The 144,179-nt window shown below is 43.9% G+C and overlaps 1 long non-coding RNA gene across 1 annotated transcript; it reads right to left on the reverse strand.

The window, feature by feature from the left end:
- Window positions 1-5,757: 5,757 nt before the first annotated feature.
- LOC144770420 (uncharacterized) lies at window positions 5,758-113,685 on the reverse strand. The gene is made up of 3 exons (XR_013598889.1): window positions 113,614-113,685; window positions 90,250-90,286; window positions 5,758-6,192 (listed from the first exon to the last, which is right to left on the reverse strand). It is a non-coding gene; the product is annotated as an uncharacterized LOC144770420 (long non-coding RNA).
- Window positions 113,686-144,179: the final 30,494 nt, after the last annotated feature.

Here is a 144,179-nt window from a genome sequence, read left to right on the forward strand (position 1 = left end):
TGGTTTTGCGGCAAGATTTTCATAGCATTATGTACAAGCTGCTGCTAACCGCTGTTAGCAGCAGTTTTCCAGAGAGAACGTCCATTATGAAGATCGCCACTTCTGTTAGCGATATTGACATGCAAGGGAGGCTTTCCCGTGCAAAAAAAGGCCGCCAACCCCACTTAGAGATATTTACAAGGGGATTCCTTAACCTTGGAGGACCAAAACAACTGCCTTTAACTGCAGTTGGAGGCAGTTTTTTAAGACCAGAAAATAGCTGGTCTTAAAAATGGAGATAACCCTTGGGGCATCATCTCAGCAGGTTTTTTTGCCAAACAACGCTGCAAGCAATGTTGCTGCGCTGCCCTGCGACAAAACTACAGGACAGGACTGCGCACCATCAATAAGATAGTGCACATTCCTGGGCCTCACTCATGAAAAGTGTTGAAGCGCTGCGACAAGACAGCGTTGGAACATGTTTCACTACCTCCTTCTAGTGACACCACGGATGCGCTGTATTTACTAGACAGATAGGAGTGAGGGTAACCCAATCAACCCTTGTAGGCTTGGGCAGTATATGGTTTCAGGTAAGGGGTGTCTACAAGGGATTTTGTTCAAGTAGTACTTGGCTTGTTTCTTGACATTAATCTTTGAGTTTATTGTGAACAATCTAGCTCTAATGTTCCCAAAGTGCAACAGTAATCACTCTTAATTACATAGGATAACGAAGAAGCAAACGAAGAAACCTGTTTATATGAAAGTACATATTTTATATTCTAGAAGTCAGTTCAAGGGGATACATTAGAAATTAAAGATAAGCAAAAAGTCATGAACAGACGTTAGAGCAAATCAACAAATCAATTGATAACCAAACATCAGCTCCTATAAGTCAAAAGAGAGTAACTGAGGCCAAAATAAACACAGAAGTCACTCTTAAGCACATAGGTTGCTTGGGGGATGATGTAGAGGTCGACGTTTCGGTCTCTGTACCTGTAGTCTATGAGACCATCATCAGGACAAACTATATGTTGCAAAGGGAGCCCCTTAGCTGTCTAGGGCACAGGTGGTCTAAATAAGATCAAGTAGCTAGAGGGTGGAACAAAAGGCCGCTGATATCTGCTGTACCGATGCACGAAATGTTCTAGTGATATGAATTTGGCCAATTAGCAACAGTGCATGAAAGCTTTTCCGGTGAGGAATGAAACTTCTCAATAATTGTATATTCTCAGCGTAACCGTCCGCAATCCGGCGTCCTACCGAGATTTTACGATCTGAATCTCGGTAGGACGCCGGATTGCGGACGGTTACGCTGAGAATATACAATTATTGAGACGTTTCATTCCTCACCGGAAAAGCTTTCATGCACTGTTGCTAATTGGCCAAATTCTGGGGTTGTCATCCTCTGTAAGCGTTGGTGAAATGGTGGTGCTGAGGGAGTTGAAGAGACGTACTTTGGTGGCCTTGATCCAGCTGCGAGGGGGGCGATGATGGCAATTGCATACGGTGGGCATGGTTAGATGTGATATATACAATGATGGTCGGTCCAGGAGAGTCCGGTGGTGTGGCTGTAGTTGAAGGTCCTGATGGCGGAGGAGACGTGCTCTGCCGTGTGTGCTGTTATATGGCTTGCTGCTCTGACTAGCTGCTTGACTCTGATGTTGGGGAGCTACCCCAGGAGGGGGTAGTGTTCTGGTCACTGGGTGGAACTTGAGTTCGCCAAGTAAGATGTTGTTGGTGGATGAGATAGCCTGGTTTGCAATGAGGTCTACAATGGTATTGGAGAATGGGTGTCCATGGACCGGGGGCCTGCAGATGAGGGTGCTGCAGAAGAAGGGGTTGGGGTTGGCCCGGATCTGGAATTTGAGGTGTTCCATGGTCATTGTTGGGTCATTAGAGTGAGTGGTCAGTGAGTGTGCTTCTGTAGGTGATGGCAATGCCTCCTTCTGGACGTGGTGGTCCTTGTGGGTGATTTAGTAGCCGTCAGTGACAGCGATGGCAATGTCCGGTCCGGAGCAGATGTGTGCCCTGACAGGTGATGTGGCTTCCAGGGTTGATGGCTAGGAGGGTGCTGGCGCCGTAGGGGTGGGATGTCCGAGAGGAAAGGTCCTTGGTGCTGAGCACAGTCCAGGGGCAGACGGACGCAGACAGGCTAGCCTTTGGCATGAGAGAGGTCAGTAATGGGGTATTTTTAATTTTTAGGGTGGGTATGGGTTTCGGGGGTCGGAAATGAAATGTGGGGTTTTATGGGGTCAATCATGAAAATTGGGGTGTGCATTTGGGTCAAATATGATTTTTAGGGTGTGTTTTGGGGGCTCAAAGATGAATTTTATGGTTCAGGGTTTGCCTTGAAGTGCAAGGGTTAGTTTTAGGGTTGGACTCACTGAAGTGGGAATAGTAATGTTTACATCTCCTCAATCCAACACATTCCATACTGTTGCAATATGCCTAGTATTAGTATGAATTGTAAAGGAATGTGATATAATGCTATGTGTCGTAACTCCATATATACCTTTGGCACACCAATGGTAAGCCTGCTGCGCATGACCGCATAGCGGGCGCCATTGAGAAGTGTTGTGGGGGGGGGACTGGACAGCTGGGAGGTGGTAAACACCAGAGAGAAATCTGGATGTGGAGTGGACGCAGGGATATGTGTGAGCGGGTGTTGTAACTATTTAAATGAGAGAAATCTAACCTCGAGGCTGGGTCTCGTGTCTTCGTTGCTCCTGCTCTCCTGAGTCTGCTGCCAGGAACAGGAAGTAGGCAGCCGGACTCCTTTCTCTAAGCCAATCACAACACTGCAATGCGGCATTGGAATTGGTCATTGGTGGCGGGACCAGGCGTTCAGCCAGGGGCTGGAGGTATGGGCATGTTCTCCATGCAGGCTGTAATGCAGCCTGCATTGCGAACAGGACATTGCGCATAACTGCTTTGTGCGGCCTGATCGGGCTGACCAAAATGTCACTGCGCACTTGAGTGGGCATGCCACTCCACCCCTGCCCTGCTCTGCGAAAGGAACAGCCCTAACCACCCTCCCGTCTGCAAAGGAAACATGGCACAATACCATCACGAAGTTATCATCATGTGATGATTGTTGCTCTTCATGCACTGCTTGGAAGCAGTGGGGCGACGCTCTTCCGCCATAGCGGATGAGCCGACACTTGGGGTGCGTAATCTACAGGTGCTAGGCCTGGGCGACTCGACCCCCGGGCCTCCTCCACTACGTGTCCCCCCTTCTCCTTACCTGGACATTGACACCGTGGCACAATCCGCTAAACTTTCTCCAAATCTGTGACTCAGCCAGCTGGAGCCTCAGCCATGTGGGATTTCACAAGCGCGGGTACAGCAGTCGCCGCCAAGTCCGCTGGTGAACCTTCGGATGCAGTTGATGCAGCAGGGCCCCATTAGGCGTGAACTTGCAGCGCTCCCGCAACACAAGTTTGGCGCAGCTCAGGGGCCTCACTCCACAGCATCCAGCCAGATCAAGCTCATCCGGCCTGTGATGCAGAGAGGTGCCGCCCACCGTTGGTAATCCTCTCTGTGCACCCCAGTGTAGTGGTGGCTCGTAGTATGCGATGCAGACCTCCCTACGTTGCTGTGCAGGAGCACTTCTACCATTCACAGCTCCAAGGCGGTCTTCTCACACAGGTCAGCAATGTGTCTCCATGCGACCGGCCAGACTTCACCACCAGGTATGGGCGATCGCCATGCCTCAATTTCTCCCACCTTGGCTCATCGACTCCACAGCTCCTCCACATCCCACTCAAGGCTCCAGATGCAGGTCCAGCGAGGCATCCAGGCTCCAGATGCAGGTCCAGTGAGGCATTCAGGCTCCAGACGCAGGTCCAGTGAGGCATTCTGGCTAAGGGTGGGCGTAGTTCGCGAAGTAGCGCTACGCGAAGCTACGCGAAGTGCACTTCGCACTACGCGAACTTCACGTAGCACTACGCGAGCTGCGTAGTAGCATGTTCGCACTGTGCAAGATGCGTTTTCAATGATTGCACAGTGCGGACAAGCATCCGGCACTGTGCAAGCATTGAAAACGGCATCTTGCACAGTGCGAGCTGTAGTTTTCTGCTGCTCGAGTAGATTATTACTCGAGCGGCAGCTTTCTCAACGCGAACAGGTAGTTTCTCATTGAGAGCGGTCGCGAGCATGCACGGCCACTCAAAAATGAGAAACCTGACCTCCTCGCGTTGAGAATCTCGCCGGAATGTCATTTTGCTGCTCGCGGTCGCGAACATGACGTTCAGGGCCGCGAACAAGCAAAAAATGACCGCTGCACTATGCTACGCTGCACTACGCATGTTCGCACTGTGCTACGTGCAGCTCGCGTAGTGCGAAGTTGCAAAAACTTCGCAAACTCCGCGAGCGTAGCGTAGTGCTTCGCCCAGGGTTAATTCTGGCTCCAGACACAGGTCCAGCGAGGCATCCATGCTCCAGATGCAGGTACAGCGATGCATCCTGGCTCCAGACGCAGGTCCAGTGAGGCATCCAGGCTCCAGGTGCAGGTCCAGTGTGGCATTCAGGCTCCAGACGCTGGTCCAGGGAGGCATCCAGGCTCCAGACGCAGGTCCAGTGAGGCATCTAGGCTCCAGGTGCAGTCCAGTGTGGCATTCAGGCTTCAGACGCTGGTCCAGCGAGGCATTCAGGCTCCAAATGCAGGTCCAGCGATGCATCCAGGCTCCAGACGCAGGTCCAGCGAGGCATCCAGGCTGCAGATGCAGGTCCAGCGAGGCATCCAGGCTTCAGACACAGGCCCAGTAAGGCATCCAGGCGCAGGTCCTGCAAGGCAGCAAGGCTCTTATCCTGGTCATCTTGGATGTTGGGTAGCTTGAGGGGTTTGTTGATGTGTGCTGCCCTTGGCCCTGGCTGCTCCATTCTGCATTTCATTGTTTTTTTGCCCATTTTCTATTGGAGGTCAACAGCTATTTTTTCCAATAGAGGCAAAAAAACTCATGTTGGGCTGACTTAACATGCGTTTTTTTGCCGCTAATGGGCCTTCCGTTGCTTTTCGCCCTTTAACGCCGGCATTCTTATTGCCATCACGCTAATGTTAGCAGCAGTTTTCAGCGCTGACCTCTGAGGCTATTGCCATGTAGCGACGTCTTGTACATACGTTGCTAGCAGGGCGATAGTTTTCAGCAGTATACAGTGGTAAGAAAACTGCCACTAACTAGCGTTAGCTGTAGTTTTCGCCAGTCTTTGTACATATGCCCCAAAGGCCCGTACATAACATACGTTTCCATGTCAATGATGTAGTGTTTTCCAACTCGTGGCTCTAAATGAAATAATAGATAATGTGGACTTGGCCTTTCTTGTTTACTTCATTTATTGACAGCTATCATTTTCAATTTTATAAACACTTTTATATATTTGGCCTACTTTTAAGTTCCTTACCTTTCCATTTCTGTGCATTCAATCTTCTCACAATTGTTTAGGTGGTGTACTAATGTATATTTTGTAGTAGTTATACTATATATGTAGGCTTTGTTTACATTATTTGGACTGAATGAATAATATGCAGCTTTGAACTAAAATAACTAAAATAATAAAGATAATGTAAATCAACAGTATTGAAGGCAACACTTTCAAAAGTGCTGTAAGTTAGGACAACATTTTTTAGTTGCTCAAAAAACGATTTCGAATTGTTTGTATGTTTGCAGGTAGGAAAAAACTAGAAACAACAAATGATCACATCACAAAAATATTTAAAAGCCATCAGATCATAGCTACAATGATTAAATTGAGACAAAAAAACATATAGCCATTCATATGTCAAGCATTTTAATGACACAGTCTTAACATTTAACCAAATAACACATTATGTGCTGTTTACTACTGGACTCAAAGTGAAGAAGCCAAAATAGAGGTCAAGATAACAAGAGCTACATTTTCAAAACATTTAGGAAATCAGTTTCTTATAAATTCTTAAAAAATGAAAGAAGAGATTGTCAAAATGTCATAAGCTAAACAGAAAAACAACAGTTAGTAACTGGAATTAATACAATTATTAACGATCATTCAAACTATTTATAGGCACACACTATCATGATGTATTACTATTGCGAAATAAGAAACACAATTGTTATTCCATCTTAGTTTTAGTTTGATAAAGGAGAGGGTGACTCCATACTGTGAGTATTATCTTTGCCTAATTCAGCCACTGGACTTTGCCGGTTTGACTGTTGAACAGGTAGTGTCTTCCTGACGCTGTAAAGAGAAATTAGGACATTATTTATTGGCGCTCCTGACATTCAAGACTAGTAAGAACATAATTCATCATAACTTAATACAATGAGGCCCCTTTCACATGTGGCATTTAGCCATCTTTTTGACTTACTTTAAGCCCGGATAAACATTTGGATATGTTATTTTTATGCAAACGCAAGTTGCCAGAATAAGCCTTACCCCCAGATGCATCAACAACTCAATTTGCGATTCCTTAATAGCGAAAAATACTGATTCGCTATTAAGGAATAGCAAAGTGTAATGCATCAAGAAATCACTTAAAAAATAGCGATTTCTTAGAATTCCTTAATTGCGACTCGCAAATTGCGAGTCTCAATTAAGGAATACCTCCCCATTCATTCTTAGGAATGAATGGGTAGAGAATCTCAATTTGCGAATCGCAATTTGCGATTCGCAAAATGAGATTGCGATTTCAAGGGTGCAGGGGTGTCCAAAGGACACCCTGTTGCACCCCTGAAATTGATATGTGCACATATTTGCACACACACATGCCCTTAGGGCACGTGTGTGCGCAACATGAAACTAAAGTGCATTTTTCAAAGTTTTTGCAAATTACCATGAAGTTGTACTTCATGGTAATTTGCGTGCCCTATTAGCGAATTCGCTATTTTAAAAACTTTCATGCATTGCATTTAAGGAATCTCAATTTGATATTCCTTAAATGCATCCCAAATGCAAAAATACCGCCAGATTCTGAGAATCTGCCCCTTTCCGAGCTGATTTTTGTTTGATGAATCTGGGCCTTAGTCTAAAAAGTCATGAAAAAATAAAAACTAGACTGATTACACTTCACTGGCTTTCAGTGAAGACTAAATACATTGAATATCATCTTCACCTTGCACGGTGCTTGCTACAGTAAATATATGTCCAACTAGATTGCCAATTTTACGCTAGGTAGCATGGATCTCAGTTGGATAATTCACCAGCTCCAATGTGGGTTACAAGACCATGAGGTGGGTTTCCCTGAGCATTAAGACCAAGTTTATAGAAGATTATCAAACCATAAATACAAACCAAACCTAATACATGTTCTATTGAGAACTCGTAAAAACTAGGGGAGTTATTGAGTCCCTTGCGGGCTGCACTTTGTTCTGCCAGGACAGCGGATGAATATATTCCACTGTCCTGGTGGGCTACAGCTCACCATATTTTGAGAGTATGCATGCATCGCAGAAATCTCTATGCTTCAGAGGACTCTCTGCCATGGTGACTCACCTGAAGGCAGTGAAAATGTACTGAACAACGGCCATGTTTCATCGCCTGGGAGACAAGCTTATTTGTTTTACAAAAACAAACTCCCAAAGTGGGTGTTTGTGTCAAACAAATAAAATAATGACTCAGACACCAGGTCCGTTTTCCTAGCAATCCTAACCAGTACAAGAGTAAATCACAATAGCAGGAAGTTGAGTTTTATTTATACAAAAGGCTCCAAGTCCATTGGTGCAAGGTTTCTGCCAGAGGAGATGGCAAGGGCACTGCCTGTGGAAAATAATGTGGTTGGCTTGTCAGTCTGACAGACCAGATACTCCACCATATTTGGCGCAGAGTGTTCCCTGTCTGCCAAACCTTAAATAAGCCCCTTCATTGTTCAAACAAGTTTTGCCTATTTTTGCTCACTCTGGGACAAAGAACCACAGAGAGTGGCTGTGAATGATGATTGTGCATGCCCTTGGTAGGGCCAGAATGACCAGATATGAACACACTTGAAACTGAAAGTAATACCATCTCAATTTTTTATTTAAGACGTAGAAATGATGTGACATAAAGCAGAAGTTTGCATTTTCTTACCATTCTTTTCAGCTTGGAACAACTTGACATAGAAAAGTGAAATAGGCTGCTCACAATTTACTGGCCAATGTGGCTCTTTTAAATTGTAACAAAAACAATGTGATCGAGGGAATGCTTAAAGTAGTCTCATCCACTGGCAATCACTGGGTCAATCATTCTATACCTGTCTGATGTGCCCAATAAGGCAAAACCAGTCCTTGTCGTTTGTGTTACTGTTCAGACAGAACCTGACTTGGCATTTCGGGCTTAACTATTCCCTGAAGAGAAGGGTCATGACTAATTTGCAAATAGCTGTGTCCAAATTGAGATGGCCTGGTTTGCAAAATAACCAGCGTTATTGATGGGAATTGATTTCCCGAAACCGGTACCAGAATGCTTGTTTTCAGGTCCAAAGAGTACCTGACCTGGCAGTTCCGGCTGAAATGTTCACATGGGGATCAGATTCAAGACAGATTTGCATATGACTGGGTCCAAATTAGGATGGCGAGCAAAAAATGATGGATTTCACCCAGATCTGTGAGTGGGAGTAAATGTTTGACAACATTTAGCATTCCCTCTGTCATACTTTGTGTTCCTATAGTCACCCTACGTGGGAAGGGTATGCCCAGACATGGGTCCTGTGGTCGCTATGCAACTTGATTCAAATTAGCCTGGCTGATGAGGGGTGATACCCGGAAATCGGTCCCAGAAGGCTTGTTTTCCGGTCCAAGGAGGACTGGGCTTGGCGGTACGGGCTGGGCTGTTCCCATGGGAAGCAGGGTCAAAGACTGATTTGCATATCTTTGGGTCCAAACTGGGGTGGCATTGTGAGCAAAAGAACAATGGATTTAATCCAAATCTGTGACTGGGGATGAATGTTTAACAATCTTCTTTTTGTGTAACTTTTAGAACGTGTGGAATTCTCTGCTCCTCCTGCTCTGTGTGTCTTGGAGCCTGTCTCCAATACCCATCTGGGCTGGGTGACAGCTACACTTTGTGCATTCCCTCTAGACAGCCATAAACACAGTAAGGGTGGGTGAGACAAAGGAGTCATTTGCATTTATCTGCATTCTGATCATCTTCCTGGGCAGGAAGTGGGAGTGGGAGCTGACCTTTGCATATGAATAGGCAGTGTCATGTGTCCCTTCACAAAGGGCTGATTACACACCACATTTAGCTTAGCAGACAGGGCTGGGATAAAAGGGGACCTGTATACTTCTAGGAATTGCTTTGAAGTCACCCCCACCTCAAAAGCACAATTGGGAATAAGTATTAGGGCTCTGATCCTACCAAGACAGTGCACTACTGGACCTGCGAAAAACTCTGCCAGGAATAAGGACTGCTGTGCTACAAGAATTGCCACTCTGCTTGACTGACCCTTCTAACTAACTGTTTTTTTGTTTTGATGAGCAGTCCCGCTGCCTGTTGATCTCTGCCCTGTTGAGGATAAGGACTGGACCATCTCACTTGAACCCAGATTGATTCCAAGGGTTTGCTGGCTTGTCTCCTGTCTCAGGGTCATAAAAGACTTCTTGTAAATTCTGCTGGTGTGGCTGGACTCTGCCATCTGTGAGTCCGACCCTTGCCTGAGCGACTTTGCACTGACCAGAACCAATCTGTTGACCTTCAACGTCAATGCAATGGCTGCTCGATGACAGTGGCTATAGAGCAGGCATGGCTTGATGGCGATGGTCTGCATGGCCTGCAGTACCTGCATCTCAACGGGGTTTGACAATGATGGGGAAACCCTGTGCAAGACCATGCATCGGGCTCTCAACAGTGACACTTGCACCATCCAAGGGGGCTTATTAACAAGGCCCTTGCGCTGACGGTGCATCACTTTTAATTTGGGAAAAAGTGATGGACTTTACTTCTGGTGGTGCAAGGTGCTGTAAATAATCCCAAAGGTACTTTGTTAGTGGTATATACGTGGGTCTTGTAATCTGCCTGCCCTCCATCATAGTTGGTCTGAACCTTGGATTTACCATGGTCTGGGGTGACCTCAAGTAACATTTTAGCGCCATTGACTTCTAAGCACTACATTTGGATTTAATATTTAAAAATCCATATTTCGAATTCTACTTATTGGACTTTTGTTGTTTTGGTCTTGTTCTTCTCAGATAAATATTCTCTAAACTAGTGTGGAGATATTTGGTGGTGTTTTTATTGGGTTACTGGAACTTAAGTGTTACACAAATACTTTACACATTGCCTCTTAAGCTAAGCATGCCAAGCTACCAGAGGGTGAGCACAGGTTAATATAAAGTGTGTATTTAACTTACTATGACTTGGACCGTAGTCCCTACTTGGACAGGATGCAGACCGCTGCGAACCAGAGGCCCAGGAGTATATTTACAAGGGGTTAGCGCCACCAGTACATCACTTTAACACCTTTAATGCTACAGCAATTCCCCCCTGGTGCTGAACTCTGCAGATCCCCGTTGAGCATGACGAGCTCAGCTGGTCATGAGGACACGAGCAGTGTACTGCATGACGAGCTGAGCTCGTCATGAGCATGGAAGGGGTTAAGCAAGGTTCTGTTGTCACTATGCCCTTCTTCATATTGATAAAGCAACGCTAAGCCACTTGGAATGGCTTAGCGCCGCTTGTGAATACGGCCCCTTTACATGCATCACTTTGCGTGAAAGGCATGTGCAATGGGTGATGCTGTGGTGATTCCACCCTGGCACCCATTGCTTTTTAATGCTGCTCCAGAATTACAACGAAATGTAAATCTGAGGCAGTGCAATGCAATAGCAGGCATTAGAATGGCGCAACAAGGAGAAATTATTGTATTTCTCTTCGTTTTTGCCTTTTTTGCCTGTTTCACATACAAAGAGGAAAACACCATTAATTATTGTTTATGTGCAGGATTGTGTCTCTTCCCGCACAAAAACTATCATTTAATAATCACAATTTGCAACTTCTATGTGTGTTTCAGAATGCAGCACACATAGAAGTAACAAATCACCATTATTGATTGTTTATGTGGCAGAAGGGACACCTTCCTGCACATAAACAATCATTCCCTGCAACGCAAGCACCCTTGCACTATTGTGCAAGGGTACCTGCTATGGGACTAGGCAGCTATTTTTAGCACCAGCACTAGGAAAAACACAGAGGTGCACCATGTTGTTCTAAATACAGTGCATCTCTGCATTTTGGAAATGGCAGAGTGCAGTGCTGCCAAATTTTGCGCAGGCCACGCTCCACCATTTCCTTGTAAACATGCCCCCCAATATCTAACAGTGACAATGAGAAATGAGTATTTAAATGCTGCTGAAGAAGGCCCTGCTCTTGGGGTGGCAGATGAAAAATTATGTATGCAGATGAGGTGCTCCAGGGGAGGAGAGCACACACTAGTGATCACAGCAGGAAACAATAGTGTTGCTCTCCAGTTTGGTCAACATTTAAACTTGCTGCTGAACACGTCACAAACAAAGAAAATTATTCACCTGCCTACCTTTGAGGTGGAAAAGCACACAATCATTAAAAGCAATGCATCTGTTGTTGCATCTGTCATTGTCACTCCTGCTGGTGACACTGGCTCAGATTATTTGACAAAATGATAATGTTACTAAATAAAAAATGCAAGAAATTGTTTCTTTCTCCCACTCACCTTAGTCTTTGGTAGCTTTAGTGAAACTGTCTCTAGATGTAAACTTATTGACTTACTGTGCAGCTTAGTAATTATTCACTGAGGGAGAAAGCAACATGACTGTAGGGTCTTATCCAGCCCTGGAGCATGAAACTGAACTACGCCACACATGGGGCCTCATTTATGAGGCCTTGTGTCAGTTTTGCGCTTCCGATGCGTCACTTTTTGTGACGCATCGGCAGCGTAAAACATGCCTCCTGTTGCGCACTATTTACAAAGTGACGCATCTAAGCAGATGCGTCACTTTGTAAACCCCTGCGCTACATTATACCTGCGTCAGATATAATGTATGCAGAGGGGGCGTTCCCCCGCAAAAAGCCTCGTAATAGTGACGCAGTGAAATCTATGAGATTTCACTGCGTCACTTTTAGGACGCTGTTGCGTCAAAATCTTGCGCCTTCCTCACAGCAGGGTAAGACTGACGCAAGCCCTTTCACATGGGGCTTTCCCCATGTGAAAGGACGCATTGCTGGAGTTGCGTCACTTTCGTGACATACCCCAGCAATGCGTCACTTTTGCGCTTACAGATACGTCAGAAATTCTGACGTATCTGTAACTCCTTGCGACATGATGTGTCATACTGTAAATATGACGCATCAATCATGTCGCAAGGAGTGCGCACTGAGAAGTGACGCCTCACTGCTTTCACGCAGCGATGCGTCATTTCTCATAAATGAGGCCCATGGGGCTCATTCATAGATGTCTTTATTTTCCAACATACAGTCACACTCTGCACAATAACGTAATACTTCTGTTAACCACACATTAACTCCTCCCAGCATATTACATAGTACATGTTCAGATTTCGCCTAAAACTGCCGGGGGTCCTAGCGTGTACATCATTAATACACTACATCTTCCCCTTTGTTAAATTAAAAGTGGTACATATCATTAAGAAATCACATTTCCTTAAAAAGTCTGCGAGGTGCTTGCACTTGTCTTGCACCGGCTCAGGTGATCTGAGATGAGCAAAGTCCACCCTGATCAGGTAACGGTGGCACAGGCGATTGAATGAGACTTGTGAGTGGTGTCCCCTCACATTTAGTCTCAGGAACTGACATCTGTTGAGGTGTATGTTTAAATTGTGATGTGTCCTGTATGATGTACTTTCCGGGACGATGTGATGTTACCATGTGTCCTTTGAATGCTATATCCCACAAAGGGTCAGTGTCAAATGGAGCATCTGTTTTCCGTCTTTGTCTCTGTTTAACCTGAACCCAGTCTCCTTGGTCACAGACTTTTGGTGGGCACGCCGGAACTTCTCGGCATATGTTTTAATTTAGTTTTTTTAATAGCGTCAGTGGTATGGACTTTGTCCACATTCACTGACCAATCTGATATCCATTGAGGTTATTTTGGTCTGATGGCTCTCGCATGCAGCAAGGTGGCTGGACTCTCACTGGTCATGGAGTGAGAATTTGATGACCAGGGCCGTAGAGCCTGACACAGGGTTTGGTTCAGATCGATTCCTTCCATCAACGCTCATTGAATCGCCCTCTTGAGTGTGACCATGAAGTGCTCAATGACTCCATTGGCTTGGGCCAGGGAGGTGTACTCTTTTGATGTTTTACATTGAGTCAGCAAAGAAATTCTTTGAGTACTTTACTATTGAATGGCAGGCCATTGTCAGACTTGAGGACTTCAGAATCCCCGATGCTGCAAAGATGACATCAAGCTGTTCTATGACTTTGTCATGGGTTGTTGAAGATAGATCTTCCACCAGAGGAAAACGTGAATATTCATCAATGACTACCATGAGATGATATCCATTATCTAGAGGCCCAAGGAAGTCAACATCAACTCCCTCCTAGACATGGGCAGGAAGGTCAAAAACTGTCACTGGGTGCTGTGTCACCTTGGGAAACAAGCAATGTGACACATTTTTAGCTCTTTCTCAACTCACTCATCAAGCAGAGGGAAGCACACTATCTCTTTGAGCTCTCTTGGTGGCCACAATATCATGGTGTCCTTCATGGACCAGTTCAAATAATTGCTGTCTTAGGCTGTCCCGTATGATGATTCTTGAGCCTTTCAGTATTAGGCCTTCCGTGACTGCTAGCTAATCTTGCACATTCTTGAACTTTTGAAATTCAACATCATTCTGCAAGGGCTTAATATGCTTTCTTCAGGACTGCGTTGTAATGAGGTCTTTGATGATAACCATGTATTTGTCTGCATTGGTGGCAGCAATAATTTGTCCCACAGACAAGCCGCCGGAGTGCTAGACCTCATGATAAAATTGAGTTACTCTTAAGCCACCTTGGATATTGAACTGTGTGGATGTAGCAGCATTCATGAAACATAGTCTGCAGGGTTTTGATCCTTCCCCAGCTTGTGTATGTTCTCATAGTCCTACTCTTGCAATGTCAACCCCCTACCTCTCGATGCGGGGGGGTTCTTGGCTTTTGGATTTCCAAAAATTGTAAGCAATGCCTGGTGGTCTATTACGACAGTAAATCGTTTTCCGTAAAGGAGTACATGAAAATGTTCGCTGGCTCACACTACAGCCAGACTTTCCTTTCCCAGCTGAGAGTATGCATGTTCTGTTTTGGATAGGCATCAACTGACATAAGTCACAATCCAGATGGCCATTGTGTTGAGCAAGGATTTGCCCTGGCCCCATAGCACTCGCATCTACTGGGATTTCAGTATCTAACTTGTCGTCAAAATAGGTTTTTCCAGTTTCAGTCTCAATTGCATGCTTTATTGCTGACATTTTGGACGCATTCATGAGACCACTGGAATGGGACACTCACAGTAGGAAAGCTGTGAATGAATTTTGAACAATAACTGGCCATGCCTAAAAATGCTCGCAGCTTAATCATTCCCCTATCCAAGAATATGTGCCCTTTAAACTTGATCTTGGTTTTATGAAATTCACACTTTGCTGCATTCAGAGGGAGTCCTTCATCAGCAAGTAACAGGCACACTTGGGCAAGGCCCTTGTTGTGTTCGTTCTGTGTTCTCCCAAAAACAGTAACCTGAAATTAAAAGCATGTGTGACCGGTTGAATCACTCAGCAAATAACATCTTGTAATATATCAGCATATGAAGACACTCCAAATCCCAATCTCTTCTACATGAACAAACCAACATGAGTCAAAAAAGTAGTAATGTACCTACAGTTCTCTTCAAGCCCAAGTTGATGCTATAAGTTATTCAAGTCAAGACAGGAAAATACTTTTGCTCCATTCCATTGCATGTTCATGTCTGCTACATGTTATGTTATGTTATAAGCACTTATTATAGTGCAGCGACTCACTCCCAAAGGAGTATTATGGTAATTGCTACTCAGGAACATTCCAGTACAGTTAAACTATCCATGACTTTAAAGGGAGTTTGTTTCAATGAATAGGGGGAAGGTAGGAGAAGTAACTGCCTCTAAATCTGAAAGTGCATATGTGAAGGATACTTAATAACGCTTAATTGTGGATCTAAGCAGTCTGGTGGGTTGGTAGTTACAATGTCTGGAGTGGAGGTGGGTAGATAATGACTTAGTAAGTGCCTTTTGGGTCAGGCCACATAGATTAAAAATAGCCTCTAATCGAATGGCCAGCCAGAACATGGCTTTCAGAATGTGTGTGGAAGAGGAGGGTGAGGGGAGGTTGCAGAACAGTCGAGCCACGGTATTCTGCACTGAGTCAGCCCGTCTGCGCCCGTCATCGTCCCGGAAGCGCTCGGGAAGCATTTCTGGTGGGTTCCTCTTAGCTCTTGGCTTGATGTACACTAGAGATGATCTTCTGTCTTACAATGTACACACTGCTCCATGTCAGCGAGCTATCCCCTACTCTGTTGGGGATATTACTGAGTGCACCACGTGTGGGTGGATGCCGGTCCCCACAATTCCCTGTTCTGGCAAGCTCCCTCCTTTAGGTAGTAAATGCGCTTTGTTAAATACCAGGTCTCTTCCTCAGCACGCTCTCGACATATATAATCTCTTAAGACAAGATGACATAGATTGTCTCTTTCTCACAGAAACATGGCTCGGTGAGGGCTCGGAACCTGATTTGGCTATTGCCATCCCTCCCTCTTATGCTATTTTCCGTCGAGACAGATGCAAGGGAAGGGGAGGCGGAGTTGCACTTATCATTAAAAGGCACATTCCTTGTACCATCTTGTCGACGGATGATTTACCTGACTGTGAAACCCTCGCCTTCTCCCTGGCCCTATCCCCCCATCAATCCTGCCTGGGGCTTTTGCTTTATAGACCACCTGGCCCTTTGGGCTCCTTTACTGAGGATTTGCTATCGATCATTTCCACACTGAGTCTTAGAGCAAAACACTGCCTAATACTCGGGGACTTTAACATCCACATGGATAAGGGCGAGGATCCTGAAGTGCAAAAATTTTTGGATATGACATCGTCGGTGGGACTTCATATGTACCTACAGTCTCCTACACATGAGAAGGGGCATATTTTAGATCAAATTTTTTCGACCGTTCCGGTGGTCCTTTCCTCCCTTGCCCCAGTTCTCTGGTCGGACCATTTCCTAGCGGATTTCACGTTAGTACATCAGCCTGTGGCCGCCCGCATTTCGCAGCGGCTCGCTGCTCGTAGTTCTAGAGCCTTCCACAAAGTCACCCCGGTCATGATTACCCAGGCTTTAGAAACCCATCCTTGTGTTCTTACGGGCAGTCTGGAGGATGATGTGGTGTGTTTTCAGAATTGGCTCACTGCACGTCTGGAAGCCTTGGCACCATCTCGCCAGGTTAGATCTGAACTGGCACGAGCATCAGCCCCGTGGTTCTCTGCTGCCTTGGCGGCCAAGAGAAGGCACTGCAAGAGGCTGGAGAGAATTTGGAGGAGGCACTATGATACATCGGCTAAGCAGTCTTACAGAGTAGCAGTGAAAGAATATCACAGGGAGATCGTTGCAGAGAAAAAATCCTTTTTGGCCAAAAGGATCGAGGAAGCAGACAGCTCCTGCAAAGAGATCTTTAAGATTGTTAAAGAATTCACCTCTCCCTCCTGCTGCACTCCTGCGTCTGCTTTCTCGGAACCTTGGGTCATGGAGCTTGCAGTATTTTTTACTAATAAAATACGTACTATCCAGTCAGCTTTGCAAGGAACCCAGATCAGCTTGAGTACGGGTTCAGCGGTCGACGGCCTTTCCAACCCCGGGTTATGCCCACCAGCTATGCATATGGATTCCGTGGGCCCTACCCTGCACTGTTTTCCCTCTTTAGAGCCTCAGGTCTCGCTTGACCTTTCGTCTAGCCTGAAATCTGGCTCTCCTCTGGACCCTTGTCCCGCCAAGTGTCTTGCGACCCTGGCACCTGCCCTTAACCCGATCATCAACCCTCTCATTAATGCATCTTTGAAGTCGGGCAAAGTCCCCTCCTCCTGGAAACAGGCCTTAGTTCTTCCCCTCATTAAAAAACCGAATGCAGATGCCAAACTGCATTCCAACTATAGGCCAATCTCGCTGCTTCCTGCCCTGGCCAAGATCACTGAAAAGTATGTTCATACCACCCTTACCAACTTTGTAGAGGGTAACTCCCTTTTACACCAGTCACAGTCTGGATTTAGATCTAACCTGAGCACCGAGACCGCTCTACTTGAGGTAACTGAGATTGTGAAGGAGACCCTCGATAGGGGTGGAAAGGCCCTGCTCATCATGCTTGATTTGTCGGCGGCCTTCGACACCGTCCCCCATGACCTCCTCCTAATTAGACTCTGGGAGATTGGGCTGCGGGGTACGGTGTTCGCATGGTTTCAGTCTTTTTTGGCCGATCGGAGACAAACGATCTGGGCTCCCCCTTTCTCCGCCCGGATGCCGCAGCTTGAGGTAGGGGTCCCGCAGGGCTCCATACTGAGTCCTTCCCTCTTTAATATCTTCCTTACACCTCTTGCGGCACGGGTGGAGGAGCTAGGGGCCCAGATCATATCCTATGCGGATGACACACAGCTCCTGTTCACTTGTGACAGGGGCTGTGACTTCGATGGAGCAGCCATTCGGAAGTGTTTGGAGTTTGTGTTTGACTGGTTTGGGAAAAACGGCCTCAAATGCAACTCCGACAAATCCGAGATATTGTTCTTTGGCTGTCCTGCAGACCCACGATGGAAGCAATGGTGGCCTTCGGCCATGTCTCCCCCTGCCAGCGATTCGGTCACAGCTAAGAACCTGGGTATGATGGTCGACAACACTCTTTCCTTCAAAACCCAGGTTGCTGGCTTGACTGGGAAGTGCTTTGCCATCTTAAGGATGTTGCGTAAGTTTCTGCCCTATTTATCTTTGGAGCATAAGAAAATCACGGTGCAAGCATTAATTGGCTCGCGCCTAGACTACGCCAACATCCTTTACTTAGGTCTTCCTGAATATCTGCTGACTCGTCTACAGATAGTTCAAAATTCTGCAGCCAGAGCAATCTTCGGTCTAACTAGAAGATCTAGGGCCAGCAGTCTCCTTGTCTCTCTACACTGGTTGCCGATTCGTAAGCGTATCTTCTTCAAGACCCTAACTACAGCGTTTAGGGCGCTTCACAATTTCGGCGCTGAATATCTGCAGAGAAGGGTCAATTTTTATCTTCCATCTAGACCTCTGAGATCTGCTGCCCAGGCCAAGGCTATCGTTCCAACAGTGAAGCGTGCTCGCTGTGGAGGTCGCTCCTTTAGTTACCTTGCACCCCGCCTCTGGAACACACTGCCCCTGATGCTGCGGGCATGCACCAATCTCTCGGTGTTTAGGAGAGGAATTAAAACTCACCTGTTTGCTTTGTAATGCTGTTATGGTTAATTCTGGTTATGTTTTCTGTTATGGCTGTTTGTTTGCTGCTGGTATTTGGTGTGATGATCTTAAGCGCCGGGACGCTCTTTGGAGCAGCTGAGCGCTCTACAAAACAAACAGTAACATAACATAACATAACATACTTGCAGTTTGGACAGCAGTGTGTTGTTAGCTTCCACTAGCAGTGCATTCCAATAGTTCAGGCGACTCATGATTAGTTTCTGGACTAGGGATTTTCTTGAAGTAGAAGGGAGCCAGGGAAATATTTTGCGTAGGGTGAGTATTGTGTGGCAAAGCAGGTGCCACAAGTAGTACTGACCAGCACTTTAATGGATAAAGTTTGGTAAAGTTTAATGCTAAGATTCTTTACCACCTGTGGGCTTGGGGCTAGACCAAATTCAGTGGGCCATCAGCCTGCCTACCAGAGCTCCTTCACCTTACCGAATAGGACAATCTTGGTTTTCTCGCCATTCACTTAGAGGCAGTTTTTAGTTATCAAATCAGCAATTTCTCTCATGCAGCTTTCACACCATGATTTAACTTTTTCCAGAACAAGCCCAAAGGAAATGACAAGTTTGGAGACCTTACAATTGGTGCCAGGGGGGCTACATAGATATTAAATAGGGTTGGGCTCAGGGAGAAAGCCTATGAGACTCCTTTGTTTACCAACAGTGTTTGAGACACGAAGGAGTGGATAGAGATGGTTTGGGTTTGATTGTCAAGAAAGTCCATGAGCTAGTGTAGCGCTCTGCCATATATTCCTGCATCATTAAGTCTGGGAATTAAGACTGAATGAGAAACCATATCAAAGGCTGAAGATAGGTCTAGTAACACCAGCATAACTTGTGTGCATGAGACGAGTAATAATCTGATGGTATCGGTCACTGCCACTAGTGCGATCTCTGTGCTTTGCATCGCTATGAAACCTAATTTTTAGGGGTCCAGGATATTGTGGTCTTCTAGGAAAGCTGCAAGTTGTTTATTTATGTAGTTTTTCTAGGCTAAGGAAGCAGAGAGATTGGTCAGCAGTTGGAAAGAACATCTGGATTGGTGGAGGGCTTATTTCATGATGGAATACACTTTGGCAGACTTCCACTTGACCAGAAGTTTAGCTGAAACTAAAGAAAGATCATAAAGAGCCATTGCGGATGTATGACATTACAACACATGCTTTTACCACGCATGCCTTTACAACGCTGTTTTTACAATGCATGCCTTTACAACGCATAGTGCTTTGGGGCGCTGGATAGTGAATAGTTTAATTTACTATTCCAGCTCCAGTCCCTGTGGAAAGTAGGGAAGGTGTTGGATAGTAAATTAAACCTATTCCCTATCCTAGAGCGCCCCCCAGCGCAATGCGTTGTAATGGTTTGCGTTGTAAAAGTTGTGTCGTAAAGGCACTGCGTGGTAAAAGTTGCGTTGTAAAGGATGTTTCACGCCATTGCTGATAGCACAATGGAATGGGCTAGGTTGGAGATGATCCTGGGTGGGGGCGTATATGACCAAAGGAGAGCCAGATTTAGCAAGGGCCAGCACCTTCTGCACTTGCTCCAAGGAGCATGACTTCAATTTATCCAGAACAGCAGTCACATTCAGGGGAACATGACCAATCGATTTCCTCCTACGGCTGACCAGGGTCATCTGAAAAGTTCTCATAGATGGTATTAATCTTTTCTTCTAAAAAGTCAGTCAAAAAGTTGCATAGGACCATAAAGTCCTATGAGTCGCATAGGTCCCTGTGAGGATCAGGGTGTCTTTCCCACTCAATGGCCTTATATGCCTGGCACATATCAACACAAATGCGCACTGTTCCATTACTGTCCTTTTTTGGTACAACAACTATGGACGAAACCCATGGCATAGGTCCTGTGGAGCATTGAAGGATGTCATGTTTTAGCAGTGTTTTTAACTCTTTCTCTACAGCTTCTTGAACATGGAAAGCTATTCTGCGATGCTGCTGGGCAACAGAACAAATTTCCTAGTTAATGTACAACTGCACTTACATGTTCTGTAGTTGTCCCAACTCATGAAACAACGATGGGAACTGGTTCACGATTTCAGGCCGAACTCAGATGTTGTAATTGAGGAATATCAACCCCATATCAGCAGTAGTGGCAAAGCCGAGAAAACATGCACTCAACACAGTTCCTTGCAAAAACATGAATCATGTTTTGCATTGACATTGTTTTATGCTGCATTGTTGCTGTGAATGACTCTTGACTTTGAAATGGTTCGGAAGCGACCTTAGTATATACTTTCTTTGATGGGGTGAGTCGCACTGGGGACAGGCTGTTAAATCATTCCACTGGCATGATATTAATCGATGCACCACTTTCTATAAATCAATCAAGCAGCATTTGTAAAACACTACACTGTCACCCCTACGGGCATCTGGGCACTGTGTTTCCATCAAAGAGCTAGGACTTGAGTCTCTTTCTGAAGACTGGCAGCAAGTGGGTTGTGTGGAGCTGGAAGGGAAGGTTGTTTCAGGTCTTGGCAGCAATGTAGTAGAAGGAACAGCCATTGATGGGGTTGCGACGGATAAGGGGAGTGTGCGAGGGCAGGTGAAGAGGAGCGCACGTGTCTAGAGGGTTGGTGGAAGTTGAGACGATCGTTGATATAGGCAGCTACTAGGTAAGAGTGGGCAGAGTGCATGAAGATGCACTACGTGGAATTCCACGGAGTTGCTCAAAAAATTCCAAGGAGTTCCGCTCCGCACTACTTTCGAACAAAAAAACAGTCAAGCCCACATTCTCTGGTGTGGGAGCCCAGACATCCCATCCCTTCTTCCTTGACATCAATGGGCCCTTCGAGGGAAAAGGAGGCAAGATCAACCTGTCAGGTTCAGGAATGGGTCTGGGCAGTGGAGTGGCTCGAAGACCTTCTCCCTGGGCTGCAGCTCTTCGAGGTTGCCTCATACAGCCACCCTTTGGATTACCTCAACCTGCCTGCAGCTCCATATCAGATCAGACTCCCGCAGGACTCGCAGGGCTCGTAGTTCCAGGATCCATCAGCACTACAGCCCTGGGAGCCGTACGGAGCAACAACAGCATCCAAGCCCCTCCGGCGTACAGCGAGGGACTTCCAGAAGGAAAGGCGGGAGGAGACTCATGTTACATTTCAGGGAGGACCTAGTCTGGAAGTACGGGTTGGACTGTTCCTATTGGAGCAGGGTCAAGATTGATTTGCATATGGCTGAGTCCAAACTGAGGTGACTTGATGCACACCCTAAAAGATAGCGATGAACATTTAAAAAAAGAATGAAAAAAAGGAATGATGTTAAACTTGTCACCTTGGAATTAAAAGCGAACTATATTTAAGTGTGTATGCACATGTGATCAGGTAACATTTTTGTCATTCATAGTGCAAGAGGGACAATTACTGAATTATCATGATCAGCTGTCATGTGCTGTATGCTGTAGTGGGCAGAAACAAAGGTGAATGGCAGTGTAACAGACCAATGCATAAAGGCTTCTAATCAAAACCCCCATATGAATGTATGTAATATGTTTTTAAAGAACCAGCTGTCTAGTGTGACAGCTAAAACTGTCTCAAGGCCAGACCCAAAAGGCAGCTCACTGTAATCTTATTTGCCTCATTCCTAAACTTAAGTCAAACTGCACTGCATCTGTTATCTAAACACACTCACAATGTATAACTGGTTTCTCTATTCAGAGAAATTAACGGTGCACGAGAGACACTCATATATTCAGAAAATTCTGATCAATGAAATATTAGTTTTTAACTGTGCTCTTGTAATGCCACACTGAAACAGCAATGACACAGAACACAAATATGTAATAAATGCGTCAAGTAGAGAATCTAACGGTTTGAATACGAGACATTTTGTATTGATTCACACATAGCAGAACGCAGAACAATGCCATTTTTCTCAAAGCAGTCAATGATTGTTGATCTCAGCCAAAAAAGCGAGTGGTAACAGGAGTAAACCGATTGGGAGTAGGAATGGGTATGCAACGTTTACCACGCAATTTTTACAACACACTACCATTACAACAAAACTTTTACAACGCAAAAACGTTTACAACGCATACCTTTACAACGCATGTTTTTACAACGCAGATACCTTTACAACGCATACCATTACAACGTAAGTATTGGTAAGTATATCATTATTTTTAAAATGTTATATGTTTGGGTTTTTGGGTAAAGGGGTATTTTTAGGGTTCAGGGTCAGTTTTCAGTTTTTGGATAAAGGGGTATTTTTAGGGTTCAGGGTCAGTTTTCAGTTTTTGGGTAAAGGGGTATTTTTAGGGTTCAGGGTCAGTTTTCAGTTTTTGGGTAAAGGGGTATTTTTAGGGTTCAGGGTCAGTTTTCAGTTTTTGAGTAAAGGGGTATTTTTAGGGTTCAGGGTCAGTTTTCAGTTTTTGGGTAAAGGGGTATTTTTAGGGTTCAGGGTCAGTTTTTAGTTTTTGGGTAAAGGGGTATTTTTAGGGTTCATGGTCAGTTTTCAGTTTTTGGGTAAAGGGGTATTTTTAGGGTTCAGGGTCAGTTTTCAGTTTTTGGGTAAAGGGGTATTTTTAGGGTTCAGGGTCAGTTTTCAGTTTTTGAGTAAAGGGGTATTTTTAGGGTTCAGGGTCAGTTTTCAGTTTTTGGGTAAAGGGGTATTTTTAGGGTTCAGGGTCAGTTTTTAGTTTTTGGGTAAAGGGGTATTTTTAGGGTTCAGGGTCAGTTTTGGGTTTTTGGGGTAATGGGGTATTTTTAGGGTTCAGGGTCAGTTTTCAGTTTTTGGGTAAAGGGGTATTTTTAGGGTTCAGGGTCAGTTTTGGGTTTTTGGGGTACAGGGGTATTTTTTATAAATGAAATAAAATTACATTTAAATTAAATTAATTAAATAAAATTAAATTAAATTAAATTATATTACAATATTTTTAATTAATTTAAATTAAAAAAATTATTATATACTTACCAATACTTACGTTGTAATGGTATGCGTTGTAAAGGTATATGCTTTGTAAAATCTTGCGTTGTAAAGGTATGCGTTGTAAAAGTTTTTGCGTTGTAAAAGTTTCGTTGTAATGGTAGGCGTTGTAAAAGTATGCGTTGTAACGTCATACATCCGTAGGAATGTGTTTATGTCGGTCAGACAGGCATTTCCTTCCAGAAATACACCAGACTGTTCTAATATCACCGAAGCCTCATACACTGTTGCTCTACTACTACTGGATATCAACGCCAACAATATTTTGGCATACTACTACCGATGGCAGACTATGGAGGAAGAAAATATTGAAAGGTATGTGCATCTAAAGAAGTATAGATTTACTATTCTTATGTAATTCCTATGTCAACATCTACATACCATAAAGATTTATGTACCACATAGGTAAATATATGAGGAGGTAAGTATAGAAAATCTACACTTACTCGCCTGTCAATATTGTATTTTTGATATTCTGTTCTTGATATTCTGTCCCATCAATATTGCTGTATCGATTTTAAGGGGTCACAACAGCTCAAACATGTTAGATTTATACGTCTTTTTTAAAAGAAAATGGCAATTTGCTTCAGTCAACATCCCCCAGAAGGCAGAGGCTGTCTATGGATTGAGTCAAATCACAATCTTTTCAGATTTAATTGCTCAGCCTTTTGAAGTTCTGTATTAAACAACAACAGGTCCCCTCCTCAAAGATTTTTAAGTGGGGAAGTGGAAATTTAGAAATTAAGGGCCATATGTATCAAGCAAAATTGCATTAGCAAACAACGAAATTCGCAGAATTTCGGCGTTTGCGAATGCAATTTTGCCAAATGGTATGTATTAAGGCAAAATAAGGAATCGCAAAATTTGCGATTTCTTATTTTGTGATTGCATTTAAGGAATCGCAAATTTTGCGATTCCTTAAATGCAATGTAAGAAGCACCAAAAAAGTGCAATTTAATGTGGAAAAGTAAATTTTGCCATGTTCTGTGTCCCTACGCCTCATCCATCATATGTTATGTGTGCATGATTAAATATGCATATGTATTCCCCATGTCCGATTAATGACGCAATTACAGTCGTGTCCACCTCTAGTATGCCAGTTTCCAGTCCTCGTGAATACTACGAATATCAGGCCTATGTAAAGTAATGTTGCCACGTTTCTCAGTGTGCACGTTATTCCATTATAAAGTCCCCGTTTCTAGGCCTCAAAAGGGTCCGGACATCAGATTCAGCTCCTGTCTCCTGAAGCCTCGCTAAGGAGCGATACAGCCCCCACCTGTATCCTCGACCTTTCACTTACTTCCTGCCTCGCAGTGCCCGGTGCAGCTTGGCTCTGCCTCTGAGTCTGCCAAAACTATGTTATAGTTCCAGTTATCAGTTCAGTCCTCCTTCTCTGCATTCCTAAGCTACTGAACTGCATCAATAGTTTCCGTCATTGTCTAGCCTTCTCGTCTCCACGTTAGAGAAATACTGCATTTAATGGTCATTTAATATTCTTCATCACGCACTACATGTAGAATAATGCATGGTCCGTCTTAGAGTCAGTTAGCCTTTCCCCTCTTGACTTCTAGTTTATAGCAACATGTTCCCTAAACATCAGATACCAGATAGGGTTTAGGTACATGTCGCTCCGACCCTCCAGACTTTAGTCTCTGCTCCTAGCACAGAGTTCATAGCCCCCAGCTTCTCCTAGTGACACGTCATTGCCAGTTTGCGCGCACCACCAGGTTAGAGGTCCCGGCTCCTTAGGTAGCCCCCTCCTATGTTTCCGCCCCATTCATGACATATTCTGTTACGTCTGCACCACATGTCTATATACACGCCCAGTTACACCTACTTTTACTCTTATCTTTCGCGACTGCTACGCGTCACGCCTTCTGCTCCACCCACTGCTACGCCTACTGCAATGTAATGCTATGTGTTTGCGTTTTGTATATAAGTTCATGTATTGTTATTAAAAGTCAGCGCGCTCATCCCCGACCCAGCCCCAGCAGCTGCTGGGCCTCTTTTCCCCTGCTGGGCCCCTGTTCCTATGCAGGTTGTCCTGTTCCTGTCCTTATGCTGTATTAAACCTGCAAAACTCCTACTACCTCGAATCTTGACTCTTATTTATTGAGCTATCTGTTATGATATATGCCTAGTCAAAAATAGGGTATTATTTATTTATTTACCACATAATGGCGCCCGAATAGGGACTTGCCCTTTCCCCACGCGTCGGTGAAGCCACGCCGACCCCCTGACCCTCTGCAGCCGTGACGGAACCATACCGGCCACGTGCAGATATTTCTGCTTCAAGTATCCCTCAGGCCCACGGAGGAGACGGAGGAGGCGGTCCAGCATCCAAACGAGACGGTGGAGGAACGCGGCGAGTCCCGACCAGAGCCCAAGCCAAGAGTCCAAGGTCCGAGGTATCCGGAGGCCCACCCGTAACTGAAGTCCGAAGTTCGTCGTCCGTCGTCGTAGCAGTCCAGTCCAAGGCCTTCCGTTCTTGCTGCCCGGTGAGTACCATTGCTGGGGTAGTATCCAGACAGGGTCAATCTAAATTGACTCTGGTCCGTGGGTAGGTGGTACCCAGGCCCACAAACGAAGTGTTCACCTAGGTGGATACGGGTCTTGATGCGTCCCTTTATGGGACCGGTATGTTCCGTACTGTTTCAGCAGTGCATCCAGTAACTCTAGTCTGTTCCGTTCTCGAGAAATTCTTGTGTTTCTGTTCTCAGTATTCCAGGTAATATTCTGTCCGAACTGTAATGTTATGATGTTGTTCAATGTATTTCCAATGTCGTGGTATGCCTGAATTGTTTTCCCAATTGTTATTGTTCCTCGTCTATTGTATTGTGTTCCGATTCAAGTTTACAATGTCTCTCTTTTCGAGACTACGTCAGTTAAAAACTAGAAAGGGTTTGTTAGAAGAAGCAGTTCCTGTTCCGCCTAGGGACAGTCCAGGTCACTTTATGTATCAGAAGCATGGCATAAGCGCCATATTATATCTAGATTTATGGGTAGAATATACCAAACAGTTAGAAGAAAAGTATAGATGGCCCGTATCGGGTACATGGGATGCTGACTGCATCATGCGAGTAGAAGAAGCATTATGGAAAAAGAAAGCCAGACAGTCACAGAAAGATGCCATCGAGTTATGGCGTAAAGAAGCTCATAAAAGAACCGAAAAAGAAATCAGAAAGACAGAACTAAGTAGAGAATCCCAAGAACGAGCCCAAGAAAGAGAATTAATCGAGATAGGTGAACGAGTCAAAGCCGAACAGTCAGACAGACAGAGGCATGCCCTCATTAAGGGTATGTATCCTCTTCTTGCTGAGGGCTTGCCAAAAGCGACCCCAGAGGCATCCAGTAATTTCCCGCCACCATTAGTTCCGACCAAGCTACGTCACAAACCGACCGCAGCTGATATTTTTATTTCGTCCTATTTGGACGACACAGTCCCCGAATATGCAAATCCTGTTCGCGCTCCGCCCGTCCCTGTAAATCAGGTAATTCCTGCTCCTCCAGACACCGGGGTGCCCTTAACAGCCCCCCCGGGTCAGCTCGCCATACAAGTCCAGCCCACGTTACAATTACCGACCCTGCCAGGACGAAAAGCATCAGTTGATGATTCTAGTTTAGGGGCCGCAGGAGGAGGTCTTCCTCAAACCCCGCCGCCACACAAGCGTTTATCAGCACTCGAATTACATGCTCAAGCATCACAGCGTACTCCTAAGAGTAATAAGTCTGTCACAGAAATCAGGCAAGCCCTTGGCGAATGTGTCTATGACCCAGTTCCAGGCGAGTTTAATATGGTTTTATATTCCGTACGCATAAGGAGGGTGACCGAGTATCTAGTCACCTTGCCGAATATGAAAGAAGATCTAGACAGAATATATCGTTTCATCCGTACAGGGGATGATCCAGAAAGTATTAGTGATGCCATGTCTCAAAGGAAAGCCGAGATTCAGCGTATGATATTAAAGTTCTTAATTAACTGTCTAATAAGAGAACAAGATAACCCGTCTAAAGATCCAGTCGAAATGAAAACTCTAACAAAGTGGAGTGATAATATAGCCGAAGGAAAGCACAATACCATTGGTGCCATGGAAAGTATGTACAAGAAAATCCGTAGAGAGATAATAAAGATACACGAACAGCGTAAAGCAGCACAAGTAAGCGAGAAGGAAAGTACCTCTGATCCTGAAGAGGAAGACGACGAGAATACTGTCAGAATAGCGTATGTAGGAAAATCTAGATTTCCAGATCGCCATTTACGTCTAGAACACAAGTCTATTTTCCATCATCCAGCACCAGAACAAGGTTCCCTAGAACAAGTATTTCAAGCTACCGATCACATTCTGAAATCACGAATCGGTTATAGTGAGTTAAGTACTATGCATGAACAGGAACTAGTCCGATCAGCAGTCCGATGGATTACTGATTCTACCACTTTTCCAGACGAAATAGTGGCACAAATGTTTCTGAAAATGCCCCCAGCCGAGCAGCGACTGGTGGGTATGTATATGATTCAGCACCTCATTACTTTGTATGAGGGTCAGCACTCTGATCCAGGTCCGTTACATGATATCCTGAACGAATTACTCCAGTACAAATGGAGAGGTCTAGGTACCGATTTAATTAGTGTCATTCTAGAACAACGTCACAAATATAGAACGTTCTTGAACCCGCATTTTGTTCATGTCTCACCCCCAGAAAGTAAATCATTCTATATAGACAGACAGAATCCGTTACGAGAAGTCCACCCAGTTAAAGGAACGGGTGGCGAAATGCAGCGAGTGTTTGTATACACTCCAATAACAAAGATGGAACTCCTCGAGATGAAGAAATTAATTCCCTGTCATGACAAAGATCCAGCAGGGTTCCATAGAGAATTAAAAGATATGCTCCGTATGGGAGAATACACTTACCCAGATATCATTAAAATGTTAAAGGTCCTGTTGCCCGCAGGGGTGTATGAAAAGCTAAAGGAAAAAGAATGGGAGGTGGGAGAGAAAAAGATCGATTGGACAGTTCTAGAAGCTGAAGACAAGGCACGAGTACCAGGTACCGGTCTTGGAGATAAATGTAAAGAATTACCAGAATTATTGATTCAAGTTTTACCCAGATTATTGACAACTAGAAAAGAAGACTGGGATGCAATCTCAGCCTGTAAACAGAAACAAGATGAAGATATTAGTGATTTTTATTCTAGATTTGAAAAATGTTTCAGTATCAACAGTGGTCTCAAGACAAGTAGTGAGTCATACCCTCACCTTTTCGTTACTAAATTAGTCGAGAATTCAAGTCCACCAATTAAAAAACGAGTTTTGAAAGTCGAAAGCACCTGGCAAGCTAATACTCCGTCCCAGATGCTCCAGATGTTCCAGTACCACCAGAATAGAATCAGGGAAGAGCAAGAACACGAGAGAAAACGTATGAAAGACACGAAAATGAAAGTGCTAGTTGCACAATCCGTTCCTCAAGACAGTCAGAAGAGGGGTCCGAATCAAGCCAGTCATCCTGCAGCTCCCGTTAAAGGGAACTGCAATTATTGTAAACAGCCAGGTCATTTTATAAATGAGTGTGTAGTTCTGAAACACAACATAGCTACTGGTAAGACTAAAGAAAGACCACGTCCGCCTAGACAAGAACAAGTTTCACAGACTCCTCAGCCACAGAATGCACCACAGACAGTTACAGTACCGCAGCCTATCGCTGCAACACAGCACGTTACATCGCAGATGTACCAGTATGCACAGTCTGAGTATCCAGAGTACCAGCCATATTCATGAAACAGCCTAGAGAGGGAGATAGGCTTGCCTCTCATCGAGATACCTGTAGATCAAGAAGGTCCCTATGTTCACAGTCAAGTATTAGGGAAAGACAGAAAGTTCTTGATTGATACAGGGGCAAGTAGGACCACAATTAGTCATGCCGAAGTTCCAGGGGCTCCGCTCTCAGGCTCAAGAAATGTTTCCCTTGGATTTTCAGGAAAGCCTATCGTGAATGAGATTTCAAAGCCAGTTACTCTAGAAGTAGGTCCATTGTCCCGTACTACTGATCTGTTACTTACTAAGTCATGTCCAGAAAACCTATTAGGCATTAAAACACTGAAAGAACTAGGTGCAGTCATATGCTGTTCCCCAGAGGGAATACGTCTGTTCCTACGTGACTTTAAGGGTCACTATGTATTACGAGATTTTGATTCCAGACTGTCTAATGTTCCGCAGCACTTATGGGCGCAAGGTCCAACTGATGTAGGTTACATGCAAATCACACCCTATCGTGTGACTCTCAAACCAGGTGTAGTGTTACCACGAATCAGACAGTACAGATTGCCACCCGAGGCTGTAGCAGCCTTATCCAAAATTATTGACGAGCTCATCGCTCAAGGAGTAGTTGTAGAAACTGACTCCAACGTATGTAATTCTCCGATCATTCCAGTCATGAAACGTACTGATCCAAATGCACCCCCAGTATATCGATTAGTGATTGACCTACGAGAGCTTAATAAATGTATTATTCCGCAGTACCCAGTTGTCCCAGACATCTCTTCTCTATTGACAGCCATTGATTCCGAAGCCACGTTCTTTACAGTAATAGACCTCAAGAACGCATTTTTTAGTGTTCCGATTCATCCAGACAGCCAGTTTCTTTTCGGATTTTGTTTAAATGGAAGGAGCTATATGTTCACACGCGCTCCTCAAGGTTTCACAGAAAGCCCTAGTATTTACAGTCAAGCACTTAAGAGACAACTAGATAATATTCATATGCCAACTGACACTGCCCTGCTCCAGTATGTCGATGATCTACTGATCACAGCCCGTTCTGAACGTGCTTGCGAGCGAGCATCCCTTACAGTTTTGTATTTCCTAGCCGAGATGGGGCACAAGGTGTCCCCTTCGAAGCTTCAATTCTGTGTCCAGCAAGTGGTATACTTAGGACACTTGCTGTCCAAGAGGGGTAGGCAGTTGACACCAGACCGTATCCAGTTGATAACGAGTCTTCCCCAGCCCAGAACCCAGAAGGAGGTGCGTGCCTTTATCGGCCTTACTTCTTATTGTAGACAATGGATTCCTCAGTATGCATTTCTAGCCAAGCCACTGATACAGTTAACGACACAGGAGGCAGCCGTATCGACTGTTCTCCCTTGGACATCTGAACATACACTTAGTTTCAACGAGTTAAAGAAAGCCCTATGTCAAGCTCCAGTTCTAGCTACACCGAACTACAGTAAGCCTTTTACACTTTTCGTTACTGAACGCGAAGGTACAGCATTATCTGTTCTCACACAAGATCAAGCAGGACAATACAAGCCCTGTGCTTATTTTTCTAGCACATTAGATCCAGTCGCCCAGGCGTTGCCTGCGTGCCTCAAGTCAGTTGCAGCCACAGCACTAGCTATTAGACAAAGTGATTCCATAGTCTTAGGACACTCCCTGACAGTACAAGTTCCACACTCCGTGGAAGTTCTTCTAAACCGAACACAAACTCAGCACTTGACAATTGCACGTTTAACAGGTTATGAATTGACACTGTTCCAGCCACACATAGAAATCAGACGCTGCAACATTTTAAATCCTGCTACACTGTTACCATCAGTTAGTTCAAATTCTGCCACACATGACTGTGTGGAAGTAATTAACATTACGACAAAGCCAAGACAAGATCTGACAGATATTCCATTACCAGATCCCGACCTGACACTTTATGTGGATGGTTCATGTAGGAGAACAAGTACAGGAGAACTAGTTGCCGCGTATGCAGTGACTACTGACACCGAAGTTATTGAAACACACCGTATTGATACTCTGTCCGCTCAAGCAGCAGAGCTAGTTGCTCTGACACAAGCCTGCATACACGCCAAGAACCTGAAAGTTAATGTTTACACAGATTCACGTTATGCATTTGGAGTTGTACACGACTTCGGAGTGCTCTGGCAGGAGAGAGGTTTCATGACTTCTCATGGAACCAAGATTCAGCATGGTCTCCTTATTCAAGCTCTGTTAGATGCCATACACTTACCGACATCTATTGCTATCATGAAGTGCAAAGCACATACGAAAGTTACTGACATTATTTCTCAAGGTAACGATCTAGCAGATCGCACAGCCAAGCTCACAGCACAGACTCCAGACATTCCAGTTAACCTGACACATACTCCAGATCCGACTACATGTATGACAGTTAAGGACCCTACACAAGATGTCATAGATATCCAGTTACATGCTACTTCTGAAGAAATCAAGAAATGGTCCGAACAAGGAGGGGTCCAGACAGATCAAGGATGGTTAACAAAGGGTAGAGCCACATGGTTTCTCCCCGACTCTATGGTTCAAGTCATTATTAATACCGCACATAGTCCAGCACATTTAGGAGAAAAAGCTATGTTAGACAGTATCCAGAACATTTGGTTCAACAAGCATTTACGAGCTGCAGCCAAGCAGAAAGTCCGTACCTGTATGATATGTTGTCAGTTTAATCCAGGTAAAAGTGTCCCGGTGGAACAAGGTGGTTTCCAGCCTCCTGACCACCCTTTTGAGGTCCTCCAGATGGATTATATTCAGATGGAGTGATGTCGAGGTTTCAAGTATGTCCTTGTAGTTGTATGCGCTTTGTCCAGATGGACAGAAGCATATCCAGTCCCAGATTACACAGCCACGACCACTGCCAAGCAGTTGGTTCGTGAGTTTTTCCCTCGATATGGACTCCCTAGAGTCGTATATTCTGATAACGGTCAGCCATTCTCATCTGAACTCATGAAGCACGTTTCCCTGTTATTAGGGTACCAGTGGAAGTTTCATTGTGTACGCCATCCTGAAGCAGCCGGTCTAGTCGAGAGACATAATCAGACTCTGAAAATTCGAATTGCAAAAATATGTAAAGATAAGGGTGTGGACTGGCTAGTAGCTCTGCCAGTTGCTTTGTTTTATATGCGCATGGTCGCACATTCCAGATCAGGTCTGTCCCCGTATGAGGTCGTATTCGGCCGCCCCCCTAACATGTGGGGTACTCCTAGACCCCGAAGTATTACTGATGTTTCATGTAATATGCTGACAGATTACCTAGCTTCCTTGATGTCTGCCCTCAACTCATGTCGTTCACAGGTTGCTGCCGCATTTCCAGACAATACCGAGGTGGCACCGCACGAGATCGTTCCAGGTTCCATGGTGATGGTCCGGAACTTTGACAGATCAAGTCCGCTGGAGCCTCGATGGAAAGAGCCCCGTCAGGTCCTCCTCACCACCCGTACAGCCGTGAAGTTGGAAGGCCGAAAAGGATGGATACACCTTTCTCACGTTAAACTTTTTAAAGGACTGAAACCCGTCTTTAAGAACATTTCCCAGGATTTTAAGGACTGCCAAAATATTGCTCTTAAGGACTGTCCCGCAAATGACATTGATACAACCCCTCCCTTGGTAGAGAAAACTCCGCAGCAGGAGTATAAGCAAAAGCTCCGGTCTAGTAAAATAAGTCAGTCAGTTTGATTGTCTAAGTCCTCCCCTAGGTGAAACGGTTAGACTGTTTCTGACATGTATAAAATAGACCCCCATAGTGAGAGAGTTAGTAAAAACTCAATTCAATGTATCATTTTTCTAAGTTTCATATTATTCATCAGCATTATGATTTCCTGCACCAGTTATGCCTTTTTCCTGTATTTTCCAGTTCCTCATGTAAATAAGTCTGCTAATGTTACAGCAGAGCACACGTTTAGTGATCTGCCTCCTCACGAATATTCTTACCGCCTCGCTATGCGTAACAACTCATTTATCCGCATGTTACATTACTCACACCAGACCAGCAATGCTACCAATTGTTGGGTGTGTGGTCGACTCCCCCCTTTCCAGACACCGAAGGGAGTTCTGCCACTTTTTCCTTATCCGTTTTCACATAATGGTTCGTGTGGAGCATGGTCCACGTTAACGTCATCCTCAACAGATATGTCTTTTCTTAATAGTACGTGTTTCCCAGACAAGCAAGGTTTCCCCCACAGAACAGGTTTAGATCTAGAAAATGAAGTATATAATTTAGGTAATTATTCGTCGAATTTTATGGTCCTGAATGTTCAGTCTGATACTACTCCAGACTTACCCGCTATTTCAGTACTACCAGTCAAAGGCGAATTATGTGTCCGAAATAAGGGTTCCGTACACGTAGGACATAGTGATTGTACTACTATTGTCAAGTATAGTGACAGTGGGAAATCTATTTTTAAAGCTTCACGTCATTCTTATTTTGTTTGTGGTCAGACCGCATATGTTCGTCTGCCCCTCGATTGGGAGGGAACCTGTTACATTGCTTTCCTACTGCCACCAGTTTTTCTAGCCCCACCTGACTACCATAGGAATTCCTTCCTAGTACATACTAGACACAAGAGAAACCTCCCGATTGTCGATTATACTGAGACTGCTGCAGAACAATTCATTGATATTGATAAAGGTGTGTTCCCTTATTTAGGTACAGTTGTAAATAGTAAGCTAATTCGTAGGTTAACAAGAACCCTTGAAGCTGTAGTAGATAAGACTGCCTCCGCTCTAGGTAACTTAACTGAAGAGCAATCCTTTATGAGAATTGTCGTTTTACAGAATCGTCTCGTCCTTGACGTCATACTGGCCGATAGGGGCGGGGCCTGTAGAGTCCTCGGATCTAGTTGCTGCATTTTCATTCCAAATAACGCGCCGTCTGTTTATTCAGCTATAACCAGACTCCATAAAATTGCCCATCTGTTACACCAAGATCCAGGCACCTGGACATGGTCCGGTTGGTTCTGGAATATAATTTCCGCATGGGGATGGAGAATATTGTCCTTTCTAGGTATTGCAGTAGCGATCATATTCAGCTGCTGTCTCTGTATACAATGTGGCCCTGCGATTTGCGGCATGTGTGCTACCTCTTGTATTCCTAGTCCCAAGCCCCGTTCTAAATCCCGTTCCAGGATAATTCAAGACGAGCAAATGGTACTGTATGAAATGATAGATGGTATCATGAATATAGATGTTTCCTGATGGAAACGTAGTGACAAGGAGGGAATGTGGAAAAGTAAATTTTGCCATGTTCTGTGTCCCTACGCCTCATCCATCATATGTTATGTGTGCATGATTAAATATGCATATGTATTCCCCATGTCCGATTAATGACGCAATTACAGTCGTGTCCACCTCTAGTATGCCAGTTTCCAGTCCTCGTGAATACTACGAATATCAGGCCTATGTAAAGTAATGTTGCCACGTTTCTCAGTGTGCACGTTATTCCATTATAAAGTCCCCGTTTCTAGGCCTCAAAAGGGCCCGGACATCAGATTCAGCTCCTGTCTCCTGAAGCCTCGCTAAGGAGCGATACAGCCCCCACCTGTATCCTCGACCTTTCACTTACTTCCTGCCTCGCAGTGCCCGGTGCAGCTTGGCTCTGCCTCTGAGTCTGCCAAAACTATGTTATAGTTCCAGTTATCAGTTCAGTCCTCCTTCTCTGCATTCCTAAGCTACTGAACTGCATCAATAGTTTCCGTCATTGTCTAGCCTTCTCGTCTCCACGTTAGAGAAATACTGCATTTAATGGTCATTTAATATTCTTCATCACGCACTACATGTAGAATAATGCATGGTCCAGTCTTAGAGTCAGTTAGCCTTTCCCCTCTTGACTTCTAGTTTATAGCAACATGTTCCCTAAACATCAGATACCAGATAGGGTTTAGGTACATGTCGCTCCGACCCTCCAGACTTTAGTCTCTGCTCCTAGCACAGAGTTCATAGCCCCCAGCTTCTCCTAGTGACACGTCATTGCCAGTTTGCGCGCACCACCAGGTTAGAGGTCCCGGCTCCTTAGGTAGCCCCCTCCTATGTTTCCGCCCCATTCATGACATATTCTGTTACGTCTGCACCACATGTCTATATACACGCCCAGTTACACCTACTTTTACTCTTATCTTTCGCGACTGCTACGCGTCACGCCTTCTGCTCCACCCACTGCTACGCCTACTGCAATGTAATGCTATGTGTTTGCGTTTTGTATATAAGTTCATGTATTGTTATTAAAAGTCAGCGCGCTCATCCCCGACCCAGCCCCAGCAGCTGCTGGGCCTCTTTTCCCCTGCTGGGCCCCTGTTCCTATGCAGGTTGTCCTGTTCCTGTCCTTATGCTGTATTAAACCTGCAAAACTCCTACTACCTCGAATCTTGACTCTTATTTATTGAGCTATCTGTTATGATATATGCCTAGTCAAAAATAGGGTATTATTTATTTATTTACCACATTAGCCTTAAGGAATCGCAAATTACCACCAACTTCAAGTTGGTGGTTATTTGCGATTTCTTTGAAAAATGCACTTTTTTGCATTTTTCAAAGTGCAATGTGAAGCACATGCATGCCCTCAGGGCGTGTATGTGCTCCACATGTGCACCCATGCTTATTTCAGGGGTGCAACAGGGTGTCCTTTTGACACCCCTGCACCCTTGAAATTATTCTTAATTTGTGATTCTCAAATTGTGAATCGCAAATTGAGAATAACTTCCCATTCATTCCTATGGGCCTCCTGGCCCATAGAAATGAATGGGAAATTATTCCTTAATTGCGATTCACAATGTGCGAATCGCAATTAAGGAATATTAAGAAATCGCTAAAAAATTTCGATTTTCTACATACATCCCTATTTGCAAGTCTCAAATAGCGATTTCTAAAAAATCGCTATTTGAGAATCGCAAATCAGGATGTTGATACATATGGCCCTAAGTATATGGAGGAAAGCATGACTACTTAAAATCAAGCATCCACAAAGCCAAGAGGTCTGGAATTAATGAGCTAACACAGGGAACCAGCATTTGTGGAAACCCTGTATTTGAATGTTATAGAACACTAAAACGGGAATATTGCCTTTAGTAAACCGCTGTTCATGTGAAGACAGAGGATGAACAACAATGGATAAAAGGCAAAAAGAAAATACAATGGGAATATTCGTACAGGGAGAATAAATAAATACACTTAAATGGAAAGTCAAAAGGAAAGACACACAGCAGAAAGAACAGTAGTTAGGACAGACCGGTAAAACATGCAACATTTAACTTTGAGACCATTGGTCTCACTCCCCCATGCAGACAATCAAAGACCATCCAGTTAGGAGTTTGGACACCCATTAAGGAAGTGTTACAGCGAATGGCTAGAGTTTGCACACTGCAACCAATACTCCGCTGCATGAAGTCAAATGCCACCTGTTGATGCTGATTCTCAGATTCTGCCCTGCAGAGTTCCTTGGACTACCCTTACTATGGGCAGTCGAATAAAGCAAACTGTTAGATTAACTGTTGGCTTAGGTTTGGGAAAAAGTTCTTCATACATAATCCCTAGCACAGTTAGGATGTAGAGGATCACCACAAAAACAGGATATTCAGTCAACCCCTGCTTCATCGTTCTATAAGTCATGATCTATAATTGGTAAGTTGTCTACTAAAGTGTGCTTCAGAGACTGCAACTATTCCGTACTATTTACAGCCAAAATATGTGCACAGCAATTGCAACAATTTGACCTAGGTGGAAATGCAAAAAACACTTCCACATTTTATATGATTAAAAGAAAACAAAAAAATCACTAAACAACAAGGTTAAAGTAAAACTATGCGTAGGTTTGCCCATAATGCACATTAAAAAAATACCTCTACAATTAACTGAAAAGCCACAGTGCAGATAGGACTACAAAACAAACTCTAAGATACACAGAAAATTGGCAGTTATGTTTCAATAAACAAACCATAACTTGCACCTCTTTATGAATTATTTAAGACCTCAAATACTACATCAATCATATCTTAGATGACATTGTTAATGAGATTACTGATGACATCATTCAATTATACCAAGACTCTGCCATTGTCCATGTGCACTGTGAAACCTGTGCACAGTCGCTGTGCGCAACCAACAGACAATGCGCATAACATTTGGCGACACACAGCAAAGATTGGCCACTGAGTTTGTGCCTTCATCCGAGGCCTATGTACAATCCTTCACAGTTGCTTAACATATACTACATACAGTTCTAAGCTGTGCACAATGGGATGTAGTCCTGGTCCACATTTAGAACTTGACCCCTGAGCTAAACCGTCTCTGAGTGGCTCATGCTTACAGTGGAGATCCTTCAGTAGTGAATCATAATCTTTAGGAAAGTCGTTCACCCAACTGTCCACAACGAAAAAAAAACACAACTTTACTCAGTCTTTGCCCATAGCACTGTATAACACAGCCAGGCACCTAGCCCTCCACATACTGGTAATCCCGGTGCCCCAAATATTTGTCTTTACTCAGAAGTGACTGGCAAGAGGCTTTGGTGTTAAGTCGGAACCTACATTGAAATATCTCTCAGAAACCATCCCCTGACTCACACTTGTAAATCCTGTTGTATGAGGCTCCACCACGGAGTTACAATTAGGTGTGACTCTACACTTGAAAATGGTGAACAGCAAAAAAAGTGCTGGTTTATGCCCGAAAATGATGAATAGCAAAAAAGTGTAGTTGTACACCTAGGTACACTTGATTTACACGTGAATACATCTACCTGGGTAAATTTACCTTCGTGACTCATGCTCAGAATGTCCATAAATCATTCTTCCACTTTGCCTTTAATGAGGTAAATAATAAACATGGTAAGCAGCGGATTAATTAAACGTTTTCCTTGTCTTAAGACATTGTTAATGCAGGAATGTTGGCCCTGCTTTACGAGGTGCTTTTTCTTGCTTAACAAGTTTTAAAGAAGCCTTAAGAATGCCTTTTTTAGATTAATACATTTGGAAGACTATATTTACAGTCTTAAAACAGACATAAAACAGTCAGTTTTTTAGTGATCTTTTTATTGATTTTTATATTATACAACACCATCTCGTAAAATAAAGAGCACCGCAAGTACATGTTCGCTCAACACCCAGTCGCAGTCAATTCCCATCCACCTTTATATGGTACATTGCCCTCGTAGCCACATATTTCTCCTATGGAGGGCCTTGCCCAGCAATAGGTCTCTACTCTCCACCTTCTGATACTGCTCCTATGGCCCCAAACCCTCATGTGTTTGTTCGGACATCCTTGGACCAGATACATTTGCTTTTCCTGCATAGAACAGAGGTCCCCAGTGTGGTCTTTATTTGCACTGCAAAAGGGCCGCGGAACTGCACAGACCCCCACCGTTTGTAAAAAGTCATTCACTGCATTTCAGCAGTGAAGCCATCAGGGAATGGAGGCTCTGCGCATGTGCCACAAAAGCTGGAGGGACAGGTATTTGCATGGCAGGTAATTCAATTGTATAAGGTGAACCATGCAGTCACTGCCGCTTTCGTTGGTCCCATTAGAAACAGCGCCCATTTGATGTTCTCTAGTGTGCCCAAGCCCTCCTCCCATTGTTCTCACAGCCTCGGGAAGGAATCAGGCAAATGTACTAGGTATTTAGGGCCAGATATACGACCATTGTAAATTGCGACTTGCAATTTGCGCTCAATTGCGAGTCGCAAATTGCTAGTCACAATTTACAATCTACAACAGTTTCAAAGACCCTGTTTGTGATTACCAATGGGATTGCAAAATGTGAGGCTCACGAATGTTAATGAAGCACTCGCAATTTGCGACCCCATTGGGAATGGCTGATCCTCCCAGGGATGGTGGCCTGCTGGGCTCAACAGACCTCCATGTCTGGGACTGCTTTTCAATAAAGCAGTTTTTGTTTTAAATACAACCCGTTTTCCTTAAAGGAAAACTGGATGCATTTAAAAAAAAAAAAAGATTTTTTTTTTTTTTGTAAGGGCAGGTAGTAGTCCCTGGGACACAAACACCAGTGGTTTCCATTTGGTTATTTTGCATATTTTCTGTGCTCCAGTAATAGAATTTTTACCTCAAAAAAGGCTTATTTACACAACGTGGCATAAGAACATCGTCTCAGGCGTTTCTCGTAATAATTGAAAGTGAAATGCAGGAAATTATGGAAAATTACATCTGCGTAATCTTTTTAATCCCAGGCCTAATGGATTTGGGCTTTATTTCTTTTTTGATCCTTAAGACTTGTTTAAGACTGTCTTAAACCAATAAACAACTTCAGCAATTCAAGCCCTAACTGCTGCAGTGCATCCTCAGACCTCTGAAAATTGTTAATACTTTGAATTCACAGGCAGTCCTTCGGAATGTCCTCCACAGGTTCATGAGTGAATTGAAGAGTTGGTCTGAGGGTCCAATATTTATACCTTGTGCCAGCCTTTGAAGTGAGAGAAACTTTGAGTCCAACACCACAGATGGTTCTGGAAATTCCCTTCATTGCCCTGCAAGGCTGAAAGTGGTCTAAGGTGACCAATGCCTGGTGTCAAGTTCCTGTGTGAGTGTACTTGATGAAGCTCTTTGAAATGTAGTAGGACAGGGGATAGAGCAGCTCCACCCAATCTGGCAGGATGGCCCATCCTGACAAACCTAGTCTCCCTTTGGTCTCACTGCCTAATAGAAATACAGAAAAGCCATCAGATCTATCTCTACTCTTCTCCTCAGCTTTGCCCAACAGTAAAATCTGTATTTTTTAGAGTGTCAAGAAGCTGCAACATATATTCTGTGAAGTAGTGTGGCTCACTGGTTAGAGGCGGCAGACCCGAGAGCAGAGGACGGCCCGGGACCAGGGTTCGATTCCCGGCGCGGCAGGTTTCTGGACCAGGGTCAGCGGACTCGATAATTCTCTCGCCTCGGTGCCCACTCTGATCAGCGTTCACACTCGGCAACTCTGGGCATTAGCTTGCCTCATCTTCACTAACGGCCCCACCAGACCGCCGGGGATGCCTGGTCTCACCCTGGAGATACCCATTAAGGGACCATCTCTCAGGGAAGCCAGGAAGGGTTTCGCAGCGGTCGAAGCGCCTTGGGACCCTACGGGTAAGTAGTGCGCTATATAAATGCCTATACATTTACATTTACATTTACATTTACATTCTTTATTGAGGCTCTTTAAGCAGGGCTTATTTAGTTTTCTCACCTTTGTTACACAGAGATCTTGATACCTACTGTGCTTGCACATGCTTCTTCCAATGTGACAGTGGCGGCTCCTTGAGAGAGTGCTATGGGGCAGTGGGGCGGGGCGGGGAGGGGCAGGGTGGGGGTAGAAAACTCCGGCATACAGCTGAACGGAGTTAAGTAAATAAATAAATAAAACAAATTACATTGCGTGCACTGCAACGCCCAATGACGATGCAGCGCACGCAAAGTAATTTGTTTTATTGAAATATTTATTTACTTAACTCCGTTCAGCCGTATGCTGGAGTTTACTATCCAGCCTCCCAGCCCCACCCCCACCCCGTCTCACCGCCCTGCAGCACGTCCTAGAAAGAGCCGCCAGTGCAAAGTGATGGTCTATATTAATCAGCAAGATATCCCATGGAAACTAACAATCAAAACATAGATTTAAAAAGCATATTCAACCTGTTCTACAGCGAAGGGCAAGTACTAAAATGTTTATCATCTTCAAGGATAGTGATAAATATCTTACCGTTATATTGTGGGTGCAAATAAAACCAGTTTTAAATCTTGTGCGGCAAGCATACAAAAATAATTTAGGGGGCTAAAGCATTTAAAATATGTATGGTTCCACAGATCACCTATTATAATCTCTGTGATCTAAACATTTTATGGCAAGTCGACTTTGTTTCCCAGAATAATGGTTTCCACCACTAATTGTTGGCTCAAGCCCACTTTCTGGTGTTGCTGTGGCTAATTCGAGAAGTTTGAAATCTACACTTACTTTCTTAATTCTCACTTTCTATCCAAGTGAAGAAAATGTAATACTATCTCTTGAGGCGAGGGTGCAGTCACACTTCAACAATAGCAATTACTCCCCATTTTCCCACTATGCACTCAGTAGTTCTCACTCTCAGTGAGTAGTTGTTAAAAATATTTGAGGGGCATAGCTTGTGTGAGTAAAACAGTTGAAAAAATGTATTTCCGCAGAACAAGGCTAAATAATCTCATATGGTAGTCTAATGTTAGCAGGTCCTTAACTGCTGCAGCACAAGCCACATGAATCTACCCCTGTCTGGGTTTCAATAACTATAGGCCCACTTGCACTGGAGTTAGGAAATAAGAGATCAGGCTTCTCCAACGAGGTAGTTCTCTTGTGTGCATCCCAGCCTACTAAATTTGAAGCGTTTGCTTGGCTGAATAAATATATGTACAACAAAATTGGAAAGAGTGCATTTGAGACAAAAAGGGGTGTATTTTCAGAACTCATAAGATGATGTTTGTAGAAAAATGGTTACATTTACAAAATATATTTGAAGCTGATATTAGAGTGATACATCATATGGCATTGTGGAGACTTATTACTAATGCTGTTATCAGGGCCATTGAGCTAAGGATAATATGTATTATCCATGTAGAGGCCTTCCACATTAACAACACCTTTTCTACATTAACCCCTTCGGGGCTAATGACGAGCTGGGCTCGTCATCGCGCTTACCTGTCCTGCGCGGATGACAAGGCCAGCTCGTCATCAGCCCCACCCTCGGGGGAAGCGCTGGCGCTCCCCCCGAGGCTCTCTGATCTTCGTTCTTTCAATGGGGGCGGCAGCGGAAGAGCTTCCGCTGCCGCCCCCCCGCCCCCCATGGTAATCCCTGATGACGTCAGCGCGCACAGCGCGCGCTGACATCATCAGGGATTCCCAGCGCTCGGGAAGCCATTTGCTTCCTGAGCGCCGGAGAAGAAGGTAGGTTTTCTGGACTTCGGCGGGGGTTTGGGGCAGCGAAGAGGCATCAGGGGAGAGGAAAGAGATTTTCCTTTCCCCTGATGTCTCTTTGCAGGGCATTTCTGCCTCACGATCGCGCACAGCGTCGCGATTGTGCGGCGGAAATGCCCCCACTAGACACCAGGGATATAATTTGAGTTTTTAGGAAGTGACCCCTTGGGCAAGGGTCGCTTCCAGGCGGGCTGGCAATATGTTTTCGTTTTTCTGCCCCCCCTGGGGGGAAATCGGCCCGTTTTTTCAGCCGTTTTGCCCCCAGGGGGGGCAGAAACTCCCCACTAGCACCAGGGATATTGATTATAGCCAAGATGGCGGCCATTGTTTTTGTTTACGTTTTTCTGTCCCCCCTGGGGGCAAATCGGCCCGTTTTATTTTGCCGTTTTGCCCCCAGGGGGGACAGAAAATGCCCACTAGACACCAGGGATGTAATTTTAGTTTTTAGGAAGCGACCCCTTGGGCAAGGGTCGCTTCCAGGCGGGGTCTGAGTATGTTTTCGTTTTTCTGCCCCCCCTGGGGGAAATCGGCCAGTTTTTCGGCCGTTTTGCCCCCAGGGGGGGGGGCAGAAATTACCCACTAGAACCAGTGATTTTTGTTGGGGCAATGTGTTTGTTTTGGGAAGCGACCCCTTGGGTAAGGGTCGCTTCCAGGTGGACATGATTGTGTTTTTGTTTTTCTGTCCACCCTGGGGGCAAATCGGCCTGTTTTTTTTGCCGTTTTGCCCCCAGGGGGGGCGGAAAATGCCCACTAACACAAAGTTTTTAGGAAGCGACACCTTGGGCATGTTTGCTGGTGGTGTGTGTGGGGAGTGGTACTTGGCTGGATGGTGTGCGTGGAGCGGTGCTTGGCTGGCGGTGTGTGTGGAGTGGTACTTGGCTGTCGGTGTGCGCTGAGTGGTGTTTGGCTGGCGGTTTGCGTGGAGGGGTACTTGGCTATCTATGCACGGAGTGGTGCTTGGCTGGCGGTGTGTGTGGAGTGGCGCTTGGCTGGTGGTGTGTGTAGAGTGGTACTTGGCTGTCTGTGCACGGAGTGGTGCTTGGCTGGCGGTGTGTGTGGAGTGGCGCTTGGCTGGTGGTGTGTGTGGAGTGCTACTTTGCTGTCTGTGCACGGAGTGCTGCTTGGCTGGTGATGTGTGTGGAGTGGCGCTTGGCTGGTGGTGTGCGTGGAGTGCTACTTTGCTGTCTGTGCACGGAGTGCTGCTTGGCTGGCGGTGTGTGTGGAGTGGCGCTTGGCTGGTGGTGTGCGTGGAGTGCTACTTTGCTGTCTGTGCACGGAGTGCTGCTTGGCTGGCGGTGTGTGTGGAGTGGCGCTTGGCTGGTGGTGTGCGTGGAGTGCTACTTTGCTGTCTGTGCACGGAGTGCTGCTTTGCTGGCGGTGTGTGTGGAGTGGCGCTTGGCTGGCGGTGTGTGTGGAGTGGCGCTTGGCTGGATGGTGCTTGGCTGGCGGTGAGTGGTGCTTGGCTGGTGGTGCTTGTGGAGTGGCGCTTGGCAGGTGGTGTGCGTGGAGTGCTACTTTGCTGTCTGTGCACGGAGTGGTGCTTGGCTGGCGGTGCGTGTGGAGTGGCGCTTGGCTGTTAGTGTGCGTGGAGTGCTACTTTGCTGTCTGTGCACGGAGTGCTGCTTGGCTGGCGGTGTGTGTGGAGTGGCGCTTGGCTGGTGGTGTGCGTGGAGTGCTACTTTGCTGTCTGTGCACGGAGTGCTGCTTGGCTGGCGGTGTGTGTGGAGTGGCGCTTGGCTGGTGGTGTGCGTGGAGTGCTACTTTGCTGTCTGTGCACGGAGTGCTGCTTGGCTGGCGGTGTGTGTGGAGTGGCGCTTGGCTGGTGGTGTGCGTGGAGTGCTACTTTGCTGTCTGTGCACGGAGTGCTGCTTGGCTGGCGGTGTGTGTGGAGTGGCGCTTGGCTGGTGGTGTGCGTGGATTCCTACTTTGCTGTCTGTGCACGGAGTGCTGCTTGGCTGGCGGTGTGTGTGGAGTGGCGCTTGGCTGGTGGTGTGCGTGGAGTGCTACTTTGCTGTCTGTGCACGGAGTGCTGCTTGGCTGGCGGGGTGTGTGGAGTGGCGCTTGGCTGGTGGTGTGCGTGGAGTGCTACTTTGCTGTCTGTGCACGGAGTGCTGCTTGGCTGGCGGTGTGTGTGGAGTGGGGCTTGGCTGGTGGTGTGCGTGGAGTGCTACTTTGCTGTCTGTGCACGGAGTGCTGCTTGGCTGGCGGTGTGTGTGGAGTGGCGCTTGGCTGGCGGTGTGTGTGGAGTGGCGCTTGGCTGGATGGTGCTTGGCTGGCGGTGAGTGGTGCTTGGCTGGTGGTGCTTGTGGAGTGGCGCTTGGCAGGTGGTGTGCGTGGAGTGCTATTTTGCTGTCTGTGCACGGAGTGCTGCTTGGCTGGCGGTGTGTGTGGAGTTGCGCTTGGCTGGTGGTGTGCGTGTAGTGCTACTTTGCTGTCTGTGCACGGAGTGCTGCTTGGCTGGCGGTGTGTGTGGAGTGGCGCTTGGCTGGTGGTGTGCGTGGAGTGCTGCTTGGTTGTCTGTGCACAGAGTGGTGTTTGGCTGGTGGTGTGTGTGGAGTGGTGTTTGGCTGGCGGTGTGTGGGGAGTGGTGTTTGGCTGGCGGTGTGTGGGGAGTGGTACTTGGCTGGATGGTGTGCGTGGAGTGGTACTTGGCTGTCGGTGTGCGCTGAGTGGGGTTTGGCTGGCGGTGTGCATGGTCTGGTGCTTGGATGGTGGTGTGGGTGGACTGGAACTCTGCTGGCGGTGTGAGTAGTTACTTTCTGTTGGTCACTACACACACTGCTAGTTGAGTGACACTCTACGCAGTCCATCATTTTCTGTAGTTGCTGTGTCAGATATGTGGGCGTGTGAAAGTGATGGGCGGCTGGCGGTGTGAATGTTTTGTATGTGTCACACGTACAAAAGGTGTATGAATGTCCTTACTGCCCCTGTGTGATATGGGTACTGGTAGTAGCAAAAGACTGACTGGCACCAAAGTGGTCAGGCACTTTAAAAAAATTAAAAAAACTATCCAGTGTCTTGATGTTAAACCTCATCTAATCTCATTTGGTCTAAGCCCTAATTGATGGCCCATCTGGCCGAATTTTAATTTGGGGGGCAAATTTATGTGTTGTTTTTTTAATTGTTATATTGTTTGTGAAATGTGGTAGTAATTTTTTTTTCTTCTCTATATTTGTCTTGTTCCAGGCTTTTGCTGTTTGGATTGTTGTAGGTTGCGTGTCTGTTTGCAGCTTGTGTAGTTGCTTGTGCTTGGTAAGTGAATGTAATTTGTACTACTTCCCCTTGATGTTTGTCTTTTTGAAAAAGGTTGTACTTCTAGCAGTTTGTGTGGCTCTGTGTTTTTTTTTCAGCATTAGTGTTTGATGTGCACTTTGTTTTCTAATGTCATTTCTTTTTTTCTTTCTAGTGGGATTTCATTTCTTTTCGCTGTGTCTCAACAGAGTAGGTGCTGGTGAGTGTAGCTATATTTTGTAAGAGTGAAATTGTTTTGGATTGTATTTATCTTTTAGTGAAAGCCTTACCTTCGCCTCACCCAGAATCACCTAGCGTTCAGAAAGCAGCTTAAAACGTGGATATTTGACAAATAATCCTCCTCCCCTTCCTAAGCGCCTTGAAACCCTCTGGGTATGTAGTGCGCTATATAAATGTTATGACTTGACTTGACTTGACCTTGTTTACTTCTTACTTTGCACAGTGTAGGTTGTTGTTCACTTGTGTGTGCAGTCTTCTTGCTTTGTAAAGATAATGGCTAGTCGCAGGATTACTGCTCAGCAGGTTCTTGGTTTGCTTTTTGAGTCTTCCTCGGACCATGGTTCAGAGTCTGAGTCCGATTCGGACTCCCAGGAAGCGGCAGAAGATTCAGGCAGTGAGTTTTCTCTTCGCATGGAATCATCATCATCGGATGATGACTCTTCTTCTAGTGCTGATGAAGGGCCTATGGTACAGGAGGACATTGTGTTGCCGGTAGTGGGCCAAGAGGCACCTGTGCTGCTGCCTAGGGCCGCAAGGTTTCCTTTCTTTTTATGTCGGCAAGAGGCATGTGGGCTGGAGCCTGCACCCAAAAGGCTTCACATTGCTGTGGTGCGCAAAGGGGCATCTGGTGCTTTTCGTCTTCCTGCTGGTGTAGTGCAGCAAGAGGCATCTGGGGCTGTTAGGCTTCCCATTGGTGTAGAGCGGCAAGAGGCATCTGGGCCTGCTGGGTTTCCCGGTGGTGTAGTGCAGCAAGAAGCATCTCAGGCTGCTGGGCTTCCCGTTGGTGTAGTGCAGGAAGAGCCCTCTGGGGATGCTATGTCTTCTGTTGGTGTTGTGCAGCCAGAAGTATCTGTGGCTGTTAGGCTTCCCATTGGAGAACAGCAGCAAGATGTTTCGGTGCTGCAGGCTGGGGTGGCTGCTCCCCCCGTTGATAGGGATGGCCTCTGGGTTCCCCCTGGCTTGGTGCAGCCGGCATTGCCAGAGTTCACTGGTGTTCCTGGGTGTAGAGTGAATACAGAGAATTTTCTGCCATCTAATTTTTTTCAGTTGTTTTTTGACGATGTGTTTTTGCAAGAGATTGTTGAGCAAACCAATTTGTATGCAGAACAATATTTGAGGGCCAACAGTGCCAGCCTTAAGCCCTATTCTAGAGCAATCCGGTGGACTCCCACAAATGTTGAAGAGATGAAGAAGTTTCTGGGATTAACTTTTTTGATGGGCTTGATAAGGAAGTCATCAATTACTTCATATTGGTCCACTAGTCCCTTGATGGCAACAGCTATATTTCCAGCAGTCATAAGTCGTGATCGGTATACGCTTCTTCTTCGGATGATGCATTTTGCTGATAATAGTTTAGCGTTGTCACGCGATCACCCTGATTGTGACCGTTTGTTTAAAATTCGGCCTGTCCTTGATCACTTTGTTGATCGTTTTTCTGAGATTTTTGTCCCTGGTAAAGAAATTGCAGTGGATGAGTCTTTGGTGTTGTTCAAGGGCCGCTTGGTTTTTAGGCAATACATTCCTAGTAAGAGGTCACGCTATGGAATCAAACTGTATATGCTCTGTGACAGTGAGACTGGATATGTCTACAATTTCAGGGTGTACACTGGTAAGGAGTCCCGCATTAACCCTCCTGGTTGTCCTTCTACTTTTGGAGTAACTGAGAAAATTGTGTGGGAACTAGGTAGAGGATTATTTAACAAAGGCCATCATTTATATGTAGATAACTTCTACACTGGTGTGCAGTTGTTCAAGGAGTTGGCCAAAGTGGGCACTGTTGCTTGTGGCACAATGCGGAGTAACCGTAAAGGTTTCCCAAAGGAACTTGTTTGCAAAATGCTTGTGCGGGGACAGTCTACGGCATTGCGATGTGGGGAGCTTTTAGCTGTGAAGTATTCAGACAAGAGAGATGTGTACATGCTGACTACTATCCACGATGAAAGTACTGAACCTGTGCCTGTTTGGGGTCAGGGTGCTGAAGTGCGCAAACCTGTGTGCATTCTAGCTTACAATAAGTTCATGGGTGGTGTTGACAGAGTAGATCAGAGGTTGGAACCTTATGCTGCTCTTCGAAAGGCTTACGTTTGGTACAAGAAGTTGGCTATCCATCTGTTCCACTTGGCATCATTTAATGTTTTCGTTGTGTACCAGAAATCTTGTCCTGAGACGAAGATGACTTTTCTTAAGTTTCAGGAGTCTATAATAGGCAGCCTTGTACTTGTGCAGCAGGCAAGTGTTCCTAGATTTGGAGTGGTGGAGGACGTGGCTAGATTGCAAGATCGCCACTTTCCTGAATCTATTCCTTCCACTACTGCTAGAGACTTTCCGACTAGAAGATGCAGAGTCTGTTGGCGAAGAGGCGTGCGGAAAGAGTCTCGTATATACTGTCCTGACTGTCCTTCTAAGCCTGCATTGTGTATGTCAGCTTGTTTTAAATCGTACCACACGCAAAAGAACTATTGGGAGTTTGAATGAGCTGTAAAGTGAATTGCCTGGTCTGCATTCTGTAAAACATTTTTAGTTTGTTTCAAGGATTGGCATTAGTGCAAAGTTTTAATTTTAAGAATTTGTGTTACCTGATTTGTAGGTATTTCCATTTGTTTAGTGTTATTTTCAAAAAAAGAATTCTAAATGTGTTTGTGGTGTGTGCCGGCTGGTGCTTGGCTGGCGGTGTGTGTGGAGTTGCGCTTGGCTGGTGGTGTGCGTGGAGTGGTACTTGGCTGTCTGTGCACGGAGTGGTGCTTTGCTGGCGGTGTGTGTGGAGTGGCGCTTGGCTGGTGGTGTTCGTGGAGTGGTACTTGGCTGTCTGTGCATGGAGTGGGGTTTGGCTGATGGTGTGTGTGGAGTGGTGCTTGGCTGGCAGTGTGTGTGGAGTGGTGCTTGGCTGTCTGTGCACGGAGTGGTGCTTTGCTGGCGGTGTGTGTGGAGTGGCGCTTGGCTGGTGGTGTTCGTGGAGTGGTACTTGGCTGTCTGTGCATGGAGTGGTGTTTGGCTGATGGTGTGTGTGGAGTGGTGCTTGGCTGGCGGTGTGTGTGGAGTGGTGCTTGGCTGGCGGTGTGTGTGGAGTGGTGCTTGGCTGGCGGTGTGTGTGGAGTGGTGCTTGGCTGGCGGTGTGTGTGGAGTGTTGCTTGGCTGGCAGTGTGTGTGGAATGGTGCTTGGCTGGCAGTGTGTGTGGAGTGGCGCTTGGCTGGTGGTGTTTGTGGAGTGGTACTTGGCTGTCTGTGCATGGAGTGGTGTTTGGCTGTTGGTGTGTGTGGAGTGGTGTTTGGCTGGCGGTTTGTGCGGAGTGGTACTTGGCTGGAGGGTGTGCGTGGAGCGGTGTTTAGCTGTCTGTGCACGGAGTGGTGCTTGGCTGGCGGTGTGCGTGGAGAGGCGCTTGGCTGGTGGTGTGCGCTGAGTGTTTGGCTGGCGGTGTGCATGGTCTGGTGCTTGGCTGGTGGTGTGGGTGGACTGGCGCTCGGCTGGCGGTGTGTGAGTAGTTACTTTCTGTTGGTTGTAACTACCTTGTTGCTTGTTGAGTGACACTCCACGCAGTCCATCAATTTTTGTAGTTCCAGTGTCAGAAATGTGGGCGTGTGAAAGTGATGGGCCCTTGAATGGCGCTGTTTGCTGGTGTGAGTGTTGAAATGTGATGGGTCCGCGGCTGGCGGTGTGAATGTTTTGAATGTGTCACACGTACGAAAGGTGTATGAATGGCCTGTAAAGAGGTTGGTGCCTTGACGTGGCTTTACAGCTCACGAGCTGTGAGTCAGTGGTTCAGTTTATCATACTTGCAATTATACACAGTGTATTTCATTTTTGTGAAATTACTTGCGTATACAATTGTATGTACTGAATCATCACTCACCCTCGTGCCAAATCCAACCAGTATGTGTGTGTGCTTGCGGATTAGATGGGTGTGCAGTAATAATTGTTTTTTTTCTCTTTCGGCATTAGGGTGTACCTTGTCCCTTATTGTGATTGTTGTAATGTGTTGCTTTTATTCCAGATGGTGTCAGTGGTCTTGTTTGTATCAGGTATGAAAGGTGCGTGAATGGCCTGTAAAACGGTTGGTGCCTTGTCGTGGCTTTACAGCTCACGAGTTGCGAGTCACTGGTTCGGTTTTTATGCATTTATTTATTGACAGAGCATTTCATTTTTTTGAAATATCTTGTTAATAAAATTTTATATACTGAACCATCACTCGCCCTCGTGCCAAATCCAACCTGTATGTGTGTGTCTTTGAGGAATAGATAGCCGTGCTTGAATGTTTGACTTTTGAGTAACTCTGTTAAGGTGAGGTACCCTTTTACTCGGGAGAACAAGGGGAACGCTGGGTGGTAGGACATTTTTGCCGGCACGGCGATCCCACGCCAAAATTTTTGGAAAAGTGCTATTTTTACCTAATTTTAAGGTTTGCAAGGAGTTCTGGGTAGGAAAACATTGGGGGACCCACGCATGCCATACCTCCCTGGACTCCCCCGGGTGTCTACTTTTCAGAAATGTGTGGGTTTGGTAGGTTTCCCTAGATGGCTGTCTTGCACGGGGCCAGAAACCCAGGTAACCCCTCTTGCAAAAGCTGGAGAATTCATGTCCACCAGCTTTTGCAAGAGGGGTTACCTGGGTTTTTGGCCCCGTGCGAGACAGCCATCTAGGGAAACCTACCAAACCCACACATTTCTGAAAAGTAGACACCCGGGGGCTTCCAAGGAGGTATGGCTTGCGTGGATCCTCCAACGTTCCTTTACCCAGAATCCCTTGCAAACCTCATTTTTTGCTTGGAAAAAATCAGTTTTTTTCACACGTTTTAGTGTGGGAAAGCGTGGCATCACTGGGCTCACACAAATTACCTCCCACCCAGCGTTCCCCAAGTTCTCCCGATAAAAATGGTACCTCACTTGCGTGGGTAGGCATAGCGGCTGCTTTAGGAAAAGGCCCAATTCATACTGTGGAGACCAAAACATTACCTTTAGCCAAATAATCTTATTTTTTGAGGGGGTCACCTGAGCTTTTGGCCCGGGGCTTGGCAGGCATCTTTGGAAACTACCAAACCCAAACAGTTCTGAGAACTAGACACCCGGGGAAGTCCAGGGAGGTATGGCATGCGTGGGTCCCCCAATGTTTTCCTACCCAGAAACCCCTGCAAACCTGAAATTTTGGTCCAAAAACCCACTTTTCCATACTTTTTTGGGTGGGATCTCGCTGCCGGAACAAATGTCCTACCACCCAGCGTTTCCCTTGTTCTCCCGAGTAAAATGATACCTCACTTGTGTGGGTGGGCCAAAGGCATGTGACTCAGGCTGGGGTGCTTAATTTGTAAAACTTAAATATGACTAAAAACTACTTTTTTCAAAATTCGTTTTTGGCGTGTTCTGCTTTGGGGCACCCACACAAGTGAGGTATCCTTTTACTCGGGAGAACAAGGGGAACGCAGGGTGGTAGGACTTTTTTGCCAACACGGCGATCCCACGCCAAAATGTTTGAAAAAGTGCTATTTCTACCTATTTGTAAGGTTTGCAAAGAGTTCTGGGTAGGAAAACATTGGGGGACCCACACATGCCATACCTCCCTGGACTCTCCCGGGTGTCTAGTTTTCAGAACTGTTTGGGTTTGCTACTTTGCAAAGAATACCACCGAGCCCCGGGCCACAAACTCAGATGCCCCCCCCCAAAATCAAGGTAGTTTTGCAATAAGGTATTGTAAATTCACCACCGTACGATTTGAACCGTTTCCTGTTGCAGCCACTATGTCTAATCACGCAAGTGAGGTACCATTTTTTTCGGGAGACCTGGGGGCACGCTGGGTGGGTGGAAATTTGTTGATCCACGCAGATTCCAGAACTTTCCACCACAGAAATGTGAGGAAAATGTGTTTTTTTTGTCAAATTTTTTTGTTTGAAAGGGATTCTGGGTAACAAAACCTGGGGGTAGGCAGACGAGTCACCCCATCCTGAATTGCCCTGGTTGTCTAATTTTCAAAAATGTATAGGTTTGCTAGGTTTCCCTAGGTGCTGGCAGAGCTACGGCGCAAAAACAAAAGGTAGTCTTTTTGTCCGAATCGTGCTAAATTTCACTGGGAAATTGAGGTGCGACCATGCTGCGTTTTGCGCGGTTTCATGTCGCAGCCACTGTGCCTACCCACGCAAGTGAGGTACCATTTTTTTCGGGAGACCTGGGGGCACGCTGGGTGGGTGGAAATTTGTTGATCCACGCAGATTCCAGAACTTTCCACCACAGAAATGTGAGGAAAATGTGTTTTTTTGGTCAAATTTTTATGTTTGAAAGGGATTCTGGGTAACAAAACCTGGGGGTGGGCAGACGAGTCACCCCATCCTGAATTGCCCTAGGTGTCTAGTTTTCTAAAATGTATAGGGTTGCTAGGTTTCCCTAGGTGCTGGCAGAGCTACGGCGCAAAAACAAAAGGTAGTCTTTTTGTCCGAATCATGCTAAATTTCACTGGGAAATTGAGGTGCGACCATGCTGCGTTTTGCGCTGTTTCATGTCGCAGCCACTATGCCTACCCACGCAAGTGAGGTACCATTTTTTTCGGGAAACCTGGGGGCACGCTGGGTGGGTGGAAATTTGTTGATCCACGCAGATTCCAGAACTTTCCACCACAGAAATGTGAGGAAAATGTGTTTTTTTGGTCACATTTTTATGTTTGCAAGGGATTCTGGGTAACAAAACCTGGGGGTAGGCAGACGAGTCACCCCATCCTGAATTGCCCTGGGTGTCTAGTTTTCAAAAATGTATAGGTTTGCTAGGTTTCCCTAGGTGCTGGTTGAGCTACGGCTCAAAAACAAAAGGTAGTCTCTTTGTCCAAAGAGCTTAAGATTTCACTGGGAAATTGAGGTGCGACCACGTTGCATTTTGTGCCGTTTCCCGTCGTAGGCACAAGGCCGACCCACACAAGTGAGGTACCATTTTTTTCGGGAGACCTGGGGGCACGCTGGGTGGGTGGAAATTTGTTGATCCACGCAGATTCCAGAACTTTCCACCACAGAAATGTGAGGAAAATGTGTTTTTTTTGTCAAAATCTTAGCTTTGCAAGGGATTCTGGGTAACAAAACCTGGTGGTAGGCAGTCGAGTCATCCCATCCTGAATTCCCCTGGGTGTCTACTTTTCAAAAATGTATAGGTTTGCTAGGTTTCCCTAGGTGCCGGAAGAACTAGGGTGCAAAAACTACAGGTAGGCACTTTGCCAAAAAAGGGTCAATTTGTAACTGCAAAATTTAGGTGTGACCACGTTGCATTTTGCGCCGTTTCCTGTCGCATGCACAAGGCCGACCCACACAAGTGAGGTACCGTTTTTATCGGGACACTTGGGGTAATTCAGATTTGTAAATCAACTGTTATTACCAATTGAGCTTTCTTGCATTTCTCCCTTTGAATGAAAGATATTGTGTAGAAAAAAAAACTTTATGAAAAATGACCAATAATTCTCATGCTAGTATGAGTATTCCCAACTTTGAAAATGTGCAATTATATACTGTTTCTGAACTCTATAATTTGTACCCAATTCATACATACATAGGTGTCTTTCATACAGATTATTCCATGTGTACATTTTCCAAGACAAAGTGCACTATACCCAGTAAATGAAAAAATACCATTGCAAGTTGCTGCTCAGTTTTTGGATCTGGGTTCGTCGGGTTCTTGGTGAAACTACAAGTCCCATATATCCCCACAACCAGGAATGTCTAACGGATGTGACGGTATATTGCTTTCCAAGAGCTGTCAAAATTAGAGAAAGTTATAGGTGAAAACGTTGAGACAAAAGGCTGTTGTTTTCAACAAATTTTCAAATATTCCAATATCTAACTGTTAGTTTCTATAACGAAACCTTCATGGATTTAGACAAATGACCCCTTTCTGAATTCAGAATTGTGTCTACTTTTCGAAAATGTAAAGCTTTCCAGGATCCATTATTGCTTTCAAACTCATTTCTACCATTAACTGGAAGGAGGTGGAAAGCTCTAAAAATAGCAAAAATAGGCTATGTCCCAGAAAAATGCCAAAACTGAGTGAAAAAGTTCGGTTCGCTGACAAAACACTGTCATTCCCTAAAAGCTGCGAAAATGGAGAATTCAGCCCCACAAACCCTTTTTTGATACCATTTTCAGGGAAAAAAAGCCAGAGGCTTTCATTTGCAGCCCGTTTTTCCCATTTTTCTAAAAAAAACAAAAAAAACACTATATTTTGGTTAATTTCTGGGACCCCTCCAAGGGAATCCACAAACCCTGGGCGCCTTTAGAATCCCCATGATGTTGGAAGAAAAGGACGCAAATTTGGCGCGGATCCCTTATGTGGTCAAAAAGTTACAAGGGCCTAAGCGCGCACTACCCCAAAACACCAAAAAAAGCCTTAGCACAGGAGGGGGAAAAGGCCTAGCAGCGAAGGGGTTAATACCGGCAGCCTTGCTGGATGAACTGGGGAAAATACTGTTGGTAATCTTGGATAGAGTGACCACTAATGAAGTCATGTCTGAGGTGATCACTGTTACAACACTAATAATATTAGTAGCTCGATGTGCTTTTCGTTGATCATAAGTAGCTCTTATTACTGAAAAGGGTGGATACCTCTATAATGATGTTTAGTCACTAGCTTGCTTAACTTTAGTAACTTCTCCATTTGGCATTCAATATACCAATAGCTCTTGATCTAGAACAGCCTATATGTTTCAAACCAAGTTATCTCATACATTCTTCGCTGCTAGCTTTGTTGATATCAGACGATTGACGATCAGGATGTTGCAAAATGATCACTCCTAAGAGTTCAAATGTTAATGAAATATTGAAGGTGGCGGTGGGGTCACTGATTATGGATGAGCAAAGGTGCAAAGTGCGAAGACTTAAGGCACACCAGGAGTAGTGGGTGGACTGTTACTTCTTTGTATTCCTCAGACAGCCTACCTCAGCATATCTAGTCTGACCATCCAATGCCTGGTAGGGACTCTGGCCACAAATACACTCCCCTGCAATCGAGGTCCCTATGAGCCATCTCACTCCTAACTCCATATCCGGCTTGAAGTTTCAGCCCCGCATCCCAACATCAAACCTGTTTCCCAGCTAGACCTTTGATAATACAATGGTTTTCAGATGAAAAATATCCTACTTTTCATGGATACAACATCTTGCAGTTGGAAAACATGCTTTTTGTGTGGGCTGTCTGTGGAAAAGTTGCTCTACAATGTCTGACAACTTTTGATGCTTCACAGAAAAAATCTTCTCCCAAATGCATCAAACTATACAAGCATGGTAAATCTTTGTCCATTGCAACCACAGATCAATGAGAAATTAAATACAATTGAAGTTGAGCTGGTGTGCAAAGGGGAAAAGACTGATGGCTGCCTGTGTGTGGAAGTGTGGTGCTAAATCCACCACTCACAGTACCTCTGTGGAAGTCAAAGAAGATGCCACTTCTCCATTTCTTTTACAACAAGAATGCAGAATCAAAGGGAAATTGTTGATCAGCACTGTGACTGTTCACTGCACTCCTCAGTTGGAAGATATATGAATGTGAACATGTGCTTGATATGCTTGGTTCGATCCAAATTCAAGATGCTCATAACAATGAAGATGTATTGGCTATCTTCTGCATCACTTAGAATCGTTTTTATGTGATGTCTATTACGATATTGTAATTGGTGTGTGCATTCACCTTGATTACCTTTATTGTGATTTAAGGTGATTGATGGCTGTTTAATACTTTGTATGGTAGCTGGCCAAATAGGCAGTGATACATATCTAATCTGTAGCTTTCACACTGCTCCACATGTGAATTGTCAAGTGAAAATTGTGCACCACTTTCTCAGTGCAGTTAAGGTCAAGACTACCACTGTCCACTGCATCTGAGGTACAGTGACAGTGTAAATATATGTCCAGCTTGGGGCATTCCAATTTGGGCAAATAGCCTCCATAAATTCCAGAAATAGCTCCTTTTTTGCAAAAGTCATGAGAATCAAGAATAGTATTTTATTCCATTGTATAACATGGCCACTGGATTGTTTTGGTGGTTCTTCGTGGAACAATATCTTGACAACATTTTCTTTCTTACATCAGTATTGACTTCTGTGTAGGGGCAGTGCAATTAGAGCCTATATGACCTGAATGAAAAAGAGCAGGGCTAACACCTCGGTGCCAGAGTGAAGTTGTAAATTCAGGCATACTAGTGGCAGGGCTTTCTCTCCTGACAATTGAATGATGAAAGCCACCTTGGGTGCTATCATCATCTGCTTGACAAACCAAGGCATAATTGAGTGTGGGTTTTAGAAATGGGATTTCTGGTTGGCTAAGGTTTGCGCCAAAGCCAGGCAGAAACCACCACTCTAGTCAGGGCAAGGGAGTCACACGCCAAGATAACCCCTGATCACCCCCTTAGTAGCTTAGCACGAGCAGTCAGGCTTATCCCAGAGGCAATGTGTAAAGCATTTGTGCAACACACACACAGCAGCAACACACTAGGCACACCACAAAAAGGAGCTCCACACAAGGTTATATATAAAAATAGCCTTTGAATTACCATAGACACATTAGATCATAATCACACAGATACACGGTGCCAACTGGCACTGGGCAGTATTTACAGGGGATTATATACACATGACAGGGCCACTTGGGCCACTGTCAGAATCAGCACTTAGTAGAAATACCACTTCTAGAACATAAAATAATTGTAGCTCAAAATAACAATTGTAGAACACAACCAGTAGCCACTGGTAAAAGGTAAGTACACACTACGCAATACTAATCATCATAGGCATAGATCACGGAGGGACACATAACCTCACTAGTATAAACTATACTAGGCAAAGCAACCTCCTAAGCATGAAAACACAGTTTGAGGTATCACAGGCAAAAGGCATTGCCCATTACACACAAATCACACTAGGCAATTATCCTCACAAACATAGTAAGTAATCACATTGCGCAAAAATCACACAGGATACTCCCCCCAGGCCAACTTGGCCTCTCAGGGGCTCAAGCGCCCTTTGTCCAGCAGAGTCAGGGCTGGCTGCGCCCGCAGCCAAAAGCAACAACGCCAAGAGAACAGCCTAAATGTGTCAGCTGCCCACTAAGTGCTGGGCAGCTGGTGAAACTGAGCCTGGCACCAGCGTGCCTCCTGGCTCTCCTCTGGGGTTCCTAAAGAAACAACAGTATCCCCAAACCAACGTGGGAGCCTCGCAGGCTCTAATTCACAAAATGCGCAAAACGTTGGAGCCTCGTGGGCTCTAAACACAACAATGCCCCTGGGTGTGTGGGAGCCTCGTGGGCTCTACCTACCACACTGTCCCCACAATCGTTGGAGCCTCTTGGGCCTTAAATCCTCAAAACGCCTCCAAGTACTCATGGGCTCTAAACACAACATTGCCCCTGGGAGCCTCAGGGCTCCAAATACAACAAATGCTCCCTACGTTGGAGCGGCCCGCTGTCTTCCGGGTCCGCTCTGATGTGGCTGGTATTTTTGGAGTAACCCTCTGCTAAGCGGGGCTGCTCTGACAAAGGCACCGGCGTGGTGCCTGGGTTTCCGCTCCCCCCATCCGACTTCCACTTACTGGCGCTTCCGCGAGGGGGGACTCCTCTTCGACCGGTCCCTCTTCTGGGACCGGGACTTAACTGGGGAGCCGGCGAAGCTCCAGCCGCTTCTTGTAGCGGCGGGGTGGGCTCCCGTCCTCCTGCTGCACACACAGCAACACTTCTCGGCTTGCAGGTGCGTGGGGTCGGCTCCCGTCCTGTCATATAGATATGCTTTGCCTACACACTGTGTTAAGTTAGCATGAGCTTATTAGGAGTTTAAATGCCATTTTACCTTTCTGAAGCTTCTGCACACGACACATAATTGTTACTTTAGCTTTGAGCCTAGTAGAATGTTTTGCTTCACACGAGAATAATATGTTATTGCTCTGATATCAGCTTTACTTGGTGAGCTGTGTCTGTACAGTGAGTGCTGAAGCCTTCAATGATATCTCCACACAGTGGTTGTTCTGAGGTCTGATCTCCGCACGTTCCTAGACATAACATACATGCAGCTGCGGCCAAATTCTGGCTTTAGGCGCGTTTTATATTGCATGGCACAGAGCATACTCACACACTTGATGGTACTTCGCATGCAGAGAGCTGGTGGAAGATGATGTGATCCCTTACCACTAGGATCTGAGGTATGGGGCCGCCCTGCTAAAACCCAAAGAGACCTTCTTAGATATAATATAATATACTAGCAAGGGAGGGTGAGAATTAGGTGTCTTGTAGCCTTCTTCCCTCTAGCATTTTTTAACATGCTTTCACACTTTGTATTCTATGGACTAGTAACTATGCTGATTCCTTTGTTTCTTATAATATGTTTGCTTGTATTAGCTAAGATACTGCACTTGAGAACACTGCATTAGAAAATAAACATTTGAAATGTGCACGCGTCCTCATTTACTCCTAGTTCTGGATTGAAATGATTGTATAACGAAAGAGTGTTCATGTGTTCCACGTTACCTGGGGTGTTCTAAGTCCATGTTCTGGTTTGTCTAAACAATGGGAGTTTGTAATAACCAATGAGACACTGTAGCTAGTCTGGTAGGGGATTTTGGGTACTAAGGTGAGTTTTGGCACACCCTAATTCACTGAGGTTCCAAGTCTCTATGCACAGTTCTGTATAAGAACGAAATCCCTGCCACATGGCGCCCAACGGTTGGTGGTCTTATTACATGACACTTGAGTAGTGCAATATTCAGTCCATAACCCCTTCACTATTGTTTCCGGTTAACGTGGTGTCGGGCAAACCTACCTATGTTTATATAGGTCTTTTCAAGCTTGATTCTTTCAAAATGGTTACTACCCAGTTGTGCTACAGAGTTTACTTTGTACCTCTTTCTTTCTGTGTCACTATGGCCGCGGTGGACATTCCGCAACATAGTCGCATTGCGGTGCACAATCATTTGCAGACTTATAATGTCCCCGTGGAAGGCATGGCCATAATAATGGTGGTTAGTGCAGAGATGGCTTACCCGTACAAAATGTTATACTTGTGGGTGACCTTCCCCGCTGTGAACGCAAATACTACTGTGTTCGACACGTACACTGCCACTGCTGTGCCACAGGAATATGCTCCACAGGAAGTTCCTATTGATGCTTGGCAGCACCGCGTTTGATTTGATGGCGCCCTACCCCACTCTTTGACAGCTCCGAGGTTAGGTCCTTTGTCCATTTCGGGCACAACTTGGCCTGTTTTGGCTGGATGTACACCTCATCCTCAGCCCGGAGTGTGTAACTTTGCTGACTAAAGACGGCTACATGTAGTCGCAATTAGCGTGATTAAGTCGTTAGTGCAATACATAATCCGTAATCTCCCGGGCGGGGCCCCAGGTGGTGCGACGCTTCCTGCCGGACAAGGCAGAATGCAGCTTAGTCCTGTGATGGTCAACACTGTGATGGGCAAGCACCCCCAGGATAAGATTGATTTTCCTTTCTGGCTTGCTGAAAAGTTTGACCAGCTGGAAGCGGTATTTCCTAACACGACTCCTGGTGAAAAACACAGGATTCTGACAATTAGCATGCCAAAAGACTTGACCCCCGAGATTGGTGACTGTGAGACATGGGGTAAGATCTTTGCGGCAGTATATGCGAGGTGCTACGGCACTCCGTCTATGACTGTCCTGCCGATGGTCCTTAAACGTGTTCAGGATGAGCATGGACCTGAGGCTGCGGTTGAATTGGGTATGTGCCTATGTGGCTCCTTTGATGTGGTTTCTGATCTCATTCTTGCAAATGTCAAGGGAAATGCGGTGAACTTCCAGGTGTCCAATGCTTTGCAGGAGATTCCCGATGTCGAAAAACCCCGACAGTTAGCAAGAATTATTGTGGCGTAACCATGAGCCCCAATAGCGTGGGTCTCAAGCCGTTTTCTGCTAAAGAGAAAAAACAACCCCAAGGGCAGAAGTCTGAAACTGATGAACAGCCCAAGACCAAAAAACAAAATTGGCAAAAAAACAGAAACAGGGTAAACAACAACAACAGAGACAGGAGTCTTGTCCTGCGTCTCCATTGCCTGCGCCCCCAGAAAGTATTTATGACTTGCACGATCGTGCGACGATAAAATCACCTGACCGTTTTCAGGTTTCTGATCAACGCTCTCCTCGTTCTTTTCAGGACTCATCGGCCTCATCGACCGGTGGTCGGAGGAGGCGGCAGAGGTCGGGTGGCCAGCAAGGACGCGACCAGCCCAGACGGAAAGACGGTAAAGGCAAGCAGGACGAATATACACTGAAAAGACCCCAGTTTCAGAAAAAGGAAGTTGCCGCTTTAACAGCGAGATATGCCACAGATAGTGAGAACGCAGCTTCGGAATCAGACATGGGCTCTGACCTTGCTGGACAGCGTGGGGGAGATTACCATAGTGCGAGAGGCCCTGCGTCCACTAATGAAGGTGACAGCGGCTGACCGTTATGCTGCTGTGGAGACAGCTGACACTAGAGTAGCTCCCCCTGATAGACTTTATGAAATAGTCCTGTTCATTGAAGGTGACATACACGTACCAAAAAAGGGGTATTTTGGGAAAATCTTACGACTACCTATGACATTTTGTTAGCGGAGGCTGACTGGCCCCCACCTTTTCTGCTCGCGGCTCCGAGAGGGGAGGAGGTAATCCTCCCTAGTTTCGCGCACACTGTCTCGAAGGAGCATGCGCTGAATTTTGTAGAAGATTGGGCTAAAGCCCTTGCGCCGGCTCTGTACCGTACACACTGTGGTTGGAATAAATTTTCCCCACACCACGAGATTCCTTTATGGTCTATGCCACAGCCTCAACCTCAATATCCCATTAGACGTGAAGCTAAGGCTTCCGTTGCGGAAATCCTTGAACAATTGGAATATCAAGGAGTGATTAAACATGTGTGTCACCAATGAATAACCCACTTTTTACTGTGACCAAACCTGACGGATCATATCGTTTGGTATTGGATTACCTGCATTTAAACTCGCATTGCCTTACCTGTGCAGTACAGAATACTCACGGCTCTGCCTTAGTGGATAGTCTTGTCCGTAAGCGGTTTAAAACCACGCTTGACATATCCAACGGTTTTTATGCCCACCATTTGGATGGTCTAAGTTCCCAATGGACCAGTTTTAAATGCGGCGGCAAACAAAAACAGTTCAAACGCCTCCTGATAGGCTATAAGAATAGTCCTGGGGTTTTTGCTGCCCGCATAGTCTCTCTCTAGGAGAGAGTAGACCCAGATGCTTGTTCGTATGTGAATGATATTTATCTCACGGACGCCGAACTTTGGGAGCATCTGTGTCGAGATGACCGAATAATTTGTTGCTTTGCGGACTTTGGTTACAAATTCAACTTTGCAAAGTCATACCTTGCAGAGCATACAGTGTTGTTCTTGGACTACGAGCTCAACAATGATGGTCGAGGGTTGGCTCCTCACTTCTTGGAGAAATGCGCACAACTGCGCGCTCCGACAACTCTGAAAAAATTACAGTCTTTGCTGGGATTTTTGAATTTCAGGAGGACATACATTCCTGAATATGCCCAGCGTATCAAGCCTTTGTATACTTTGATACAACCTACTTTTACCAAATCATGCTGGCTGCCAGAACACTCAGCCATTTTGCAATCTTTGCAGGCTGATCTGCTCGAATCTAAATTCCTACTGACTCGTGATAACCACACTAACCTGGTGATAAGAATCATCCCTGGTGCGGTGGGTTTCACTTACCTTACATTTAACGAAGGAGACACAGTACCTATTGCTTACAAGTCACACTTGTACACTTCGGCTGAAATGCGATTTTCTTCTGTGGAGAAGGTTTTAACAGCCGTGCAGATGGTGATTCTTAAGGAACGTGCTCTGTCACATGGGAAACGCATGTTGGTTGTTACACCATTTCCTGCGTTGGAGGCAGTGACGAAAGCCAGTGTTCCAAATTCTAAAGCTTTGCACCCAGAGTGGATACAATGGGCAGCATCATTGACATCTCCAGATGACACGTTTATTTTTGATGCCTCCTTACAGTCACAGGAGTTTTTGCAATATGAATTTGTTCATCCTGCACCTTTGGCTCTGCGGCCTTTGGAGGATTTCCATTGCATCATATACACTGATGGTTCGGCGCAGGTTGCGCATGGGTCTAAACACGCATACCTTTCCGCTTGCGCCATTGTGGTAGGTGCCATGGTGAACGATGAGTTCAAGTCCAGAGTCGTGCATACGCAGACTCTAGGGGACTGAACCGCACAGTTAGCAGAGCTTCGTGCTCTGATGCTTGTATTGGAGTACACTGATCCTAGTGTGACGACTCTTATTATAAGTGATTCTTACTACTGTGTCCAGTCTTACAATGAAAACTTGTTCTTTTGGATTCAGAATGATTTTCGTGATTTCAAGGGTAGCACAATAAAACATAAAATGATCTGGGTCCGAGTGGCTGAGCTTAAGGAGCAGTTGCCACTCATGTTTGTAATTCATACTCTTGGTTATCAGCGCGTGGGAGTCAACGCTGTTGGCAATTCGCTTGCCGATGAGGCAGCAAGATCAGCAGTATCGACATATTTAGTTGCAGCAGTTACACGGCCCAAAAGTAAGATGGATGATGATATCATGGCAGCTGTTGCTGCGACTGAGTGGGGAAGTAAATATCCTAAGGGGTTCCCTTCGAAGTATACATACCACGTAAGTCCCGATAATGTTCCTCATGTGAAAATACCTGACATTGGGGAGAGATTGATTCCCAACTCTGATCGCAGAAATACACTGCTCACGGCCCATGAAGGAGTTGCGTCTGCGCATGCGGGCGTTACGGCTACTGTTGCTCAATTACAACAACGTTTCTGGTGGCGGGGACTGCACAAACAAACGCGTGATTATGTCCTTCAATGGGACATTTGCCAGCGGATTAAGCCTTTACCTGCTGCGCGTCCACCCCAAACACAGTTGTTCATTTCTAATAAACCACTTGGGTGTGTTTATTTAGATCACTGCGGTCCTTTTTCTTCTGATACAGCATATAAGTATATCTTAGTAGCAGTTGATACATGCACACGCTTTGTGTAGGTATGGCTTCACCGCAGCACTGATTCACGGACTGTCATAAGAGATTTACATGTCTTTGTAGGGATTTTTGCCTGTGGTACCTTCCATTCGGATCAGGGTCCTGCTTTCGCCTCTAAGGCGTATAAGGATGCCATGGCTTCGTTGGGGGTCCAAGTCAAGTTTTCGTCTCCAATCAGACCTGAGGGTAATAGTGTTGTGGAACGAATGAACCAAGACTTAAAGCAATCATTGACAGCCCGAGTTATAGGCAATGGCAGGAACTGGCTGGCCCACCTCAATGGCATGCAGCGTGCTCTTAATAATATCCCTAGAAGGTCTCTGGGTGGGCGGACCCCATACGAAATACTCTTTGATATCAAGATGTATGTACCGGACCTTGACGGTTTAGACTCGGTGGCTGTTGCTTCCTCCTTTGACGTAGATGAACATTGCAATGTTTTACAGAGTCTACAAGAGACAAGAGACAGTCTTGCAAAGGAACATTTGCCCTCCACTTTCGATGATGCGTTGCAGATCCTGGTAGTTGGCTGGCTACCCCAAGTTGGTGAATTGGTTCGGGAGAAGATCGAAAGCAAGAAATAATTTGGTCCCTCTTATCGAGCTCCAGTTCCAATGCTTGGTATGAAGGGCACAAGAACAGTCATTTTACCACCACTTCCAGGTCGTAAGGAAAACAGGTATATCTCCATTGACAATGTCAAGATACACAGAGTGGCCGATTCTTCTTAGTATGACACTGGCAATCTCCTGTCCTTCGATTGTGAGAAATTCTGTATGGGCCTCGGCTTCGAATCCTGAACCTGAGGTTGCCCTCGAGATGCCTCCAATTTCTAGTCCTTTATTGAGTACATTGCCTGGTACTCAACTTGATGAAACTGACTACACTTACCCAACTGACTTATCGATGCCTGATTTACAAACTCGTTTGGCCACAGAATCCAGATTTTCATTTGACACTGTTTCGCACACATCAGGAAAGCCTTCACGGATTACAGTCTACTCAAGATTATTTAAAAAACATTTTTTGATCCCCCCCTTGGACATATATTTGGCTGGTGCTTTTTTCGATTTACCTTTTTATGTCAATTGGTTTTGTGTTTTATTTTTTCCGAATCGTCAATGGACACTATGTCGAAGAAAGAACATGCATTCGACATCTCAATGGAACATTGCCACCCTATTACTCCTTGCATACTACACACAGGTGGAAGAGAGACTTGGCTTTTGTGAACATCACTGCTTGGCCTGTCTTGGATGGAATTGTATGGGATGCTGTTAAATTTCAAATCCATGGCCCCACTGAAGTTATAAATGTCCCTAATGTGCTTAGAGTTAACATGGGGGATGTGGTTAAACAAAACATAGGTTCTGATGATTGGGATGTTCAGGCCGTAGAAGCGCTGTTTTCTGATTTGAAATATTATGCTGCCTTTGATGCTGAAGATTTGTATTTAGAATCTGCTAATTATGGTGATTTATTTTGTTACCAACATTTTGGTAACCACTACCTACATAAAACTAATTCCAGGAGGAGCACTGTAAATTATACACAATGGGAACATTGTCCGGCTCCTATTCAAGGCAGTTCAAGTACCTTTTTGAAAAAGTACACTTATTTTACTGATTTTAATCAGTCTTATCCCACATCATTTTATTTTAAATGGACAGAGAAGTCCATGTCCAAGGTTAGACTTACCGATACTAAATTATTGTACTCGAAGTCCTTTCTAGACCAGTTAGCTGTTGGAGGCTACGAGTTGTGGAAGGAAACAGTTCACCTTAAATCTGTTTGGGGTTGTAAAAGTTGGCAGGTACAAGGAACTGAGGCTTTGCACCGTGCATGTCTCATCCCGAATCAAATGTTGTTTTTGAATTCTACCATTTCACAGACAACATGCTTTGGATTGGCTACTTCTAAAAAATACTCCTTCCTTCACTGATTTGGAAGAATATTCAGGTTGGGGTAATACTACAAAATTTTCTATCAGAGAGTTCCAAATTCTGTTGTTAAATTCGTCCTTTAACATATCCAGTTTAGATCACAATGGTTAGTTGCTCTGGCACAGAAGTGTTGACTCGTGCCAACATCGTTTTCTGGGTTTGGCTGAAGGCTTTACACAGGTCAGGGTGGATCCCCGGTTTGAGAGTGACCATTCTGTAACTCTGCCTATTCAGTAGGCAAATTATGTCAGAGTTGGCTAAAACAATCTACCTTGGTGTCAGTCAAGCTGCATTTATCTAAACTGACTGACGATGTTGATCTGAATGATTTTATAAAAGGCCCGGCTAAAGATAGATCTAAAAGATGGATATATGCTGTTTATAACGAACTCTGGAAAACATCCCAGATTGAGGCGGCTACCCGCCTTAGGGCTATAGATCAAGCTAATTTGGAAAAAGTGCTTGCAGTGGTAGATAATAGAATTAACACGCTTTCTTACTGCATTTACACATTGGACAATATTGTGTCATCTGTAGTTGATATTGTGCAAGATGAAGTGTCTGTGTTATACCATGGTCAAAATCAGTTGCGTTCTCTTATGCAAATTTGCTTGGACCCTGCAGACACTCAAGGCCGGAAAAGTTCCATGGCATTACATGAATACCTCTTCTCTGTTTGCCCCGTTTAATTTGACTGATAAGCAATGTTTACTTTCAATGAAGGATGCTTCTTTCTCCATGTTACATATTGAACGTTTTGGAATTTTACTATTTTCTGTGGCAAAGGCCACTACTGCAACGTGGCTTATCCACGGATTAATAACTCTACCGATTGCTCTTTTTGAATTAAAAAATTGTATGAAGTATTTTGCCATTGGTAGATAAGAGCCACTTGGTATCTCCTATCTCCATGAAGCCTGGTCGCTTCCTTTTACATACAGATGCCTTAGGGAGGGCAAGGAAGTTTATCTGAAAGGAGAAGAATGCACTGAAACACCGGATCACTCATTAATGTGTAGACATATCCAATTACACGGCTCTTGTAATCAAAACAAGCCTAATCTTACCTGTGTTTTGAAAGGTACCCCCGTGCCCTCTATCGTTCCCACATTCACATTACTGGCAAATGGGAGTTATTTACTATTAAACAATGAGGATTGCTGTGGGTTAATAAAAGGCATTGCTTATGTTGTTACCGTCAGTGAACGTGTGGTTTGCTATAAAAATGTGCTGTATCCGCCCACGCATGGGAAACTGGATGTTTCCATCTGGCCGAGGATTCCGACCTTGAAAGCAGAGTTCAATAAGATGAGTCGCATAAGAGCTCTATTGCCCCAAAAGGAAGTTGCCCTCCCATCTGCTTGTGAAACATTTGTCCTTCATGTAGCTAACACCCGCACTGAGGTACATGCTTTATTAAACACTAAACTCCCATTGCATTTTGGTGAACTGATTCACAAAATCTTTAATGCATCCTCCACAACGGGGCTGGCACACTTTTTTAAGGTAGTTAGCAGTGGTCTTGTGACTTCATTTCAACATATATTTGGGGTCATTCCTGCTTTCTTCCATTCGATCTTTTCCCGCCTATTTGGTGGATTTCCCATTCTACTGGCGCTAGCTGCAAGCGTTCTTTTTCTGTTTTGTATTATTCAAAATGGATGCACATCCTGTGTTCCAAGAGGAACTATCGCGGCTGACACTGTTTCGCAACAGGATGCTTGAATACTATGGTGTGCTGCCGCTTGCCACCTTAAGTGCAGTTTATGGATTATCGTTTTGATTTTCCTATTTTACATGTGTCCAGCCTGTCTTTCATTGCCTGAGTTGTGATTTCAACTGGGCCCTGGATTTGTGTCTCTGCAATACAGTGTCTCCCGAGGTGGATTATAACCAGCTCATGAGACCCTTGGTTGCTCATGAATTGCTTTGTTCTGACGGAAGGATTATGGCCTTTGCAGCGATGCATGGAATGCTGGGTCGTTGGAATATATTCGCAGTGGCGCAAGATTTCTTGGCACACAGCTTCATTGAGAACCCACCGAGTTGCCCTCTGATGGTGCAAGAGGGTCCGGTAATTGAAGAGCATGTAAGTTCTTTCCCATTAATGAATTGGTTGGCTGAATTATTTTCAGATTAGAACAGCGACTCCCTTTTGGAGGCTGTTGCTGCTTATTTTGCATATTCAGTGCTAGGCTGAGGTCTGTCGATGCCTTTATTGACATTGAAGATTTTTTATAAATATTTTTTTAGGAGCTATGAAAAACTTTTTGAGCCCAGACCTATTGACTTTGATTCCGGTGAACACTAAACTGTCATGATTATGAGATTTTGGTTTTTTGAGTGACAAAAAAGAAAATGTGTTTTTCCTTACTCAAATTTGAACTGACTATCGTTCTTGAACTCTGCATTTCAAATGTGTGCCCCTTATCTTATCTTATCTTATATTATCAGTGCTCTGATCAAGGGAGGGTGTCATATAGATATGCTTTGCCTACACACTGTGTTAAGTTAGCATGAGCTTATTAGGAGTTTAAACGCCATTTTACCTTTCTGCTGCTTCTGCGCTCGACACATAATTGTCACTTTAGCTTTGAGCCTAGTACAATGTTTTGCATCACACGAGAATAATATGTTATTGCTCTGATATCAGCTTTGCTTGGTGAGCTGTCTCTGTACAGTGAGTGCTGAAGCCTTCAAGGATATCTCGACACAGTGGTTGTTATGAGGTCTGATCTTCTCACGTTCCTAGACATAACATACATGCAGCTGCGGTCAAATTCTGGCTTTAGGCGCGTTTTATATTGCATGGCACAGAGCATACACACACACTTGATGGTACTTCGCATGCAGAGAGCTGGTGGAAGATGATGTGATCCCTTACCACTAGGATCTGAGGTATGGGGCCGCCCTGCTAAAACCCAAAGAGACCTTCTTAGATATAATATAATATACTAGCAAGGGAGGGTGAGAATTAGGTGTCTTGTAGCCTTCTTCCCTCTAGCATTTTTTAACATGCTTTCACCCTTTGTATTCTATGGACTAGTAACTATGCTGATTACTTTGTTTCTTATAATATGTTTTCTTGTATTAACTAAGATACTGTGCTTGAGAACACTGCATTAGAAAATAAACATTTCAAATGTGCACGCGTCCTCATTTACTCCTTGTTCTGGATTGAAATGATTGTATAACGAAAGAGTGTTCATGTGTTCCACATTACCTGAGGTGTTCTAAGTCCATGTTCTGGTTTGTCTAAACATTGGGAGTTTGTAATAACCAATGAGACACTGTAGCTAGTCTGGTAGGGGATTTTGGGTACTAAGGTGAGTTTTGGAACACCCTAATTCACTGAGGTTCCAAGTCTCTATGCACAGTTCTGTATTCCGTATAAGAACGGAATCCCTGCCACATGGCGCCCAACCGTTGGTGGTCTTATTACAAGACACTTGAGTAGTGCGATATTCAGTCCTTGACCCCTTCACTATTGTTTCCGGTTAACGGAGGTGTCGGACAAACCTACCTATGTTTATATAGGTCTTTTCAAGCTTGATTCTTTCAAAACGGTTACTACCCAATTGTGCTACAGAGTTTACTCTGTACCTCTTTCTTTCTGTGTCACTATGGCCGCGGTGGACATTCCGCAACATAGTCGCATTGCGGTGCGCAATCATTTGCAGACTTATAATGTCCCCGTGGATGGCATGGCCGTAATAATGGTGGTTAGTGCAGAGGTGGCTTACCCGTACAAAATGTTTTACTCGTGGGTGACCTTCCCGGCTGTGAACGCAAATACTACGGTGTTCGACACGTACACTGCCACTGCTGTGCCACAGAAATATGCTCGATATAGGGCACAGGAAGTTCCTATTGATGCTTGGCAGCACCGCGTTTGGTTTGATGGCGCCCTACCCCACTCTTTGACACCTCCAAGGTTAGGTCCTTTGTCTATTCCGGGCGCAACTTGGCCTGTTTTGGCTGGATGTACACCTCATCCTCAGCCCAGAGTGTGTAACGTTGCTGACTTAAGATGGCTACATGTAGTCGCAATTAGCGTGATTAAGTCGTTAGTGCAATACATAACCCGTAATCTCCCGGGCGGGGCTCCAGGTGGTGCGGTGCTTCCTGCCGGACAAGGCGGAATGAAGTTTAGTCCTGTGATAGTCAACACTGTGATGGGCAAGCACCCCCAGGATAAGGATGATTTTCCTTTCTGGCTTGCCGAAAAGTTTGACCAGCTGGAAGCGGTATTTCCTAACACGACTCCTGGTGAAAAACACAGGATTCTGACAATTAGGATGCCAAAAGACTTGACCCCAGAGATTGGTGACTGTGAGACATGGGGTAAGACCTTTGAAGCAGTATATGCGAGGTGCTACGTCACTCCGTCTATGACTGTCCTGCCGACGGTCCTTAAACGTGTTCAGGATGAGCATGGACCTGAGGCTGCGGTTGAATTGGGTATGTGCCTATGTGGCTCCTTTGATGTGGGTTCCGATCTCATTCTTGCAAATGTCAAGGGAAATGAGGTGACCTTTCAGGTGTTCAATGCTTTGCAGGCGATTCCCGATGTCGAAATACCCCGACAGTTAGCAAGAATTATTGTGGAGGCTTATAAAACCGTGAGCCGCAATAGCGTGGGTCTCAAGCCGTTTTCTACTACAGAGAAAAAACAACCCCAAGGGCAGAAGTCTGAAACTGACGTACAGCCCAAGACAAAAAAACAAAATTGCCCAAAAAAACAGAAACAGGGTAAACAACAACAACAGAGACAGGAGTCTCGTCCTGCATCTCCATTGCCTGCGCCACCAGAACGTATTTATGACTTGCACGATCGCGCGACGATAAAATCAACTGACCGTTTTCAGGTTTCTGATCAACGCTCTCCTCGTTCTTTTCAGGACTCATCGGCCTCAGAGAGTGACCATTCTGTAACTCTGCCTATTCAGTAGGCAAATTATGTCAGAGTTGGCTAAAACATTCTACCTTGGTGTCAGTCAAGCTACACTTATCTAAACTGACTGACGATGTTGATCTGAATGATTTTATAAAAGGCCCGGCTAAAGATAGATCTAAAAGATGGATATATGCTGTTTATAACGAACTCTGGAAAACATCCCAGATTGAGGCGGCTACCCGCCTTAGGGCTATAGATCAAGCTAATTTGGAAAAAGTGCTTGCAGTGGTAGATAATAGAATTAACATGCTTTCTTACTGCATTTACACGTTGGACAATATTGTGTCATCTGTAGTTGATATTGTGCAGGCTGAAGTGTCTGCGTTATACCATGGTCAAAATCAGTTGCGTTCTCTTATGCAATTTGCTTGGACCCTGCAGACACTCAAGGCCGGAAAAGTTCCATGGCATTACATGAATACCTCTTCTCTGTTTGCCCCGTTTAATTTGACTGATAAGCAACGTTTACTTTCAATGAAGGATGCTTCTTTCTCCATGTTACATATTGAACGTTTTGGAATCTTTAACATTTTCTGTGGCAGAGGCCACTACTGCAACGTGGCTTATCCACGGATTAATAACTCTACCGATTGCTCTTTTTGAATTTAAAAATTGTATGAAGTATTTTGCCATTGGTAGATAAGAGCCACTTGGTATCTCCTATCTCCATGAAGCCTGGTCGCTTCCATTTACATACAGATGCCTTAGGGAGGGCAAGGAAGTTTATCTGAAAGGTGAAGAATGCACTGAAACACCGGATCACTCATTAATGTGTCATTAATATCCAATTAAACGGCTCTCGTAATCAAAACGAGCCTAATTTGGCCTGTGTTTTGAAAGGTACCCCCGTGCCCGCTATTGTTCCCAAACTAGTAAACAATGAGGATTGCTGTGGGTTCATAAAAGGCATTGCTTTTGTTGTAACGGTCAGTGAACGTGTGGTTTGCTGTAAAAACGTGCTGTATCCGCCCACGCATGGGAAACTGGATGTTTCCATCTGGCCGAGGATTCCGACCCTGAAAGCAGAGTTCAATAAGATGAGTCGCATAAGAGCTCTATTGTCCTAAAAGGAAGTTGCCCTCCCATCTGCTCGTGAAACATTTGTCCTTCACGTAGCTAACACCCGCACTGAGGTACATGCTTTAATAAATACTGACCTCCCATTGCATTTTGGTGAACTGATTCACACAATCTTTAATGCATCCTCCACAACGGGGCTGGCACACTTTTTTAAGGTAGGTAGCAGTAGTCTTGTAACTTCATTTCAACATATATTTGGGGTCATTCCTGCTTTCTTCCATTCGATCTTTTCCAGCCTATTTGGTGGATTTCCCGTTCTACTGGCGCTTGCTGCAGGCATTCTTTTTCTGTTTTGTTTTATTCAAAATGGATGCACATCCTGTGTTCCAAGAGGAACTATAGCGGCTAGCACTGTTTCGCAACAGGATGCTTGAATACTATGGTGTGTTGGCGCTTGCCACCTTAAGTGCACCTTATGGATTATTGTTTCGATTTTCCTATTTTACATGTGTCCAGCCTGTCTTTCATTGCCTGAGTTGCGATTTCGACTGGGCCCTGGATTTGTGTATCTGCAATACGGTGTCGCCCGAGGTCGATTATAACCAGCTCATGAGCCCCTTAGTTGCTCATGAATTGCTTTGTTCTGACGGAAGGATTATGGCCTTTGCAGCGATGCATGGAAAGATGGGTCGTTGGAATATATTCGCAGCGGCGCAAGATTTCTTGGCATACAGCTTCATTGAGAACCCACCGAGTTGCCCTCTGATGGTGCAAGAGGGTCCGGTAATTGAAGAGCATTTATGTTCTTTCCCATTAATGAATTGGATGGCTGAATTATTTTCAGATGAGAACAGTGACTTCCTTTTGGTGGCTGTTGCTGCTTATTTTGCATATTCAGTGCTAGGCTGAGGTCTGCCGATGCCTTTATTGACATTGAAGATTTTTTATTAATATTTTTTTAGGAGCTATGAAAAACGTTTTGAGCCCCAGACCTATTGACTTTGATTCCGGTGAACACTAAACTGTCATGATTATGAGATTTTGGTTTTTTTAGTGACAAAAAAGAAAATGTGTTTTTCCTTACTCAAATTTGAACTGACTATCATTCTTGAACTCTGCTTTTCAAATGTGTGCCCCTTATCTTATCTCATCTTATCTTATCAGTGCTCTGATCAAGGGAGGGTGTCATATAGATATGCTTTGCCTACACACTGTGTTAATTTAGCATGAGGTTATTAGGAGTTTAAACGCCATTTTACCTTTCTGCACACGACACATAATTGTTACTTTAGCTTTGAGCCTAGTAGAATGTTTTGCTTCACACGAGAATAATATGTTATTGCTCTGATATCAGCTTTGCTTGGTGAGCTGTGTCTGTATAGTGAGTGCTGAAGCCTTCAATGATATCTCGACACAGTGGTTGTTATGAGGTCTGATCTTCGCACGTTCCTAGACATAACATACATGCAGCAGGGGCCAAATTCTGGCTTTAGGTGCGTTTTATATTGCATGGCACAGAGCATACACACACACTTGATGGTACTTCGCATGCAGAGAGCTGGTGGAAGATGATGTGATCCCTTACCACTAGCATCTGAGGTATGGGGCCGCCCTGCTAAAACCCAAAGAGACCTTCTTAGATATAATATAATATACTAGCAAGGGAGGGTGAGAATTAGGTGTCTTGTAGCCTTCTTCCCTCTAGCATTTTTTAACATGCTTTCACCCTTTGTATTCTATGGACTAGTAACTATGCTGATTACTTTGTTTCTTATAATATGTTTTCTTGTATTAACTAAGATACTGTGCTTGAGAACACTGCATTAGAAAATAAACATTTCAAATGTGCACGCGTCCTCATTTACTCCTTGTTCTGGATTGAAATGATTGTATAACGAAAGAGTGTTCATGTGTTCCACATTACCTGAGGTGTTCTAAGTCCATGTTTTGGTTTGTCTAAACATTGGGAGTTTGTAATAACCAATGAGACACTGTAGCTAGTCTGGTAGGGGATTTTGGGTACTAAGGTGAGTTTTGGAACACCCTAATTCACTGAGGTTCCAAGTCTCTATGCACAGTTCTGTATTCCGTATAAGAACGGAATCCCTGCCACATGGCGCCCAACCGTTGGTGGTCTTATTACAAGACACTTGAGTAGTGCGATATTCAGTCCTTGACCCCTTCACTATTGTTTCCGGTTAACGGAGGTGTCGGACAAACCTACCTATGTTTATATAGGTCTTTTCAAGCTTGATTCTTTCAAAACGGTTACTACCCAATTGTGCTACAGAGTTTACTCTGTACCTCTTTCTTTCTGTGTCACTATGGCCGCGGTGGACATTCCGCAACATAGTCGCATTGCGGTGCGCAATCATTTGCAGACTTATAATGTCCCCGTGGATGGCATGGCCGTAATAATGGTGGTTAGTGCAGAGGTGGCTTACCCGTACAAAATATTTTACTCGTGGGTGACCTTCCCGGCTGTGAACGCAAATACTACGGTGTTCGACACGTACACTGCCACTGCTGTGCCACAGAAATATGCTCGATATAGGGCACAGGAAGTTCCTATTGATGCTTGGCAGCACCGCGTTTGGTTTGATGGCGCCCTACCCCACTCTTTGACACCTCCGAGGTTAGGTCCTTTGTCTATTCCGGGCGCAACTTGGCCTGTTTTGGCTGGATGTACACCTCATCCTCAGCCCAGAGTGTGTAACGTTGCTGACTTAAGATGGCTACATGTAGTCGCAATTAGCGTGATTAAGTCGTTAGTGCAATACATAACCCGTAATCTCCCGGGCGGGGCTCCAGGTGGTGCGGTGCTTCCTGCCGGACAAGGCGGAATGAAGTTTAGTCCTGTGATAGTCAACACTGTGATGGGCAAGCACCCCCAGGATAAGGATGATTTTCCTTTCTGGCTTGCCGAATAGTTTGACCAGCTGGAAGCGGTATTTCCTAACACGACTCCTGGTGAAAAACACAGGATTCTGACAATTAGGATGCCAAAAGACTTGACCCCAGAGATTGGTGACTGTGAGACATGGGGTAAGACCTTTGAAGCAGTATATGCGAGGTGCTACGTCACTCCGTCTATGACTGTCCTGCCGACGGTCCTTAAACGTGTTCAGGATGAGCATGGACCTGAGGCTGCGGTTGAATTGGGTATGTGCCTATGTGGCTCCTTTGATGTGGGTTCCGATCTCATTCTTGCAAATGTCAAGGGAAATGAGGTGACCTTTCAGGTGTTCAATGCTTTGCAGGCGATTCCCGATGTCGAAATACCCCGACAGTTAGCAAGAATTATTGTGGAGGCTTATAAAACCGTGAGCCGCAATAGCGTGGGTCTCAAGCCGTTTTCTACTACAGAGAAAAAACAACCCCAAGGGCAGAAGTCTGAAACTGACGTACAGCCCAAGACAAAAAAACAAAATTGCCCAAAAAAACAGAAACAGGGTAAACAACAACAACAGAGACAGGAGTCTCGTCCTGCATCTCCATTGCCTGCGCCACCAGAACGTATTTATGACTTGCACGATCGCGCGACGATAAAATCAACTGACCGTTTTCAGGTTTCTGATCAACGCTCTCCTCGTTCTTTTCAGGACTCATCGGCCTCAGAGAGTGACCATTCTGTAACTCTGCCTATTCAGTAGGCAAATTATGTCAGAGTTGGCTAAAACATTCTACCTTGGTGTCAGTCAAGCTACACTTATCTAAACTGACTGACGATGTTGATCTGAATGATTTTATAAAAGGCCCGGCTAAAGATAGATCTAAAAGATGGATATATGCTGTTTATAACGAACTCTGGAAAACATCCCAGATTGAGGCGGCTACCCGCCTTAGGGCTATAGATCAAGCTAATTTGGAAAAAGTGCTTGCAGTGGTAGATAATAGAATTAACATGCTTTCTTACTGCATTTACACGTTGGACAATATTGTGTCATCTGTAGTTGATATTGTGCAAGCTGAAGTGTCTGCGTTATACCATGGTCAAAATCAGTTGCGTTCTCTTATGCAATTTGCTTGGACCCTGCAGACACTCAAGGCCGGAAAAGTTCCATGGCATTACATGAATACCTCTTCTCTGTTTGCCCCGTTTAATTTGACTGATAAGCAACGTTTACTTTCAATGAAGGATGCTTCTTTCTCCATGTTACATATTGAACGTTTTGGAATCTTTAACATTTTCTGTGGCAGAGGCCACTACTGCAACGTGGCTTATCCACGGATTAATAACTCTACCGATTGCTCTTTTTGAATTTAAAAATTGTATGAAGTATTTTGCCATTGGTAGATAAGAGCCACTTGGTATCTCCTATCTCCATGAAGCCTGGTCGCTTCCATTTACATACAGATGCCTTAGGGAGGGCAAGGAAGTTTATCTGAAAGGTGAAGAATGCACTGAAACACCGGATCACTCATTAATGTGTCATTAATATCCAATTAAACGGCTCTCGTAATCAAAACGAGCCTAATTTGGCCTGTGTTTTGAAAGGTACCCCCGTGCCCGCTATTGTTCCCAAACTAGTAAACAATGAGGATTGCTGTGGGTTCATAAAAGGCATTGCTTTTGTTGTAACGGTCAGTGAACGTGTGGTTTGCTGTAAAAACGTGCTGTATCCGCCCACGCATGGGAAACTGGATGTTTCCATCTGGCAGAGGATTCCGACCTTGAAAGCAGAGTTCAATAAGATGAGTCGCATAAGAGCTCTATTGTCCTAAAAGGAAGTTGCCCTCCCATCTGCTCGTGAAACATTTGTCCTTCACGTAGCTAACACCCGCACTGAGGTACATGCTTTAATAAATACTGACCTCCCATTGCATTTTGGTGAACTGATTCACACAATCTTTAATGCATCCTCCACAACGGGGCTGGCACACTTTTTTAAGGTAGGTAGCAGTAGTCTTGTAACTTCATTTCAACATATATTTGGGGTCATTCCTGCTTTCTTCCATTCGATCTTTTCCAGCCTATTTGGTGGATTTCCCGTTCTACTGGCGCTTGCTGCAGGCATTCTTTTTCTGTTTTGTTTTATTCAAAATGGATGCACATCCTGTGTTCCAAGAGGAACTATAGCGGCTAGCACTGTTTCGCAACAGGATGCTTGAATACTATGGTGTGTTGGCGCTTGCCACCTTAAGTGCACCTTATGGATTATTGTTTCGATTTTCCTATTTTACATGTGTCCAGCCTGTCTTTCATTGCCTGAGTTGCGATTTCGACTGGGCCCTGGATTTGTGTATCTGCAATACGGTGTCGCCCGAGGTCGATTATAACCAGCTCATGAGCCCCTTAGTTGCTCATGAATTGCTTTGTTCTGACGGAAGGATTATGGCCTTTGCAGCGATGCATGGAAAGATGGGTCGTTGGAATATATTCGCAGCGGCGCAAGATTTCTTGGCATACAGCTTCATTGAGAACCCACCGAGTTGCCCTCTGATGGTGCAAGAGGGTCCGGTAATTGAAGAGCATTTATGTTCTTTCCCATTAATGAATTGGATGGCTGAATTATTTTCAGATGAGAACAGTGACTTCCTTTTGGTGGCTGTTGCTGCTTATTTTGCATATTCAGTGCTAGGCTGAGGTCTGCCGATGCCTTTATTGACATTGAAGATTTTTTATTAATATTTTTTTAGGAGCTATGAAAAACGTTTTGAGCCCCAGACCTATTGACTTTGATTCCGGTGAACACTAAACTGTCATGATTATGAGATTTTGGTTTTTTTAGTGACAAAAAAGAAAATGTGTTTTTCCTTACTCAAATTTGAACTGACTATCATTCTTGAACTCTGCTTTTCAAATGTGTGCCCCTTATCTTATCTCATCTTATCTTATCAGTGCTCTGATCAAGGGAGGGTGTCATATAGATATGCTTTGCCTACACACTGTGTTAATTTAGCATGAGCTTATTAGGAGTTTAAACGCCATTTTACCTTTCTGCACACGACACATAATTGTTACTTTAGCTTTGAGCCTAGTAGAATGTTTTGCTTCACACGAGAATAATATGTTATTGCTCTGATATCAGCTTTGCTTGGTGAGCTGTGTCTGTATAGTGAGTGCTGAAGCCTTCAATGATATCTCGACACAGTGGTTGTTATGAGGTCTGATCTTCGCACGTTCCTAGACATAACATACATGCAGCAGGGGCCAAATTCTGGCTTTAGGTGCGTTTTATATTGCATGGCACAGAGCATACACACACACTTGATGGTACTTCGCATGCAGAGAGCTGGTGGAAGATGATGTGATCCCTTACCACTAGCATCTGAGGTATGGGGCCGCCCTGCTAAAACCCAAAGAGACCTTCTTAGATATAATATAATATACTAACAAGGGAGCGTGAGAATTAGTTGTCTTGTAGCCTTCTTCCCTCTAGCATTTTTTAACATGCTTTCACCCTTTGTATTGTATGGACTAGTAACTATGCTGATTACTTTGGGGTATATTATCAAGGGGTTTTATCTCCGCTTTTTTGGCTTTAAAAGCCAAGAAAGCGGAGATAAAATTATCTCCCTATTACCAAGCTGTCGCTAACACCAGTTAGCGACAGCTAATAGGAGATAGCGACCATCATGGGCCCCACTTTGCATGTCAGTGATATTTATCACTAATGATATGCAAAGTGGGCGTGCCAAGATGTTAGCGACTGGAAACAGTCGCTAACATCGCTATCTCCTATTACCAACTTTTGGAGATATTTGCGCTAAGGGCGAATATCTCCAAAAGCTAACACCTGCCCTGAGCAGTTCTTAGCCATGTTATCCAATGGGAGGTGGATAACATGGCTAAGAGCATTTGCTCGATAATGCATGAATATCGCTGACTTTTCAGCGATATTCATGCATTGCGGGCGTTTTTTATCGCATTTGCGATAAACCTTGCTAATAGCAAGGTTTATCTGCGATAAAAATCGCCGATGTGCGGCGATAATTTTTGTCTCTAAACAAGTTAGAGACAAAAATTATCGCTAGTTGTTGATAATATACCCCTTTGTTTCTTATAATACGTTTGCTTGTATTAGCTAAGATACTGCGCTTGAGAACACTGATTTGGAAAATAAACATTTCAAATGTGCACGCGTCCTCATTTACTCCTTGTTCTGGATTGAAATGATTGTATAACGAAAGAGTGTTCATGTGTTCCACGTTATCTGAGGTGTTCTAAGTCCATGTTCTGGTTTGTCTAAACATTGGGAGTTTGTAATAACCAATGAGACACGGTAGCTAGTCTGGTAGGGGATTTTGGGTACTAAGGTGAGTTTTGGCACACCCTAATTCACTGAGGTTCCAAGTCTCTATGCACAGTTCTGTATGAGAATGGAATCCCTGCGACAGTCCGCTTCCTGCTTCGACTGGCGACTTCCCTGGGCGCGGGGCTTCCCTCCAGACAGCAGAAGTCTCGCCCCACATCAGGCACTCCGCGGCCTGACTTCCGGGATTGCAGCAGTGATTTCTTGCTGTCCCTGGCTGCGGCGGTGATGCGGGGCAGATGAGGAGTAGGCTCCCTCTTAAAAATTATATTATAAAGTGGGGTGGGCACCCGTAAAGAGTTACTTTCCAATAAAGTGGGGTAGGCTCCCGCTCGTCCCCTCAATGCGAGGTGGGCTCCCACTAAGGCACTCGGGAGGGGGAATCCCCCACGTCGGGACTCCCTCGAGGTATGCAGCAGCTCCGTGCTGCAGAGCCCACGCGTTCTCCTCGCTGTCAGGTCTGCAGGAAAGCGTTCCCAGGCGCTAGGTGACGACAAACGTCCCAGGAAAGTGTTTGAAGGGAGGCAGGGGGGCTAAGACTGGGCCCGGGGGCCAGCTCACAGGGCCCTCCAGGCAGGGAGGCAGTCCCCAGTGGCGGTACCTCCTGGCGCCCAGCAGCAGCAGCAGACCCCCCTCCAGATAGGATCAGTGAGAGAACATTTTGTATGAGGTCACAGCCCCTTTTTATACACACATTTCCTTTGTCTGGAGCTGTAGGGCGAGGGGAGAACCAGTGACAACTGGTTCTTGAGCACTTTGTTTTGCTCAGCCCCTCTCCCCATTCACAGGACTGGCTAGGGACATCAGACGCACCACAGGGATGCAGAGCCAGCATTGTGGAGGGAAGGCCCAGCCCTATTCAGGTCCCAGGTGCACTCCTCCCTCCCATCAACATGCATATCTCTCCATTCACCACCGGGGTAGACCCATCCTGACTCCTGGAGCCAGTCACACCAGCCAATCACAAGCCAGACAGTCAATTCACATTTACTACACAGACATGCCAACTCGTCGAAGTGGCACTTCTACACTAGTCACATTAAATCACACCGTCGCGCAGCATTTAATCTCACGAGTTTGCACATACCAAACTCGCCCCTGCACTCCCCACGTATCAGGAACTACCATGGACACACATATTCTCCATGCATTCCTATGGGAGGGAAGGCCAATCTTACCACATGCACTCCGATTGCGCACGCACTTTACACTGGGACACAGGGTTAAAGTGCGCGGAAGCCAAAAACAACTAACACCAAGTCACCTTAAAAAGCAAAAAGTTTAGGGGTGAACCTGCCAAAAGGGCTAAGTCCAACAGTGGGTTTAGAAGCGTATTCATTTACCTGCCTCAGTGTATTGGTTCTTTGAGTATGCTGCGTAATGTAGGTTCCAATTTGCTTTCCAAATCACTTTTTAGACCTCTGTTTAATAATAATTTGTCAGCTACCCACAATGCAATTCAGCATTGCAGAGAGAACATATATTAGTCTACATGTGGCACTGGTGAAGGACACAAAAACCCAAACGGGATGTTTGAGAGTGCTAGCTAATCTTGCTTCTTTGAGGTGCCAGTGGGAAAAGAATCCTGACGCCAATAGTTGATTTCATTGTGTTAGTATGTGCACTTGTTGTTTATGTTGCAAATACAGTGCTTAGAGGAATGGCTTCCTCAGTCTCACTAAGCACACATGCATTGCTAGGAGAATTGTCACGACTAATGTTTACAGAGACTTTCCTTTGCCACATCTTCATAAGTGCACGAGGGTCCAGTCCTTTGTCACTGCCTATGAAAGGAGACGGAAACACAGCTGGGGAATTCTTCTGGTAGGAGCTGGCAGGAAAACAGAGCACAAGGGTGGATGATCCTTTCCTGAATATCCTGGACATAGGCAAGCTCTTCATCTAGCCTTGTTTGGACCGCAATAGTATTGTTTCTTGAGCCCTCCAACATAACAGTCACCCATGGATAGCTGCAAATACATGTCTCTAAGAGGATAGCACATTTTGGGATTCACTAGTTTTATCATTCTGCCTACTTCCCTCAAACTATGATGAGGCTGTGATCCCATCCTGCACAATAATGGTAGTTTTCTCAATGACACTGCCCACTTACGTAGTAGCTCCTTTTCATTATAGGTACCATTAACCATTGACAGAGGCTCTCTGGGGAAGATAAATATGCCTTCAGGACCAGCTGCAAACTCATGTGGCCCACAATAAAAAATAGCCATTTCAAAAGGATTTAAGACTAATAGCTCTAATGGCATAAAATGTCAAGTACATCTAGAATGAATCTTGGAGCATCTCCTGACCTTGTCCAGGTGTTTAGACTCACAAACAAACCGGCAGCAAAACTGAGGACAGTTCTTGCAGCATCATTTACCCTTCCACAAGTCTCAGAGATAGTTCTGGGCCGAATGATCCACGATAAAAGGAAATCCAGTAAAAATCCAAATCCAGTTTAAAACATGTATACAAATGTACAAATGTACTCCATGTATTAGCTCATCTGATCCAAGCACAAAATAGGATACTAATTGCCTGATTGTAAGCAATCACAGTGCTCTTAATATAGACCCTTTCAACCATATAGAGTAAAGCTGTGCATTAGTAACATTCTGATTTACTTGTCTCAGCCATTCAAAACAGCCCATCCTTACATTTTACGCAAATAATCGAGATTAGCTACATAACGTGTAATTGACCTCTTTTTCATACTTGAACCACAGAAAAAGAAGGATTTGTGCCATGATCAAATTACGTGATTCATGAAAACAATCACCAAGCTCTACACATAAGGCCTAGACTTGTAGTCCAAAACACTCCAAAAAAGTATAGGAGCATCTCCACCTGTCCACGTGACCCCAGCTCCCAAGTTCTCACTCTAAAAATGCCAAATAAATCAAGGAAAATGTTTGGAACATTCCACAGCATTGCTCAGACTTTTGGGCCATGGCTTAAAGTACATACATCAATGATGTCCCTAAAATCAAAGTAATTCTGGAAGCACTGACAACTCTACCGCAGTACCACATATTCATAGCTCCCACGGGTAAAATGCTAATAAAATGAAGGATGAATCCATGAAAGTATGTCATAATGGCATGACTGCCTGGCCTAACCTCAGACGTATGCTACTCACAGCCTAAATGCCCACAGATGAGACAGTAGTACTAAAAGCATCCAACGCTTTTGCACGTGTTCCTGGTGAACCATACTTTTAGCGTCAATGGCAATAGTAAATTCACAGAAAAATTGAGAAAAATTCTGGGAGCATTCAAAGCCCTTCACTGGTCATTCCGAGTATCATTGTACCTGTGGACTCACCATGGAACGGAAACATGAAAAACATGCCTGTGGAAAAATGTCAATTATGGAACATATTTGCCATTTGTTTATAAATCATTTTTGATTCTCAGAATTCAACAATGTTCTGCATTTTTTGGATTCTAGATAAATTGCAGGATGATCTGTGAACTGACAGCACAACATTAAGTTCACTGCACATTGCGCTGGGGGTTTGCAAGTGTGAAAGGAGCTCAACAAGGGAAGAGGCAAGCTGTTTGCCTTTGTAATACATGAAAAATAGGCAGACCTCCCGAAGAAGGTCCTGATATATAGAACTGACAGTTCAAATGTAAAAAATGTTGAGGATACGTTTAGGAGCATTCCACATACTGCTACATGTCCCAAAACTCATAGGGCCTAATTATGATGTCGGACGGACTTAAGTCTGCCCAACATAGTTTCAGTACTGGGACCGACCGACCCACTGTCGGTGGTCCCACCCAACAAATAAGGATGTGACCGAACACTTTTTCGGTCAAACTCCTATTCTTTACCATGGAAGCATGCATTCCGACTGGAATGCATGCCCTCATTGTAAAACGGCGAGGTGCAGTTCATCCCTGCACCCCGTGGTAGGCACCTCAAGGTGACTGCAAAGGAGTGCAGGGATTAACAGGGGGGCACCGTAGGTGCCCTCTCGGCCTCCACCAAGAGGCCATGCACCCATGGGGGCCCTGCTGGGGGCCCCCAAAGTTGACTTTCTCCAGCCTTTCTGTGTTGGAAAGGACGGCACTGAAAGGCTGTAGGAATCCAACATTGTAGTCACTTGGGCGGAAAGAGCCGCCCTTCGGATTACTGAAGTCATTTCGACTGGCGGATGGGCTCTCCGAGCCAACTGGAAGCTAGCTGTAATGATCGGTAGGATTCCTTTCTGACCGACACCATCCTAATGGGTCAGTCGGAAAGGAATCCAACCAGCTGAACAAGGGTTTTTAAAACGATTTGTCCAATTTTGCTCTCAGATACCAATTCTGTAGCAGAATTTTCTTAAATGCATTGGTTTGTGGACAAAAAGTAGACACTGAAACCATGCGGCTAGCGGCCTGTTTTTCTTTTTTGGTTAAATGTGACTCCCTTGTTGTCCTCCAAGCCTTCTACATGGAATTTGTTTATAGCTTTTTAGGGTAGCCTCGTTCACGCAATTTGTCCACCAAGTTATTGGCATATTGAGAGTATTATATTTTATCAGAACAATTAGGCCTCACTGTCAAAAATTGCCCGCATGGAAGATATTGTCTCGTAGAGTTTGTAGGAGATGTTTCGCATAATGTAACACTTTATTCCGATCAGTGGGTTTAGTATAAAGTGTAGTCTTCAAATATCCATTATCAGCTAATAGATCTACATCTAAAAATTTGATGGATGAGCAGCTATTCTGCAGAATGAATTAAATGCCTGCCGATCTATTATTCAGACAGTAAAAACAGATTCAGAGAGTCTTTATGTTCTGTCCATACACAGAAAATGTCGTCAATATCTCTGGCCCCCTTGGTAATGTGATGCGTAAAAGGATTGTTTTGATAAATATACCATTCCTCACATTTTGCCATGAACAACACTTCCAATTCTGGAGCGAATGGACAACATATAGCAGTCACTCTGACTGGCACACAAAAAACAGCAAGGGGCATATTATTAAGAACGGCGTTAAAATTATTGCTGCTTTACGGGCAGGAAACTGCCGCTAAAGCTGCGATATAACCATAGAAGCCCATGTTCACACCAGAACATGGACTTCTATGGGAATTCACAAGGGCATATTATCAAGCCCATTATCTCTGCTTTAGCGGCAGTTTCCTACTTGGCGATTGGGTCACCGCCCGAAACTATGGGGTGCTGTGGAGCTGTGATATCATTCTTATGTAATTTAGGTAGGAGGAGATAAAGTACAGGTATCCTAGGATTAGCTTTTTTAAGGAACTCATATTCCTTGTGCCCAATAAATCCCTTGAGAATGCCTGTTTCCACAGGCTGGCAATCTTACCTTGCATTTGTTTAATGGAATCTCCTGGAAGCTTGTGATACCGTTCTTGGTTCATCACTTGTCCTAATCCTTTACTCCTATATGTGTCTGAGGACCAAATCACTATAGCTCTGCCTTTGTCGGCTTGTTTAATAATAATAAACTCATCAACTTGAAAATCGACAAAGGCTGCATTCTCCTATTTCATCACATTGTATTTTACAATTTATTTTCTTTTCAAGATCCTTAACTGCTGAAAGAGCTGTTTGCTCGAATAAAAGGACTTCTTTAAGAACTGTGTGAAGTGAAAGACTAAAATTAGACTTTGTTTTTAAACCAGAAGGCTCATGGTACAAAGCAGGATCATGATCCCAAAAAAAAAGCTTTCAATCTTTTCTTTCTACAAAATTTAAGTAATTCTATTTTAAGCCATGCAAAATTGGTTGGTTTGGTAGAGACAAAGGACAAACCTTTCCTAAGAATGCTCTTTTCTCTTTGAGAAAGAGGTCTCTTTGAAAGATTGAATATCAGAAGTGTTATTGATTTTTGTTATACTGCCAGTGGGTTGTCATTTCCAATGGCTGATTGGGATATCTGTTCCTTCCACTGCCTCTTTGATGACCTCTTCCTAAAAAAGGCATTTGATTCCTTTGTGGTTGATTTTGGTTCGGACTTGTAATTCCTCCTTCTTATTCGCCAGTAGAGCACGATAAAATGTCCAAAAAGGTAATGAACTGTCGTCTAGATCTATCTTGATATACAGGTGAGAATCGTTCTTGATTCAGGAGGAGTGTAAAAATCATTTTTTAGGTGGAGGTAAACAGATTCTAAATTAAAGGATTTCTTATCTCTATCAGACTTAGTACTCTTTTGATTTATAGTAAAATCCTTAAACTCAGCAATCTCTTTTCTACTTTCTCATTGAGTGTTTTTGCACATATAAAGACTAATTATCATCAATCTCATGTTCTAAGACATGAATTAATTCCAGCTGATTCTTAGACAATCCCAGAACCATCTCAACAGTGAGTATCATCAGATCCCTACTACACTTTGTTTCAATACAACTATATTACTTGCAATACTGTGGATCTTCAACAAAAATCACTGGAATGTTGCGAGCTTCCCGGCCCCAAGGAATGGTACCTGCCTTCAAGTATTCTAACAAAAAATGGCCTTGCAATTCTGTAAAAAGTTTCTTTGGCAGACAAAGTAATTTTTCAGAGTCATTAAGTTGTTTAGCTGAGGTACTAAAAACTACTGAGGTAAACTGGGAGGAAGCAGTGACTAACCTCTGGATGTGGTCCTCAGTATATGAAAATGTGTCTTGTTCAGACATGGTATGATAGGACTAGTAGTGAAAAAACAACCCAAGTTCCACAATGGTCGTCAATTAAACACAAAGCGATTACTTGAGACAAATAATTTTGGTTTGGTTGTCAAGGAAGCTGGTGTATTCGATTTATCTCAACTAAGTAATGGACAAGCAGAAGTTCTTCTTTTAGTTTGTTTTTGAAATGCAGGGGCTTATACTGCATGTCCTATACTATCTTGGGTCACCTACAATTCTCATTATTTGCTGTGACCCCTCCTTCTGAGGTCATTTCTAGCTGCATGGGTACTCAATGGCTTTCCACTGGATTATGAGCTAGGAAAACTAAGATGCACAAGTAAGACTTCCAGCTAATTCCATATTTTTAGTTTTCTATTTGAACTTTGTTCAGTTTTGACATCCTAGTTTACTTCGTACCTCTGACATGACCGCTCTTAATAGGGTTTTTATGTCTGAGATTTAAAAATGGTTTAGAAGTTAACTGTTAAGGCTGACCTGTCCTCCCTTTTATAATATCATGGAAAAATGTTCTTTGTAGTCTGGCTAAAATTCAGCCTTCATTTTTATATGACCTGGGTCACCGCTATGCATGTTTTCCACTTTTACATTGGCCCTGCATGAAGAATGATGGTCTCCGCTTGTAACATGATTTTGGTTGCTTAATACAAGTGAGTTCTTAGGTGTTATCCTAGGAGTTTTTAAAGTAACAAGAGCTTTCTTAGCAACTCTTGTGACTTGCTTTGAATTGTTTTTTTTTACTCTTTGCAGATTATCAGCTTAAAGCGTGTGAAACAGACAAAGGGATGTCGTAGTACTCAGTTTTCTTTTGTAGACCTCTTTTATTTGTCAATAAAAGGAAGGGAGGATCTATGGTGATTACAGGTCCTTTCTTCTTTTTTTACCCCTTCTGACCGTTCACAGGCGGGAATATGCCAGGAACACTCGGTTGGACATGCCCCTCCGAGGTAGAGAAACCATAGGTCAATATTCAGAAGTTGTGACAAAAGGTTATAAGGGAGGTATTTTGAGAAGGAAGTTATCACCAAGCAAAAACATCCTTGGCCCACCAATGAGTGCTAGAAATCACTTTTTTTCTAACCTCTCTAATCCGGGTACTTTACCGGTAGGACAATGGGTTTCAGACAGTGGTTTGTATTGTATTCTCCTTTTAGCGTTCTGCGCTTTAATTCCCACTGCTTTCACTTGTCGGGTATTTTCTCTAACAAAAATGTAACCCTTGTTCTATTTCCTTTTATCTCCCCAGCTCCCCGTGAGCCCCTGCACAACGAGCACATTCAGTGGTTAGCCATGCTTCTCCGGAAGCGTGGCGGGGCAACTCATAAGACTGGTGGCCTCCTGGCATTCCTCCAGTTTTAGGAATAAGTCCTCTATCCTCCCCCAGATCGGATGTTCTGCTCGGGGCGTGAGCACTGTTTTCTTTCAGCGTCTCCTCACTCCGTCCTGGTGCTGTATTTGGGGAACCACCCACTGTCGTAACCTGAGATCAGAGGCTTTAGGACCGAGACTGTCAGTTTCGATTCCGACTGGCTGACTACAAAACAGTTGGTCGGAATTAAAACCAGTCAGTCATTGCGGCTGGCTTCCGACAGGCTCCTGGAGTCCACCAGCCAGTTAGAGTCTGGCCGTAATCCCATAGGAAGGCCTTTTTGCCTTCTGGATTACGATGCTCAGTTTCTAAGAGGCTTTCCATGTCGGGCTTTCCGATATGGAATGCCTGATGGAAAGCAAGTTTGGGTGTCCCTAGAAGGGCCCCCTTTTCCTTAAGGCCTCTGGTTGGGGGCCGAGGGGGCACCATATGTGCCCTTATGTTAATCCCTGCACCCCTTGGCTAGCACCTGGAGGTGCCTGCCATGGGGTGCAGGGATTAACACAACCTCCCATTTCCCTATGGGAGGCTGTGGTACAGCCAGTTTACAGCTGTAACACATGCTCCCATAGGGAAATGTGTCATTGTCGGGACCGCCGACCGCAGGTCAGTCAGTCCAGTTTCTGCCACAGTGTAGGTCAGAAGAAACTCCGACCAACATTGTAATAAACCCCAAAATGGGAGTTTTTCCAGGACATGTAAAACTTAAAAGTACATGTTCTGCCTTTTAACTACATGGCATCCTACTCTGTTCGTTAAGCAGGGCCTAATTGAGGGATGGATTTCATGTAAACGATGGAAAGGTTTAGGCCTGGCAAGAGGGTTACCTTGCCAGGTCGAAGTGGCAGTTTAAAACCGCACATATTGCTCTGCATTGGCAGGCCTGAGCCATGATTAGAGGGCTCTTAAGTGGGTGGCAAAATGAGTGCTTCAGATCCACTAGGAGCATTTTTTAAAGGCCCAAGGCACATGCATTGTACTTTACTAGGGGCTTATACGTTAATTAAACATGCCAATGGTACCATGTTTAGGGGTGAGAGCACAAGCACTTTAGCACTGGTCAGCAGTGGTAAGGTGCGCAGAGTCCTAAAACTAGCAAAAATGAGTTCAGACAAAATGGAGGGAGGCAGGCAAAAAGTTGGAGGGAGGACCACTCTAAGGTTGTCAGGTCTAACAATGACAAACTAAACTATTTCACTGGTCAATGACAAACTGCATTAAGATGTTTCCTTGATGACAGACTGCATTAAGCTGTTTCACTGGTCAATGACTCCCTGAATTAAGCTATTTCACTACAGTGATGAATAGTCCATTTAGCCAGACAATGCAGTGTTAAATAGTCTTATACTTAGAAGGGATGTTGTTGTAAAGTGGGTTATTAGTAGTGGTAAATATGCATAAACCACTGTCAATAAGCCCACTAACACAGCCTAGGACTCAGTACAGGCCTTAATACATTATTCCCATGCTCAACCTTTGCTAGCTTGGCTGTGAGCAGGCAAGGTTAACTTAAGAGACTGGTATGTGAAGCATTTAAAAACACCAGTTCAGTAAATAGTTAGGACACAAAGCACAATAAAAATCCCGCACCAATTTTAAAAAATAGGAATTATTTTTATCTTTAAAAAGACACCACAACAACAAATCCAATTTAGGGACCCGGAGATATGAATTTTAAAGATTTAGCACTCTATAGCACTTAGAAACCTATATCGCCACTCCGGGACATCTGGTCACACTTGACTGGGACAAAATCAAAGTTTCAGGCCAACCGGGAGGGAGCCCTGTTCGGAAACCGCTCGCGTTAAGCCCCAGTCGAGATTTTACCTTTGGACATAGAAACTTTTCAGGAGCATTTTCTGCTGGGGTGTCTCAATGCTCTTCAGCACTCCAGATATGATGAGTGTTCACCAGCTTGCTTTCCAGGGAGCTCCCAGTCAAACTCTGAATGTCTGACCTCTAAAGATTTCAGCCAGACAAACGAGCAGGGCAGAACAGCTCGCTCACGATTGAAGGTCGCAGGCTTGGCTCTCGCGGTTGAGTCGGCCTCTTTATTGAGCTTTTTTCCAAAGTTGCTCCAAACGTCTTCAAACTTCTGGAACATCTTTGTGAAGTTCCTCTTGGGGATTCAAACTGTCCAAAACACAATTGAAGGCTCTGGAACCTCCAATATGGTCCTTGAAAGTTTGGGACTCCAGTTCCCACAATCCACTTGGACAAGGCCCTTACAAATCCACGGGACAAACTCCTGGCTGGGGAAACTTGGTGGTGATGGTTTAGGTGAGCTCTGTTAACCTGTAGCTTGCAGGGAGTCCACTCTTTATTTCTCTTGAAGCAAGGTACATCCAAAAGGCTGTAGTCCCAGTTAATGCAGCAGGTGCAGTCAAACAGAATGCAGGGCCTGATGGTGCAAATGAAGTTACCAGCTTGGCAAACCTTCTCCTTCACTTACTTTCAAGCAGCATCTCTCAAAGGCTCTGCACCGCTCACATATTTATTCAGTGTATAGGATATGAGGGAACTTGTAATAGGGTGGACTGGATATCCAGCACGTTTGTGCTGGTGTATCCCATTCATCAAGATAGTAGTAAGGCCCTTAGGGGCCATATGTAGGTAATCTCTATTTACCGATTCTTAAATACCGAATTTTACCGGTTCGGTATTTAAGAATCCCTAAATAGTATGTAGGTAAAAATTCGGTCAATTTTACTGAATCGGTAATATTCGGTATTACCGATTCGGTAATTACCATTCATTCCTATGGGCCTGTAGGCCCATAGGAATGAATCGGTATAGGAATGAATGGGAAGCCATTCACCATTACTGATTCGGTAAATACCGAATCGGTAATATTTACCGAATCGGTAATAGGGGGAACATAGTCAAGGGCGGCAGGGTGTCACATTGACACCCTGTTGCACCCCTGGATCGTGCATTTGTGCGCATGTGGCACATACACATGCCCTAAGGGCATGTATGTCTGCCACATGGGACTTTTAAAAATGCACAAACTTGCTTTTTTAAAGGTTATCGATATTTACCATCTACTTGTACTTGGTGGTAAATAACGTATCCTTAAATAAAAAATGCACTCTCAAGTGAGTGCGTTCTACATAGGATTTTAGGATTCTGTAATTTACTAATTCGGTATTTTAAGCATTCGGTAAGTTTCTGAATCCTTAAATTACCAAATCGGTAAATTATCGAATCCTAAAATCAAGCCACCTACATTAGAAAAAGCTTAATACCTGTCAGTAACGGCAAATTTACCGATTTTCGGCCGTTACCGACCGGTATCAAGCTACCTACATATGGTCCTTAGTGTCTTAAAATGATACTACATCAGAGAAATTCTTTAGCCTATCAGGTTAATATTCATTTTAAAAAGTTTTTCTAAAAGACATGATATGAACAGTGCTTTCTAAAGTTAATTTCTCTCAAATATTCAGCAAGCAAAACTTGAAAAAAAATTCCACAACAATACAAAGTTCCTGTACATCAATTAACATTTAGTAAAGTCACAAAGAAAACGCTGGATTTGACACTTTTTTCTAGAAATCAATACATTTCAGAAAAAATGTGTGCGCATTCACTTTCAGTGGAATAGATATCATGCCACGTTCGTGCACTGTGCTTGATTATTTATTATCTTTAGGCTACTGTATAGTTGCCGTATATTGGCCCCAGAAACCTCATTCACTAAAGCAGTAGTACTCCTTGCAAAGGACAGTACTCAGGATCTACGAAAACGATGTAGGCATTTAATAGTATGCCAACCATAGATTCAGTAATGTATTAATTTGTTTAATTTACTTGAGATAATTTACAACAATATTTTACAGCATTCTTACATTACTCTGTAAAACTAAGAGTTATTCCACAGTTCAAAATTGTATTACATTAAAAAATACTTCTTGTGTCAATGAGATTTTCAACTTCTGATGACCTAGAACTGAAAAACTGACCATTATTTTAAAATAGTTAGCCAACAATAGATAGACATTGTTCAGCTGTGTTACTAATACAAGAGTATGTTAGTCAGGGACACTTGCTGCATGATACACCTTAGCTGTGCCTCGTGTAAACCATCGATGTGTGTATGCTCCTCAACAGATGCACAATAATACAAAAACACAGGCATGCACACATACACCTGCACACTTATGCCAACTCACTTCTTTTCAGTACAAATGGTTTAGTTGTGTTACTAGTTATAGAAGATATTTTTCAGAATCACTTTAGAAACTGCTGCATGATATACCTCAGCTGTGACTTGTGTAAACCACAGCTGTGTGTGCTCTTAAACACATACACATTTACAAACAAGCACGCAAACACACACCTATGCCTCCTCCCTTCTTTCTCGTGGAAACTGTTGACCGAATTAACACAAATATTGCTTCAAACCTACATGTATAACATTTAGGTGTGTTCAAATATTACACTGAGTTACCTAAGAAAGCAGTTTTTCTGTTTATGAATACACAAGAAAGTGTAAAAAAAAAGATCATACCTATGTCAATAGCACGGCCATCAAAACGTGTTGAAGGCTGAAAAACAAGAGAAAACCAAGACAGAATTATTGTAAAATTGTCTAAACTCAGTTTTGTAAACATACTTCACAGGTACTCTCAGACCTTGTTGGATTAAAACCATTATTGCCTGCAGGGTGAATGACATCTGCATTACAAAGTTATACTCTACTGCAAGCTCAGCATGAAGGCATTTCACTCTACCTCCTCCAATGCAAAGGCCACACTCTTGCATTTGGACATTGTGGGCACGAATCAAAAAGTGACATACAATGAGTAAATTTATGAGTGATGAGTCTCCGCACTCAGGGTGGAATCTCCACACTGAGCCGTTTGTGCCTTTGTGAATCGGGATCTACAGTGAGAGGGTGGGCATGGTCTGACACAGTAAAAGTGTGTCCTTTATTCACAAAAAGAGGTACTTTACTTTCTAACACACATGACCCCATTCATGTGAGTCTGCTTTTGCTACCAACTTCTTTCTACCTCAGGGTATAAAAAGCAAATATCATGTGATTAACACTGACCCATTTGTCAATGTGAATCTACACACACATGTTCACTAAACATCTAGGACAATATTTACTTTTAAGCCTTTAAAATGGGTTTAAAGACGTTTCCATTTTTTAAAATCATATTTAGATATATATGCGACTTCCTTGCACCAGAAGAACTCCATAATTACACTACATGGTTTGTGGCAAACCAATAATTATGGAGAAGCCTGAAGTTTACTTGTCTATTATCAGTTTAGTTTCTTGTTAAGAGCCAGATGTACGAAGCCATTTTGTGAGTGCAAACCCCTGTGATTTTGCAACCGTCAGTGGCATTTTGGATATATTAGATCCTTTTGCGAGTCTGAAAAACTTTCTGGCTCATCAAATGATGAGTTTAACAACTCATACCGTATAATAATTGGGAAGGGGCTTGTAATGTGTGTCCACTCCTAATTCGACCCATTGCGACACTTGACCTTGTGTGAATGGTGTGATCTCAGGGGGAACAGGCAGTGTTTTTCTGGAGCATATTCTACCTCACACTATGTTCTCACAAAAACAATTGGTTTTTTTCAGGAGCACCAGCTCCTTAAAGAGATATAAACTGCTTTAAAAAACAGACACGTTTCCTATTTGGGAATGCAGAGGGATGGTGATCCTTGAAGGTTGCCATCCCCGTGTTTGTAGCCAATCAAAAGAAAGCATCACAAATAGAGACCTGCGTAATTAATATTCATTTGCCGGGCTGTCCTGTAATCTCCCAAAACCGGAGATTTAATAAACCTAGTATTACATCAGGTGCATCCCAAAATTAAAGACAGGCTGAAAAAGACTTGTGCGAAATTTGCAACCACTATTGGTGGCCAGTTGTTTAGTATATCTGGTGATCAGTATCCCAAGTTTGGCAGAATGAAGACATTTAGAATGCTGCATTTACGAGTCACTCCAAGCTGTTTGGCGAGTGGTTATGGTGCAACCTTTTGCAAAAGAACTCTGGAGGATAAGTTTCCTGAATACAATAATATTGTCCAATCCACAATGGCTCCCAGCACTTGGCCTAGGCAAAATTGCTCTACTAGTTCAAGAAACATGAAGACGTTAAAGGTTTTCTTTAAAGCAACTTTATTTAAATGTTTTCTGAGCTATTTGGAATACAATTCAGTGTTTGAGCGCCCAAGACGGAAAGGTGTTGGCAGCCTTTGGTAGCATACTTTAAAGCGAGACTGACTAGATTGTGCAGAGTGGTTGTTCAACCTGTCAGCCTTAGGGTGTTGTCCCCCCTAACTTTTTGCCTTCCTCCTCCTGTTTTTTCAGAATTTGTTTTGTTGGCCTTAGGACTCTGCAGGCTTTACCACTGCTAACCAGTGCTAAAGTGCTTGTGCTCTCCTCTTTAAACATGGTGAAAGTGGCTTACACCTAATTGGCACATTTAATTTACCACTAAGTCCCTGTGAAGTGGTACTACTTGTATTGAGGTCATGTAAATTAAATACTACTAGTGGATCTGCAGCACTCATTGGGCCACCCACTTAAGTATCCACAGCCGAGACCCGTGCAGGTAAAAGCAATGGGGCGGTGGAGCCGGGTGGGGGGCATTTCAACAGATGCCGATGAGGGTAAAAATATTTAATTATTACATTTTCCCTCATGGTTGTTTGCCGAATCCCCCCCAACCCAGCCCCACCACCCCACCGCTCTTACCTGCACGGGCTGCGACTGAGTAGCCCTTTAAACATGTCTCAAGCCTGTCATTGCAACCTTTTTGTGCGGTTTTAAACTTCCATTTTGACCTGACATAATAATCATTTTACCCGGCCTAAATCTTCCTTTTTGATCGATATTAGCCAACCTGTGGGAAGTCCCTAAACAGCTCATAGGGCAGGGTGCAGTGTATATGAAACATTGGACGTGTACATTTAAATTTTACATGGTACACAGTCAAAATATCGAGTTGAAAATTTCGACCTACCAAAATATCGTGTTTAAAATTTCGAAGGTACAGAATATCGATGTCAAGAATATCGTAGGACAGAATATCGACCCTGAGGTAAGTAATATCGAATTTATTTATATCGATGTAAGTACTATCGAAGTTAGTAATATCGATAGCATATATATCGATGTAACTAATTTCGATGTTATTAATATCGATATTTGTATTATTTTTTGATTTTTATTATGTATGTGTTATATGTTTTTGCTGAGTATTTAAATTAATTTATATTATATGTGTATTATTTTTATATATTAATACATTTATTTTTAAGTAAATTATATGTTTTAGTACCGGAGCGGGTTGTGGGTTTATAGGGGAATAGGGTGGGAAGTAATTTAATTGTAATAAATAATTGGCAATTAATTATTTTAATTGATAAATTAATTATATTGGTAATTAATGTTAATTTTTATTAAATGTTATGTTTTAGTACCAGAGCGGGTTGTGGGTTTATAGGGGAATAGGGTGGGAAGTAATTTAATTGTAAATATTAATTGGCAATTAATTATTTTATTTGATAAATTAATTATTTAATTGGTAATTAATGTTAATTTTTATTAAATGTTATGTTTTCGTACCAGAGCGGGTTGTGGGTTTATAGGGGAATAGGGTGTGAAGTAATTTATTTGTAATTAATTATTTTTTTATTTAATTATTAATTGGCAATTAATTATTTTAATTGATAAATTAATTATTTAATTTGTAATTAATGTTAATTATTATTAAATGTTATGTTTTAGTACAAGAGTGGGTTGTGGGTTTATAGGGGAATAGGGTGGGAAGTAATTTATTAGTAATTATTAATTGGCAATTAATTATTTTATTTGATAAATTAATTATTTAATTGGCAATTAATGTTAAATTTTATTAAATGTTATGTTTTAGTACCAGAGCGGGTTGTGGGTTTATAGGGGAATAGTGTGGGAAGTAATTTAATTGTAAATAATTAATTTTTTATTTAATTATTAATTGGCAATTCATTATTTTAATTGATAAATTATTTATTTAATTGGTAATTAATGTTAATTATTATTAAATGTTATGGTTTAGTACCAGAGTGGGTTGTGGGTTTATAGGGGAATAGGGTGGGAAGTAATTTAATTGTAAATAATTACATTTTTTTATGTGTAATATATTTAGTAAATATTTATTAATTTGCATTCCCTACTGTTGAACCCTTTGGAGTTGGAATAGTAATTTTTCTCCATACGCTATCCAATGCTTTCCCTACTGTTCCACTCACTGGAGTTGGAATAGTAATTTTTACCCATCCACTATCCAACGTTTTCTCTACTGTTGCACTCTCTGGAGTGGGAATAGTAATTTTAACTTTTACGCTATTCAACGCTTTCCCTAATGTTGCACTCTCTGGAGTGGGAATAGTAGTTTTTCCCCCTACGCTATCCAATGTATTCCCTACTGTTGCACCCTCTGGAGTTGGAATAGTAATGTTTCCCACCTTCGCTATCCAACGCTTTCAATACTGTTGCACCCTTTGGAGTTGGCATAGTAATTTTTACCCATATGCTATCCAACGCTTTCCCTACTGTTCCACTCACTGGAGTGGTAATAGTAATTTTTACCCACCCGTTATCCAACGTTTTCCCTACTGTTGCACTCTCTGGAGTGGGAATAGTAATTGTTACTCTTACGCTATCCAACGTTTTCCCTACTGTTGCACTCATTGGAGTGGGAATAGTCATTTTTACATACCCGCTATCCAACGCTTTCCCTACTGTTCCACTCACTGGAGTTGGAATAGTAATTTTTACCCACCCGTTATCCAACGTTTTCTCTACTGTTGCACTCTCTGGAGTGGGAATAGTAATTTTTACTTTTACGCTATTCAACGCTTTTCCTAATGTTGCACTCTCTGGAGTGGGAATAGTAATTTTTCCCCTACGCTATCCAATGTTTTCTCTACTGTTGCACCCTCTGGAGTTGGAATAGTAAGTTTCCCACCTACGCTATCCAACGGCTTCAATACTGTTGCACCCTTTGGAGTTGGCATAGTAATTTTTACCCATACGCTATCCAACGCTTTCCCTACTGTTCCACTCACTGGAGTGGTAATAGTAATTTTTACCCACCCGTTATCCAACGTTTTCCCTACTGTTGCACTCTCTGGAGTGAGAATAGTAATTGTTATTCTTACGCTATCCAACGTTTTCCCTAATGTTGCACTCATTGGAGTGGGAATAGTTATTTTTACATACCCGCTATCCAACGCTTTCCCTACTGTTCCACTCACTGGAGTTGGAATAGTAATTTTTACCCACCCGAATCCAACGCTTTCTCTACTGTTGCACTTTCTGGAGTGGGAATAGTAATTTTTACTTTTACGCTATACAACGCTTTCCCTAATGTTGCACTCTCTGGAGTGGGAATAGTAATTTTTACCCATCCGCTTTCCAATGTTTTCCCTACTGTTGCACCCTCTGGAGTTGGAATAGTAAGTTTCCCACCTACGCTATCCAACGCTTTCAATACTGTTCCACTCACGGGAGTTGGAATAGTAATTTTTACACTTACGCTATCCAACACTTTCCCTAATGTTGCACTCATTGGAGTGGGGATAGTAATTTTTCTCCCTACGCTATCCAACACTTTCCCTACTGTTGCACTCTCTGGAGTGGGAATAGTAATTTTTCCCCCTACGCTATCCAACGTTTTCCCTACTGTTGCACCCTCTGGAGTTGGAATAGTAATTAGCCAATCTATGCTATCCAATGCTTTCCATACTGTTGCATCCTTTGGAGTTGGAATATTATATAATATTTTTACGCTATCCAACGCTTTTGTTACTGTTGCACCCTTTGGAGTTGGGATAGTAAATTTTACCCATACGCTATCGAACGCTTTCCCTACTGTTCCACTCACTGGAGTGGGAATAGTAATTTTTACCCACCCGTTATCCAACGTTTTCCCTACTGTTGCACTCTCTGGAGTGGGAATAGTAATTTTTACTCTTACGCTATCCAACGTTTTCACTAATGTTGCACTCATTGGAGTGGGAATAGTCATTTGTACATACCCGCTATCCAACGCTTTCCCTACTGTTCCACTCACTGAAGTTGGAATAGTAATTTTTACCCACCCGCTATCCAACGTTTTCCCTACTGTTGCACTCTATGGAGTGAGAATAGTAATTTTTACTCTTACGCTATCCAACGCTTTCCCTAATGTTGCACTCATTGGAGTGTGATTAGTTATTTTTACATACCTGCTATCCAATGCTTTCCCTACGGTTCCACTCACTGGAGTTGGAATAGTAATTTTTACCCACCCGCGATCCAACGCTTTCCCTACTGTTGCACTCACTGGCGTTGGAATAGTAATTTTTACCCTTACGCTATCCAACGCTTTATCTACTGTTGCACCCTCTGGAGTTTGAATAGTAATTTTTACCCTTATGCTATTCAATATTATTTATATTTATTTATGTATTTAAGATGTTACATAATGTTGTATTTAATTAATTTAAAAAATATTGAAAGTATATTTAATTGTTGTTATTTATTAAATATAATTATTTATTATTATTTATGTTATTATTTTATGAGTGTTGATGTATTTTTAAATTGTAGTATTTGTTAATATTTTATAATTATTTAAAAAATAATGTATATATTATAATTAATTAAGTCTATATTATATATTTAATTATTAATTTTAATTAAATGTTTAATAGTGAATATGTATTATTTATTCATTTTAAACAGTATAACACATTTTAACATAAGTTTTAAATATATATAAGTACTATTTACTTTATTTTACCTTTTTTTTAAAAAACTGTATTTTTAATTACGATATTTTTAACATCGATATTTTTGTTTCGATATTTTTGTACTTACCATGTTGTAGATAGGGTGTCGATATACTTGCCTTCGATATTCCAGACTCGATATTTTGTCTGTCGATATTTTCAGCCTCGATATTCTGTCAGAGATTCATTTTGCATGTCCTGGTAGTGTATATTTCACTACTGCAGTGCTTACATATCTCATTGGATTAAACTGCTTTACCTTATTACATTTAATAAGTGATAGTTTCCAATTGGTAGCAAGTAGGCATTAAGATTACAAGATTAGTGTCTAAAGAATTGCAATTTAAAACCCACATTAATGGCAAATTTGGATTTTAAGTCACAATTCTGAAAATGCCAGTTTTAGAAAGTTGGCCTTTTCTTGTCCTAACCATTTGATTCCTGCAGCCGGTATCCTGGACCACACAATTAGGTGTAGGTGGCAGTTGGTCTTTGTGTATTACTCTCAGGCAGTGAGACAAAAGCAGAATAGGTGGTGGCAGGTTGGGCCATCTCTGACTATATGAGTGGGAATAGTTGACACCTATCACACTTGCACATTACAAAGACTCTGCCCCAGAACATTGACAAAGGTTTCACACTAGTCTTTTGTGCCCCCGGACAAGCTGGGGCCAGGGTAGGGAGGTAGGAAATTACAGACATCTCTTTCGGGGTAGAACTGTGGAAGTTTTCTCACTTCAGAGTGGGCACCAGGTATAAGTAGTGCACCAAAGTAACAAAAGGGCGTATGCAGTTTCTTGAGAAAATTATTTGAATAGAAAGGACACGTCAATTTAAGAACGGAGTAATCAGATAGGGGGCATCTGATTGCTCTGGAGCAAGAGCCCTCACATGCTTCATCGTAGCATACTCATAATCTAGCCAGCAGTGCAATGCCTGACGGGCCCTCTCAAGGGGACTCTTTGCGGGAGATCTTTTGTTTTATGGCCTATATTAATTGTGGACATAAGTGTGTGGGCTCTGAGTGTAGATTAGTCTGAGTGTAGGTGAGTTAAAATAGGCTAATATGTGCCCTAGCGGTTGTATTATGTGGGTCAGTTTGTCTAGATTAAAACATTTATAATAGTGGCTGAAAATAGAAATATTGGTCTGTGCCAGCTCACACATTTTTGAATAAGTGGGTCAACATGTTTCTTCCCGTATTTAGTTGTTACAGATCAATGGCTACTCTACACTGTTTTAGTAATGTTTGTGAATAGTATCCAATCCCTACTGTTAATATGAAACAAGAAGAAGTGTATATATTGATACCTTCAATAATGGTAGCACAAGAACCCAAATAGGGATGAAGGTTAGGCCCTCCACCTCAGTTGGATGAGCAGGCCACACTAATTTTAGTTGGCTAGAACTACAATTTGTACTGACGTGAAGTTCGTTGAGTAACTTCCCCCTTCTCTGCAACCTTGGAGATGCACTCTCAGACCCAACTCTTCATTACACTTACAGACCTGTGGAAGACTCAGAAAAAGTTCTGTTGTGCCGCTCTGCTGCAAGAAGGACTCCCTTGATGCCCTGTTACTCTGCTGCCCTGCTGCTCTGCTGCCTGAGGGAGAAGGCCTGGACCTGCACCTTCAACACAGGACCTGCTATGAGTCATAATCCCCCTAAGCTGTGTCCCTCCAGTCCTGGACCTTTGGAAGTTGGGCTAAACGTACTCCTCCAGCCTAGTCGTGGTCTCTACCAGAACCAACATTGTGCAACACAACCAAGAAGCAGCTTTGATATGCCTCTTCGGAACTGATGCAGCATGATGCAGTCCCAGCACAAGCCCACATCGCAGTCCTCACAGCTTATCGGTCAGCCACAACAGCGCCTTGAGACCCTTCCGGGTGAGTAGCGCGCTATACAAGTGCTATGATGCATGCTTAAAGCAATCCTAGCAGCTCCTCATCGGAACTGACCCTGCCTTGACACAGCTCATTCTAACTGCCTCTGTGTGACTCATCCTAAACGAGGACTTCGCATTGCTACTTTGGACCTCCTCTGCATCGCACAATACTCCGCAACCAGGATTTAAGCTACACTTTACTCTTGTCCAGTGTGATCAGATGACGAACCAGATAATCACAATTAGAGCTTCCAAGCATTATTTTTACTTAAACCTTTCAATTGCCTATTTGTGGTTCTACTGATTAGATTTTTGCTGTTTTTCGTCAAATAATGTATTACATTTTACTTTATTTTTCTAAATTGGTGTGGGATATTTCTTGTGTTGTGTTTCACTTTAATACTGTTTGAATTGCTGCATAAATACTTTACACATTGCCTCTCAGCTAAGCCCAACTGCTTTTGTGCCAAGATACCAAAGGGGTTAAGCATAGGATAATTTGGAGTGCGGTGAAGTGATGGCTAGAGATATACTGGCATTGATTGTGGTAGTGGTGTGAAGTCTCATTCCCATTCAATGTATCATGTACAATAGTGAAAGATAAAAATACTTTTTTTTCTCTCAGGAACTAAGCCAAGCAACCCTACAAACTCTCTCAGGGGGCCATAGTTTTACTCAAGGCAAGGGTATACCGGATGTTGAATTATTACTGTTAATAGAGGTATCATCATGGAAGGTCTATATTTAGGATATTTCCACAATAATATCTTTGTGTAAGTGGGTACTGAATTTTTTCAAATGAAGATTTTTTGGAGTATATGTTTGGCAAAGAAGTCCAAAGTTGTTTTCGGTGTGCATTTATTTTGTGCTCTAGTAAGAAATTACTCTCTAGCATTTTAAGATATTACAGGAAGTAAGATTTGCTATTAGGAAGGGTAATGTGTAATGTAGGGAAAACTTAGATTATTTATTTTTGTCATGTATTTGGGATCCAGTCTGATCAAGCAAAGTTAGTTATCAGTGTCCGTACATAGGGCCTCATTATGATTGCGGATAATCCGCATACTCCGGGCCGGCGGAAGCCACCGCCGGCCCGGAGTATGCGTATTATCCGCCGCAGTGAAATAGAAGACCCACCGCCAGATCAGGATGGCGGTGGGAGTGCGGTTGGACCAGCAGCGGATGGCAGGTCCGTCCGCCGCTGATCCGCGGTGTGAGGAGGGCTATTTGGTGACGGTGTGCCAAATTAGGAATTGCACGAACACATGCTTTTCCGCGGCGGCTTTTCCGCCGTGGAATACATGTGGACTTTGGCTTTTGGGGGCCCGTTGCGGGCCCCCAGGGTGTCGGGGGGTGGGGGGTGCACATGGGGGGTACCTATGGTACCCCCCAACATTTACATGCACAAAGCGGCAGGCACCGCGCGGTGCCTGCCGCTTTGTGCATGTAAATGTAACACATGCAGTTTTGACATTGCGGCGGGTGCTGCTTCAAGCAGCACCCGTCGCAATGTTAAAACATACAGGATGTGACCGCCAGGGTGGCGGTCACATCCTAATTTGCACGGAGGGACCGCCGCTGCCCCTGTGGACGGTCCCTCCACCTCTGGGATGGCGGACGGACGCAAGTCCGTCCGCCATCCTAATCGACCCCATAATACAGAAACTACACAGGTAAACTTCACCTAATAGGTTACAGAGAAGTAGATCACACTTATGTTAATAGAACAAATGGATACACGTTCCACGGCTAGTACAAAGTAATCAAAACATAAAAGAATTCCACTTGAAGAAGGTCATGTTTTACACACACAAGCACTCCACTCAGAATATATTCTGCAACCCAATGCCCACACACATCCTTTTCATCGGAGCCTCAAAGTGACCACATCCGGCATGAATTTAAGAACAACAGCTGGTGAATTACACATGGCAAAAGTCAATGATCAAACACACACAAAGACTGTCCTGTCCAAATGCAATTTCAAGAACGATGTCTCAACAGACATCTATATCTGAGGATTAATCTAATACTTTGACATTAGTTAGGAGATGGATATCTTAGGAAGTAGTGAGACAGATCTGTGCATTTCATTTGAACCGGATTTGACATCAAAAGAGATGTTGACATTTAAGTTGTCAGAATATCTGTTTTCCATTAAGCTACGTAGACAAATTCTATCAACAAATTCGGGGGTTTGAGACCCCCCTGATCGAGGATCTTAAGCACAGGTACTGGAAGGATAGAGAGCACACAGATCACAACAGAGTAGATGGTGGAGATCCTGAGAGTTAATAGAGTGGGGCCAGGCAGATATTGAATCTGGTGTTTCAGACGGGAAACATCCTTTAACACGCCCGACGCCCGAACATGTTGTTTTTATCACTGGGCAAGAAGATTTAATGTCTATTTTGTCCGACGGACACGTAGAAATTAAATCACAGAAATAAAACAGGCTGTGGGCACTCTGGGGCTCACAGCCAGTGATTGGCTGGAGAGTGAAACATCACTTAGTCTCAGTAAGCCTTTGAACTTCGGGACCGCCGCGAGCGAAGCAATTATAGATTCAGGTAAAATAAGCACTATGGTGCCCGTCAATGCACTGCTAGAGTGTTATTTTGCTGAGCTTGCGTGCAGATTGCTCTGAAATATCGAAATAGAACTTGTCTGCCTGCTGACGGACCGTGTCTAATGCGGCGTCAGTGTGGCTGCAGAAATCTGAGGCTTTTATCGCCACTAATTGCTAACTGCGCACGTTTCCATTGCTGTGCAGAGTGAATTAAAACTCCCTTTCACACCAGACGTGTGACACAGATTGGGCAATTTCCCTCACAAAAGGGCGATATTTTTCCGATTTGTGTGAGCAAGTGCTCAATTGGCCAGTACCTATTTGTAGGGCTTAATTTAGCCCAATGTGTGTATTTTCTTTTAAGCTGCAGCGGTGCCTCAGGAGAACTGTTCCCTTCAAAGTTCATGGCCGGCGGCATGGGCACGGCACCTATCTTGTACCACATCAGTGCCAGGACTTCAGACTGATCTGAATGCGGGGTTAAAATACATGTGTTTTTGAAAAGCGAAAGTGAAATTCGCCGCCTCACTGTGCTGATGCCGAAGCCATAAAGCTCTTTGTGACCGGGATTAGAAGTCACACTAGAAGTCCGTATTCTTGCTGATGATGGTCACGGAAGGCTCGTCAATTCCATCACCAAGGAATTGACGAGTGTGTTAATTTGGTATGCGCTAGTTTATACACATATGCAGAGCCTCTGCCAATGAACACACAAGTAGACCACTCTGACTTGTGTAAAACAGGGGAGCCAGGCTTCTATAAATAGCACTGCAATGCACTACAGTTCTGCCTCTAACAGGTCTGCAAATGCACGTTGACGTTATAATATTTAATCATAGTCCGGGATTCTTTTGGTCTTTGTATCTACAGTTTTACTTGAAGCAGGTGGATATTGCTTGTCTGTCTGTTATTTGTAATATGGCTGCATGCTCTGGGATAGTCCAGTATTCTGAATAGGTGTGGCTTGTTGGCGACAGATGTTCCTTATTAGTGATCATGATTTTTTTTTTTAAGCAGTGAGTTAAGTAAGTACTGGTTGCAATTAGTTGTGCATAGTTGTGACATTGTGCAATATCCTTCTTGAGTGCAGAGTTTATTTACAGTAGTTATCTGCTATTTGTGATGTTGCAGAATTCTTGACGGTCCAGAACTATTTACATACTCTTTGTGAAAGAGAACCATGCTTGATTAATTAAAAAAAGGGCTTCCATGCTTAAATTGTGTGATCTTTGTCAAATATTTTATTTCACCAAAGCTAACTTTTTCTTCATAATTAAGGCTCCCTGTTTTCCATTTTTACAAATTTTTACAGATAAATACAGACAGAAAACCATTTATTTTCTTATCTGTATTTATTTTTAAATGTGGATAAAAACAGAAATTGGGTTAATGTTTCTCTGTCAGCCGGAGCCCTTATGTTTGATGTGGGATTGGAGTAGGTGGGACAAGTGGATTTTACAGGACATGTAGATCTCAGTGGCATTTTGTCTCTTGGACAACTAGATTATTTGGAAAATTCCACACCCCTGATTAACTGTCATCAAACAGCTGCGTGTTAACTGCAAGTATTATGTTAGAGCAATATATTTCATTGCCCAGTCTTTTATTATCCTAATTTTTCCAAAAGGGTTCATTTGGGTAAAAAACCAATTCTTGTTTTTAAGAGAACCTCTAACAATGGGGTCACATTTTGAATTCTGAATTCATACTTTTCCAGAATAAGCATTGTTAAACTATATTGCCTACTAGTATCGATGACTCCTACACTACACCTTGTAGTCTTGTCTGATGTAACACTTCCAATACACTGATTTACACACCTATGATTGTCTCTGTGCAATGTGTGTATTATGTAAAGTGCTCTGAATCAGAGATCTAGTGGTTCTGGAGACTTGAGGGCCGCTGTTAAAGGGTGCTAGTGAGGGAATTCATGGTAGAGGTGGCCATTGGGGGGCGCCAACAAACATTGTTGCACAGGGCTCCACCAGTGTTAAAGGCGGCCTGGCTTGTGCCTAGTTGAAGTTGGCTGACCAAAGTCCAATTGAACAACCTGCAAACCACACGTCGTTCTTTTGGACTTGCTGCATTTCTTTTAGGTATCACGCAAGTTAGAAATCTCTCTGCTTAGCCTAGTGTGCCGCCTGGCTGGTATTTTGTTGCTTCTTTCCGTCTGTGCATCCAGATATACAATACAACAAGTAACATTACATCTACAGCAGTAAAATCTTATAATGGTACTATCATTGGAGTCTTGTGCTTTTCTAAACCTGAAGTGTACTTGCCTGTATAACCAATTCATGTAATGGTGTGTGTCTAAATTGCAAACCTGCCATAAGACCCTTAACGTGGCGATTTATGTGTGAAAATGCAGTCTTTTCATTTGTTTAAGCATGAGTTTGGAGTGATATTTGGCGCTGCACCCACACGCACGGTCTGGTTCCTGGTGCACATAACCATGGCTGCAGCGCACAGAGACCCCACACTGCCGCACACAGAGGAAAAAAATTAGAGGGAACATTGGATGCAAGGCAGCTTAAGTTGGATTCTGGCCTCGAGAGTAAGCCATTTTAGAGCCTTCAGGTGGGGAGAGATGTTGTCGAATTTCTTTGAACCTGTTTGGAGTCTGGCAGCGGCGTTGAGGCAGGCTTTTAATGGGGCCAAAGAGCTATTGGGTAGACCTGCGAGGGTAGAGCATTAATATTCTAGTCTGAAGATGACTAGTGCCTGGATTGCCATTTTTAGGTCGGGAGTGTCGAGGAAGGGTTTCAGATTTCTTAGGAAGCTTAGGTGAAATCTGGCGGTTTAGGCCATCGAGTTGATATGGCCACTCATATTCAAGCTGCACTCATGGGTTACTCGAAGGGATTTAGCAGAGTCCACAATGGTAGGGTGGTAGTTTAACACTGTGATAGCCTTGATCCATTCTTGAATGACTGGGTTGGTTTTTGGTTGGGGAGATTAGAAGAAATTCAGTTTTTTTGTGTTAAGTTTGAGCTTGTTAGAGGTGAGCCAATGCACAGTAAGCTTCAGGGCCTCATTCAGGGAGAGAATGTCCTCAGGAGAAGAGATTTTATTGTTTATCTGTGTGTCATCGGTAAACATGTGGTAGGCTATATTGGCAGTGAGTAGCACCTCTGTGAGCAGTTCAAGGTAAAGATTGAAGAGGGTTGGGACAGGGTTGATCCTTGGGGGACTCCAACCGTGATCAGAGTGAAAGTGGATAAGTTACCATTGATTAGGATTCTCTGTGAGGGATTCTGAAGGAAGGACCTAAACGATTCAAGAACGGTGCCATCCAATCCCATCCTGAGATTGAGGCGTTCAAGGACTGTTTCGTGGTTAACCTTATCGAAAGCTGAGGATAGGTCTAGGAGGATTAGGAGACAGGTTTTGCCTTGGTCAAGGGCTTGGAGGGCATCATCCACGATGTGGTGGAGGGTGGTTTCAGTGCTGTGTCCAGGTCTGAAACCAGATTGGAAGTCATCTAGTAGGTGGAAGTTGTTGATGTGTTGGCTCAACTGCTGTTGCACACATTTCTCCAGAACATTCGCTAGGAGTGGGATGTTGGATATAGGTCTATAGTTGTTAGGGGATGCAGGATCCAGCGTAGGTTTTTTTTAAGATGGGGACAACTTGGCCGATTTTAAGAGAGTCAGGTATTGTTCCCTGTAGGAGGGATGCGTTGATTATTGCAGTCCAAGAAGGAATGATAGCTTGAGAGGCGGCGGCTAGGCAGTTAGAGGGGAGAGGATCATTGCAATGATTGTTAAGGGTTTAAGGAGGATAGAATTTTTTAGCAGAGTGTTCGTCGTAGACTCTTAAGGTGGACCAGTGTGCTACATTTTTCAGTAAAGTCTGAAAGGGCAGCGCGGAGAGAAGAGAGAGCCAGCTTGGTTTGGAAGTGCATTGCGGATTTAAGTCAGTTTCCTAGGGCAGAGATTTTGTCACAGAAGAAGGAGGAAAATTCCTCGCATGATATTAGCACCTGAGGGGTTTCTTTGGAGGCTTTAGCCAGTTTGTTAGGTTGGTGTTTGACCAACTTGAATAGATTGTGAGGTCTATTCTTGGCGTTCTCCAGTTCTGTTCTGAAGAATTATTTTTTTGAGTTGAGGATTTTCCTATTGTAGGCATTTCTGGACTGGCAGAGATGTTTTAGATGGGCTGCTGATGGGTGCTGTTTCCAGTTGTGTTCTCCCTGCTGGAGGGATCTCCTCTCATTGTTGAGGGATCTGTTGAACCAAGGGTTCCTGTCTTTTATCGGGTTCTTTTTAGTTTTAGTGGAGCAAGGTCATCGAGAATGTTGGATATAGTTGTGGAATAGTGGTCAGTGAGGTTGTTGACTGTAATGTAATGAGGGGCGGGGGAGGTCAGTATCACAACGGTCAGCCAGTTTCCCGTGATCAAGGTTCTTGGTGTCTTTAACACAACGTTTGGAAATCACAGGTTGTGGTGACCATGTATTGTGAGTGCTCAGCAGAAGGAAGGTGATAGCATGGTGGTTAGACCAATCTCATGGGTCTATAGAGATAAGCTTGACCGCTGATCCCTTAGAGATGATCCAGTCTAGAGTAGCGCCTTTCGAGTGGGTTGGGAGTGAACAGGCTTGGGTAAGGGCTTGGTCGGTCAAGAAGTCTCTGATGGCGTTGACCTGAAGGTCCTTGGGGTCGTTCCAGTGTAAGTTGAAGTCGCCAAGTAAAATGTCATTGGAGTTAGGGGAATCCTTGGCTGTGATAATTTCCATAAGGTGGTCAGTGAAGGTGTCATGCATGCCTGGAGGGTGGTAAAAGACGTGCAGTCTGCACAGTTGGGATTGTGTTGTTGCATATGGAAAGTACAAGGAATTCGCCGGTGTGTAGGATCATCCAGAAGTTCAGCAACAAGGATGTTAGAGCTGTAGATGCAAGCAATACCACCCCTTTTTTGTTGGATTGACTGTCCAGCCTTACGATGTTGTAATTGGGTGGGACTAAGAGGTCTAGGCAGGGTGGTGAGGATTCATTAAGCCAAGATTCAGTCAAGATCGCTAAGTCCGATTTTTGGCTTTGGATGAGATCAGAGGCATGCTTTACTTCTGAGTGGCGGTTAATTAGGAGGCCGGATAGTGGGGGGTTAAAGTATGTGTCGTGAGTAGGGGTGGAGATGGGTACTTGAACTAGGTTGCTATTGATCACTCCTCTGTCACGGAGGGTAGCTGATCTGTTGGGGTTGGTTGCAACTGTGCGGATAGGGTGTTCATCACTCAGATCTGCGGGCATGGGGTTATCAGCAGAGCTAATGAGGAGGTCTACAACTTCTTCCTTCGTGAGGTCTAGAGCACTAGGCATAACAGGGGCAGGTTTGTATGTATGGAGGGCCAGAGTTCCTCCTCCGAGAGGTGGCAAGGCTGCTTACGAGGATGCAGGTGTCTCAGGGATAGCAGTAATGGGTGAAGGAGGGGCACGGAGGAAGGGGCGGGAGTAGAGTTCTGTGAGAGCTTGAGATTTGAAAAGGAAAGTTCAGTGAGGTGCAGGAGGTTCTTTAGATCCAGAATGGAGTTGTTGGATGCTCAGGGTTAGTTTGGCAGCTCTGCTTTGGAGAGTACCAATATCACTATATGTGGGATGCTCTTGCAGGCAGGGGTCCAACGATATGGGAGTGATTTTGAGAGACTGTGCTGGTAGACTAGTAGTGAGTCTAAGTCAACGGGTGTCATGAACCCTTGCAGGAGTTTCCATATCCATAAGGGATGGGAGATTTTGTGGGTAGGAGGTTAGAGGTTTGGGGATGCTTCTGTTGAAATGAGCTGGTAGCGTGGTAGAAGGGCTTGATAGGCTAGAGTCGAGAGCCCTAGAGGGAGTTTCAATAGCCATGAGAGAGGGAAGAACTTGCAGGCAGGAGGTCACTGGTTTAGGCACCCATCGGTTTGCATGCACTGGTGGCATGGTGTGGTGGTGGGGCAAGGTGGACCTGTGTCATGAGCCCTAGGAAGGGTGGTTCGTGAAAGGCAAGGCACCTTTGCTGGATTGGGTGAGGGATGGTGCAGGGGGAGCGTGGATGGAGGAGGGTTGTGCACATATTTTTTGAGGAGGTTGAAGAGGTCTGCAAATTTATTGAGGTCTTTGGGTGGAGCTTGGATCAGGATGATGCAGTTTTTGTATACAGTGATGGTGAGGTCAGCACGCAGGTTGGCGGAAGGTGCGATTGTGAGTATATTGCCGTAATGAATGTTCCTGGCTTTATGTACCTTAATGAGGTTCGAGAAGGCTTTGCGCCAAAGAGATGCTTTCCTGGAGTAGAAGATGAGGTAATTAATGACTATGCCCTTGTCCCGCTTAATCGCAGGTTGGAGAAGGTCTCGGGATGACTTTTTGGGATGAAGTGTTTGAAGGACTTGGTGGCTGTTTTGGAGAGATTAGGAGGATAGACAACGGTGTAGAAGTTGTTGCCTGTGTAGGACAGGCAGAGCGCTGCCATGCTGGGGAGATTGGGGAGACTCCCGCAAAGGAGGTCCTCAAAATTGCCGGGCTCTGGCTGTGAGGAGCAAGCTCCGGGGCCCACATGAGAATTCCGCAACCTAGCAGGGTGTCCCGAAAGATGGGGCTGCAAAAGATCAATTGGCTGGACTGAATGTGATAGAGTAGGTTGACTTAGGGGAGGCAGGTAGGATACCACTGTTAAAGGAGACTGTTGCAGGAGTGGGCATCCGTAGGTGCGGGGCTGCTGCAGGGGGGGACGGACTCACCGGAACAAGTTGCCAGAAGCCTAAACCGGTCTAAGGCAAAGAGTTGCAGTCATCACCTGGGACAAGAAGCCTGTGACATCCAATGTAGCATCAAGGACAATAAGAGGACACAGATCCCCTGCTGAACCTGGGCAAAGCATTGATCCTTCTGATGTGGAGGGGAGGACTCCTCAAACAAAATTCTGCAAGCTGTCAGGCCGTGGACCCTGGGCTCCAGGCAAGCCCAGGCGACTCAAACCTTTAGGACTCAGGGCGGGACTCCCTACCGACGATGCTGGAGATAGGAACCACCCCCTAGGACCCGGAGGTCTAAATCTTCTAGGCGCAAGCAGGCGCTGGCCAGGGCAAGCCCACTACAGGCAGCCTGAATCGTATGCAGGACGGAGGCGTAGCAGTGATGGAAGCAGCAAATTAAAATCAAGAGTAGGCTCTGGCCAGGACGAGCCTACCAAGGCATCCGGAATTGTAGTGGCAGGTGTAGGTTGCAGATTGTGAGATAGCTAGATCAATCAGTGCCGGCAATCACTGCTAGGCAGCTGAACTTCAGGCCGGGTAGAAGGGCAGCAAAGCAAGGTTGCAAAATGGCACCGGAGTACAAATGTTGCCGGTGTTCAGAGCCCCCCTGCCGGTAAAGGGTGAGAACAACGGAAATCCTGAGAGTTGAGGAGAAAGATCAACCGACCAGGTGCTGGCCGCATGGTTCCGGTCCGGTCTTGCAGGATGCAGGATGACTGTAACAGGCAGGGACTTGTCGCTGAGCTCCTCAGGCCAGCGGGGAGTCTGAGCAGATGGCACCTGCATACAGGGTCACCCCCCAGTGCCATTAATCTCTCTATATGCCATCTACCATTATGTATAGCTCTGTAATTTGGAGGTGCCCATGGCCACTGCAAAATGCTCTTCCAACTATCCTTTTTCTGTGCTTGGGCATTGTGTCATAGATGTGTTTTGAAGACTGTATTTAGATACATCAGGTGTAGCTAAGAGATTCCTGAGCTCCTGCTGCTCCTATAAATATATAGAGGTGCATGGCCAGTCCTTTGAATATGTGTCAGTAATACCTACCTTGGGCTCCTGCAAACCATCCTATGCTTGCCAAATGCTCCTAGAAAATGGTAATGTGCCTTAATGTAGGTACAGATTTCTTCATTTAGATGTGTATGCAAGTATTTATACATAGTGTTGGTGTAATTGAGAACTATAATTTGAAATGTAATTTATGATTCTTTTTTAAGGTTGGATACCAATAGAGGTTTATATTGTGTGGGGAGGTAGTACTCATAGAAGAGATGAGTTATTGGCTCCTTTTGGCACTGTAGTAGGGTACGGGCCTTTGGGAAGCTTATGAATATGTTGTTCTGGATCTAGGTAAGTAGATATAAAAGGCCTGCTTTCCATATTTTCTCCCTATATTTCTTAATCTCCAGGATGTGTTGCTTGGCTCCCGGTAGGACATGCTGCCTCAAGTGGCTATTTACCCTGCCAAGTCTGCAGATGTGCTGTTTCCTATTATCTTAGTCTAGTATTGTAGGAGACGCAGGCTTAGTAGCTGGGCCAATGAAGCCCCTTTAGAGTTGGTGTCATATAGTAGAACTTCTACAGGTCTTTGACATAGCGTACAGCAGCATTTGAGACGCATTTCAGGGGTGCCAGAGTGGTGTTAGGGAGACTTATGAGCAGAGAGTTCCCTCTATCAGGGTGAAGAAAAAAATGTTTTGCATTTTTTTCTTTAAGTTATTTTCCAGTAGATGTTTAAGAAGAGAACTCACATAATGCAGCTCTGGTTTTCTTGGAAATATGCTACTTGAAAGAGAGGTCTGCATAGAGGGTAAATGCAAGTGTAGCAGCATAATTTAGGCTCCATCCTTCCTAGATCATGAATATTCATTGAAATACTCAAATACAGTATTTATATTCAATGTGTGGTTTGATTTCATTAAATTAACATAAGGACACAACTAAAATATCTTTCTTTAATTTGCCTGTGTGTTAAATTTTCCATTTGATGATGTGTTTTCAGGTTTCTCCTTAGCTAGAGAAAGACTTACTGGTAGTATTAGATGACTGATCATGAGGCCTGGGGGAGGAAGGTGGCAATGAACTCAGAGGAATAATGGCCAAAAGAGGCCTTCAGTTTATCGCTTACCAGGATGGGGTGGTATGATATCATTAAGCATTCTTCAAAAGTGGTCAAAAGAAATAGAATTGATTCAGGAGTGAACTTGGACTGAATTATATGAATTCTTAATGATATCTAATTGAGCCATTGCTTGATTATGTATGGCACATTGGTTTTTGTGATGTATTTATGTTGATGTAAAATAATATTAATTTTGTGTTTATCAAAAAGTGTTGGTCTTGTACATTGTCATAAGTATTATGTAAATTGTTAAGTATGTAAGTATGTATTTGGTACTTTGTATGTGTTCCATGCAAAGGATATAAGGTCCTTTCACAAAAGAGTTGATAAAAATAGGGTGAATAAATAATCCAATCACCAAAAGAATATAATGTGGATGTTGCAAAACATATTATATAAATAATTGGGATACCAGGTTCTCTTCTTTTTCTGCAACACTGTTCTGAGCAGGGTCTTTCTTTCACAGTTCAGGACCCTGCACCTACAATCACTTCTGGCAATGTTTTTTTCTCAAGAGCCTTGCACACAGTATCAGTGAATGGTAATATAGGGTCATATGACAGCCTACAGTCTTCATCATGCAATGGTCCAGGCTACATCTGTGGCCATTACTGTGGCATCTCCAAAAATGTGTGATCTTTTCGATTCAAAAGATGACCTTGAAGATTCCGGTGTCTCAATATGCTATTTTCAATCTACATGGTGGTTGGACTCATCCAGTCTTAACAAGGAGATGCTGATGTATCCTGATGACAACTGATGCAAGTGCCCTAGGATGGTGAGCCACGGTGGCTCAAGTTTCAGTACAGGTTCATTGGCTTCCATTAGAGACCGGACAATCATCGAATTGGAGGGAAATGTCAGCAGTGGAGAGAATCCTTCGGAATTTTGAGTCCCATTTGTTGAATTGCAATGTGCTGATGCACTGGGACAATACAATATGGTGGCTTACATCAAAATTAAAGGCAGCACTTATAGCCAATCTCTCAGTCAAGTAGTTTGTTCGATAGCATATTGGGCAGAACTCCATCTTCACTCCATCTCCGCTCAACACATCAGAGGAATGTACAATGTAGTGAAAGATGCACTAAGCCGCACCTTTGCTTCCTCTCAGGATCTGAGAATCTCCAGACGGATGTTTCATTTGATTTGCAGAAAGTTTGGCTTAAAGGTGGATCTATTTGCTTCTCAAGCCAATGCGTCCCTACCACTGTTCTGTTACAGGACTTTAGAAGTGGGGGGCTGGGGAGTGGATGCCTTGTCAATTCCTTGGCCTCCAGTTCTCCTTTATGCATTCCCTCCCTTTCCCCTCATTCGGTCACTACTGATGAAGATACAGCAAGAAAAAGCACAAGTGGTGGCAGTACTTCCATTCTGGCCACAGAGGTCACGGTTCTCATTGTTGCCGAATATAGCCATTCTTCCACCATGGATCCTTCCTCAGATTCCATCTCCCTTGCACTCTCACAGTCCTCAATTTCCAGTACCTCCAACACTAGCCGTATGAAGGTTGAACAGAAGACCATAGAGAGTTAACGGTTGCTCCGTCATCTTATTTCTGTGGTGCAGGGTTCTCAAAGAAAGTCTACCCTTACTTATTCTGAACACTAGTCTAATTTTGACACGTGGTGTTCTCTCCAGGGTCGTTCTCCTATTACCTGTACAATCTCATCTAGTCTACTATTTTTTCTGGATAAATTTGAGAAAGGATATGCACTGTCTGCATTGGAGGGGCAGTGGGCAGCTACCGGAGCACTTAGGGACTCAGTTTATTTTTCCACAAATTCTGAGCCTGTAGTGTCTGGAATATTTCACTGTTTTTCTTTATTTGCACCTTTGGTGAAACCTTCTGTTCCTTCTTGGAATCTGTCATTGGTTCCTCACACTCTTCAGTTTCCTCCTTTTGACCCTTTATCTTTGGTGGATTTGAAGTTTCTTTCCTTTAAAGTTAGTTTTATAGTGGCTATTACATCAGCTAGACGCCTGAGAGTATTGACTGACTTAACCCCTTCCACACTAATGACAAAGCCAGCTCGTCATGGGCGTTACCTGCGCTGCGCTCATGACGAGCTGGCTTTGTCATGAATAATGGGATTTATGAACATCCAGCGCACAGCGGGAAAACCCCTAGCACTGTAGTGGTTAAGGTGTTCACCTCTATTTCTGTGTTTCATGGAGGATGCAGTGGTGTTGAAATTACATGCTGGGTTTATTCCTAAGATTCATTCTAAGTTTCATTCTTCAAAAGAATGTATCTAACCCTGTCTCTCTCCTTCATCTTCGGAAGAACAGTTGTTACATACATTAGATGTTTAACGTGCATTAACTGTATATGTAGACAGATCAGAGGCTTCAGGTCTTCTGACAGTCTCTTTGTGAATTTTGGTCTTTAAGGACATGGGAAAGCCATATCTAAAGTGACTCCCAGTCATTAGCTTAAAGACACCATCTCCTTGGTATATCAGGGCTCTGGTTTCCCTTGCCTGTCCAATATCAAGGTAAAGTCCACTAGGAGCTTTCCACTTCATGGGCTGCTTTCAAACGAGTTTCCTTGGATGAGATTTACTGAGCTGGCATTTTGGCATTGGAACACACTTTTATTGAACATTATTGGTTAAATTGGGCTCAGTCAAGTCACAAGAATTTTGGTAGTGGTGTATTACAGGCCTTGGAAGGCTCAGAGTGTGTAATCTGCTACTTTAAATTGGATATGGCATTAAATCACTTGAATGTGCTTATATTCTTGCTGATGTGTTCTTTCTTGCTCTATCATGTTCTGGGATTAACAAAGACCCTTATCTGTGGGGATATACTTTAGTATGCTTCAGTCGCAAGGACTGTGTCAAGGACAAGGGATGTAGAGGTAATGCCCTGATTACGTACTAGTAATACTCATTACTCTTAGTACTTCTCATTCTCAACCCAATCAAACTTCCCAGCCACCCTCCCGATATCAAGCCTTTGTGATGCTTGATATTTCAGGAAGTGCTAAGTTAAGGTTGAGATAATTATAGTACAGAAAAACAATTGCTCTTGGCGATTGTCAAACCGATATATATGTGCACTACTACCACCAACATTCAAACCATAATACTTCACCAGTCCTGAAAAGAAAGAAACCAAGGGATGTGTATATATACAAAAATATCTTTAATTAATTAAAAACTTTATCAGAATGTGCTTTACAAGATTATCAATATTAAAACAGTGCATAAGGCAGTGATACAAAAATATTAAAAACCATCAAAGAGAGATAAAAATAGACATACAAATTTGTCATTAATAATGGTTATTCCATCAGAATCAAATAACAGTATAGAACATTTAATTTTTTTGAGATATTTATAGACCTTAGCTGGAGTGTTGGTGGGGTCAGCAAGCAATTCCTTTTTTGTTTCCTGTGCCTGAGTGGGCAATAATTCATTCAAAAGGACAGGGTCGAGAACGAAAAGGGCTTAGAGTAATGAGGATTACTGGTAAGTAATGGGGAGAGTACTTCCAGGCACCAGGCCCCATCCCTCCAATGCCCCACCCCCTTCTCACACTGTGAATATCATGTTGGAGTTCGCAGGTCGGCTCTCCTAATCATGGCCTTCTCTACAAATTCAATTGCTATCCCGAGTTATTTAGAGATTGAGCAAGCTGTACTGAGGGGTCCATGTTTTCACTTCAACCCTGATTGAAAATCTCTAGTGAAGGATAACATAGGTTTTTGTGACAGTATCAAGATTATTACAAATAAAGTACCCCTTCTCAAATACTTACAAAGACATTTTCAGGCAAGGTGGTTGATTTTTCGTATTTGTTGAGTTGTTTCTCAATTGTCTCTATGTTACTGAAATAGAAAAAAAATACAAAAAACATTAATTCATATTCTATTTTTAGTGTCATTTTGGTACTATTTGTAAATATCTAATATAAAATAATCTCACTAGTTATTTGATATCCTAAACCTCTTATGTACTGATTTTATATATTTGTTGTTCGAAATTCAGGCCTTACCGGGTATCATAGCACTGTCAAAACTATGGCATCAATATTGGAGCTCAATCTTTGGGGAGGGACTCATAAAAGGGAATGGAGGAGTGCTTACGTTGTAAAATAATGAGCGCTGGTACCTAAAGCAATGCTCAGAAGCCCCAGGCCTGCGCACTTAAATTTTGGCCTTGCCTAATACCAAGGCTTTGTCTGGAATTCACTCAGACCTCTTTAATCCACTGTTAGGCACCCCTCTCCCCTTTATCATACTTTAGCAGGTACCTGCTTTTTCCTTTGGTGACAGATTAGCAGTCTTTCTCTTCCTTCTGGTTTCCGGCTTGTGTGTTTTCCTCTCTTGCTCTTGGAAAATGTTCAGTGAGGAGAAATAAGTGCTACTCCCTAAAAATGAGTGCTGCTCCTTCCACCCGCAACCCCAGGCTTACATTCAACCCTGGGATGGTGTGCAAGGCTGTAGGAACAGTTTCCTGCTTGTGCAGAGATCTAGTGATTCTGGCCCTCTATTATGTTAAATAACTGATAGCTGAGCCCTTTTATGTGGGGGTTACTTCTGCTTTTTAAGCTGCCGTGATACTTGCAGCAAGGCATTGATAGCTGTGTGGGTTGGTCTTCCGATGACAGGTGGAAAGGTTATGAGGATGGTTATAGGTCGAATGTGGTCCAGAGAATCAGGCTTAAGGCTAGACCAGGTGACACCATGGTTAAGCTCATCAACTGGGTTTCTGAATTATAGATCAGAGATGGGGCAGAGTGAAAGGTGCAGATGGAAAGTGTTGGTGCCCATGTGGTGCTCTACAATCTTGTGAATTTTAATACATTTGGAGAAGAAAAAGTCTGAAAGGTTGTCATGTCATGGCTAAGACAAAGGAACCCCAGGGTGAGTTACTGAAAGAAGACGGAATTACTTCAAAATCTTGAGCATTTATTTGTAGATGCTAGGTGAATACTGCAGTTGAAAGGTGACACAGTTGACCTTAGCCATGCTTTCTAATATTTTAAGGTCATTTCACACTGTAACAGCCAGGCCGTGGCATCCTCTTTCTACCATTGCCTCACTCTTTGTCTGGCCTCCTATCTTTCCACTCTAAGCTCTGCACAGAACCATTTGATCTGTGGGTTGATATCCTGATAAGTAAAGGACACTATAATCCAATTGGGATTAAAGGATTTATTCCAAGAAATGGACATCGACAGAGTACGCCACCTTTAGTCCTTCTCCCTGGCTAACCGCAGATAAGAATCCTGGTTGTCAGGAAGAATGACTGAAGAATGGAACCAACAATTAAAAGCAAACAATATGTGGTAATAGAGAATACATTCCTTGTGCAGTGACACGAGGTACACAATTTATTTAAAGGAAACACAGCACATCTCCCCCCTTAATAAATATACAATAAACACTAAACAATGGAAAATACAAGTAATAATAAAATAACAATTACCAAAAATCTAAAAAATAACATTCAATTTGATTGATCATCACAAACATAGTCTTCTAACCATTTAGGTTTAGTGCGAGTGCATGCAGAACGATCACTAACATCATCATTCCTATCTTCAGTTGTGACCGCCGTTGCACCACAAACATCTTCAGTAGTTTTAGTTGTATCAACTGGAATACCAACGTCAACCACTGTTCCAGATGCCTCAGTACTAACACTAGTATCAACCATGCTGCTCTTCACAAAGGAAGATTCAACAGCGGAGCAATCTCCATTGCCAGTAACAGAAGACTCCTCAGCAGAATGACAATTATTGCTAGTACCAGCAAGAACAACAGACTGAGTAATATTGGTATCATCAATGCGAATAAGATCATCATCAATAATACAATATTGAGATGCTTTTCTTGAAAAATCTGAATTCTCACTATTTTTGTACAAATGAATTTCACTTTTAAGTACTGCAATGCATTTCAAATTCCATACTTTTCCATTGCTTAACTGCACAGCATTGCGAAAAATTGTAATCTCTTTCAAAGGTTCAGAAAACTGACTTTCTCCCTTCTTTCAATCAATCAATCAAAGTTAATTTATTCGTTTAAGATTATTAACCATAAAAGCATACAAAATACAGAATTCATTTACATTAGAATAACAATAAAATTTAAAAGAAAAGTACATCAGTTTTCCTTACAATCAGACAGTACAGAGTTGGTAGGAGCGATACCCTTGTCCTATCAGAGTAGCATATCTGGGCCAGGGGGTAGGTTCTGTTAATTATAGGTGGGTTACTGCTGGTAACTAATTGGTCCTGCCCCCCCGGTGGTATCCCTCTACGCTCCACCTTGTGATTGGCGAATATGCAATTCTTGGGTAAAAATCGCACAGTTCAAGTGTTGTTATGGGCCCGTCTCCTCTTTGTGGCTCCCAGCTTAGCAGGTAAGGGACGACCAGGTTATCCCAAAAATTAACAATGACCAGGTCTCCCGCTGTGTTCTTGGGACGGGAGCCTATCCACCCCACCCTTCTGACATTTAGGATTGTCCCGTTAATGTTGGATGGAAGCGGTCTATTCTTTGTCAGCCAAAACTGAACTTTATTTTTGAGGTCCTGGTGACCTTCAATTTTTCCGGTAGTGAGCTCAGGCACTCCCGAGAGAACACACACGTAAGGTGATGCCTCTGGTGGTAAATTTATGCATTTATTGCTCGCAGCTAGCCCCTCAGAATATTTGCCTACTTTCGACCACCCAGCTCTAGGAACAGAGCTAAGAGCCATTGTCAGTTCATTGGCTACCTCCTTGTTTTTAATAACTGACAATACGGGATCTAGTGGCTTATTGTGGGCAATTTTTCTGTGTACAATGGTGTCAGACGTTTTTGGGACAACTGTTCTCTGAAATTGGTTGTTTGACTTGGTTGGCTTGGTATTTGCGTCTATTGTTGAGAGCTTTTCCCCAATTCTCTCTATCCTTTCAATAAGCAGGGATAATAGGGTTTTTACCAGTTCTTCAAAGTGGGCCAACAGAATAGATGGTAAAAGGGATATAGGGGTTTCCAGTATTTGACATGCTTTGGGTGTTTCGGGGGTGGTGGTGGCAGTAACCAAAGAGGGGCGTAAGTTTATTTTTCGGTATTTTGCTGGTTTCCCCTTGCTCAGCCCGGCATCGCTCGCGCGCGTCCCGTGGGACGGGAGGCGTTCCGCTCTTTGTTTGCGCCTCCGGGTGCTGCCTATGACGTCCCAGGTGTGCCTCTGCCACTGGGGAACCTGGGAAATGAAGTTTCCACTGGCCGTTCCCCTCACGGCGCTGGGCGGACTGGTGCAGGAGTGGTGGGCAGGTACGGGGCTATGCCGTTGCCGTCACGGCGCTGTCTCTGCCTGCAGCTCGTATTCCAACAAACGCCCCCACAGAGCGCTCGGCGCTCCGCTCTTTGTTTGCGCCTCCGGGTGCTGCCTATGACGTCCCAGGTGCGCCTCTGCCCCTGGGGCACCTGGGAAATGAAGTTTCCGCTGGCCGTTCCCCTCACGGCGCTTGGCGGACTGGTGCAGGAGTGGTGGGCTGGTACGGGGCTATGCCGTTGCCGTCACGGCGCTGTCTCTGCCTGCAGCTCGTATTCCAACAAACGCCCCCACAGAGCGCTCGGCGCTCTGCTCTTTGTTGGCGCCTCCGGGTGCTGCCTATGACGTCCCAGGTGCGCCTCTGCCACTGGGGCACCTGGGAAATGAAGTTTCCGCTGGCCGTTCCCCTCAAGGCACTCGGCGGACTGGTGCAGGAGTGGTGGGCAGGTACGGGGCTATGCCGTTGCCGTCACGGCGCTGTCTCTGCCTGCTGCTCGTATCCCAACAAACGCCCCCCTTCTTTACCTTCCAAGGTTTTTTAACTTTAACTCATGTACCAACACTAACGTCACAAGTTTTGACATTATGTTTCAGGTCATACACCTCCTTGTTTCTAAGATGTTTGTTCTCAACTCTCAGGACATCCATGGGTACTCAAGGTTTGTGAACATCAAACATCCATTCTGGATTATATTTAGTATGAACAGCTCTCCCTCTCATGACTTCAAATGGTGATACTCCTAAAATGTCATGTGGAGAAGTTCTATACATCCAAACAGTCTTGATTAATTGTGACTCCCAATCACTTATATTACTGATGGCAGAATGTATGGCATTTTTTAATACTCTGTTGCAGCGTTCAATCATACCATTACCGCTTGGGTTGTATAAAGATGTAGTGCAGTGCCTTATTCCAACCTTATCAAAATATTCTTTAGCAATTTTAGAAGTATATTGGATCCCGTTGTCACTAACAAGTAAAGCAGGATATCCTCAACAACAAAAACACAGTCCAAAAATCTAATAACTTCCTCAGAGTTAACTTTTTTGACAATTTCCAAAACTGGCCACCTCGAGAAATGATCAAACACAGCTAACATATATTTATTCTGGGAACCAATAGGTCCTATTATATCAATGGCCACAGTATGTCATGGTGATCTTCAAATTATTGGTTCAGCCATAGGAGTTTTAAGAGTACCAAGAGTTTTATCTGAGTTAGCAAACCAGACACAATTTCTAATAAACCTCACAATGAATAAGTCCATTCTTGGCCACCGTTACCATTGCTACATTCTTTGCTTAGTTTTGACCATACCACTGTGGCCTTCATGACATATTTTAACTATAATTTATCTAATTTGTGAAGGAGGAATGACTTTGTCGTCCCTCATGATATTGCCATGTGATATGGAAAGTTCATCACAAACTTCCCACAATTGTCTAAAATCTTCAGGTAAATTGCATTTGGATGGTCACCCATTGATAACAAAAGAAAACATTTTTTGTAATAAACTATCTTCCTTATAAAACAAATCCATACATTTGTATCAATGTTAGATAACCCATGATCATGAAGTAATGCAACTTGAATATTCTCCCATTCATGATCAGAACTGTCTATTAGATTAGTGGGCATACGTGATAAAAAATCTGCTTCTACATTCTCCTTACCAGGGACATAAGCTGTAGTGTAGTTCCTATATTCCCAATAGGCTCTGCACAATGGAATAACATATCTTGCAGTTTAGACGTAGGACTGAGGTCGACTAGGTGTCTACAGAATATATTAAACTTAATTGTGAGGGCCAGCTAGCTCAGAGGTCACTAGAAACTTTCTCGAATTCACAAGAAGGCATTAGTTTCTGACAACCGCATAAACATGACAACTTTGTTTCCGAAGAATAAGAAATCAATCTCTAGAGTTGCGGAAACAATAGATAGCTATTTTACTCAGTCAATCGTGCATGCTTCGTTTCACCAGAGGTGCTGAGAAAATAGAGATTCAGAGAGGTGAGCAACCCAGTTACACCCTTGAGGGCTTGGGTAATTAAATGAAAAGGTAAGGAGGCCTTCAAGGGATATATTTCAGGAGAACAATCAGTTATTCAATGTCAATTGTGGAGAAATTAATTCACCAAATGTGTAAATCATATAATCAAAATATAAACACATTGAAACATATAAACATATAAACAACAAAACACAGAGGTGTATATAAAAAGAATTTTATCAAAAAGTTCATTAAATCAGCAATAAATCAAAAAAAGCAGGTGGGGAAATGCTGGTATAAATGACGTGATAGTACAATAATCAATACCACAGCAAAACCTAAAAAGAACATCTATCTCAAAGAACAAGGTGAATCAAACACTGTAGAGATAAGATGAAGGTCGACGTTTCGGTCTCTTTACAATAAATTTATCGAGACCATCCTCAGGACTGATGTCATTAAAACACTGCTGTAAGCTGTGCTGTAATCGAATGGACTGAGATACCACAGTGTTGGTCTCAAAAGGTGTTTTATCGTTGTACCCAGGTGAATGCCTATATATAGAGCATGGCCGTCGCTCAGGCTAAAACGCTGAGAGTGTAGTGATCAATCGATTAGAGATGGCTGAGGGCTCACAGGAATGGATGCTCCGTGATGTGCAAGCCAGGGATCTGAGATTGTCTTATTGTGCAATATCTGTGTCCACGAACACGTAGTCTTTTGGGTTGAAACAGTTGTCCAACTGGTAACAACAGAACGCTAGGTCACTTGGTTGCTGGGAAAGCTGGAGTATGAAACTCGGTCAAACTTAATTTGGCTGGAAACACGGGAGAAGCCGTGTTTCCAGCCAAATTAAGTTTGACCGAGTCACGAATATATACTACTTCTTTCGGAGGACTCTACAATCAAAGACATTACTGCATAACGATATAATCCCAAGAATCATTGCCCCACTTTCATCAACCCCTGTCCTGATGAAGACCCTGTAGCAAGGCCTACACCACGCCTGCATCAATTTGGGTCGAAACGTCGACACTCCCTCCTGTGCTCAGCCTCTTCCCTGATTTATTATTTGTGTTTTTTGAGGCATGAGTATTAAATCAATTGACGATTTATTTGTTCTATTGTGTTATTTTAGGATTAGTTTTGTTGTATTTAGTTCTCTGTGACTCATTCTTTACTTTCACCATCCCATCACCAATCTACCCTTCCCTATGTTCCGGGGCTTTATATATTTTATCTATTTATATTTTGTGTATCTATGTATGAATGAATTTACGTTACACGTTGTGATTAAAAACAATGTTGTTATGAATATTTTTGTATGTAATTTATTAATGTTTTAGTTGATTTAACTGTGTATGTAACTGGGACCACTTTCCTTCGGCACTTGCAGCAGCAGGGCGTCGGGCAAGTAGATAGTCGATCTGCTCCTAACCACTGTGTGTTTGTCTGGGCAATTGTAGGCATATTCATACATTGAAGGTGCCGAGTTTGACATATGATTGAACATAATAACGTCATCAAAGACTCAGTTCTTTGAAAACTCCATGATTTCCTAGATAAATTAGTATTCAAGCAAGGGGATATCCCTAGCTGCTGAAGGCGGGTTTTTCTAAGAAATCATTGTTGATTCTCGGAACTTAGTGGAAGTAGCCATGCCGTATTTGGGCTGCATAGGCTCAGTCTAAATATGGTAATGATTTCTATGCCTATATAAGGATCGGGTAATTTATACCTATACATGGGCATGAATCGGGAAAATTACACTAGGGTCCTAGATTCCTACACAACAAAGCAATTTTGTAGATGTAGTCTTTCAATATTAATGACATTCTAGCAATTCTAGGAGAAGCATTGAATAAACCTTCTGCAGTCAACAGTTTTACCAATGGTTTGTGATCTGTTCTAAGAATACATGGTCTACCCCAAACAAATACTCTGAAATGTTCAAGAGACCAGATACAAGCTAAAGTTTCCTTTTCTATTACTGGGAATTTCTCCTCAGTTGGTGAAACAGCACGAGAAACATGAGCAATGATGAATTCCTTCCCTTCCTGATTTACTTCAGAAAGGACACCACCCAACCCTTTATTACTAGCATCTACAGTGATATAGTTCTTGAGTTCAGGGTCAAATGCACTTAAGGCTGGTGCATCAGAAATAGCCTTCTTAGTGTCCTCCAATTCTTTATTATATTCTACAGACCATTTAAACCTGGTTTTCTTTTTAAGCAATTGATGAATGATAAAAATTTTACTCGACAAATTGCGCACACATTTTGAATAAAACTCCACTAATTCAATAAAGGCACGTACTTCATCCTTATTTTTAGGATGAGGGGCATTCAACACTGAATCTACTAAAGCAGGTTTGGTAGAGACACCTTCTCCACTGATGACATGTCCTAAATATGTAATAGACTTCACAGCAAATTTACATTTTGTGTTTTCAACAGCTAAACCTTTACGTTCCAGGACACCTAAAACTTCTTTGAGCATACAATCATGTTCCTGTCTGTCCTTTCCAAAAACCAAAATGTCATCTTGGAAACATCTTACTTTATCAAACTTACTGAAAAGTTGATGCATCAATCTTTGGAAAATCGCTGCAGCAGAGGCGAGACCAAAAGGTACACCTTTGCACTGAAAACATCCTGAAGGAGTTATGAAAGCTGTTAATGGTTTACTGTCATTAGTGAGAGGAATTTAATGATAGACCTCGGATAAATCTATTGTGGAAAACCAAATAGCATATTTAATTAAGCTGACCATTTCAGAAATTTTGGGTAAGGGAAACTTATCTACAACTATATTGTTGTTTAAATGTCTCAAGTCGATACACAACCTCAATTTTTCATTGCTGCGTTGTGTGACAACAATCAGAGAAATCCATTGTGAGGATTCAATAGGTTCAATTATTTCAGCTTTAACACGTTTTTCAAGTTCTAGATCCACTTCCTTTCTCAATACAATAGGTATGTTCCGAGCTTTCAGACAAGCATCAGGTTTCAACACTATTTGGTGTTTAAAGTCATTTATCTTACCTATTTCCTTACTGAAGACCTTGGGGAACAAATTCAAAATATCCTTGCACAATTCTGTATTGTCATCTAATAGCATGACAGGATCATCACAATTGTGGTTGAGTATTATACCAAGGTTACCCTGATCTTTCCATCCAAATACTGAAGGACCCCTCTTTGACACATATAGTTTCCCATATGATTCCCTTCCTTTATATCTAAAAAAAAGGGAATGATAACCAACCATATCTAGCTTCTCTCCTGAGAAACCTTCGGGATGAATTACAGGAGGAAGTAATTCATGTCCTAGTTTAATTGTAAATTTACTTTCCCAAACTTCTTCATTAACTATAGTGTACGGAGATCCAGAATCTGCATATATTTGAATGTTTACACCTCCTAAAGATATTAAACACAATGGTTTATTTTTGTTGTCTGCTTTCTTATCAATAATATTTAACAAGAATAACTCTCTAGACTCATAATCACTGCTATTAGTGTTTTCAGTATCTGTGATTATATGCAAAGAGAGCTTCTTGACTAAGTGTTCCTCTCTATCCAAGCTAGTCTCATCATCATCAACACATTTCACTTTGGCAGACTTTTTCCTGTGACACACTTTAGCATAATGGCCAACAATATTACAATTTGTGCATCTTTGTATCAAAGCAAGGCAACATTTGCTAGATGCTAAATGTGAACTACTATCACAGCGATAACATTTAAGATTTTCATTCCTTTTGAATGAATCATGTTTTAACGACTTAAAATTAGATTTCTTGTTCTTGTCAGTAGATTTATCTCTAATTTTGCTGACGGTAACTTCAGTTTTATCATCCTCATCAACAGCCTTGATAAAGTAAAAAAAAAAATAGGCTTTACATTCCAACCATTTCATGGAAGGTGCAGTTCCAGAAGGCCAGAAAGGTTGAGGAGGTTGAATAGTAAAATTCTGTTGTGTTGACATGACAAAATATTACAAGAAAAACACACAGAATGAAAGAAAAAAGGAGAAAGAAAAAAAATTATATATATATATATATATATATATATATATATATATATATATATATATATATATATATATATATATATATATATATATATATATATATATATATATATATATATATATATATATATATATATATATATATATATATATATAATATTGCTTTGTCTCTTCTCACCACAATTTACCATGGATGAAGTCACGGCACAGCAACAGGTCAGTTTCACAGAATTTTTATTTACACACCATGTGCAAAATAACGTGCATCAAATAATGGACGGCCTACGCGTTTCGGCTACTCCTAGCCTTCTACTGGACCATAGAGTCCTCAAGTCTAGACCTCATTTTAAAAGTGCACAGTGTAAGTACCCTTTACCCTTTCCATAGTCATCTAGACCAACAACCCTGCACAGTTCAAATCGGCATACTAAAGCATCCATTTTACATTCTAACATTTGCGTAAAGTACTCTATTTGTTCAAACCCAATCTAAACCAAATTATAATATGTACATATTGAAATTTTTACAATTTTACAATGTTTACATCCCCAATTCTATTTGCAATTATGGTTGTTTAAGGGACACATTGTTACTCGACTATATTCAGTGAAGTACTCATGAATCCACAATCTCGGACATAATTATATTTCAACATACTTTTAAATCCAATTTCTAGTTCCGCTGGTATATATGTACACTATTTACATATTGATGATTACAAGTTCAATTTTCCATAATTATGTACATATTCCTTAGTTGCTAGTTTATATGGCAATATTTGATTGGGTGGCGCAAATGAACATTCAAGATTCATGTAAAGTACAAGTTCTATATCCACTTTGTTCATATCCCAAATACCCATTCATTCTATGATGTTCCATTATTGTCCGTTTCCTATGTAACAATGATTTATAGTAATTCCGTACAAACTCTGGGATGCTATATTATTTTGGTTTATGGGTTCTGGCTAATGTGTTTTGTTCAATTTCAAATTTCCTCACATCTATAAACATTATTTGTACCGTTCTTACACTTCTCTGTTTTGTGAATTAGATTTTTTGTTTTCTCTCCCATTTCCTCTTACAGATGTACAAACAATTCAGCATGTAAATTATGTCCAAATGGGACCTCAGCTCCCATGTCTAATATCATTCTGGATTCCAGCTTTCGAAGTTGAAGAGTTCGATCTCCACCTCTCTCCGAGATTTTACTTAATTTAATTCCTGAATACTTCAATAAGGCAGGGTTGCTCTGATGGTGTTTGGCAAAATGTGTGGCCATCGGGTAGCTAGGGTCTTTGTTCTTAATTTCAACTTGTTGATCGTGCTCCCGATATACGATTTGTCACAAGGGCATTGTAACCTGTAGACCACACATTTGGATTCACATGTAATGTGGTCCCTTATTTTCTCTGTTTTGCCGTTTTGAAGTTTGTACTCCTTGATGTTCACGCCATGTTCACAGGCTTTGCACTTGTAGCACTTCCAAAACCCAGGAGCAGTTAACCAAGTTCGGTTATCCGGTTCTCTTAACTCAAGGTAACTTTGTGTTAAGATATTTCTTAGAGATGATGTTTTCCGGTAGGCAATACTTGGAAAAGTTGTTAGGTTATTTTTCAAAGTTTCATCCAGGAGCAAGATTTTCCAATGTTTTTGCAAAGCCCTTTTCATTGCATTACTTTGGTTATCAAAATCCATGATTAATCTTGTCACTTCATTCTCATGATTACTTCCCATGTCTATGATGTTTTCAGACCTTTGATTTTTCGGTACAAGCAAATCCACTCTATTTATTGTTGTCATCCTTGATTTTGCGGAGGATATTACTTCTTCAGGGTATCCCCTCTCAAGAAATCGAAGACTCATTTTGTTTATTTCCTTTTCTAGATCCATTTGTTCAGAGCAGTTTCTTTTCGCTCAAAGCATTTGGCCATAGGGAATGCTCCATTTTAATTTCACAGGATGTCCACTATTCGCGTGGAGGATGCTGTTGCACGATGTTGGTTTCCTGTGAATCTTGGAGCACAGTTTGTTGTTCTTTACGAATATCTCTACATCTAGAAAGATGAGTTTTGTGGAACTGATGCTTGAGGTGAAGTGTAGATTATAGTCATTTACTTCCAGGGATTCAATAAATAGTTCAAGTGAACTGTTGTCTCCTTCCCATATGATGAACAAGTCATCAATAAAACGACACCAAAGTTTCATTCTGGATCCGCCTCTGTTTTCTCCTTCTTTCTTTACTACCTCACTTTCCCACGCCCCCATCAGGAGGTTCGCATAGGTGGGCGCAAATGATGTCCCCATTGCGGTCCCCTGCTTTTGGAGATACATTTTCCCCAAAAACAGGAAAGCATTGTGTGTTAGACAGTAGTGAAGCATGTCCATAGCATTGCTGTATGTTCCAACAGACTCACTGAGCGTGCTCCTAGTACATTCCCTACAGTTTTTACACCATCCTCATGGTGTATTGAGGTGTAAGGGGAGGCAACATCTATGGTTTCCATGAGGTAAGTTGGTTTCCATTCACTCTCAGAGATCCTTTTTAGGAAATCCATTGTGTCCCTTAGAAAAGAAGGTAGTGCTGTCACATAGTTCATTAAAAATAGGTCTATGAATCTAGATGTTGATTCTAACAATGACCCTATGGAACTCACAATTGGTCTTCCTGGAGGTCGTATGAGAGATTTGTGCACTTTAGGTAAAAAGTATATTGTGGCAACAATTGGGTTCTCTGTCTTAAGATAGCAATATTCATCAACATCGATTAAGCCCCTATCTTTCCAACCTAATAACAGAGAGTGGTATTCATTAGTCCATTCTTCCATTGGACTTTTTGTTAGTTGTTCATAATGTTCTTGGTTGTCGAGTTGCCTATTAGCCTCCTCAATGTAAGTTGATACATCTTGTACCACTAGGTTGCCACCTTTATCAGATGATTTGATTATTATTGTTGCATCGTCTTTTAATTCGGACATGGCTATATATTCTTGTGGTGAAAGATTTTGTTTCTTTTTCACAGCCTTGGCCGATTTATCCGCGATCTTCGTTATTTCTTCTACCATTAGTTCATGAAACAAATCCACCTTGTTGCCCGGTGGAAGTTGTGGACAGAATCTTGAACTTCTTTTTAAACCACTGTCGCCTCCTAAATTTGTAGGTATTCCCAGTGTGTCACAGAACTCAATCTCCATTTGTGGTGATATTGTGTTATCTTTTTGACTTGCTGAAGGAGTTTCTTTAATCGATGTTAAAGTTATCATAGCTGGTAGGTCCTTTTGTGTGACAGTGGACATTATTGCTTTTGTCTTGGGGGTATGTGTTTTTCTAGAATCTTTTTCAGCAAAGTATTTCTTCAATTTTACTTTGCGGCAAAATTTGTATAGGTCAATGCGTGCGTTTGGTACATTCATGTTCTTCGTAGGGCAATATGAAAGGCCTCTGTTCAAAAGTTTTAGTTGTATATCTGATAAATTTCTGCTTGATAAATTTATGATTATATTATCAGATATCATCATTTTTTTCATTGCTACTTTTGCTTTCCTTTGCCTCTTTTTGGTTTGGTTTCTTTTTCCACCCCTTCTAGTTTTTGGTTTGTCGGGGGTTTCTTTGGTGGTCTTTGTTCCCTTCCCCACGCATTGAGTCTGCCTCTCCCTCTCTGTCGCGTGACCATGTGTGCCAACTGTATTTCCCCCCGAAAATCCAGTGGTGTATTGATAGATTCTCCTTCAATAGAGCTCACTTTAGAGCTATCCACCTCTTCTGTTGGTTCAGCGACTGTGTCAGTATTCTTGTCCATTGCCACAGGACTCCTCATAGTGTCGTACTTACGTGCGAATGTGTATATTCGCCCATTTGTGTAATCCAACCTATCTCTGGTCAATTTGTTGGCCTTATGTTTTTCTACCTCCATTTCATGTTTAGTTACCTTTTTTTCCATATTCTCAATGATTTCCTTGTTTTCTTCTGATGTGGGGATGTCCGCGAGTTCCGTTTCTAATGCCGTTATTTTGCTTGGGATCTTTTCCAGTTTTCTTTCAGCATGGATGATCAAAGTTCTCATCAATTTAAATGAACATTCATTTGTATCGGTTTGCCATAGTTTGATTAGATCCATAACTAGGTCGTTCAGAGTTGGCATTATAAGGATTCTCAATCCTCGTGGAATTCTCTTGTATTCGATATATTTTTCAAGAGTGGTCTTCTCCCACCATTTATTGACTTCTTGAATATGCTGTTGTTGCAACTCTCTTACTATGGTTAAAACCGTTCTGTCCTTTACTGTCTCTCCCCCATTTCCATTAGGTCTCGTGCTTATAGTGGGTGGATTATCATCATTCAATAACTCGCTCGCCCTCATTTGGCGATTTCTGGACTTGTCTGCCAGTTTTTGCTGTGCAGGGTAGATACATATATCTACATCTATATCTATATCTATATATATATATATTCACTGAAAAAACCATAGGTTATAGACCATATATAGTTAGGAATTAGCATTTAAAAAACCTTATTTTACTCACACAAAACCATTGAAATTCCATATATAGTTAGTTGCACTAACTATATATCGCGCACCCGCAATCCACTGCTGATCATGTCACATATTACATCATTCATGACATGGTCAGTGACATCACTGATGACATCACTGATGACATCTCAAATGACATCACTGATGACATCACTGATGACATCTCAAATGACATCACTGATGACATCACTGATGACATCTCAAATGACATCACTGATGACATCACTGATGACAATATCCAGTGACTGTATATTTCTGTAAAGTTAAAATATGTCTTACATATTTAAGAATGGGTGGATGTATAAGTGTCTGGATGAAGGATTTAGTAGGTGCATGACTGACTGTATGAGTGAGTGGTTAAATGTGTCTCACTGAGTGCATGGGTTAGTGACTAAACTGTCTTAATTTGTGCATCATTATGTCTGTTGTTCTGTAAACTGCTGCATGTGTTGATCATTAGCTATATGATTAACTGTATGGGTTATTGATTGGTTGCCCAAGCATTTGTATGGGAAACTGAGTGTGTGTGTGGGTGGCTGGGAGGTGTATGAGTCTCTGCATAGATGTGTGAGCAGTTGATTGACTAGATGTATGGGTTCAAAAGTGCATGTGGAAACAGCTGTATGGGCGGTTGACTGTGTGCATGAGTGTATTGGTGAGTGAATGGATATCTCAGTGCTACATGTCAAAGTAAGTACATATGTAAAACACAGTACATGTGAGAGTTGACATATATAAATAACTGTGCATAGGAGCCAGTGAATGTGTGAGTGGCTGTATGGATCATTGTGAACTTGTATCCAGGATTGTATAAGTGAGTAAATATGTTTTAGTATATGTTTGAATAAGTAAGGTGTGTATAACTGTATAGTTGAGGAAATGGAGGTGTGATTGATTCTTTGCATGACTGACTAAGTGTCTGAGTAACTCCATGGATGAGTGACAGTCTATGAGTGTCTGTTTACACTGAGTGTATCTAAGGTTATATTAGAGTCTGAAGAGGTTCATCGTATTATCACATGAATGATGTCATCAGTGATGTGATCAGTAATGTCAAATGAGATGTCATCAGTGATGTCATCAGTGATGTCATTTGAGATGTCATCAGTGATGTCATCAGTGATGTCATTTGAGATGTCATCAGTGATGTCATCAGTGATGTCATTTGAGATGTCATCAGTGATGTCATCAGTGATGTCACTGACCATGTCATGAATGATGTAATATGTGACATGATCAGCAGTGGATTGCGGGTGCGCGATATATAGTTAGTGCAACTAACTATGTATGGAATTTCAATGGTTTTGTGTGAGTAAAATAAGGTTTTTTAAATGCTAATTCCTAACTATATATGGTCTATAACCTATGTTTTTTTCAGTGAATTTTCAAGGTTTTGTAAATGCTAATTCCTAACTATATATGGTCTATAACCTATGGTTTTTTCAGTGAATTTCAATGGTTTTTTAATAGCAAATATCATAAGCTGTCGAATGTCAAGTACGTGGTAAGTGAAAACATTTTCGTGTTTATGCACACTGATCTGCTTTGAATGGTGCCCCCCCCCCTCATTTCTATTAGGAGTACTCTCTCTTTGCACATAGTGAAGAGTAGTTAACGCAGGCCTTTGCCCCCGTTGTAATACGTCGTGCCTGCTTCTCTCTCCATTTGATTGATTGTTATCCAAGTATTTACTGTTTTAGAATTGGTTCTCTTTGGTTCATTCTCTATTTACAAACAAACACAGAGTCGCAATACTCTGTTTAGTCTTTGCAGATAACGAAAAATCGTGTAAAAAAAAAAAAGAAAAGGAATCGAGCAAAATCAGTAGGCCACTAATGGGATCTCTTTTTGACCTCGCTAAAATAGAAACATTAGGAACAACCCTTCATGACAAATACAAAACTAGTGAGATGAACTGAACTCCACACAATGATGGCTGCAAAACAGCTCGGCTCCGCCACCCACCCCGCCCAAAATAACGATAAAGAGCGGCTGCCATGATTGGTTGCAAAATGGCCACGACGGAGCTACGAAATGGTGCTGCTCTCATGCTAACCCCAGCTTCAGTCTGAAACATCCAGAAACACTGTAGACTACCAATTCGATCAGTTCCGGTAGCGCCCCAATGTAACCCGGTAGAGAAGAACTAGCCCTCCCCTCTTTGACTGATGGTTCTTGTTGCCTGTCCCTTCTGTTGTCATTTCACAGAACTATTTAGCCTGCTGAAAGGGGTTGTGTTCCGACCGCTGGTTGGTGGAGACATTTTGACTATATTCTGGACCTGCGTTGTCGCGTAATGCGTCATATGACGCGCCGCGTTAGCGCATCCGGAAGTCATCCGGGGCACGCAGCGCGTAACGTAAGCATAACAAGTCATCTTACTTGTTAATAAAACTTTTCATTGGTTCATTTTACTTTTCTTATTCTAATGATGAAAGGCTTGGTCATATGACCTAAAAATTACGCTTTTTATTACTTCCGAACATTATTTTTTCTTAAATATATGTTATAATGTTCCAGGCTAATGTACTTTCCCGGAAAATTTACAACTGTCCTGCAAGTAAAATATATTCTTTTTTCGAGAAAAAGAGCGTTTCTTCGTCCCATGACGGAGCCGTTGAGCAAGAGGGTCGACCTGCTGTCTTAGTCGCCGATACGCCTGAATATGAGATTCTTATTGATCACTTTATGTTGCAGGAGTAGAAAACACAACAGCCCTTGACCATTTATCTTTACTGCGTTCCTTCGTATTATACCTTTTACCCTTCATGTAATTAGTCTGCTTTATTTCACTTGCCTTTTAATGATTCTAAAACAGTGACTATTATTAAAAACTTTACCAATGTATATACTACTACCATGTTTTCTTTTAAAAACCTTTATTGTGAAAATTTCATTATACAAATACGAGCCTATAACCACGTGGGCCGGCCACGGAGCAAACTGTAATCGTATATGATGAGTAGACATTTACACTGTAGAGGAACGTAACGGGCGGGCCATTAGGTTGCAAGAACTAAGGTGTCTAACAGTTACGGAATCGGTGGACGTACATTTTATAATTAAAATACGACAGGGCCAGTTACAATAAAATTATCTAGATATACATTTGCGGGCAAGTACCATGGGTGACGTTAATTCGAACTTTCAATAGTACAGTAATCAATAACACATCAGAACTTAATATCAATAGGGATGTCGAAATATTCAATCAATTCTCGTCCCCGCCCGCCATGTGCTTCAAAACTGCATACGTATCTCGTGATTTCAAGGTTCTGCAACCAGTACACAACAAGGAGTTACGAGTCCCATTTATTCCGGCGCCATTTTGGGCGAGGACGGGCAGGTCCAGGATATAGTCAAAATGTCTCTACCAACCATCGACTATGATGATGTTCATATGCTGTATTTATTAGAGTAACACTCATCTGTCCACATGAAATTAATTTGCCACAATCTAAACATGTCATTTTAATCTTTCCAAAGTTCTTCTAAATATTTGGGACCGTTTCCCTTGCCTCTGATGCTGTCAGTGCCACTTCTTTGATGAATGTACTAGCAGGTCAGGGGTTCTCCTCCAAATCTCTCTTTTATGCAGCACTATAATTAATTGGTGCCACCTCTCCATATGACGATGCATGGTATAGTTACCATAACTATATTTTTTTTCGGTTCCTCTGGAGAGTTCATCGTGGCAGATGAAGCGTGTAACGTACCGGACATTTACCTTTTTTTGCATATACAGGAAAGGAAAAAAAAATCGAGCGTCCGAGTTCTAAGGTGTCCCAGGGCCATTTTAGTGGACCAGGCCCAAATCCAAAGAACAGGCCGCCATTTTCAGAGTCCTGTTGCAGCCGCCTGTCGCTGTAGCATCAAGAGCAGCCGAAACTCAGCTGAATGGCAACTGAAACGGTAAAGGGGCGCCCCACTACAGCAGACGAGCCTCCACCTGGGAAGGCCCGTTCACGCCCCCCCCCCCCTCCCCCTTCGGGCACCCCACGCCGTTATTCGGAGCAGTATTGTAGGATGGCCACACCAGTGCGGCAACTTGCTAGACATCACCTCGGTGGTAACCGAATCTCAGCCCCTTGTAGTGTCTCCTCTTCAGAAAATATTCTTGCGCTACCTTTGCCCCATTCACACATCGGTCCGCTACTGACGCCATCTCACAGGCTAATGGGGCGCCCCACGCCGAGTTTCAGCATTGTAGCATGACCACACCAGTACAGCAACTTGCTAGACATCCCCACGGTGACATCCGGATCTTGGCGCGTTGTGCTGCCTTCGGCCTATTCGCACATCGGTCCGCTACTGACGCCATCTCACAGACTAATCGGGCGCCCCACGCCGAGTTTCAGCATTGTAGGATGACCACACCAGTGCACCTTACTAGACACCACCTCGGTGCCATCCGGATCTTGGCATCTCAGCGCCTTGTGGTGTCTTCTATTCAGAAAATATTCTTGCGATACCTTTGCCCCATTCACACATCGGTCCGCTACTGACGCCTTCTCACAGGCTAATAGGGCGCCCCACGCCGAGTTTCAGCATTGTAGGATGACCACACCAGTACAGCAACTTGCTAGACATCACCTCGGTGCCATCCGGAGCTTGGCATCTCAGCGCCTTGTGGTGTCTTCTAGTCAGAAAATATTGTTGCGCTGCCTTTGGCCCCATTCGCACATCGGTCCGCAACTTAGACATCACCTCGGTGCCATCCGGATCTTGGCATCTCAGCGCCTTGTGGTGTCAGTCAGAAAATATTGTTGCGCTGCCTTTGGCCCCATTCGCACATCAGTCCGCTACTGACACCATCTCACAGGCCAACAGGGCGCCCCACGCCGACTTTTACCATTGTAGGATGGCCACACCAGTGCCACAACTTGCTAGACACCACCTCGGTGCCATCCGGAGCTTGGCATCTCAGCGCCTTGTGGTGCCTTCTAGTCAGAAAATATTGTTGCGCTGCCTTTGGCCCCATTCGCACATCGGTCCGCTACTGACGCCATCTCACAGGCCAGCGGGGCACCCCACGCCGACTTTCAACATTGTAGGATGGCCACACCAGTGCGGCAACTTACTAGACACCACCTCGGTGCCATCCGGATCTTGGCGCGTTGTGCTGCCTTCGGCCTATTCGCACATCGGTCCGCTACTGACGCAAACTCACAGGCCAACGGGGCGCCCCACGCCGACTTTCAGCATTGTAGGATGGCCACACCAGTGCTGCAACTTGCTGGACACCACCTCGGTGCCATCCGGATCTTGGCGCGTTGTGTTGCCTTCGGCCTATTCGCACATCGGTCCGCTACTGACGCCGCCTCACGTGCCAACGTATTTTCTCCGCATTTTATACCCTATGCCGCATAACAGGTCATGTGACTTGTTTATAAAACTTTTCATTGGTTCATTTTACTTTTGGTTTCCTAATGATGGAAGGCTTGATCATATGACCTAAAAACAACACTTTTCATTGGATGAAAACTTTTTTTTTCCCCCCCAAACGATGAAAGCCCCACCTTGTTTCTGGATGTTTCAGACTGAAGCTGGCGTCAGCATGAGAGCACCACCATCTCGTAGCTCCGTCGTGGTCATTCCGCGAGCAATCATGGCAGCCGCTCCCCACCAGAAGCCTACAGGAGTTGGGGGCCCCCAAAACTTTTGATAAATCCTCAAGGCGGAGGGGACGCTTTCGAGAATGGGGTCCAAGACCTAGCAGACAAGCGTCCGATTTCCAAGGTGTCCCAGGGCCATTTCAGTGGACCAGGCCCAAAAAGGAAAGAGCCTGCCGCCATTTTGAGAGTCCTGTGACAGCCGCCTATCGCTGCACCGCAACAGTGGGCGCAACTCAGCTGAATTTCGGCTTTTGACACAGTGGACCAAAAACGGACGGAATGGCAACTGAAACGGTAAAGGGGCGCCCCACTACAACAGATGACACTCCACCTGGAGAGGCCCGTTCACGCCGCCTCCCCCGGGGCGCCCCACGCCGTTATTCGGAGCAGCATTGTAGGATACCAAAACCAGTGCGGCAACTTACTGGACATCACCTTGGTGCCATCGTTCTGCTGCCTTGGAACTATTCGCACAACAGTTTGCTACTGATGACCCACCCCCCGCGACGCCCCACGCCGGAAATCTGGACGTTGTGCTGCGTTGGGACTATTCGCACAGCCGACCGCTACTTCGTTGTTTTTCCCTAAAAATGTTTATATGTTATTACTATTTTTGTTTTCTTGTATATATTTATAAATTATTAAAGTTTTATAATCTTACTACTTTGTCGGAGTGCTATATATTTTTAATGTGACACATAATTGTAAAAACTTTGATGTACAAAGAGTCATCCCTGGAATCTTCTGCTTCAGGCTCGGTCCCCTCCCCAATCACAATACAGGATGGTTTTCAGATAATAGGAACGCTTCTGCTGTGACGAATCTCATCGAGTGTGGGCCTTGATCTACTATAACTCCTTTGAAGAGGGGTGATTCTTTACAGCTGGGGCCATAAACTACATCTGCAGGGCTAGCTGATACCCTAGGACCAGCCTGGACAATCGGACACAGAGGAAAAGGAGTGTCAGAGGGTGCGGTAGTGAATAGGGCGAAAGGGAGGTGTCGGGCGGGCACAGGGTGTGATTCTCAGGGAAGGCAGCGCAGATGGGGGGAGGTTTATTACCCATGCATAAGACAGAAAGCGGGGGTGACCACTGCCTGGGGGAGATGCTTGCGAGGGTGGGGAGCCATGCTAAGGATCGACAGCGTGCACAGAGTGGGTCTGGTCAAGGCATCTAAAATGGCTGCCGTGCACGACAAAAGTGTGGCATTTGAAAAAAGACAAGATGGCGCAGACAATGTTTTTCAACACTTCCTGATTTCCTTCCAATCGAACGTTAACAGACGTTGGGGCATATTACCAAAGTTAAGCGATATTTATCCCTAACGATGCTTAGCAACGATTTTTTTACCGCTAAGCATCGTCAGAAATTATCGCAGATAAACCTTGCTATTATCAAGGTTTATCGCAAATACGATAATAAACGACCGCAATGCATTAATATCGCTGAAAACTCAGCGATATTCATGCATTACCGAGCTAATGCTCTTAGCCATGTTATCCACCTCCCATTGGATAACATGGCTAAGAACTGCTCAGGGCAGGTGCTAGCTTTTGGAGATATTCGCGCTTATCTCGAATATTTCCAAAAGTTGATAATAGGAGATAGCGATGTTAGCGACTGTTTCCAGTCGCTAACATCTTGGCATGCCCACTTTGCATGTCATTAGTGATAAATATCACTCACATGCAAAGTGGGGCCCAAGATGGTCGCTATCTCCTACTAGCCGTCGCTAACTGGTGTTAGCAACAGCTAGGTAATACAGATATAATTTTATCTCCGCGAAGCGGAGCGCTGTTACAGATATATATCTTGTTTTTGAACGTTAATTTCTCAAAATCCACTGAAGCACATATATTGAGACCTAGCAAAGGCACATCGAGCTACCAGTCCCTACAATTTTGCCAAGTTTCGTGCAAATCCATTCAGCCGTTCGATTATTAATATTATTATTTTTTTGCCCCGCGGGGCCCTTTTAAAACCTCCACATCAAACCTAAGAGGTCAAGGATGATCTACTATGCCCCCTTATGGTCATTTGCCCCTTCGCTTTGGCCTCCTCTTGTCTCTCGATCCTACCGAGAGACAAGATGGCGGCCGCTACGGACTGTTTGCAATGTTTACAGACGCCGGAGAACCAATCAGCTTCGCAAACCTCCGTTACGCGAAGCGGAGCGCTGTTACAGATATATATCTTTTTTTGAACGTTAATTTCTCAAAATCCACTGGAGCACATATATTGAGAACTAACAAAGGCACATCGGGCTACCAGTCCCTAATATTTTACCAAGTTTCGTGCAAATCCATTCAGCCGTTCGATTATTATTATTTATTTTTTTTTTTTCCCCGCGGGACCCTTTTAAAACATCCACATCAAACCTAGAGGGTCAGCGAGGATCTACTATGCCCCCTTATGGTCATTTGCCCCTTCGCTTTGGCCTCCTCTTGTCTCTCGATCCTACCGAGAGACAAGATGGCGGCCGCTACGGACTGTTTGGAATGTTGACAGACGCCGGAGAACCAATCAGCTTCGCTTCACAAAGCTCCGTTGCGCGAAAAGTACGCGAACTGGAGCGCTGCCCGGTCCGCTGTTACAGATATATATCTTTTTTTAAACGTTAATTTCTCAAAATCCACTGGAGCACATATATTGAGACCTACAAAAGGCACATCGGGCTACCAGTCCCTACAATTTTGCCAAGTTTCGTGCAAATCCATTCAGCCGTTCGGGCTAAAAGTGAGGCCAACCGCCCTATGGAAAACTCAATGTTAAAAACACGTTTTGGGACCCCCCTTTTTTATCGGCCCCCCCTTGACGAACCCCCCCCAAATTTTCAGGGGCTGCTCAGAAACAAAATGTTCCATTTTCCTGAAAATTTCAGCCAATTCCGTCCACAAACGCCAAAGTTATTAGACATAGAATTTTCAAAAATCCCATAGGGAAAAAATCCTAACTATATATACCTACTGGCGACCGCCAGTAGGTAATATATATATATATATATATATATATACATATATATATATATATATATATATGAACAGAAACTCCTGACCGCCAAAAGTAGCGGCTGCAGCAGGCGTAGACCTCACTCCAAGAATAGGTGCTTGTATTTGATCTAGCAAACACCAAAAAAGCCACATCACACACTTCTGTGCCAGCAATCCATTTTAATTCAGCAAAGTGAAAAGAGCTAGTGCCCTCCCTGACGCGTTTCGCTCCGCAGGCGGAGCTTGATCACATGACGCGTCAGGAGTAGGCAGTGCATTAAATTGAAATTAAAAGCCCAAGCGCCTAAAGAAACAGGACGCACGGGTTGCAACAAAGCAAATGGTCAACAAGTTCATAATGAAACCAAAAAGTTCAAAACATTGATGTTTGGTAGATGAACAAAAAAAGACACAATTAGAGCATAGTGCTCTAATAGCAAGTAGGGATATCGTCACTTCAACAAGCCAGCAAATCAACTTGGGGCAGATAAATCAACAGAAATCAATTGATTGTATGAATCTCATCTAAGTTAATAAATATCCACCAAAAAAATAAAATAAATACAATGGATCCTGAGTTTCAACAATACAAACATGGTTTTAAGTATAGCAAGAACTCTGGAAATCTAATGCTAATGCATAGAAACATTTTAAGAACAGAGAGATTGACATGTCATACTCCCCAAGTTGGCTGTCAGCATCCCTATCACTGATACATTATGTGTCTCAATGTGAACCAAATGCCATTGTGCTAAAGTGCAAGTGCTTAAAAATATTTCATAATCTAAATGAAAAATTAACAGGCTACAGAAAACTCAATTAGAGAACCTACAAATAAGAACCAGAAGGAAACAATTTCTCAGTGTGTTCTCAAATTTGAGAATAGTAATCAGCAGCAATATATATATATATATATATTACCTACTGGCGGTCGCCAGTAGGTAGTTATAGTTAGGATTGATTTCCATAGGGAAATCGTAACATTCTATTTGGAATAACTTTGGCGCCGGTGGAGGAATCTGCCTGAAATTTTCAGCAACTTTGCCTCGCGGCGCTCCAGTCCTTCCCTGAAAGATTGGGGGGGGGGATTCGTCAAGCGGGGGCCAAGATAAAAGGGGGGTCCCAAAACGTGTTTTCCCCATGTTAATTTCCATAGGGCGGTCGGTCACACTTTTAGCTTGAACGGCTGAATGGATTTTCACCAAACTTGGCAAAGTTGTAGGGACTGGTAGCCAGATGTGCCTTTGCTATGTCTCAAGATATGTGCTCCAGAGGATTTTGAGTAATTTAGGTTCCAAAAAATGTATATATCTATAGCCGCGCCCCGGTACGCGCACCGGGGAGCGCTCCGGGCGCGACACGCGACTTGCGCATGGAAAGCTGATTGGCTCTCGGGTGTCTGTAAACAGTCCGGAGCGGCCGCCATCTTGTGTCTCGGTAGGATCGAGACACAAGAGGTGGTAAAAATAAAGGGGGAAATAATCAAAAGGGGGCAGGGTAGACCCCCCCTGACCCCCTAGGTTTGATGTGGGGAACATAAAAGGGTCCCTCGGGTAAAAAAAATAAAAAAAAATCGATTTTCGCGGGGGGAGCGCCCGGTACGCGCACCGGGGAGCGTACCGGGGAGCGTAGCATGGGGAAAACCCTGTTCATTCACTGCGTCACCTCTACGACCCTTTCTTGCGTCAATATACCCATTTTGCATACATTACACCTGACGTAGGTATAATGTGGCGCAGGGGTTTACAAAGTGACGCATCTACCTAGATGCGTCACTTTGTAAATATGACTCAATAAGGTGCATTTTTAACAGCACTGGTGTGTCACAAAAAGTGACGCACCGGTGGCATAAAAAGTGACGCATGGCCTCATAAATGAGGCCTTCAGTCTTCTACTCATGTGTCATATTAAATATATGACGTATTATGTCGCAAGTACTTTTAGATGCGTCAGTATTTCAAACGTATCTGTAAGCACAAAAGTGATGCATTGCTGGAGAGTGTCACAAAAATGATGCAACTCCAGCAATGCATCCTTTCACATGGGGCCAGGCCCCATGTGAAAGGGCCTGCACCAGTCTTACTCCTGCTGTGAAACAGGCGCAAGATTTGGACGCAACAACGTCATAAAAGTGACGTAGTGATATCTCATAGATTTTACTGCGTCACCTCTACGACCCTTTCTTGCGTCAATACGTCCCTTTTGCATACATTACACCTGACGTAGGTATAATGTGGGGCAGGGGTTTAAAAAGTGATGCATCTACCTAGATGCGTCACTTTGTAAATATGACTGAATAAGGTGCATTTTTAACAGCACTGGTGCGTCACAAAAAGTGACGCACCGGTGGCATAAAAGTGACGCATGGCCTCATAAATGAGGCCTTCAGTTTTCTACTCATGCGTCATATTAAATATATGACGTATTATGTCGCAAGTACTTTTAGATATGTCAGTATTTCAGACGTATCTGTAAGCGCAAAAGTGATGCATTGTTGGAGTGTGTCACAAAAATGATGCAACTCCAGCAATGCATCCTTTCACATGGGGCCAGGTCATGAGTGATGTCACTGACCATGTCGTGAGTGATGTAATATGTGACGTCATCAGCAGTGCATTGCAGGCGCAAGTTATAGTGAGTCCAACTAACTATAACGTGGGAATTTCAATGGTTTTATGCGAGTAAAACTTCCAGCTAACTATAACTGGTGTAAAACCTATGTTTTTTTCAGTGAATTTAATAGTTTTTTTTAATGCTAATTCCTAACTATAACTGGTGTGAAACCTATGGTTTTTTCAGTGAATATATATATATATATATATATATATATATATATATATATATATATATATATATATATATATATATATATATATATATTAGGTAGTTATAGTTAGGACCTAGTTTCCATAGGAAATCCACACCTTTCTATTTGGAATAACTTTGGTGCAAGTGGACGAATCTTCGCAAATTTCTCCAAGATAATGGCCTGCTCGGCTCCGCTCATTCCCTGAAAGCTTGGGGGTGATTCGTGAAGCGGGGGCCAAGAAAAAAGGGGGTCCCAAAACGTGTTTTCCCAATGCAATTTTCCATTGGACCTTTAGCCAGGGCTACAGCCCCAACGGCTGAACGGATTCACACAAAATTTGGCAAAAAGGTAGAGTTCTGTTCGCAGATCACGCTTTATGTTGAATGGTGTAAATCCATTCAGTAGTTCCTGAGAAAATCATAAGTAAAATCATAAGTATATCTATTGGAGCTTGCCGTACCCTGTACTGTACTCTGTACAGTACGCCTACCTTCCCGAGCACGAGCTGCATGCTGATTGGATGTCAACTGTCTGTCAACACTCCAAATCAGGAAGTGTTGGCAGCCTTCTTGTGCCTCAGTAGAACCGAGGCACAAGAAAGCAGAATACAAATGTGCAAAACATACAAAGGGGAAGGGTAGACACACCCTGACCCCCTAGGCCTGCTCAGAGGGTCCCACAAGGACCCCCAATGGCCCCCAAAAAATTATTATTTTTTTAAAATGGCGGGGTCTGCATACGTACACGTACCTCGCGGAAAAAAAAACCCGGTCAGCTTTTTTAAAAATTAGCCCCCTGGGGGACCAAATCCCGAGGGCATATTTTAAAAAAGTGTGGGGGGCCAATCCCCACCCACACCGCCAGCCCCCCGGGGCAAAGTAATTATGCTAGCGGGGGGGTCCGGGACCCGCTCTTCTGTCCGCGAAATGGTCCGAGTTTCCCAACTTCTCCATAAATGTTTTTTTTGTTGGTTTATGCACAGTTCGTACTTTTTGCCGCGCAGTAGTTGCTGCTGCACTCAGATTGCTCCGCACATGGGATGTATATCTCAAACGCGGCAATGAATGGGTGGAGTGTTATTTTATAGCGCCTTGTTTCGGGATACGAGTGCTACCAGCGTTGCATACATACAATACCATATGAAAACTACTTCTTCGATAACTACAGAAGACCTGATTTAAAAGGTGTTCATGTCCACTCTGATAGATTTTACATAATAGAGCACAGTCTGGTGAAGTTTGCAGAAGTACAGTCCCACCTCTGCCCATCACGAGACACCCCCCTCCCTCTCTACCCTCTGACCCCCGACACACGTGGGTGAGGACTCACCTCTGTGGGATGGCAGCTCCGTGCTGGCACCGGCGGGGACCAGGGTGCTGGTGCCCCCTCTGCCGACCCCCCACACAGATGGGCGAGGACGAGGACTCACCTCTGAGGAAGAGCAGCTCATCCATGCTGGCATTGATCAGGGTGCTGGTGCCCCCTCTGCCGCCCCCCCTGACCCCCACACAGATGGGCGAGGATGAGGACTCACCTCTGAGGGAGAGCAGCTCATCCATGCTGGCTGGAACCAGAGCGCTGGTGGCCTCTCTGCTTCTCCGGCTGTCTCTTCTCTCTCTTCTGTATTCCGTGGTCCCTGGATAGGACAGTCCGCAGGGCGTGGCGCCCCGCCCCCCTTCACTTGGGGTCAAGGAACAGGTGAAATTCAAGATCCTTTGAGCCCCGATGGCCTTACTGATCCGGCTTTCTTAGGCAAGGGTGCCCGAATAACATCTGGGAGCACTGGCAGGGGAGGCCCCTGTGGATATAGGGCAGTCTGTGTGTATAGCACAGCCTGTGTACTCAGGGAAGCCTGTGATTGTAGCAAAGTCTGTGTGTTTAGGGCAGCCTGTGTTCTCAGGGCAGCCTCTGTGCTTAGGGCAGCCTGTGTGTATAGCACAGCCTGTGCACGGCTCCTATGCGGACCTGATTGCAGGGGTGCGCCTCGCTGCCGTGTTCAGGCCCTGCCTATGCACAGACAGTGCCCTCCTCCAGACGCACAGTCCGCTCCCCATGCAGAGTGTGTGCGCGAGCTTTGATGTATGGGGGGGGTCCAGGTGTATAGATCCGATGCCAGGGGGTGTCGTGCTTCAGATCTATCAGATAGATTCATGAAGCTAATTTGCGATCCCAATTGCTGCGAATTAGCAATTGCGACCGCAAATTGAGGAAAAGCAATTCATGAAATTGAAAGTCGCAAAAGTGCGGAAGCGCTAAAATAAAATAGCGAATTCGCTAATAAATTCGCAGAATCCTGAAACCTGCCCATTTGCGAACAAGAAATAGCGAGAATCCAATGATTCTGCGAAATCATTAGCGAAAGCGCTAAATATTCGCTATTGCCATTCATGAAAAATTGCAGATTGCGCGCAATTTAAGGAGAACCCAGACCAGGTGGTAATCAGCAAAGAAAAAAAAAAAGTTGATTAATGTTAACTGCATACAGGTGCTGGCCTGAGCAAACACACTAAAGGACATGCAGCTGGAGACTGAGGACTCTCACAATGCCAGGACTCTACATGGTGGTCAGGCGGCGTAGGCTGCAGCGTGCAGCACAGAACAGGCGTAGGATCCAGGAGCGGATATTCCGGCAGCGGGTCACCCTTCTGGGCCAAACCAGGGAGCAAATCTATGCCAAGTACCGCCTAAGTAGCCCAATGATCATCAAGCTGATCCAGGACCTAGACCCCCTGCTGCAGCATCCAACAAGGAGAACCCATGCCGTTCCCACCCATGTACAGGTATTGTGCAGCCTGCACCTACTGGCCTTCGGAAGCTTCCAGGGGATAGTTGCTGTTGCTGGGGGTATATCCAAGCCCACCATGTCCCGCTGCCTAAGGAGTTTCCTGGATGCAATGCTGACCCGGCTACACCACTACATTTCATTCCCCACCACCCAACAGGACCTAAATGACACCAAGCTCAAATTCTACAACATTGCACATTTTCCGCATGTTATTGGATGCATTGACTGTACCCATATCCACATCTGCCCACCAGCACAAACGGAATACATGTACCGCAACCGCAAGTCCTACCACTCCCTCAATATCCAGATGGTGTGCAACTCAAAGAATTACATCACAGACATAGTGGCACAATATCCGGGCAGCACACATGACTCCTTCATCTTCCGGCACTGCGGCATTCACACACGACAGGCAAGGGGAGACTTTGGCGAAGGACACCTACTGGGTAAGTACACATGTCCCCAAATACTACACTTTGAGCATGTATCTGTGCAGAATAGGCACTCACCCTCTGCTCATTACCCGCAGGTGACAGCGCCTACGGTCTACGTGAGTACCTCCTCACCCCATACCTCAACCCTTCCACACCACAGCAACGGCGTTACAATGCTGCACACATAAGGACAAGAAATTGCATAGAGAGGACATTTGGCCTATAGAAGAGCCGTTTCCGCATACTGCACAAGACTGGTGGGGCCATCAAATACACACCTGAGGTCTGCTGCCGCATCGTGGCCGTGTGTGCAATACTCCACAACATTGCTACCAAGCGCAGGATACCAGTGGAGATATCTGGCAGTGAGTCTGAAGGTGACAACCGGCCGCCTCCACATGTACGTCATGCACGCGGAGAAGATCCTGCTGAGGGACAGAGGCGCCGCAACCACATCACTATTAACTGTTTCTAGTGCACCCATTCCCCTATCACAACACTGCACCCATGCATGACTAATGTAATAATGACATGAGTGTGAATCATCTTTGACCATTATTCTTTGTTGTTTATGCACAATAAATTGGCCTTTAATCATTGAACTGTCTGATGGAGAGAGTATTGGTCCATACCTCCCCATGCTGGGGTAGGGGGTTAGCAGGGGTTGACTGCATGGCCTCCCTCAGAGTGTGTGAGTCCTTACGGTCGGTGACGACGAGACGCCCCAAGTCGTCTCTCTGCATCCTGAGGGACGGTGTTGGCCCCAGTTGCTGATGTTGCCCTGCTGCTGCGGCGACGTGCAGGCATCGTTGGCAAGGATGCACTGCTGTTGGTTGACGCAGCCTCACTTGCGTCGTCAGCCCCCTCTGCTTCTTCATGGGCAGTGGCCTGGCGGCCGAGCACTGCTGCGGTGAGTAGGTCTAGTGACCTCGCCACATCCTGGCAACACTGCACCATCTGGGCCAGCATGGCGAGTGACCTTCGTGCCAGCTGTGCTGTAGCATTACCTACTACATGATTGGACCTAGTGTAGGCCGATAGGCGGGACAGTAGTTGGCGGTGGCGTCGGCGGGTCATGTCCTGCTGGGCTACAAGCAGCTGGTTGTTTTCACGGACTGCAGCGGTCATCTAGGCTATGTGTTGGTCGTTCGCCTGCATCTGTGTGAGCATTGCTGCCATGTGACGCGCCTGTGTGCGATGCACAGCCAGCATGCGGCGTTCGATGACCAGGTCTGGATCTGGTGTTTCAAGTGCCCTGCCGGTGCCTGCTGGGCCCTGGCGCTGCTGGCGCCTCAGTGCGCTGGTGTGTGACCTGGCACCAGCTGTGCGCCTCGTCTGCCTCCGGGGTGGTGGTGGTGGAGCCTGTACCACTGCTGTGGCTGTTTGCTGCGGTATTGGCTGCACGGCTGTGGCTGCAGGGGTGGCCCTGTCCGCACGGGGTGGTGGTGGTGGGAGCACTGCTGGTGGCTGTGATGGGCCGGGTAGTTGGGAGGACTGGCCCTCACCCTCAGTGTCCTCCTGGCTCTCGGTGATGCGCAGCGCCTCGCTGTCTGTGCTGGCTTGCTCACCTGCACCTGTGATGTGAAAGGGTGCATGATAAAAGTCATGTATCTTGTGCATGCAATGTTGATACATGCATGCAGCCTTGCTTTCCCTGACTGGCTTTTGGATATACTTTGCATTGACTGCTCTGGCAGTGTTGGGCTAACTGCGGGTACATGATTACACTACAACTTCCACAATGCAATGGGGCTTTTTTGGTGAGCATGGGCTGCATTGTTGGGGATGTCATGTTGCTAGCTCAAAACTTAAGGGCATTGTTGGGGGACTGGGTCGCAGTCGCATGGCACTTA

This window comes from Lissotriton helveticus, chromosome 1_1 (assembly GCF_964261635.1).
Source record: "Lissotriton helveticus chromosome 1_1, aLisHel1.1, whole genome shotgun sequence".
Taxonomy (NCBI): Eukaryota; Metazoa; Chordata; class Amphibia; order Caudata; family Salamandridae; genus Lissotriton; species Lissotriton helveticus.